A 104,662-nucleotide genomic window follows, 5' to 3' on the forward strand; every position below is an offset into this window, starting at 1 on the left:
ATGATGAATACGAAGACAATGATGAATCGGGAAATGTGTTGAAACACAGTCAAGGGTTAACCAACTTGATATAATTGCCAATCTACCACCGTTCTTCAGTAGTTCTTAAACCCAGACTTAATCTTCCTGAGCAAATGTAGTGCCCAATTCTACGCTTAACACGTATGCAGCCTTATTCTACATACAAAAAGGGTCAAATATAGTTCCCATATAAAGACGGTTCAACTTTAAGAAAGCTGACAGAGGAAAGACCCTCTAACTTCGTTGATATCGAAGAACGTGTCGTGAAAACCAATACCAATGGGCTGCAAAATAGAATTTCTAGAAATAAGATTTCATTATCACTACAGGGCATCGACTGTCTACTAGTCAGTTGTCAAAAGTATTCAGTAATTTGATAAAAAATCATCAGGCTAACAGTATAACTTATTTAATATTTCACCAACTACTGACTACAAAATACTTTAAAATGCGTATCAATTGTTAATAATCAGAAATATTTTACTTCTAAATATTCTTATAATAAGTTTGGAAAATATTTACAGCTTCACATTAAAATTATTAGGGGGTTGAATTAATTCTCGCCGTTTTTCGTAGTATTTTGAATTGAAAATATATATTTTTTTTAAAGTAAGAATTTATTAATAGTATTGCCCTTCTTTCTCGACTACTTTGGCCCATCTTTCAGGAAGAAGTCGTATTCCCCTATAAAAGAAAACCTTGTCTTTTGAGGCAATCAAATTTTCAACCCATATCTCGACTTCTCGATAACTTTTGAAAAATTTTCCCGATAATCCATGCTGCATGGACCGAAACAGATGATAATCGGATGGTGCGACGTCAGGGGAGTAGGGCGGGTGTGACAGAACCTCCCAGCCAAAGGAGTTTATCTGTTCTTTTACCACTTTGGCAACATGCGGGCGCGCGTTGTCGAGCAGAATGAGAATCGACTCGTGCCTGGCTGCGTATTCTGGACGTTTTTCTTCAATTGCTGTTTTCAGTTTGATCATTTGCTGCTTGTAAACCTCTGCTGTGACTGTTGGCCTGCTTTGAGAAGCTCGAAAAAAATTACTCCCTGCTGATCCCACCAAATGCAAAGCATCCTTTTTGAGCCGTGAATGTTGCGTTTTGCAATGCTGGCTTCAGCAGGGAGTGGCTGACCTGACTTTGCGGCGTTTGGGGTTGTCGAAGAAGTTCACTTCTCATCGCTGGTGATGACGAGATGCAAAAAACCTTTTCTGTGATGCCGTTGCAAGAGTAAATCACACATGCAAAGTCGCCTTTCCATATCTCTCTCCTTCAGAGCATACGGGACCCAGTTTCCCTGCCGATGAACAAGGCCCATAGCCTTAATTTTGAGGCGGTTTGAGGCGGTTGAAAGTGCCACGTGGGTGTTCGAGGCAGCAGGGGACAGGAAAACAAAAAAAAAACGAAAGGAAAAGAAATATTAAATTTTTATAAACGGTGAGAACTAATTCAACCCCCTATTATCTTCATCTTTAAACATTTTAAAATTTGTTGCTAATGGTATAAGACTTCCCTATATTTTTAAACAAAGAAAATTGTTCTTGAACTTTAATATTTTTTTAATGTATTTTGTTGTAGGTGGGTGAGCGAAGAAAGAAACCATGATGCAAATACAAATATTTTTATTAGTTAGCGGGTTGCTGATGGCGATGAGTCAACCAAATAAAACTTTAATATCCAATTTTTTATCTTATTCAAATTGTAAGTTTTACTTTTTTCTTAATGCGTCATCTAGTTATTATTCAAGATGAAAAAAATCTTTGACATTAATACGATGCGTAAATTATTGGTCGTTTAAATTATATAAGGTTAAAGTCTAACCAGGATTACTTTCCCGTACTTATAGAAACTGGTGAAAATGTGTGAATGACTTGTAACATATGCATACCTTAAGGAATCCCAAGTGGCCTAGTCATCGCTGGTATTCTCTTTTCCCTTATTACTTTTCTTCTTCTTTTCCCATATTACACTTATGTGATACCCCCCGAACATTTTCAATTTCGTCATCTGTATCACAAGAAATATAAACTATACCAAGATCAAAGGAATTGGAACAAAGACTGATCACCTTGTCTTAAAATATGTAAAAATCAAATTAACGTCGTGTCAATCCTTTGCAATGTCATATCCCCCATTGGATCCAGATAAGGTTTGGAAGAAAAGTCGTGATATTTTCACGTCACGTCAATAGTAAAAAAAACTTTTAAAACAGATAAACTATCTTAAATCCTTATTTATATTCAAAGCATTTACTTTGTGGTCAAACATTTTAATTGATATTAGTAATGTTAGTAAATAACCACTCACCGACTACTTCCGTCTACCGGTTTCGAGACGTACCCGTCTCTTCGTCAGGACATCCACTACAATTTAACAATCATGCGAACAACACTACACCACACCCACTTAGTACTATTCACATACACTATCACTACACATGCAAAACATGCAGAGCGAGTTGTTAGTCCCACCATGCTTTTGGGAAACTAGTTTCCCAAAATTAATTAATAAAATAGATAATTGATATTAGTAATGTTATTTACTAACATTACTAATATCAATTATCTTAAATCCACTTAAGTTTAATTATGGGTTTCGCATTTAGCTGTCGTTGTAATTAAATTTATACTTTTGAATTTTTTTTTCGTTCCAGGCGAAAAAGTAAAGAAAGCTTTAAAGTATCAATATAATCAGATGGTAGACATGAAAATGGAACCCGACCTGTCTCTTGTAACGTTAGACCTCCTTTCTCCAGGAAATGTGGTAAATTTACTTTTTTATCCTTTCTCATCATTTTTATATTTAAGTAATATCTACCCTCTGATTACTTACAGCGATATAAGGTATCAAACGTTTTGACCAATATTACTAGTCTATTTTTGGTAGGTTGGAAGATATTACTCTTTGGCAATAAGCCCGACAATGAACTTATTTATTTCTATACATGAAGTTTAAATTAATAAATATTTGATACATACATATGTTCGACACCGCTAATCTTAGAAACCACATGTACAAATTGACTCCAGATTTTTTAATATATTTTTTTCCTGGCGTAAGCGAGATTCTGTAAATTTAAAACCCAGTAGGTAGCGACGAAGTCGCGATATGAAAAAAACATTATTTTTTCGGAACCAATGAACCAAATGTCACCAATTTTCGGTAAAATGTTAGTCTAACCTTTCATTCCATGTTTTTCTCGTGGATTACGTATCGCATGCTCTTGTATTGGAACACCTCAAAAAATATGCACAAAAGCTGGCGAAACAAAAAACACTGTGCACACATTAACGGTATTAAATTAATCGATTATGCAACCATATGTTATATTCTGCCATATTTTTCAACGTGTTTCATTTATTCTATCAAAAATAACAATTATTAAGATTTACACAAACCCTTTTTACCAAAAAGCCAGTTTGCCTAACTTTAATTTAATGAAAAGTGCATCCCTACTTCATGAAAAATACATATTTTTGTATTTGACATGAGGAATACAGGATGTTTGGATCCTAATAATACGGGTTTTAACAAAAATAAACGTATTTTATTTTAATGTTATATTACTTATTTTCTTATGATAAACATCATTCTGATGGAAAAATATTAAATGTTATCAAGTAAATATTTTAATATGGATTATGATTTTTTTTTCAGACAAAATACCCGCTCAAAAAAGCGACATCTATTTTAACAGATCCTAAATTTAACATAACCCTCCCTTTAGCTGTCATTGCTCACGGGGTCTCCGCCAAATTTGCGAATGCTTTATATTCATTGGCGAAATCCATTCCTGAGAAATTTGGGACCAACGCTTTATACTTGGACGCTAATGCATTAATTTTAAATAATGTCCTGAGATCTACAAGTTATATCCGATTTATCGCAGAAGAAGTCGCAAAACAGCTGCTTTACTTTGTAGACGGTAAAACTATCAAAAATATTGCTTTAGAAAACAATTTCGTAAAAACGTGTGCAAAGTGATCACTTAAACAAGCCTATGACGGTCATTAGCCCCGTAAATGGGGCTAACGACCGTCATAGGCTTGTTTAATTATTTAAAAATAACTCCTGTAATTTGACATAATCCAGATTTTGTGAGCAAGTATTTGGACACACTGAAAATGTTGTAAACGGTTTATTTATATTTATTTTTTATTTCTTAAGTTAGCTTATATTACTAATGAAAAATAAACTTAAATGGCAAGACGACATTTAAATTATTCAAATTATATTTAAATTGATTTTATTTACAGCCGGCCTTAACTCAAAAGATATTCACCTTATTGGTGCAAGTCTTGGAGCTCAATTGGCCTCAATTATTGGAAAAAGTTTCTATTCACTGTCAGGAACCAAATTGGGCAGGATTAGTGGACTTGACCCAACTGGTCCTTGTTATTACAACAGTTCTTCAGAAGATAGTCTCACTTACGCAGATGCTGATTTTGTGGATATCATCCACACCAATATGGGCACTTTGGGCACCACCCAAGTGACAGGTTTGTTTTAATAAATAATTTATGTATATATATATATATATATATCCATCTCCGTAGTGTAATGGTCAACAAGCTCGGCTACCATTCTGGAGGTCCCGGGTTCGATTCCCAGAGGGGGGTATAATAATATAAGTGACTTTTTTACTACAATATTTATTCAATATTATCCTGGATTGGTACCCTAAGTGGAGGGCTAATCACCTTTTCTTCGTGTGTTAACAACGATCAAGATAACACTGCGTTTATATGATGCAGTGCCCTATGCACCATTGGGGTGCGGATAAGGGTTGGAATGAATATATATATAAATATATATGTATATATATATATATACATATATATATATATATATATATATATATATATATATATATATATATATATATATATATATATATATATATATATATATATATATATATATATATGTGTGTGTATATATATCTGTATAGATTTTTTTCGGTTCGTACTGTCTTTGAAAATGAACTATAAGACAAGAACGCTAATAAGACTTTTACGACGAACCTAAATTCATCGGTGGACTTGCGATGAATACCAAAGTAGCAAAGAATTTCAACTTGTTAATGTTTACCTTTTTTAAACTAAATAGGGATAACTTAAATCACATATGAATTAAGGCAGTATTTTGTTTTCATTCAAATAATATTTTTTAGGACATGTGGACTTCTTTCCCAATGGAGGAGACGATCAACCAGGCACATTCGATCCAATATCTTGTCATATCAGGGGTTACAAATATTTCGCAGAATCCATATTATACCCAGAACACTTCATGGCCGTTAAGTGCCCCGACTGGAAGACCTTCCAGAAAGGAACTTGTACCAACAATGAGAGGGCATATATGGGCTATGGAACATCTTCCAAAACTCGAGGATTATTCTTTCTCAGAACAAAAGCATGGCAGAATTTCGGTCTAGGCGAAGAAGGCACTCGACCCAAACGTGGGTGAGCACGCTTATTGACGATGATTTATTATTTTTAAAATAGGATTATATAATAGTTAAATGGTTGGATAGTAACTAGGGAAAGAAAAACCTTGATTAAAACCAGAGCTCACTGACAATATCTAAATTTTACTACGATGCAACCTTGATTATCCGGATGGAAACAATCATGAAAATTTAAGGAAAAAAGCAGCTTACTTGTTTTTAAGACATGTAGGTGCCTACTTACATACACAATACACCTTAGTACCTACTACAAATATTTTTCATATTTGAATAAGTAAAATAAAATAAAGCTATTCTGAAACACTAAAACTTGAAAGCTTTTCAAATTGAATTATGATGTTAGTAAAATAAACATTTTAAGTATGTAATAAAATAACAACTATATAGTTAACTATATATATTTTAATCAACTATTTATTTAATTATTATAACTAAGTCAACTATATATTTCGTCGTAAACGAAATCATCCGATTAGTCGAAACCAGAAGTGTCGGTTACGACAACACCCGGTCATTTGTCAAATATAATATATGTGAAAAAAACTGTTTAGTTTTATTTTGTTATATAAAATGAAGTTCCAACAACAATCTTCTGTACAAAACTTACAATGTCCTATATAAAGATTCGTTATAACAGGTATTTGTGAAAATCATCATAATTATTATAATATAAAAAAGTTTGTGTGTTTCCCTAAATATGAAACCTAATACATTTTTATAAACCAAAGTACTTAATTTTTAGAAGGGAACAATTCAAATATTGGAACAGTAAGAAGAGAACGTTGATTTTGAACCTACGATTTGAACAAATGACTGCTTTGTCAACTGGGACACATAACTCGAAGTTTCGTAAGAACGCGGTAACAGTTCGTTTCTTGCATATACTTCCTGCTTACTGAATAATGCACTCCACCCACTTTTATTCGTTATTTGATAATAACGCTGCAAGCTTTTCTTGCCAATAAAGTACATTACTTCTACAGAAAATTCTTAATTTCCTTTAGTATTTGACCCACATACTAATAATCCCTCAGCCCGTGTCCATGTACATGTACTCGTACACACACTGACATGCAAATAAGATGCTAAATAATTCTGTCGCAACTGTTACACTTTACAATCAAATATTGGCAACGGGTTCCACATTGATTACTAACCGCAATATAAATGCAACGACATTAAGGACGGAACACACTAACGAAGTGATTTTTTCAGATCAGGGTGCAGATTTCGGGGTAACGTGTAAATTTATAGCTTACTCTTTATTGTAAATATATAAATCGTATGAAACTCTTGAAATTGCGTTATATTTAGACTAGTAGTTAGTTTTCAACAAAATGATCATCGCGGTCCTCCTGATTCGTTGCCATATACTTTCTGAGTACTACATAAATTTACTGTGTAAACTAGGAATATTAGATGAAAATGCCAACTTTATTTTCAAAATTTCAAACAATTAAAAAGTTAAGGCAAAAAATAAAAATAAAATGAGAAAAAATCGAATTTACCCGATTGTACTTAGAATACTGCATCGAATAATATATAAATTAATATATCATATATATTTTTTTTAAATAACTTCAAATAACAATTTGAACTTGTCAGCGTGAAGTTATAAATAAATTGATAACATTATAAATCCTTTTTTTATATTAATGTTCATTCACATACCTAGAAAAATACATACGCACACGCTGCAACAATATATAGTTACAAAATAAGATAATATTTAAAATGAACACGCAAGAATTAGAATTTTAATAAGATTTTAACACTCGTAAATGCCTTAAAATAGATGGAAAAAACATGAGAAGGTGTAGAGTAAATATAAATTCGGGAATGAGCATAGTTACAATATGTAATTAATATGTGTTAGCTGGTTTAAGTGATCACTTTTCACGTACCCTGGTTTTAATATAAACTTCTTCATACAAGTTTTTTTACCGGGATTTCTTGATAAAACTGCGTTTATAAACAACAAATATTTCAATCTAACAACTAGTCTGTGAATGTCAGCAACGACAAAACCCGGCCACTGGTCTAATAAATTAAAAGAAGTAAATATAAACAGTCATGTTCTTTTAATATAAATATGAGTTTATGTATATTTGTGTGTTTATTCTCAATATTACTCTCCTTTAATGTTCATCCTATTAAGATTAAACTTACAAGAGTTATTGTGTGCATGCCCGCAGAAGATTCTCTTAAAAACCGGAACAAAATCGGGAATGGGACAGAAATATTAAGAAAAACTATTTTCACATCATGATTATTTTCTAACATCATTTTGACAAGTAGAAATACAGATAATTTTTTGACATCTCATCAAAGATGAAGAAGAATATAAAAGTCTGGGCATTTACGGGGCTGACGACCGTCATGGGCTGGTTTAAGTGATCACTTTACACACGTGTAACATTCACCAATTCTACCCATTATTGACAACCACACTACTCAAATTCTTGGAAGTTCTATATATATGAACCAATTTAGAAACCTTGTTCTTGAATCACTAGAACTTCACTAGAGACATCTATTGGTGAGATGTAAAGAAGCTCATGTGTGTGATTATAATCCAGGATTCGGATCTCACATACTAATATAAGAGTTTCTGCTTAGTAAAAAGCTTCTTTACATCTCACCAATAGATGTCTCTAGTAAAGTTCTAGTGATTCAAGAACAAGGTTTCTAAATTGGTTGATATATATAGAACTTCCAAGAATTTGAGTAGTGTGGTTGTCAATAATGGGTAGAATTGTTGAATGTTACACGTGTGTAAAGTGATCACTTAAACCAGCCTATAACGGTCGTCAGCACCGTAAATGCCCAGACTTCCATATTCTTCTTCATCTTTGATGAGATGTCAAAAAATAATATGAAAATAACTCCTGTAATTGGAGATAATCCAGATTTTGTGAACAAGTATTCGGACACACTTAAAATGTTGTAAAGAAATACAGAGTTTTTCTTCAGAGAGAAGTTGTTAATGCGTTCATCAATCAGAACGCTTTTTTAATTGAATTCTGAACAAAACTGACGTTTAAGTAAACTATAAAGATGGTGAAATAATAGGGCAATATTTTCAAGAGTAATTAAATAATTTGTGGAAATACAAGAAAAAGTAAGTAATCCTTAGGCAAGCAAGAAATGTGTGCTTTACATATTGATTTCAATTAGTATTTTATTAAATCCAGTTCCTCCACAGTGCATAACTAATATTCTTTATTTAAGTAAAGATATCAATAAATATCTTGAAAAAATGCCTCTGTGAAATTGAATTGAGTATTTGTTTCCAATAATTTAAACAAATCAAAATATTGTATAAAATAAAGCTACGTATTTCAATAATTGCACATAATAATTATAGTAAAATTGCTCTTTTAAGCCTTGATATGACGGTGTGTATTATATGGATAATTGTATAATCTATATTATTTATATGCACTTACAACTCCTTTGTGATGTGAAGATTTTTATTGTAACCGCCGTCGATATTATTCTCATCTAGGTCAATATAAGTACCGAGATTATGGTTTAATACGAATAAAAAAATGCATTCAATTATTCGGGTAACAGAGATTTAAAATATATGTATGTATACCCGTATATAGTTAGAGTGCTAAACTCTTACGTAGGGAGTAATAGTTTGTCATAAAACAGGCGATTTCCTGGTTTCTAATGATGAAGGTTGAACGTAGTTCTATTATATTTGTTGTTAATGATACCTTAATTTTAAAAAATATTCTTTCATTTTTCTCTACTTAAAAATGATCAACGTATATTAAAATACAACCTTAACAAATTAAATAAAATAAAAATTAAATTAATTTTTACTAAGATTTTCACTAACTCGTATCAAAATATGGCAATCCAGTGATCCAAATTAATTAAATGATCGTAGATCAATCAGCTTTTGGATGTATATGGATATAATTTTCAAAAATATATGAGGCAAATGTGGTTGGTAATAGAAGCAGAAGAAGACCGAGGAAAACTTGGCTTGATCAAGTTTTCCTCGGTCTTCTTCTGCTTCAACTATTTAAATGTGGTCAGGTCAGGAGTGATCGGCGGGTGTGTATGAGGAGTTGCGTGAATATGGAAGACTGTTTGCAAGAACAGATTGGTATTGTGTACGTATATATTTATTCATATATATACAAAACTTATAACTTACTAACCATCACGCCGCTTTCCGCAGGGGTTGGCAGAAAAAATAAAACGCAAAACATGTCTCAGTACCCACATACCTTTAATTTTACAACTGTAAATAAAATAGAGTTTGAAGTCTTTGACATCCTATTTTTGCAAAACTTATGAGAGACAATTATGTGCCGGTCTTTGTTCTACTGGAAAACAGAACGCGTTTCGTTATGCGTAGGTAATAAAATGAGTAATACCTAACATTATAATCATTATCTGCGATTGTTTCAAGGACCTTTGTATAAGAACATAATTAATATACAATAGGTACCTGCACATGTACTACATGGAAAATTCATATTTAGTACCAACGACATTTCGCTTACTCCATTCAAGAACGTCATAAATCAAAAATCGTCAATTTTCAGTTGTGCATGTTTTCGGAATGCCCAAAAAATGTACTATATCCCAGCAAAAGAGGCATATTTTTTACTTAATAATTACCCACTACAGGGCAGAAAGTGTTGTTTTTGCATTTTAAAGAAAAGGTGTTGTATAATTTTTTTTTTTAAATACACTAAATATTTTTCAAATGGAGAAAAAACCTTCAGGTTTTACCTAAAAAGATCTGTTGCACGGTAAAAAGTTCAATAAGTGGCTTGATATTTATTTTTAATACATTGTATTATATTTTTAAACATTAAAAAAGTTCTCCTGAAAAATCAAGTTTTTTGATTTATGACGTTCTTGAAAGGAGTAGGCGATTTGTTACATTTTACAAACTATACTATTTTAGGGCATACATACATATTTACATATACATAAATTTTATACATTACTTGATCTAAGTATTTGTGTCGAGAATACTCCCTAAGTTTAAGAGTAAAGGAAGAAATTACACATGACAGATATCGTTTACAGCTTCCCTTTATAGTAAAATGAAATGTAATCAATTTTCAAAAAAAAACATTTCATACACAATTTAACATACTAACAGTATAATACTATCCTAATCATTCATTGTTCACTTTGAATATCATATTTTCATACTAGGATTATTTTTTATAGATTTTGAATGGTTTATAATGATGAGAAGTATCCAATTAAATATTGAATTAAGCTGTACGGGGTATTTATTTAAGATTTTTTTAATGTATCCAATACTCCTTTTTTATATATATTTTTTAAGCCTAAGTTTTATTAAAAACAGAAATCAAGTTATGGGTTCGAACTCAGAAACTGACCAAAATTACAGGATCACATCCCGATTTTAGTAAGAATTCCATGGTATCTCACTTAATTATGGAATAACCCATTTGGTTATCAAAGAGTGTCTTAGAAAACAAAAGATGGGGAACGTAAGTTTAGAAAATATTCCTTCCGCACCCAATGATGCATAGGGCACTGCATCGTAGCGATGGAGTGTTATCTAGATCGTTAATTGAATGTTAATTGCTGTTTATTGTTTTTATATTTTGCTATGTATTAGTTTTGGTTATTTAAAAAAATATTTTTTGTAACTTTATTATCTGTGTTCCAGTCTTGTTAACCTTAATCCCATGTCCAAAAATGAGAAACAGATATTAAAATGAATGCAAGGTGATCAGACCTGAGCTCTTTATACTAGTCCAGGGTGATATTAAATAAATATGAGAGTGAAAATCACCCATATTTATTTTATCCCCCTGAGAATTGAACGCGGGGCATCCAGCACCGGTAGCCTAACGCGCTGAACACAACACTACGAATGTGAAAAATATATTGATCACAATATCCACTCTTCTTAAAAATAAATACATTTTGGATTTATTTTGCAACAAGTGGTGGCGTCCCCCTACACCAGATTCACAACGAGTGTTACAACCCAACTACGCCACGGCGCGGCGTCATAAGAGTCATCAGTCAAATTGTAAATATTATGTCTGAAGTACAAGCTCAGTAATTAGAAATTTCAAGTTTACGTATGGAATATTTCGAAACTGAATTAATCCCGGATTATGAGCACAAGGTTACAAAATTTAGATTTCAATGTTACGGTAACTAAGACATTTTTAATTGCATTGACAGAGTGCATTCCAATGGTACCCTAAAGCCTTATAGCTTTGTTGAGCGATAACACAAGTGTCGTATTATTTTACAAATCTTATATCTATACAAAAACTTGATGTTACATAATGAGACGTCATGTTGGTTATTCAAAATACATTGTGTGACAAAATGAAAATAAATACTGTGAAACCTCGAGGTACAAACTTCTCTGATTACGAAAGAATTTAAGCTTACGAATATGAAATAATCCTTTCTTGGACTAAGATCATTATCGTGGACTGGAAAAGCTTTATTGTGATACATAAATTAACATGTAAGAGAAAGATGAACCAAAAAGGATATATTAAAATTATTTGTTTAACGAAATGAATTAAGTTACAAAGTTTCGTTGCAAAATATCACTTCCTTAAACTTTTCTTGCACACTATAAATTTAATCAATGATGTGCACTTTGCATCATTATTATTATTTAATTTAAAAAAAATACACTTGAAACGAACCTTATAATACATTTTTAATGAAAGACCAATTTGGTCAGTTTTATGCACCAGGGACGAGTTTCCAAACGACTGTTATCATTTCCTAACATTTATTTTATTTTCTAAGTAATATAATAACTTAAAATTTGGTTCTAGACTTTTTTTTACAACTTATCAGTATTATCTAGAATCTATATATTTATATTAAAATTATTTAAGAAAACACTTGTAGTTTCGGAAGCTAAGCTTCCATTCACATGTCTAAATGTAAACTAAAACATAATTATATTGATTTAAAAAATATTAGGTTTTTCGCCAAATAGAAATAATATTGATTAAGGAATTAACATCTAAATTGTCTTATTCCAATTAATCATTACGATTTTAATTTTTTTATAATGTGTTAGATAAATTGACTTGTTAATTCTAAAAAAAAATGTCTATTATGCATTGTTTCTTCTTGGAACGAAATCATATTGCTGCAATTCGGCTTACGAGCAGTTTTACGGAACGAATAAGTTCGTATCTCAAGATTTAACTGTAAAATGTTTATCTCATAATTTCATAACGAAATCGAAACTATAATCATAAAAGCATAATAAATGATTATTAAAATATCATTCGGTACATTGAAAACACATATCTCTATTTCAACGCAATATGAAAATAAGACTTTTAGAAAATATTATTGAACAAAGAAATAATATATTGTACTTACGACTATCATTAAGCGTAGTGACTTTTAATATAGGGCATAAAACCATTCATACAAATACTGATTTAGTGGTAGAGGTCACAAGGAGATTGTTAGTAAAAAATGTTTTAGCGAAAAATCGATAAGTCATGATTGTGTTGTATTAAAACCATTTTTTACTGCCTAATGCGAGTATTGTTTAATTTAATCTAGAATAGATATTGACCAGGTCATAAGATCAAAAACTAAGTAAGTACTCAATTTACTTCCTAAGTTCATAAGCTATTCCATAACCATATACATACATGTATGACGTTTGTAAATGAAAATTAAAATAAAACAGTTCGGATAATTACGTATTGTATTCGTTAATATTAAAGGCTTCAACAAAATGTTATTCACGTTTTTTTAAATTATATTTTAATTATAATTTTCAACAGGATTAAGCTATGAAATGCCTCTTAAAGTAAGTAAGCTTGAACAAACGTAAGATTAATGAGTATGTGCCCATAAATTTTAAATAGATAGTAGATTGTACCTGTTTAGTCAGTTATTATAAATTAAATAAATGGCGATACAATAAGTTGTTTATATTACTAAATTAGAAAACCTGCTGATTTGATTTTTTCCCCTGATATCTACTTGGTTTTGTACAATTATATCCATGTAAGCAGTGTTTTTAATATGCCCGTCTATTTTATAATAGTTATTTATCACTCTATGAAAAAACATGTTTTTTACTAAGTGACTGTTTTTTATGAGCATGAAATAGTAACATAAATTTAAAAAAAACACACAAACATTTTGCAATAAACATATTTTACTGCAGTTTCAGGAAAATGAACTTTGATAAAATATTGATATATTTTTTTGAAATTTACATTTTATATTATTCGTTCATTAATTATGTACATTTTGGCGTTCTCGTTCAGGTTATTAATATTACAGCAGATGTTTTTACTAATGCATTGCATTAAATATTAAATATTATATTTTTTTCTTCAAAATCGAACTCTAAAGGTGTCCAAAAAAAAGTTTATAAAATACCGTCGAACAACACGGTTACGTTTATCTAAATTATAAAGATGATAAATTAAAGAATTGAAAAAGAAAAATCATAAATCATAATGGACACAAAAAATAATTTACACAAAAATGACAAAAGATGAATAAGAAAACATTTACATATTTAAAATTACATGCACTTTGAGAAGAGTCATTATGATGTATACCTATTACCAATTATAATTGGAAAATCATAAGAATTAAAAAATATATATCTGCAGATCCAGATGAGTAAAACAATCACTGTAAAGCTTCCTCGAAAAAAAGTAAAACATAGATACAACAGGTGAAATAGTATTTTTATACTCAGCAGTCTTCATCGGAATATTCAGTTTATTCGTTAAAATGATATTTTATCCTTACACACCTTAATTGTCCTGACACAATTAATATTACCAATTTGATTACCCTTAACAAGAATGGTACTTTATATGCGTCTGAAAGTAGTTATAAATACTCCATTTTGTTACCAGTTATTTTGATAAAATTTTTAATATCTTAATTAAAATTTTATTTTGTGTATAAAAAGGTAATCATTTTCATACGTATGCATAAAGGTTTATTCCTATACACCAAAACTAACAAAGTCATTGAATCTGACAAAACATTTTCCATATGATATTACATAGGTACCTCTTATCCTGAATTTGATTGTTTACACGATTTCGGTCACGATAGTAAAATTATAGTCCCCTGACACGTATCCGGAAGGCCCGATCCACTTCCAATGCTAGGTCGGTAATTAGAAATATCCTTTTAGGTGGAATGCGTTACTACCGTCACTGCCGAGGCGTAAGGTATATCCTATAGAGTATAGAGCCACGATGGCGATCGCCGGGGGGAGGGGGTAGGGTGTCGCCTCTAAGGAGGTATATATAAAGCTACAAGAAACTTAAGGACGTATCAGTAAAGCACCAGTGGTGACCAAAGTACTAGTTCGATCTATTGTGAAGGGAACGTTATCAAAATGATCAGCAAGGTACGTAACGGTCAACGGCTCGCATTGTCCGCAAACATTTCAACAACTATATTACTACATATATCATTGATAGTACCTATCTATTTTTTATTACTTAACTTTTTAAATCACATGCCCAAATTTAAAAGTTTTACCTTCCATCGTTTTGAAATTAAAATACAACCCCCTTAATGAAACAGGAAATAAAAAGTAGAACAATATAATACGTGTATAACAACATATAGTTTGGAATAAGTAATTTTTAAATAACTGATATATGGAAAAATTTACTCTTGATATCGAAATGGGGATACCTAAAATTATGTACAGTACATATGTATAAAAATGTGTTTTATACATATGTACTCATCCATATGCTAAGATATTTTATTTGGTTAATGATTCGCCAAATTAGGTAAACCAATAACAAAATTAAATATCATGTAATTTATCAATTATTAAAGGGTTTATTTTGTATAGGACTCAAACACCAACAAATATTACCCTTTCGATGATCAAATTGATCATCGATTCGATGTGGTGCACTATGCACCATCTAGGTGTAAACAGGGGTAAACAAAAATATGTATCAAGTCAGTGAGATTTTACAAAATTATCCATTTAATTATTTTTGAAGAAACACATTAATAATTAATGTTATCGAAAAAAGGTTGAAATATAATTTTATATGATTGTATGTTTAATATTTGCAGGTTGTGTGTCTGTTAGCCATGTTGGGTGCCTCCCAGGCCGGGATTATTGCCGCCCCCGCCCTCGCGCACGGGTATGCCGCCCCAGCGTACTCCCACGCCTATGCCGCCCCTGCTCTCTCTCACGGATATGCCGCCCCTCTTAGCCTTGGTATTTAAAAAAAAATGTTTTTTTATTCTTCTAACCCTTATCCGCATCCAATGGTGCATACTGTACTGCATCGTATTGACGCAGTGTTATCTTGATCGTCACTTACATGAAGGCAAGGTTATCACTCCTGCGCTTCAGGGACCAGTCCAGGGTTATATTAAATAAATATTAAAGCATAAAATCACTAAAAAAATCACCCTCTCCTGAGAATCGAACCCGGGACCTCCACCAAGGTAGCTAAATACGTTAAAATACGGAGATTCTTATCGACCGGTTACATATTTAAAATAAATATTTTAGTTTTAATAAACTTTTTAAGCTGTAATTATTTGTATTTATTACTAATGATTATGCAACAAGAAGTCTAAATTCGATGCACGACTAGGTCAACGGAGATAAAGTTTTATAGCATTATGTTACTTTTAATTTAGACAATACTGCTTGAAGTCTTTCTCACATGTCTTAATAATTCTATCAGTTATATAAAGTGAGAGAAGGAGCTCAGATAAAGGACATTACCGCTATGCTGCATTAACAGAAATGAAGTATTGGTAATAAATAATAATAGCAAGTATAGCTAGCGTACATGGGGTCACAACTGCTTATATCAACGAGTCCCTTTTGAAAATAACCTTAGCTAATAAAAAAAAATGGAATCATATCTTTCATGATGACACGATTATTCTTACAAAGTCAAGTCAGTAGCTGAAAACGAAAGTGCTCCACATTTCTCTCACGTAACATTGAATTCGTGTTACTGGTCCACTGGCTACGCTCGCTTTCGTTCAGAATAATTCACGGCCAAGAGCGACCTCATCTCGCCTCCGCTATGCTGCAAGCTATAATGCTACAGCCAGCGTTAGATAGCCGGACGGCAGTAGGTACTATAACTTGTCTCGGGCGGTTACTAGCTACATTTGACGGAAGAAATTACTGTGAAAGAGTGATTAAGGCATGGAATTGGCGTTACGCATCACGCCCATTGAAGAAAAATAATGACTATTTTATATGATAATAATATTAAAATATATTTTTCTTATCTTGTTTTTTAAACACAAAACTTCAATATAAATATAAAGTTTAACTTGCTTTAAATTATGTAAGTCCCGACTTGCTTTATGACACAAAATAAAATAATTACCTGAAAAAATATAGTATAAAAAATATTAAATCCTTTCAACTTATTTATCCTACGCTGTTTTTATGTAAAACATTTTTTCATCCATTATTTTTTTTAATTGAAAATATGTGTAAACATTGTATTAGACGTTTAAAATAGATAAACTTATATTATTTTACTTACACAGGTGAAATTTTTAAAATTCAGTGTTTATAAAATAACAACATTTTGAGTGTGTCCAAATACTTGTTCACAAAATCTGGATTATCTCCAATTACAGGAGTTATTTTCATATTATTTTTTGATATCTCATCAAAGATGAATATGGATGAATATGGAAGAATATGGAAGTCTGGGCATTTACGGGGCTTACGACCGTCATAGGCTGGTTTAAGTGAATATATATATAGAACTTCCAAGAATTTGAGTAGTGTGGTTGTCAATAATGGGTAGAATTGGTGAATGTTACACGTGTGTAAAGTGATCACTTAAACCAGCCTATGACGGTCGTAAGCCCCGTAAATGCCCAGACTTCCATATTCTTCCATATTCATCCATATTCATCTTTAATGAGATGTCAAAAAATAATATGAAAATAACTCCTGTAATTGGAGATAATCCAGATTTTGTGAACAAGTATTTGGACACACTCAAAATGTTGTAAATAAATTATCTGGTCAAATTATAAGCTTAATAATAAAAATGAAAATGGTATTTTCTGGCGTTTCTCATGTGTGTGATTATAATCCGGGATTCGGATCTCACATACTAATATAAGAGTTTCTGCTTAATAAAAAGCTTCTTTACATCTCACCAATAGATGTCTCTAGTGAAGTTTTAGTGATTCATAAACAAGGTTTCTAAATTGGTTCATATATATAGAACTTCCAAGAATTTGAGTAGTGTGGTTGTCAATAATGGGTAGAATTGGTGAATGTTACACGTGTGTAAAGTGATCACTTAAACCAGCCTATGACGGTCGTAAGCCCCGTAAATGCCCAGACTTCCATATTCTTCCATATTCATCCATATTCATCTGTGATGAGATGTCAAAAAATAATATTTATAAAATAATTTAATTATACTATTTAAGATAAAATATGGCTTGGATATTTAAACCACGAGACTTTCACAAATTGAGATGATAATAATAATACACAAAAATGATCGCTTTAATGATTGCATTGCTTACATTTAACACATTCGTAATATAAAAATTGTTTCCTTATTTTTTTACGAATAATAAACATAATTTTATGTACGTATCGTAAAATGTTTAAGATACATAGAAACAATTAAAGCTTGCTGTTTTGTAACTAACAAAATAGTATATCAGAACGCATTATCTTTAAAATGGCGCTAATAAAATTTCTCGATAAAAATGTTTAGACTAAATTGAATTTCTTGAGACCGTATAGCTGGCTACATATATGTTCAATACGTTGCATTTTATATCAAAATAATCGCGGAAAATAATTTGATTTCATACGAAATAAATACGGTGTGGTCGTTCTGTGGATATTCGAATTAAGTGGTAGTTATATATGGGTAGTTGCGCGCACCAACTGTCACAATATCCGTAACATATTAACCTTAAGTTATCGTGTTCACGCTGGAATGCTCATGAAGTTCTGCATGGCAGCGGACGGCCGCGAAAGACAAAGGATGTCATCATAATCTAGCGGAAAACAGCCGCAACATCGATTAATGAAGAACGCGTTCCAAAATTCAATACCGATAAAAAAAAAATGGGAAACGCGGAAATGCCGCGAGCATTGTGCAATACAAGAATTGTCACGCATCTTCCAATTTTTAATTTAATAATTTTTAGGTCACTCCGTCCTGTCTCACGGATATGCCGCTCCCGCCTACGCCGCCCATGGTTATGCCGCACCAGCCTACGCCACTCATGGTTACGCCGCTCCCGCCTACGCCGCCCATGGTTATGCCGCCCCAGCCTACGCCGCTCACGGTTACGCCGCACCCGCTCTCATCAAACATGCTCCCGTCGAGGTCTACGTAAGTTGAAATTAAATCAATCATACACATGTGTTACCTGCCTAGTTTATACGAAGTGAATAATGTAGAATAATATGTAGTTAATTTGCCACCAATTTTAAAATTAATTATATGAAAGTAAGTATGGTACATACTATTTTGCCAATAAAATTGAACGCGAATTGATATTAATTTTGCATTATGCTTAAAGATTATTTAATGAAACATGATCCGAATGTAAAAAAGTTCATTTTTATTACGAATAAGTAAATTACTATATTACCCAAAATCTGAGTATCTTAAAACAATTATTGTATTCGTTTTGCAATTTAATTTGTTGTTGTTATGAAATCATATTGAAAATGGTTTATTTCTAATAATTAGCTCAATCGATTTTTATAATGGGAATTTAAATGCCTTGTTTGTAAGGGAAAGCACTAATTTAGATCGTGAAATTTTCAGTGTTTTGAACGCCATTTGACGATTTTAGTTCACATTTCCTAATATGAAAATGTGGTGTGTCTTTGCAGTCTCATCCCAAATACGAATTCAACTACGGAGTAGCTGATCATCACACCGGAGACCAGAAGAGCCAGTGGGAAGCCAGAGATGGTGATGTCGTGAAGGGACAGTACTCCCTCGTGGAACCCGATGGCACCGTGAGGACCGTAGACTACACCGCTGATGACCACAATGGGTAAGGATACCTGACTTTTTTTGTCAACGATATGATATTTGAGCAGGTCCGATACCTTGCGGGAAACACTCGCTTGCACAGCGCGGGTGTAAACTGTGCGCCTTTGAGTTGAGCTTAGACTATAATATTTTCTGATTTGATTCGATGATTTCATTTTGTTTGACGAAAAGCACTACAAAATTAAGAATTTATAGTTGCCTTCAAATGTAGGCGCCTTACAATGTGAGTTGTGTGCTTCATGTAACATATGAAAGGGTACATTGTAAAACGTGGCATACATACTCCCTGTTCAACGGTAAACGACATCGTATACTACCTTGCCCGCGGTGCTGGTTATCGAAAATATAATCAAAATTATACGATTTAGTGCTTATGTATAAAATCAGAAAATTAGATTCAAATTCAAACGTAGTATTTTGAAGTTAAATTTCATGAACTCCAAAACGGATTAATTTATTTAATATTGATCCTTATAGGAATTATTGTTTCTGGTTACGAATGGATCGCAAGAATTCAAATTCGTAACCCGAGGCTCCATTGTATTTTTAATCAATTGATAAAATATTTAACAAAAGATTTAAATTGGAAACAAAATGTGAAAAAGAAGGTTTGCAGTAGACAAAAATTGATGCGGCAATAGGACACAAAGATCTATCAGATATACTGGTGTCTTATTTAGAAAATATGACAAGACGAATAGGACAAACAAATGAGCTCTAAGATTTTAAATCCATTGTGTCTATTGTTTTTGGGGATAAAACTTATCAATATATTATTAACAAATATCATCTTTATTACATATAAACTATATATGCTTTAAATCCTTGTTTATAATAGGTAAGAATAATTTTCTAAGGCAACTAATAAATGTTTAAAAATTAAAAATTAAGGAATCAAATCAAATAATATGGGTTAAAGTAAATATGATTTATTGTCTAACATCAATGTTGAAATATTTCAGCTTCAACGCGGTGGTGAGCAAGTCCGGTCACGCTGTGCACCCCGCCGCCCCCGTGGTCAAGGCCGTCGTGGCCGCCCCGTTGGCCCACGCCGCCCCCTACTACCACGGATACCATTAAGCCCGACTCCCTATTAGCCCATCATCTCCAACATCGATATTTATTATAACACATACCAACATCCCAACGTGCACTTCTTCGTGTATCAAAGAGCATCTCATACAATCATTTTTATTTTTCCGACGTTTGTGTGTAGCAAACGTGGGTTTAATTTTCATATTTTTTGTGTTTGATATCTCATGATATGATGAAGGAGTTTATTCATATTATTTATAATCACGGTATGCTTTGTGATCGCTTAAAAGTGAGAGCGATAGTAATTTTTCACAGACTTAATACAACTTTTTTTTTCAATATCATTTATAAGACCTTCTCAAATGCATTGGAAATTATTATTACTATGAAGTATCTATTCTATTTTAAATACTATGGTTTATTTATTTCCATCATTCGACTGATTGTAACTTTCTTAGTAAGCTTAGACCTCTCATACCATGTATGTATTATTTTATTTTTTGTATACCTCTACCTCACACTGAGTACATTCTTCTTTATATTATTTATTATTAATAGTATTGAGCTGTAGAAAAATTACTTGTTTTAAATCATCCATTGTAAATATATGTTTTAAACAACAAAGCATTTTAATAATATATTATATATATATATTTATATAAATACTCATGAAAAATGTTTAAAAAAAATAAATACTTTTATAAAATCTGTTGTTTCAATTAAGCTGCTGATTCCAATGCATAATAATTATATAAGAGTGTTGGTAATAAAAATTTAACTCTCCAATAGAACTGAAAATTATATTTTTTATAACCATGGCACTAATAACTACTTAACATGGACTTTTTTTCTACTCCACCAAAAATATAGTTTTTTTAACTGAGACTAGGCAGTGATTATAAACATAAGCTGAAAAGGGTCACTAAAAGTAAACGTTCTTAAACGTACCCCGTGAAATCATTATACTCATACTTAGATATTCAACAATAGTTAAATGTCACATACATGCAATAATAACTTGCATCTTATTTAAACATCAAGTTTTGTTCTATCTTTTTTAGATATATATTGTTTATATTATTAGTTCAACGTATCGAGAAATAAGGGTTAATCCAATAATTTATCAACATTTACAAAAAATATTTATTTAGATTTTCATCTCTGTTGGGATATCAACAAAAAAATATTGCAAACGTTAAATCGAGGAATACTAAGAAAATGTCAATGATTGAAAATAAAATGTAAAACTACAATGTATTTAATCTAGTTTAATGAAATTGTTTATAACAATGAATAATTTTTTTTAAAGAGAGGAACCTATTTGTGTTTTTTTTTATTATTTACAAAAAATCTTCAATTTCATACTATTTCTGTGAGCCTAAGCAGCTCATTATAAAAAATAGGTATCAAACTGTGGTAGAGTTGGTTCGAACCGAGAAACTCTGACTCAAGAGTGCACGACACTAACCATGGGACCACAAACCGACACTTTTATATTCCATCTGTATGCGTTATTGGATTTAGAAGTTACATGAGTATTAGATTTTTGGGGAATAAACTAGGATCCAGAAAAACCAAAAGATGTGACACGACCTCCCTTTCCGTAGTTAGGACCACGAGTGTGTAAAAATATATGTATAATAAAATATTAATATAAATATTTTATTATTTATATACATACGAGTATAAGGCCTATTAAAAATGTATATTTATACAAACGTAGAGACAGTCCACAGTTAAGTGTGATTATGTGAAACATATCGTAGTCGTACAGGAGAATGTGACCAACTAATAAAACGTAAAATGTTCAGGAAAGCCATGTAAGTCACTTTTGCTTGGCAATAAAATAAACATCAATGCAGTTAGTCATTTTTAACAAGTCAATATATATTATATTTCCTACTTTAAAATCCTTTGGGATTTTTTAAGGCAACATTAAGCTAGTAAGATATCAAATAGTCAATGATCACGTTTTTGTAAAAAATGCACTTGGTCACATTCTCCTGTATGACTACGATATATATGACAAGGAATCTTATGTGTAGGTGTTACAGAGGATAAATGCGCGAATAAGTATAGGATTGAGCCAAGAAAGAAACCATTCTCGAATTAATAGACGTAGAGTAAAGATTTCCTAAGAGTCGGTTATTAGTCGTGTAAACTGTCACAGCCGAGTTATTCATATAATCCCATTCCCAGCACACTACCGTTATCACTACATTATCGATCCCTTACTGAGCTTGAAGATATCGTATTTTTTGTACAAAGCTTCTGAGGGATACTAATAATATTTATTATGGATTAAAATAATTTTAATAGACAAAGATGAGATAAAATATAGAGGATGAGAATCTATTGCTATCTAATGAACTTTTCGTTAAAATAGTAAACTTTTAAAATGTATTCATTGATTGATTTGGTAGTTGCTTTGTAGTAAAATATAAATCCATTTTTAATTAAAATTTTGCTTGGTATATACAAATATTTTTAAAAATCTATTGTAATACGTTTTCCGATGCATTCTGCATCAACACCTTACCCAAAGAATACATTAGAAAATGTTTATTGGATAAATGCTAGGCTCTCAGATAATACTATTATATTGGAATTACGCCGTGCGACATCTATTCACACAAGTGCGTACTAAAATATAATAATTTTTCGTCCTGTAATTACTTTATAGCAATCAACTAATTTGTTTCATTTAAACATTTGATAGATTGGGTTAGTACAAGATACATACTTACATACATGTATGTATAAATGTAAAAATCTAAATTGGTTTTTAATTCGCTTAGATAAATTATTATCTTTCATTTCGAGACAAAAATGAACACTTATAAAATAAGATACATTCATTTTTTTAAATGAATTTTTATTTTTATTTACAAGACGTGATATTATAATACTGTATATTTCGGTTTTTCAAGCAAACCCTGTGTTGGGTTGAAATTCTTTTACTTTTAAATTACAATTAATAATCAAAGAAAAATCAAAATATCATAATAAGTGGAAAAAATTCAATAATCCACGTGACTATGATACATTTGTTTTGCTTCGGGCCAGACAAAAAAAAGTACAAAAAGAGTGTTTTCGTAAATTCATAATTGATTGTGAAAAAGCCATTATTGGCGACCCAAAACCATTCTGGACTTATATCAAGGGTAAACGTAACTCTAATAACATTCCATTGAATATGCAGTATCAAAACCATATATCTAACAATGCCCAGGAAGTAGTTGACAACTTCTCAAGATATTTTAATTCAGTCTATACCCAAAGTAACTCGGTCGATAAGGCCTCTACTGATTCTACATTCTCTGAGCGTTTATGTAATGTTAAATCATCAATCTATGCCTCTTCTGATGACGTACTCAAAATTATTACTGAATTGGATGCTAGCAAAGGTGCTGGAAGTGATGATACTCTGCCTTTATTTGTTGTTAAATGTGCAAGTCAACTCGCTTTACCTCTTTCGATCTTGTTCAATCGCTCAATAAAAGATGGAGTCTTTCCTGATACCTGGAAGAGAGCACTCATCATCCCTATACATAAAAGTGGTGCCAAAAATAAAGTCGAAAATTATAGACCTGTCTCAATCTTACCAGTATTTGGTAAAATTTTTGAATTGCTTGTTTACAATCACTTATTATTTGAAGTTGCTTTACACATTCCAAATGAGCAACACGGTTTTATGCGCAAAAGATCCGTAGTCTCTAACTTAGCCCTGTTCACGACAGATATTACTGAATATATGGCCGGAGGATTGCAAGCTGACGTGATATACACGGATTATTCTAAGGCATTTGACCGTGTTGATCATTTGTTAATTATAAAAAAATTGAAAGGAATTGGTATATGTAATGATCTTTTAGGTTGGTTAAGGTCTTATATAAGCAATAGAAGTCAAGCAGTCGTAGTTGGGGGTCATACTTCTGAGTTTTCGTTGCTTCCTTCAGGCGTCCCCCAAGGTAGCCACCTAGGGCCACTTCTATTTAATATTTATGTACATGACATAGGTAATTGTTTGATTAACTGTAAATTCATAATGTATGCTGACGATATGAAGGTGTACTTAAACATTCGAGATACTAATGACTGTCATAGAATGCAAGAAGATCTAAATAGATTATCCGTGTACTGTAAAAATAATATGTTATCTCTTAATCCGGATAAATGTTTAAAGATTTCATTCAACAGAAAAAAAACGCTATCAGTTACAATTACAACTTAAATAATATTAATATTAAATCTGTTTCAACAATTCGCGATCTAGGTGTAATACTCGATGAAAAATTAACTTTTAATCATCACATTGAGAGCATAACCGACAAAGCACTCAGAACACTTGGATTTTTATTACGCACAATTAAACCTTTTAATAAAACGATCACTCTTAAAACGGTATATTTTTCTTACGTGCGTAGTTTACTTGAATTTTCGTCGCCAATTTGGTCTCCTTCTCATAAAAATCACTCGGATAAAATTGAAAAAATACAAAAAAAAATCGTAAAAATCTTAAATCGTAAAGAACATATTTTTTTCGCCGACTACCGCGAAGCGTGCTCATTCCATAAAATCCAAACTCTTGCTGATAGACGTACGATAGCTGATATGGTTTTACTAGCTAATATCCTTTCTGATAATATAGATTCACCAGAACTGGTTACCCGCATCCATTTTAGGGTACCGCAAAGGCAAACGCGTTATAATCAACTTTTTCAAGTACCTAAATGTAACACTGATTTTGCCAGAAATACTACAATTAACCGCATTATGGATACTTATAATAAAATGTTTAATGACGTAGATATATTTGGGAAAAGCACTAATTCCATAAAAAATGACATAAGCAGGAAATTAGGTGAATGATTGATCGTTGCCGTTTGTTCAACAAGCCAACTGTTTAAATAGGTACTACACACACACACACACACACACACACACACACACACACAGGATTTTTTGTAATTGGCCATAGTTTGGTTAATTAATGTTGTATAATATATTGTTTGGGCTGTAAAAATCCCAAATAAAATAAAATAAAATAAAATAAAAACAATACTATGCAGTATGTACGATACACACAAAGTAAATAACTATTATTTTAAGCACAAAAGCAAATACTGTAGCTAAAAAACATTTTATTAAATGAAAAACATGATATTTTATAAATATATTCAGCATTCATATGAAATGTGAATATTTTACAATCACTGTCAATCCTGATCTCTGAGCAAACTATGACTTCACCGTGTCTCTACCAATTAAAATATTTTTATTTTTTATTTAATAATCACTTTATTATCACTTTAAAATTATTACTTTATTATGGTTTTAAATTAATTAGAGACCACCCGAGAGGTCACATGTTTGTTTACGTCCTTCTTTTTTAATTAATGTATTTTGGATATTTTTTTTTGTTTTTTAGAATGTCTAAAAAAATCAAACCCTTATCTACATGGGGAACTACATCATATAAACGCAGTATTATCTTGATCGTAAACACATGAAGAAAAGGTGATCAGCCCTCCGTTTCAGGTACCAGTCCAGGGTAGTATTGAATGAATATTAGAGTGAACAAATCACTTAATATTTATTTGACCCCCCTGAGAATCGAACCCGGGACCTCCAGAACGGTAGCCGAATGTGCTGGCCATTACACTACGGAGGCGGACAATTTTTTTGTTTTAGAATAAACATAAATCAAAATATATTTTTATTTACCCTCCTTAACATTCAATAATTCTTTTCTGTTTAAAACCATATAATTATTTCGAAGAAAATCTTAATTTTTCAATGCAAAAACAGTGTTTAAAAAAAATTAATTACGTAAGATGTTACCTGAATTTAGAGAAAAATAATTTGCGATTTAACGAATACTGGGCCTTAAGCCAAAGGATTTATTAAGCTTATCTTAAGTTTATTTTTTCACGTTTCACTTTTACAAATAAGTATTAATGTATACTTAAAAACATATATTTTAATTAAATTGCAAACTACTAAGAAATTGAAAAATTGCATTGCTTGATCAATTCGTAACATACCTTAACAAATTATTATCATATCACAATATCGACATGCCTAATAAAATATTGGGACATATCAAATTTAGCATTATTTTGTTCGTGATACTTTCATTGTTGACTTAATAGATATAAAATATATTTCAGCCTCATTTTTATATTGAATATCAGAAAATTATATTTGATTATTACTAAAAATCAATATAAACAGGTACATATTACCAATACCCATTGAAAATTATGGTCATAGGTAATATGTTTTTTATTGAAATAAATTGATATTCATAGCATTCGTGAGTAAAGATAACATAATTATTTCCTTTTTTTATTTAAAAAAATTATAGTTTTATTTATTATATTTTCCGTCATGATAAATTGACGATGTACATATGTACACGCATGTTAAATCTGGTATTTTGTCCAGTTCACTTGTTTTTTTTTCCTAATTATAACGTAATCATCTGTTTGGTGTTTTAATGACTTCTGCATATTTTCGTTTATAAATAAATGATCGTGAAAATTAATAAAGCTTAATTTGTTCAAATTCACAATTCAGATAATCAGTTGTGTTAAGAAAAGTTACCGATTAAAATAAAATCATAAATGCTATTTGAGTGGTCGCATTGTTGAATATCGAAACCTAGTTTTCGTATATTTTTATTCAGAAATATTCCGTCGGAATAAAAATAAATGTTCAACAAGTGAGAGTTCATCTCAGAGCAGACATACTGCGTGCCTATCAAGGTAGACATATTATAGTGGCCACTGCTTGAACACTAGTATAACTAAACGATTAACAAAACTATGATTAACGACCGCTACTCGAAGTATTTTATTAAAGTTCTGACTAATACGTAAAACAAAAATATATCGTACCTTGAAACTCTTTAGATTACACGCGCACATACATACCACATGTATATATGTATGTCATATAAAATACATATGAGTATACATATAAATAATAATTTTAATATTAGTCTATTTACCTTATAATTCCGTGCGTATAAAAGGGTGTATTATATTTACTTATGTACAAACTGTATTGTATCGTATATCTTATAAATAAATTAAATAATAACTGTGGTATCGATCTCTTTTAAATATACATAAAATCATTTTTGAATCACATAAATAATCCAAGTAAACATATCCAAACAAATATCTGCAATGAAGTAGTGCAACAGTTAGAAATATATGGATATGCATCTACTTATTTTTAGCTACATTTCCCTTTTCCTTATATAACATACAGCAACGCAATAAATATATTTTTATTAGATTTAAGTTTTGTGCTGACATTTCTTGGTGGAACTGCATTTTATAGAATAAAACAATAACTATGTAGTTTTTTCCACATGAACTTTATTTGACCAGCAACCGGGTTTCATCGTAACCAACATCATGTGATCACCAGTCTGATGATGTCAGTTATGACAAAACCCGGTTGCTGGTCAAATAAAATTAGTGTAGAAAAAACTGCAAAGTTGTTATTTTATTCAGCAATACATATGATTAATTGATTTGTAATAAAGTTTGTGAAAGAACATTATGATTTAAATATAAAAATAAAACAACTGTCTAAAACCACTCTTGAGTTTATTAATGTAAACACGACAAGTTTAAAAAACCACACAAGTTTCATCGACAGGTTATATTTAAGTTTGTATCACATGAAGTTATCGAAACTACCTTTTGTTATATTCATAAACTCAAAAATGGTAATTTGCAAGTGTTTTATTTTTATATTTAAGTCATCCCACTACATAATAAGACACAGCTAAAATTTGGTTTGCATGTATGTAAATATAACTACATAATTCAGTAATTATGGAGATATTTACAAGTTAATAATTTTTAAAATATGTAATATGATAACTTTGTGAGATTTAGGTTATTATCGCTAAGACCGCTTGTCCAATAAACAGACGAATGATATTTGATTGAATTTTCGGCAATTAATTTATATTTACCAAGTCCAAGCCAACATCTTTTAAAAATGTATCTTGATTTTGACGTTGAACCCATAAATTTAAAACTCTTCGTTATTGCTTAATCGTCTTATTATGCAACTGTCCCGAATTTAAAACAAATCCAATCGCATTTTTAATACATGGACCAAAAACAACTGGATTTTTTTAGTATGAAATGGTGACATTTTTTTAGTTAGCCAGTTTTTTCATTTAGTTTCATGTTTAATCAGATGTGTGAAATTTATGCAAAATATTAAATACGCAATAGTTTGCATAAAATAAATTGCACATATGTTTATGACGGATTGACGAATAATGTCGCTTAATATTATTTTCATTAATCAATACTTCGTTCCTTGAATCCTTATCCTGTCTCTCTTCCCTCATATATTTATCTAATATACACCCTATCCCTTCTTTTTTTCAGTATTTACAGCATTATCAATATGAATATTGTAATTACTCCCACCAAATGCCCACATATTTCAAACAGCTTTGTGTCTAAGGTACAAATCTTGGCGACCATTACTATCTCGTTATTTGGTTGAAAGATGTTGCTTCATAGCAGTGATACGTAATTGTACATGTATGTTTATTAAAACATACCTACATATGTTATATATTAATTTAATGTTGTGCGGCACCTTCCACCCCTCTCTATTGAAAGTGAAGTATTTCAATCTTCCTGACTCCTGTCATCTCCTTTTCCTACTTAGTCTTCCTCTTCATTCCTATTCTTATATTTTTTCTTGTGTGTATTAAAATAGTGTAAGGGTATTACAGCAGGATATACGAGTACGAGTACATTAAGACCTCACTTTGCGTCGTAGATACATTCCAAAATATCGTGACGCAAATTGAAACAACGCAAAGTGAATTGCTTTCTTTCCATTGGAAATCATATAAACATCAAAGATAGAGACAATGAGTATTAATTCAGTAACGACGTAACTTCGAAAAAACGCTAAGTGAAACAAACGACGCAAAGCGAGGTCTGAGTATATTATGTGATCTTCTCCCTTCTTTTCTATTTTCTCCTTAAAACATATTTATTTTCATCCAGAAAATTCTTTCTATCCTTCTCCAATACCACAAATCAAACGCTACTTATCTTTCTTAATTTTATCACTTTTAGTCATTGCCCAAGTTTCTTTACCAAAGAGTTTGATCTAAACCAGGCCTGGCCAACCCAAATAGCATCAAACCGTGGTTTAAAATCACTGGTTTAAAAATATATTCTTCAATCATGGCCGCGGGTCGCGGGTTGGCGCCCGTGATCTAAACATATCTTGTTTTCATAAATTTCCAATTTTGACATTTTATTTTATTATTCGGCCAGTGAAAAGTGTTATTTTCTCTGATCTTTATTACACTAATTTATATTGAGTCCTCTGCGATTGTGCGTTTATTATGTTACATGAAATTTTAAATTAAAAAATACATGAAATATTTTCGTCTGATTTCATATTGATATGTAAAATTCCCATCGCCTGATGCAGACGCGTGACGTTTCAACTTCCATTACAGGGGTCAATTACAATAGATGTTGCAAGAAGCTGAATGCAACGTTAGCTTACTAGATCAGTGTTTATTTGAAATTCCAATAATTAAATACAAAAATTTTTCTTTTGTAACTTTTGGGGTGTTCACTTGTATTCTTAATCCAGATTTTTGAGACAAATGCCTCAAACGCTTTTTTGGACAGACACCAACTGCTAGAAATAGTCATATTAAAACATACGAGAGATTCAAACTTCTGCAACTTTTGTTTTTATATTTTTTTCTACAAGATCAATAATTTTCAACGTCGACCTAAAAAGGAAAGGTAAAACATAATTATTATATTAAATCGGCATATAACGGCATATAAGCTTGGCATAATTACTATTTACATAATACATATTTACTATTATACTATTTGTTGAACTATTTTCTTTAAACGGTTGTACCTACTCTTTTATTATTATTTGTTTAGAATTATACATGTATACATATCTTCATAAGCAGTATTGATACAAAATTTCACATCGACAGCCTGCCTTCACAGTTTGATAATGACAGAAGATTGGCATAAAAATTATTTAAATTTAAAATATTAACTAGTTCAGTTTTTCCTATATTATAATCTTGTTTATAACGTTAAAAAGTAAAGAACACATGACTTATTCCATTCACCGAAACACGCGTGCCTAATGCGCGTATCGGTATTATTGATTAATATGGAAGGTGAATGGTTATTTGATTACCGGTCGCAGGGCTCGCGTTGATAGCAGGTGCCAAAGGTTTCCACTTTGTGTGCCCGACATGTCGCAACCCCTCGATTTGGGTCACTTTTGGTTTTGAGCGCGGCTCTTATCACTGCCGCAACAAAAGACATGATCCGTTGTGTAACATTTCGGTTTTGACAGACCCCAACTTGTTTTGGGTCCCCTGTCCGCAACTGTGGAGACCAGCCCACTGGTTCGCCCAACTATAAAACCATGACTAGTTGTCGGATTGTCACAGTTGTGTCCTAGCAGCAATACACTTCACTACTTTGCATAATGATTTCTAAGGTAAAATTAGAAATTGATCACTTCTGGAAACGCCTACTATTACCATTAATAATACAATTGCACATTTCTTGCCTGTTTTAACTACAAAGTATACTACTCGGGATTTACTTGTACCTACTCGATACATATCAACATTCTAAGCTGACTAAGTTTGTAATCTTACAGTCAGTAAATATTTTTTTTAAATGAACGAATCAATGTATTTTTCCTTTTCTTATCTACACCCAATGATGTGTAAAGTAGTATATTAAATTGATACAGTGCAATCTATTTTTTTTTAATTTATTTTAGCTAAGTTTAATAAAAAAATTGATAGCAAATTCTTAATAATATTAATTAAATAAATATTTTTTGTAGATCCTCACTTTGACCGCCATTGTGGCACTAGCCCAGGCTGATCTTCTCCAAGCTCCCTCCCATGGCCACGCCGTTTCATCTCAAAACTTCGTCAGTCATTCCGCCCCAGTTCACTCTTACAAAGCGTATGCTGCTCCGTTGGCTTACGCCGCTCCCGCGATGAAGGCTTACGCCGCTCCAGTGCTGAAAGCTTACGCAGCCCCCGCCTACTCCTCCGCCCACGCCGTTTCTTCCCAAAGCTTCGTTAGTCACTCCGCCCCTGCCCCCGCCTACAAAGCGTATGCCGCTCCCGTGGTGAAGGCTTACGCCGCCCCCGCACTGAAAGCTTACGCCGCTCCCGCTCACTCTTCTTCTCACGCTGTTTCTTCTCAGAGCTTTGTGAGTCACGCCGCCTCCGCTCCCGCTCACAACGCGTATTCTGCCCCTCTGGCTTATGCCGCTCCCGCTTACAAATCATATTCAGCCCCTATCGCTTATGCCGCCCCAGCATACAAATCGTATGCCGCTCCCCTTGCGTACCACGCTCCAGCTATCAAGGCCTACGCTCCTGAGCCATATGACGTAAGTTTCCAATTTCATAAATATAAATTAAAATAAAATACAATTTTTCTTTACTTTTACACTACTACACTTTCAAAATTTAATTTAATGTCAGCAACCATGATTTCATAAACCACAAACCATATATAATACAATAGGTATATTTAATGTAATTTTTTCGATTTTTGAAAAAAATGTGTTGATTTTTTTTCTTAGTTTTTGACATATTTGATTCACTCTCTATTTAAAGACAATATGGCTTAATTCGTAATTTTAGAAAAAAAATATTGACATAACGCTGAAAAAAGTAAGCCACTAAAAACATTTTTGATTTTATAGCAGCTTTTGAAATATTACTATGTTGATAATCCTGAAAAGGGATAAATAATAATCTTCCGATAATTTGTCCCGTTTGACCTCATAATGTTATGTTTTCGTCTAGTCTCACCCCGCTTACAAGTTCGAATACAGCGTGTCTGACCACCACACCGGTGACCAGAAGAGCCAGTCGGAAGAGAGGGATGGAGACGTCGTGAAGGGACACTACTCGCTGGTGGAAGCCGACGGATCGGTCAGAACTGTTCACTACTCCGCTGATGACCATAGCGGGTAAGCATTCAAATTTATCTAACCGTATTTTATGAAAGTATAAATATGTATAATTTTCATAATAATAAAGGTACTGAAATAACATTCATAGGTACTCACTTTATCAATTTAAATATATATTTATGTTTATACATTACTAACCATTTCATAATATACGGAAAGCTCACTAGGCAAAGCTCACATCGAGGCATTCATTCACATTTTTTAAACTTATAATATTTTTAAAACTAATCTGCTGCTTTGGTGTGGCGACCGTGCAGTTCTCGGGATTCAACACTTTTACCATCTTTTTTTTACCAAATGGTAGGTTATCAATTATTTGTTCTTGAAATGTTTTGAAGCGACATTTAAAGGGTAGTTTTAATCCTGCTATTTTCGTTCTCCTTACATTGATTCCAGTAACAAATAAAAGTATTTATAATCCATTTCCTGATTCATACAGCTGTAATATTGTTTAATTTGAAAACGTATTAGTTAAACTAGTGGAATTTTAATTGAATATTTATTGTTTAATCTTTCGATTATTATAGTAAACTTTAATCAAATTTGAAACTAGAAAATGTTACCTTAGTAAGCATTTTTAATATTGAGTCATAGGTAATTCCCATACATTTTTCATATTACAAGAAAAACCTACATTCTAAATGTATAACAACTTAATGTATACACATAATAACATAAGATATTATTTATTTCAGATTCAACGCTGTCGTGACCAACTCGCATGCACCTCAACATGGATACCACCACTGAATTCAAGGACTTAATTGTTGAATAAACTATATCATTATTTAAATGTTGAATCCTTGTATTTTCACTCATCACATTCGTCTAATTTGGCGATATTTTCAAACGGAAAAAGTGCCAACTGTCTTCCTCTTTTTGTATACCCTTTGATGTATTCATGCTCTTTTTACAACTTTCTTCATTATTTATTCGTTCCTTGTTTAGAGTAAGATTTTTAAAACGTTTTTTTTTTAATAAATATTTTTCAAACGACGCTTGTTTCTTATTTAAAAAATATTATTTGGTACACTGTGCACTGCATTGGATCGTTATAAAAGAGTAAAATAACCTGCCACGTATTTCTGCCAATTCAAGATAGCACATCTATAAAAAAATTGTCAGATAAAATACGCATTCAAGAGTAGATTTTATTAATTTAATTTTTTTCCTAATTGATTTTCAGTTCATAATCACAATATCTGTCTCTCACATTGTTCAATTTGCAGGAAAACTATTGCATTATTTTGTTTGTTAAGATATTTTATTCATTATTTTATTAATGTGAGAAAAACAAAAATTTTCAATGCGGTTGTGCAATATTCACTTTGTATACAATACAAAAATAAATATTTAACAACAAAGTAAACAGTAGTGCAAAAGTGAATTTGCCATTTAGGCATGCAAATTAAAAAAAATAGCCTTGATCTTTGTAATTATTGATACAATAAGTTGGATGGATAAAATGAGATAATAAATTAATAAGTAAACGATAAGTTTTTTTGTGACGAATTGATTTGTAGTATTTTATGCATGTACTTACTAATTATTATAACCCTTATCCGCACCCAATGGTGCATAGGGCACTGCATCGAATTGACGCAGTGTTATCTTGATCATTTTTTACATGAAGGCAAGGTGATCACTCTTGCGCTTCAGGAACCGGTCCAGGGTAATATTAAATAAATATTACAGGGTAAAATCACTAATATTTATTTTCACCCCTCCTGGGAATCGAACCCTGGACCTCCAGCACGATAGCTAAACACGCTTACCATTACACCACGGAGGCTGACAAATACTTACTAAATTCGTCTTTATTGTAGTTCTATATGTAAATACACATATTAATATATTTGTATATATATATATATATATATATATATATATATATATATATATATATATATATATATATATATATATATATATATATATATATTTATTTATATATTTATATATATATATATATATATATATATATATATATATATATATATATATATATATATATATATATATATATATATATATATATATATATATATATATGTATATATATATATATATATATATATATATATATATATATATATATATATATCCATAAGAATAAAAAAAGAAAACACTACATCTGCATGTACATACCTACATAGAAAAGGAAATAGGAACGATGAGATGGGTAACAAGATACGATGGAATGAGCGACGACTTTACGATAAACATTATTGAAGGTAGAGAAGCAGTAAAAAACGATTTTTTTATAATAATGTAAAGATCATAATAATTTAAGAAATTTTAAAGTTACACAAAGTAATGAGTGGTAATTCCTACATCGACAGGAGTATCGCCGTGAAATTTATAACTAATGCTTATTCTGTAAAATACAGAAATCTGAAATATGAATTGTCAAATAATTGATGGACAAGCAGCAAAATATTGACGTCCCTTTCTGTTTTTATGAAATTGAGAATCCTTAAAAACATCTTTAATGTAAGATGTCAAAGATCTTTAAAATGTTATTTAAAATTTATTTCCTTAAGCCACAAAGTGACCTCATACAATTTAATTGATAGATTTAAATATCCCATTATATATCTTACTCATTAAAAATCTAGTAATCGTTGAATTAATTCATAATTAAGGATACGATATTTTTCTTTAAGTAAGCAATATGTTGCGAGTATTTTAGTTGTTGGTCTATAAAGATATAGTTCTATGGACGTGATGCGGATCACATAGCCTTGGCAATTACGAAATGCCACCATACCTACTAGAGGAGTTACGTTTCCTCTCACAGTAGTACTGAAATGGCGGTGTTTCACGCCATTTATGGATAATTTCCTGCGAGTTTGTAAACATTCGAGTGACCAACCATGAAAATAGACGTTGTTTAAAGAAAATACAAACAATTTATTAAAATATAAAGCATATATTAAATCATTGCTACATGCGGAAAACATGTAGTTTTATAATTGAATAAGGAACAATGTAAAATTTAGACCATTGGTTAATTGATACACATACTTTTTACAAATCCTAATAAACGGAAACAAACCAGAGAACTGATTGTATTGACGTTCCTTACTTGGGACAGTAATTTTGATGATACAACTGAAACACATAATTCAGTTCATTGATTTAAAATATCAACAATAATCAATTTACAAAGATTATGATAATTTAGAACTTCCATATCTGCTTTGCAGCAAATAATCAGCACACAAAAAACCAACCCGGATCGCAGAATTATTAGGTGCATTCATCTAAAAAAAAGTTGTAAAAGAGCAAAGAAAAAAAAAAACATAAAAAAATCATATTTTTGATGCAAAAATACTCTTACGATTCTTTTTATTATTCATTCCATTTATTTTAAACTGCTGTACATACTCCATCGAGTACATTATTTAAAATAGGTTAGATAATTTACTTATCTGTTAACGTTTGGCCAAAACTCGATCATTGTTCTTCCCCACCCACCCTTCTTATCTGATCTCGTTCTTTCTGACTTCTTCGTGTTACCCAAACTCAAAAAACCTTTGCAAGGAAGAAGGTTTGATCCCAGTCCTGAGATTGAAGCAAATGCAACGAAAGAGCTGAAAGACATTCAGGACTGACAGGACTGTTTCCAAAAGTGGAAACACCGTTAGGATAAGTGTGTACCTCGGGGAGATGAATACTTTGGAGGGGACCCAGACATGTAAAGAATAAATTAAATTATTTTTTGACATCTCATCAAAGATAAAGAAGAATATGGAAGTCTGGGCATTTACGGGGCTGACGGCCGTCATAGGCTGGTTTAAGTGATCACTTTGCACACGTGTAACATTCACCAATTCTACCCATTATTGACAACGACACTACTCAAATTCTTAGAAGTTCTCTATTTATACATACATATACATATGAACCGATTTTGAAACGTTGTTCTTGAATCACTAGAACTCCACTAGAGACATCTATTGGTGAGATGAAAAGAAGCTTTTTATTGAGCAGAAACTCTTTTTTGTTAGTATGTGAGGTCTGACTTGTGTGTTAAGTGATCACTTAAACAAGCCTATGACGGTCGTCAGCCGCGTAAATGCCCAGACTTCCATATTCTCAAAAAGTGATATGAAAAATAACTTCTATGATTGGAGGTAAACCATATTTGTGAACAAGTATTTGGACACACTCAAAATGTGGTAAATAAATTACATTTGATTTTAAGACGTCAGTCAGTCTACGTACTAATTGAATAGGCCACGTATTAGGTTTCTAAAGCATTAACATAAAACCTAAATATTTATGTTAAATAATAACACTGATTTATTGTATAAAATTTAAATCATATTATTTTAATAAACAATATGAAAATAATATTATTTTACTGCTACTGCTCTACACTAATCAATAGCTAAAATTTATATTAAATAAAGAATTTTTATTTTAGATTCAACCTATTTGTTTGACCTATTTTTAATTCTGCTTTCCTCGTTTCGAAATTATAATCTTGATTATATTTTTAATCAAGTATTTTTAATCATCAATATTAAAAAAATATGTATCTTTCGAGTACATTCTACAGAAAGAAACAATGATTTATTGGTAAAAAATAGTTACATATAAAACGTGACATTAAAAAGGTCAAAGAGTATAAACTAATTAATAAAATAAAATAAAACATTGTAGCTTTTGACTTAACATTTTAATTTTATTTATTAGGACTATTCTGCAGTTGAACTAATAACATTATGTCTTGTCTCATTAATAATCCTGTCGGAAACATTTTACTTATGAAAATTTACTTCCCCTTTATGAATGCGAGATAAATACCTTCTTTAATCTAAAGTTAATGCTTCTTAAAAAATAACCATTATATATTAAGTAAACTTAATTGTGTACATTTTAGCTATTTTCATTATAATAAAATGAAATAGGTACCTAACTGTGTATGTATGCACATAATTTGGTTTTACGTTATTCGCGCAAGAGTTTCGTAATTCACCGTGAGAATCTTCAAATTATTAACTCCTGTTAATGTGAATGTTACTAATTAATTATCACTAGATCAACCAGTCTACAAATGTACTTATAAAGCAATATAAACTCCAATTCACAATCATAGTCAAGAGTCTTTCACAACTTTAATGAGTGCATTCGATTACTGTCTCATAAAACATAATTCGTTCGGAGATCATCGACGTTAGTATTTTTATATAAAGAACATAGTGTAGGTTGACTATTCTTTTGTAAATAGTGGTACAACTTATAATTTAATATTACCATAACTAAAAATAATTTTTACATTTTTTCATTTTTTACATTTAAATTATTTTATTTTTATTTACACTTCATGTACAGAAAATAAATAAGTTCATTGGCGGGCTTATTGCTAAAAAGCAATATCTTCCAACCAGCCAAAAACAGACTAGTGATATTGATCAAAACGTATTGATACCATATAAAGCTGTTTCCAATCAGAGGGTAGATAGTACTTGAACATTAAAAAAAACATAAATTACAAATTAACATTTAAAAAACATAAATTACAAAAGATGATAATAAGGAGGGCAAAGGTAAAAGGGAGTTTAAGGAAGGAGGTAGAGGAAAAAACGAAGGGAGGAGGTTTGATGGACAGTTGGGTAAGGTTAGGTTAGGTTACGTATAAATTCAAATTCATTTAGTGAAATAAATGAAACCATACAATTAACAAGAGAATTTTCAGAATACATTGAACGAAATAACTTATTAGTCTAGATTTTTTTGGCGTAATGCCTTATTTTTTTTTAAATTCTACACAGGGTAAGAGTTGATCACTTAATCCAGCCGATAACAGATCATTACCGAGACTTATATTATTCAGTGTTTGAGAATAAGGGTTTGGATGCGCTTATAATATTTTCCATTTTATTAATATAACTCTAAAATAGTTTAATAAAAATATATAAATAAATTTAAATGGTTCTAATATTTGTTTCCGAATTTGTTTTTTTTAATTGAATTTATATAAAAATACAAATTTTCATTTATAAAATTTTCTAACTTCATCAAAATAACAACTTACATGCGAAAATAATCCAACAATTACTTTTATCAAAAATTAATGCAATATGGATAATATTGAATGGGCATAATGGTAAACATTACACATTTTACACAAGTATGTATAATAAAATTATCACTTAAGCCAGCTAAATTCCAGGTCGGAAACTCTGGAATGCTCAGCCTTCCATCTTATTTTATAAAAAAAACCATAGATGGTTCATGTGATGTTGAGATACCTACAAAATAAGATAAAAAATACGAAATATTGTAATTGTAAGCCAGGTTATTGCATTTTTCTAATTATTGTTAGTGTTGCGTGCACAATGAAATAATTGAAAGGGAATCGACGTGATCTGTTATGTATTCATTAACTCCCATGATTTCTATTGTCATGATGTAATCTCATGACAATATAATGTACATATGTACGAGTGTGTAGACGTTGCCTCGTTCGCGTATTAAAGTGTAAGTGGAAACATATTTCTCTCATTTTCCATTGAAACTCTTACTAGTTAACGGTGAACAGTTCGATGACACACGTGGTAATAACGATATAGATTTATTTTTCCAAAAACTGAAACTTTGTGATTTACAAGACATCTTACTCGTGAAATTCAAATATCAAGATGAAAGTTTTACAAATGGATTTTATGGTAATTTACATTGATTAACTTATTTGGTAATTTACATGAATTATTTTAGTATCCTCCATGAAGTTGAATGCTAGATAAAGTGCGACACATCACCATATTGCGAATGTGGACAACATATAGGGGATGCAAACCATACGTTCTTTCAGTGTCCGCTCACAACAGACAAGGAGAACATTCTAAATAGCTTAACACGGGCAGGAATCCAACTCCCCACCCAAGTATCCACCCTTCTTTCTGAACTTAATTCTAGAATTGCGGGCATAATTTCTAAAATGATAAAGCTATACGCATTTAAACTATAAAACTTTCTATCCATTATTATTATTATTTTCTTTTATTTTTTTGTTTGTAAATAAAAATAATACTTGACACTGGCAGAAACATCCTTTCACTGGGTGACTACCAAATAAAAAAATTTAAAATTTTTAAAAAGTTCAATGTTTTATATCTGAAATTTTCAAAAAAGATGTACTTATATATACAAACGTGAAACTTCTTTTAAAAAAAGAGAAAGAGAGATTTAAATTGAGAGACAGAGAAAAAGAGAGCTCTTAAAATTTACATTAAAAACATTATGTTTCCATGTTTACACTATCATTGATTGGTGTTTCAATTGGTTATAACAGATATTAATGGTTTGTGTTTTAATATATAAATGATTCGGTATTTTCGAGATGCATTTATTGTAGTTCCAGATTTTGTTTTTGATTCGTTAGATTTGTTGAAACACAATTATAAACATTCCTTACACAACGCTTGGTAACACTATATCTGGAAATTGAACCGGAGACCTACATCGCGCTTGTTAAGCGCGATTACCCCTTAACTACTTAGGCAGATTAAAAAATATAGTCAAATAATTTGATCTCAGCATTCGGGACCTCATACATAATAATAAAAAATTGGGTACCTATTAAAAACTCAAAAGGAGAAATTAAAATCAAAGCTCAATTTTTACGTTTGTTTCATATCATCTCTTCGCTTATTGAAATATTTTACTTGTTTTCATCAAAATGTTGGTTAATAAAACTGCAGTTCTAATACTATTGCTTATACCGTTCCCAGTACGCGTCCCGATTTGACTAGTCACTTTTCACCTCATGTAACGAAATGTGCCTAAAAAACGTGAGTCATCATTGAAATTTCACCATCCATTCTTGTCCACTTATCGATTACCGAATCACCACCTAAAAAGATTCACTTCAAAAATATTTAAAACAAATTACAAATCATTTGATAGTTTGCTCCCGGAATCTTTATAAAACGAGGATTAAAAGTATGTAAACATATTTTGAGATAATTCAATGAAGCATGGTCACCCTGAATCACTACAGATCCAATATCAAGGTTCGACTATTGGTCTTGAAGCGTAAACGGATCGTGAAAAATCATAACCGCCAAAAATTTAGTAACAATTGAATTATGTAGAATGACGTGAAATTCTCGTGCCTTACTATTACCAAGATTGTGGTGAATGTGTAGTAGTTACTTGGTACATACTGTTGTCCGAGAAGCTTCCATTGTTTTGGTTTGGCAACACGCCACAGCAGCCATTGTCTGCCCGTTCTTCTGTTTTACTATAAAAGTAGATGGATTTTTTGAATGGAGTCACAGTTCATAAAGTAGTGCACTCCTGCGAGCATCCTTAGAATGTTTAGTAAAGTACGTCACAATAATTGTGATACGTGAAATTATAAACACATTATTTTCACCTATTCATATATTTTAATTGACATAGTTTATCGGAGTTTAAGCTTTTCTTTTAAATAGTGAATTCATATCCTATTACGCGACATTTTACTCAGTTACCAATAAATTAATAAATGGGTTAGGGTAATAAAGTTAACCTTTTTTAAGCAAATTTAAAATATTTTGTTTCCATAAACCTATGTTGTAAGAGTATTTTTTTTTAAATAAATAATGTTATTTCGTGAGAAACGTTAAACGTTTTTTTTAATTAAAAAAATAATAAAAAGTAACAAAAATATATTGATAGTTATAAATCGAAAATTTAACGTCATAATAGATTTTAAGAAGTACTCGTAGTGCCATTTGTTAAGTAAAACTTAAATAAAAAAGAAAATGTTAAAGTTTTAATGTTTTCATTAACCATCCTGCTCTCAGGTTATTTTCCGAGAATCAGGCAAAAAAATCATTGTTTCTACAGAATTATGAAAACAAGGTTTTTTGTATTCATACCAAAATTTTACCATAATAGGTTTGTCACAGATATTATTTCTCATGCGCGTACGTGATACGGATTAGCGAGGAATGGTGCAGAAAAAACGCGCATATCACTCACGCTCGTATGTGTAGGGCGGTTAATCTTCCCGATTCACGATAATTTTTACAATGTTATATTTTTTCTGTTAGATCGCAGTTCTTTTCGGGTTAGTGGCTGTGTGCAGTGCCGGTATCATCGGGCACGGCGCAGTCTCCTCGCAGTCCATAGTCCACCACGGGGCCCCCGGCCACCACGGCTACTCCAGCCACGGCCTGGACTACTCCAGCCAAGGCCTGGACTACGCGACCCAAGGACTGGACGCCTCCACCCAGGGGCTAGTCAAGTCTGGCCATGGACTCGGTTACGGAGGGCACGGCCTCGGTTACGGCGGGCAGGGGCTCGGTTACGGCGGGCAGGGGCTCGGTTACAGCGGCCACGGGCTGGGATACTCCGACTACTCCGACTACGACTCTTCTAGCAACGGACTCGGATATGCCGGCTATTCTTCTGGATACGCGGCGCCTTCGTACAGCCACGGCCTGGGAAAGGCAGTGTCTTCCCAGTCTATCGTGAGCCACGCATCCCCCTCTGTCTCCCTGGGGCACGGCTATGGACTGTCCCGCGGCTATGAGGGAGCGCACCATCATACTGACGAATACGTAAGAAATAATACTACATTCATTCCATCATTATTTACTCAGACATAATTTAAGACGTCACGTTTTATAATTATATGTGACTTTTTGATTTATAATGTACCTAAAGAGATAAATAACAATTTGGCACCTATACTGATTATATATTTTGTACATTGACAACAATGCCAGCGTACTTTTAGTAACACTTCTCAAAATATCGTATCATGACTAATCTTAAACATAACAATATGAAAGATGAATGCGTAAAATATAGACATTGATTTTTCGAGCACACTCAGTTTCGTTCGAAAAATGATGTCACGTTAATCGACATTTTTAAAAAAGAAACAGATTTCTTACTTGAACCTAATCAATGGTCAATAATAAAAAAAAAGTTTATCGTACGTAGGATACGTAGATTTATTTTGATATTTATAGATTTTAATAATTTTATCAAAGATGAAATAAACTGTCATATTTTAATAAATTAAACCAATGGGTTTTTGGTACGAAACCGAAAATTTATTTTGTTGAAAATAATAATTTTATAAAAAAAATCCGTGGTATTTTAAACACTTAATATTTGTTTGACAACACGTAATATACAATATGTGACGTTATGCTCATCACATTAAGGTCCAGATCTCAAGCGTTCAAATCAGAATGCGCAGAGCCGCGCTCAGGGCTCGACGTGTCCTTACGCTCGTTTTTCATTTAAGAATTTATAATGCATACCTTTTTTGTTTTTTAGAATATATTATATGCAGAAAAATATTTCTTTAATTCCATACTTTTTAATGACTCTTTTCTTTTCAAAACCATATAATTATTTCGAAGAAAAACTTAAGAAAAAAAACATTCACGTAAAATGTTACCCGGATTGAGAAAAAATAAATTTGGGATTTAACGAATACTTGGCTTTTCATAATTTGGACAAAATATAATTTCATACAAAAAAAATGGAATTTGAAATTTCACAATGATTTATTCAATTCTTGAAATAAGAACAAAATCAAAAATCTTGTTTATTGTTTAAAAAAATCATAAATAAGCACCTGATATAAAAATTATTTACATAGAATTACGGAATGAGGAAATATAAGATTATTCGGAGTAACCTAAAGAAAATGTTTTTTGAACGATTTTACCCTTTTCAGGCTTATCCATCATACAAGTTTGGATATGGCGTGACCGACCATCACACTGGGGACCAGAAGAGTCAGTCTGAAGTGAGGGATGGCGATGTCGTCAAGGGACAGTACTCTCTCGTGGAACCTGATGGTTCCATAAGGACGGTTCACTATACAGCTGATGACCATAGCGGGTATGCATCCAGAACGATCTAATACTCTTCCGGCTATAACGCACCAATTACTTAAATGCACCAATTGCTTGAAAACACAAAAATTCCACAAATAAGCTGGGGTTATAAGGATTGTTTTGACTTTAACATCATTAAGGTAGAATGCAAAAATCTAAAAAATAATGTCAATATCATCGCTACAAACATGTCTAAACAATTTTGACTTTGACGTCTTTGGTGTAAATATTGTACATTTTACCATCTGAATGGAGAATATCGCCTGTAAGTTGCACTAAATTACACTAATACTTTCATAAATCACTGATGCAATGGGTCCGTGTCTTAAAACTGTCCCTTGTTACTAATATCCCGGTCTTTCCTGCAAAACAAAATCTATCAAAATAATCGTTATAAGACATTTTGATGGTCAGAATTTAGGTAAAATAACAATTAAATCAAAATCCTGTTTTTACAGCTTCTTCATAAGTATGGAGAAGTAGGAACCTATATTAGTATTCTAGAATTTTGTCCAGAAATATAATTTATTATAATGCTGTATTATGACATGTTTTGATAAACTTAACATTATTTATCAAATATCGTATGAAGACGATAGGTTAAAATAGAAGTTTAGAAGTATTTACGCAGTTAACACATCACAAAAAATATTTGATTTGTGTTTTTCAAAGGTTCAATTTTCCATATATATACAAAATTTTCAAATGCAAACAAACGAAAAACTATTACAATTCATAAACACGTTAATTTAAATATGTACATATATGATAATGTATGTTTGTTAATATATTTGTATCCATTGTTTTTTAAGTTTCTTAAAAAATTTTAATACATCATTTTTTGTTAAATTATTAAACGTATCTACGTTTTTCGCCAGAGGTACTCACTCGCCCATACACATAATCTAAAATGAAGGTACCCGTAAATATGTTTTGTATAAAACCTTTGGTTTTCGATTTTGTTGGTAGATTAAGCTGAAAACGTTTTATCGCTTAGTAATAATATAAATCTCGAGATAAATTGCAATTATATTGTATGATTAGCAGCCGACATTGTTATTTTTGCAAATACTCTTTTGTCTCTCATGAGAGTTTCTAGCACCTATCGATCCCACTAGAATGTGTTATTTCACATGTGACAGTAAAAGATTTGAATCTTTGCAAATAAATGACTCCATGGGAAAGAATAAAACATTACCTACCGCCTTAGCCCAGTTCTCACGCCAACATGAACACTTGCAACGAGTCGGAATTTTATTATAAAACATAAATAGGAACGATTATTACGTGTTTTGTATTATTTGGTCGGTCGCAGTGTTATTTTCTCGATTAAAGTCGCATAGAGCAATAAAAACAGTTTTCCGAATGAGTTTCAAGGATATGCAACAATGAAATTTCACACCGGACAATAACGCGAGATATTTGATTCCGATTCAGATAAACATAAAATGCAGTTTCAGAACTTATTATTTTCCTCTTTTTTAAAAATTATCTTTGGGTGAGAATCAAAGCGTATCAACTGATTTTATTACTAAATCAAACAATATCAAATTTATCAACTATATTCTACGCCAGAAAATTATATGTTATATTTTTATAAACCTCACTACGTTAAAATACTTGATAATGTAAATATTGCGTTATTCTAAGGCATCATTCCACAGATTGACATTTCAAACGAGATTTTCAATATAGTTCATTATTTTACGCTTTTTCTCATTAACTCACTTTAGATTACTTATTTATTTATTCTTATTATTAATGAAATTAATATATTTAAAAAAATGGTAATTAAACATATTATAAAAGGGTGTTACAGTCTTAGAATATTAACCAAACTGAGTTTTTGATGTCAAAATGAAATTTATTTAAAAATCTTAAACCATCTCTAAATGTCTTAAAAGCGGAGCTTAAACTTTAACACCATTCAAAACAATGCAAAAAATATAATTTGGCATCTTATATCCTCATATTACCTTCTATCATATTATAGCATAAATAATAATGTATGAAAATACAATAGTATATGAGTCATCTAACTTAGTTCATTCATGTTGTTGAAGTTTTGGTTCCGTTGTTAATGTTGAGGTCCCTGGGTCTCTAGGTTTGAACATACTCTATAACAACTTTATATTTATTTTCAATAACATCAAATAGGCATAAAGTTGTGGTATAAAATAAAAAAAGGGGTTTTAATTTAAAATAAAATAAATACTAAGGTTTAAAAAAGGGTCTGTTGAAAATATTTTTTTTTTATTTCAGTTTCCAAGCCGTAGTTCACAAAACACCAGGACACCATAGCAAATGGTAGACCTAATTCTGTCCTCCAACCAGTTACCTGATGCTTCATATTGACGCCGTTTTTTCCCAATTTACCCAGCATTATCATATCTGTACTTTATTTTATTTATGTACATAAGTAACTTATAAACAGCGTGTATTGTATGTTTAACAACGAATTATATGTAAATAAATTTATAAACCAAAAACTATTACTATTTATTTCAAGTATTATTATTATATATTCCTGAATTAAAAATGTTTAAACTGTGGTTTTTAAGTAATTAATGGAATGTTTATTGTAAATTCGGTTAAAATTATATTAAATAATGTATTTTTAACCTTTCTACATCTGAACTCCGAATGCTCCCGTCGTATGTAGAAAATTTGACTTCCAATCGGACCCACATGTCCAATAACTGTTTTTTTTATTATCATATATCAGTATTTAATGAATTATGTAAAGTATTTCACAAACACACATATCTTCTTTAAATATTTATGCTTTTAAAGTCCCTATTATTGTCAGCGAAGCATGTAAGGAAATAAATAAATAAAGTGTACAATCTACCATGTTCTAATGTCCAGGGTGACAGCGGCAGAAAAATCAATAATCCGACTGTGGGATCCTAGGTCCGATAGGCAACTGTCAGCACCAACAGGTTCCGATGACGCATTTCGGACCTACCCCCAAACCCAAAGTCCTGAGAAGAAATACCAGGCAGATTTATGCTACTTCTATGACCCTATCAAGCATTTCAAAACTTTATGTTCATAAGATGAGGACGGGCAATACTCGGGAAGTTCAAACCATTGAGAAAGCATTGTCTTAATAGTGCACATTAAAATCGTTAGAAGTATTATGAGACCTTATTATTAAAACCAACGTGACCTTTTTTATAGCATTCGTAATTCATCTCCTGCGGTTTTAAGGAAAGTCGAGATAAATGGTATAGTTCATGGTTATAAAAGCGCATGTTATTCGTATATACAATTTGAAACTACATATTATAGATATACAGTCACATTAAGTTAAGTTACATGCAACGCTTCTTAGGTAAGTAGGAAGGTGATCACGAAAATAAGATAACGATTCAAGAAGAGTTACATATAATTTAACCGCAAATTAAATATTTTTTAAATCTATTATAATCTCAATAAGTCCAATCATAATTTCCCCGTCAAATATAAATTTAAAAGTTTGAAAAATGGCACGTAGAGCTCAAGGATTTCAGTGAATTCTTTTCAATTAAAATTAACATAAGCACAATATTTTCAGTGTGTCCAAATATTTGTTCACAAATCTGGATTATCTTCAATTATAGGATATATTTTTCAATTTATTTTTTGACATTACACGTGAGTAAAGTGATCACTTTAACCAGCCTATGATGGTTGTAAACCACCCCGTAAATGCCCAGACTTCCATATTCTTCTTCATCTTTCAGCACATCCAGATAATCGTATTTTGAATTTAAAAACACAAATTTCCAAAATTGTCAACAATGGGTAAAGTATATATATTTATATATATATATATATATATATATATATATATATATATATATATATATATATATATATATATATATATATATATATATATATATATATATATATATATATATATATATATATATATATATATATATATATATATATATATATATATATATATATATATATATATATATATATATATATATATATATATATATATATATATATATATATATATATATATATATATATATATATATATATATATATATATATATATATATATATATATATATATATATATGTTTATATATATATATATGTATATATATATATACAATATATATTTATATTTATATATATAAATATATATATATATATATATATATATATATATATATATATATATATATATATATATATATATATATATATATATATATATATATATATATATATATATATATATATATATATATATATATATATATATATATATATATATATATATATATATATATATATATATAAATAAACATATATATACATAAAAGTAAATGTATACATATATTTATACTGTGTAATCAACTACATATGTACATACAAAATACGAGGTTATTTTATTTATAACTGTAAACAAAGAAGTCGATATATTCATTAAATATTTTAAAAATCAACAGAAATCAGTCATTCGCAGAGTAAATAAGAGTCAAAAGGGCTTTAGTAACTCGCTAGCCTTTCAAACGAACCCTTTTTTTATTTTAAGAAAATGTATTGAATACTACTTAAAAAAATAATAATCTTGGCTGTACGTAAAAATATCCAGATTCTGATATTTCTGGAAATAAAAAATACAAACTTCAGGTTTTCCTGATTGTAATTCTTATTGTGATCAAAGTGAGAAGACTTCATAAAACTTCTGAGATAAAGCGTTATGACGACATAAATGTTTTTTACCTTAGCAAATAATTTTGAAACGGTATTCCAAAAACTTGAATAATAAAGTACAAGCTTGTCTAATTGATATTAAATAGTTTCAATCGAGAAATTGTGAACCGTTTACGGAATAAATGTTGAACTGATGAAATTATCGTTAATTAAAATTTCATCATACAATCAGTTATCGTTCCGTGATTATATACAACGAAAATAAATTGGCAGGGGGAAGAGTAAAAACGACTTCTAAATGAAATTGCAATACTAGCCGCATTATATGCTAATCGATTACAGAGAACGCAGTGCACGAAAAGCTTGATTTATTTATCAATTTGTTAGATTGCAGATAATTAAATGCTAATACTAGGGATATGCAAAACTAAAAATGGTTTAGAATTCTTTAAGTATGAGTATATAAACTACATAATTAGAAAACTCATCTCCGCCTCCGTGGTGTAATGGTTAATGTAATTAGCTACCATGCCTCGATTCGCAGGGGAGAGGGTGAAAATAAATATTAGTTATTTGACACTCTAATATTTATTCAATATTACCCTGGATTGGTCCCTGAAGCGCAGGAGTGATCACCTGTCCTTCATGTAAGTAACGTTCAAAATAACACTGCATCAATACGGTGCAGTGCGTTATACACCATTGTGTGTGTATGTGTGTATAAGGGTTAGAAGAAGAAGAAGAAAACCAATCTATATTTCAAAACTTCAAATACATTTTCCTTCCATTTATAAATATGACTTATTTTTAAATAGTTGTACCCGACCACGGGTTGCTATGGCTCAGTCTGCTTGAATGGAAAAGAAAGAAAAGAACGCTTGTAAAATCAGACGCGAATTCGAATGCATCTTTGGGTTAAAATTGAAAAGTAATCGGTGAATAAATAAAGGTAGAAGTAGAAAATATTTTTATAAATATTCTGAATTTATTTTATTTTTTACGTAAGTAAATGAGCCTAGTAGAAAATAAAATAATGAAGTAATAATGAAATACTTTAATGAAGAAAAACAAAAAAAATAAAACAAATTCATCAATTTATGTTTAAAGTAAGTTGACTTATTTCATAATTTAAGTTTTTTGTCAATGATTTTCTATAAAAAAGAGGTAAAAAGTATTAGCATTGTGCAATAAAATGCTGGTTTTAGAAAAACAGAGTTTTTTGTATCCACTCGTGTTTGTAGGAAAAACAGTATATTTATCTTAATTACCAAGTTTACAGACATTGCAATTAAACTTACTACCATATTGAGTATAATAGCTTAATATTCTAGTTAAATCCAATAGAAAACTAAGGTGACTATAATGATTGATATGTAATTTCTGAAGTTCATAACGTTTGGAATAATTTAGATAAATAAAAATCTCAGAAAACGTAGTTTCATAATATATTTATTGGTTTTTCAATGATAGAAAAAAATAAAACTAAATACTTGAACAATCTCATGTGGCATATAACCCTACAATACTAAGTTTGTTTTCATAACCATCTAAGGTTTTTCTTTCTCAGGCGGACCTTAGTATTCCGGGGTCGAAGAAATAGGCATTTTTAATGGTGGTAGTCATGACCATGATGCACTTGAGGGTGGGCATTGGCGGTGCGGTGGACGACAGCATTGAAACTGAAACAAGGATTTTGTTTATTTCAATACGTAATATCATAATACTACGTTAATAAAATTTCATAAAATTGGGATTTCATATTTATAATACAATGTATACTCTGTGATATAACTTAAGTTCTGATTTTTAAAATAAATCAATGATTGTTATATTTTGAAGGTTTCATACATTATATTATTGTTATATAGGTATGTATGTGTGTAACTCTGAATTTATTTTTTATAATACTTGTGAAGCAATGAATATGCTCAAAATCAATGAAACAATGCAATAAAAAACATTGAAACTGCCAGCAGAAGAAGATTCCCATGTCCACCATGAGCAATCATTAGTATTAGGTGCGTTGCTGTTTAGTTTAATAGATAGCGCAGCCATTTTGGTAGAAAAATAAAAACCTAAAAAATTACTTGTTTTAGGTAAAAATACCTGTCTCGAACAGATTTTTTTTATTTATATAGATAAACTGAAACATACATGTTTTAGAATGCAACGTTGTGACAAAAATTCAAAACAATCAGTAAACATCTTCATGAGATTTAAGATTTTGATCAAACGAACTTATACATTTTTATTTATACAGATTTTCAACCTACATTGAACAAATGGAAATCGAATAACAAACTTTTTTTCATTACTTAACGAATAAAATATTGGTTTTAAATTAGTTTTATTTAATCTCAACTAAATTCAAATGCCACTAAATATACGTTTACGTTGCATTTTCAATACATGTTGTGTATAAGTATAATGTTTTTCATGTATGTAGATATTCGCTTATCGAAATCATAATGTTTTGCGCGTTCAAATATGTGCGAGGACTGATAAATTGTTCACAAAGACTGTGGAACTGTTTCATTCTTTATTTATTTATTTTATTCATAATTATAAAATATTTATATCAAAAAATATATTCTTTTGAAAAAATTCTTAGGATCATTAGACTACATCTCAAATTTGAAAACTGGTTGAATTCTGTTCAATTATTATACGAATGTTCATGTCTTATATTCTTCGTTCACTTACCCATTATGATCATCAGCAGTGTAGTGAACAGTCCTGATGGAACCGTCGGGCTCCACGAGGGAGTAGTGTCCCTTCACTACATCTCCGTCCCTAACTTCAGACTGGCTCTTCTGGTCTCCGGTGTGATGATCAGTCACGCCATAGTCAAACTTGTAGGCAGGATGGGCCTGTTGAAAAATAACAAAAATCATAAATATTAGTAACAAAAATAATTTTTCTTCAAATATTAAATTTTTAAACGTGTTTCCTTAATGTGTTAAAAACTGAGATGGAATGTAATCTTTAGACTTAATTTTATGTTTAGTAATGTTTTTAAGTAGCTATTTGATTTGACCCCTATTTCATATAATATTTATGAAATAGGAGTAAATTCTTGACCTCTGATCTGAGTTTGACAAGTTTTAATCAGACATCTCATACATCTGATATTACATTTGAACTATAAAAAATGTATTTATTGTTACTTTTATGTCGTATTATTATTTTGTTTGTAAGTAAAAAATAACTTAGGCAGAAACATCCTCTCACTGGGTGACTGCCAAATAAAATAAAAAAAATAAATTGTCTCCTTACATGTTCATCGTAGTAGTGGTCGTGGCCGTGGCCGTGTCCATGTCCATACTCGTGCTCGGGGGCGGTGTAGCCGTGGGAAGGCCCGTCGTGGCGGACCACGTTCTGCGAGGACACGGCGTGCCCGTGGCCCCCGTACCCGCCGATGGCTCCTCCGTACCCGCCGTGCCCGCCTCCGTACCCGGCGAGCCCTCCCGCGTACCCGCCATGCCCGCCGTACCCGTCGTACTCACCGTGACCGGCCGGCCAGCAGTTGCAAACGGCCACCACGCCGAAGATAACGGCTACCTGAACAAGAAAATATCACCGATGCTATAAATCCACTGTGAATCAAACTTAACATTTAATTCGTGTAAATATATTTCTTATTTACAGAATGTTTGGAATAGGAGTATGTCGTCAAAATAGAGCCGCTTAAAGGATTCACGATTTGAAGTACTCGACACTGATTGAAATCTAAAAACTGCATGGAATATCCGCCACACACGTACAAGTGAGCATGAGCCATTGCCAAGAAGATTCCGTATAATTTTACAGTATTTTCAAATACATTTGACTCCCGTGACGCTCGAGGGTAGAATGCTAAAAAATATTACCTTATCTTACCGACACTGCGTACAATTTCATCAAAATTATTTCAAACTTTATATGGATTCGTTCTGAGAAAAATTAATGTAGGTTGGCAGGGTGGTAAAAACCACCCTACTCGCGTTAATTATAAAATTGAAAAAGTTGTATTAAGAGTTAAACCTTATCAGGTTTCGAAAGCTTTGTGACGCAAATGATGACGTTTGAACGTCGGAAAACATTTAACAGAAATTGACATATTAATTAAATGTATTTTTAAAAAGTTCATTTGAATTCTTTTAATTAAAGCTAAGAACCAACTTTGTAAACCAAACTCGATTTTTTTTCCAAAAAAAATTATGTTTAATTGATAAATTATTTTTATCCCTCCTATAAATAATAGCATACACATAAACAAAAACAAAAAAAAATCGCAAACCCAAAATAATATCAAATTCTACCCTTCCCAAGAAAACATTAGACTCTTGAGGCTGATAAAGCTTCCAACTCATTTTCAGCTTCTCCGATAAAATATGTCACTTTGCTGGATTATATCATGCTGTTGAATCGAGACGTACAAGTCGCATATCATGGAACAGACTTACAATGCTACCCCAAAAAGTTTAATGTTGTACCTGTAATTTCGCACACATTTCGTAAACCAAAGAATTACAATCATCCACCCTTCCTTCATTTGTCTCTAAAGCGTCAGATTTCTCCGCTAATGTTTGTTGTTACATATTATAAATCATTTCTTCCACGGCGATCTCCAGATAAGCTCACTAAGTGACTTCCCGCTCTTAACTCTTCTCTAATAGAGACGCGTTATCACCGGGGCAATTGTTCTTAACCCGAATGTTAGTGATTCTAATTTCACCGTACTGTTTTTTTTCAAATTTGTAAAACCAATATTCAATTTTATTATTCCACGGCTTTTCAATTATATGAGTATGTACAAATGTATTTATAAATAAAGGTATATTTTTAACCGAGTTTATTTTTTGGCAATATCTACAATATACAATATTTCGAGGCATGCTTCAAAACATAGAAAATGGAACATTGTCGTGAATATTTGTACTTTTGTGACCGAAATATTTCGTGTGTAATAATAGGCATAATAATGTCGCTAACTAAGAAGGCAATACCTGACAGTACAATGGTAACCAAGAATTTTTTCGTAACTTCCATGTATGCAAGTGTTAGTAAGTTTATTATTATATTATGTTACGCGATAATTTCTGTGAGAACCAACATTACCCATACAAAATTACATTTAAATATTCTCCTTGCTATCAATCTAAATTCGTATTGCGTTTAATTATATTTTCAAAGTTATTTTACGTGTAAGTGTATCTTACGGAAATTATCAGTTAAATTTAAACAAATGTGAGTTATTATCACTTGCAACGAATATCGGATTTAATACACTTTGGATATAATTTTTTTTTTTTTCAAATGATTGTCTTTAAATTTTTACCCGGAAACCAGTAATTAAGTACATTATTTCCTATTTTAAACTTCTACTAAAAAAATGGATCACTACGCGTATGTGCGTTTTTGGTAAGTTTATACCAATTCCCTCTTCCGTCAGATTCTGCTCATTATGTAAACAGGGTACCCAAAGCACGCAATAATACTAAATTAATGACCATACTTGTGTACTAATGTTTGTGTGTGTGTATATATATATATATATATATATATATATATATATATATATATATATATATATATATATATATATATATATCAATATATATATATATTCATATAAAAAACATGATTTATTTGAGAAGCCATCATCAAACCATTTCATGAAAGTATAGTTTTGAGTCGAAATTAATCATTTTTATTTAATCAGGAAGTAATCACGATCAGATCTAAAGTAAAACAAAATATTAAATGGAATTTGGTTAGGATTACCTTTTGAGGTGAGGATTATTATGGTGAAACGGTTTACTATTATTATTACCTTGAAATTTGACCTTTGCTTTTTACAGAATAATTAAAAATAGATTGATATCTGGTAAGGTACAAATAAAACAATAGAATAAAATACATTCATTTTATCAAGGACTCGAAAAGTATCTACTTTTTTTCCATCTAATTTTAACATTTTCACACTTATTTTACATTTCACGACTCTAAGCTTTTAAACCTAGCAGATATTATTTTAAACCCAATTCAGAAAAAATATAAAGAAACTGTTGTTTTTTAAAGAATGTTGTTTAAAATTTTTGAAAAAAATAGATGTTTTTTTTATTATTTAACTCCTTTTGTCATTTGACTTTTATCCGCATCCAATTGTGTTTACGGCACTGCATCGCACTGATCCAGTGTTATTTTGAAAGTCAATTATATAAAGGCAAAGATATCAATCAGTCCTACGCCTCAGGTACACTCCAGTCCAGGGTGATATTGAATTTATAGTATTAATTCCCCTGGGAATCGAACCAAGACTTCCAGTTTGGTTTAGCAAACGCCAAAGAACTACGATACTACACTTCGAGGGCGGACAAAAAGATTATAACTTATAACTATATTTATCATACTCCTAAGCTGCTCACTTTTTCAATTCTTGATAACTATTTTATTTTTATATTAATACTCTGATCTTAGACAAAACACTGCTTATTATTTTTAAACGCCAAATAGTATCAATGTATTATATAAGTGATAAATAGTTTTGTTTACTATTCACATTACTTAAACATATAAAAAAAAACAAATGACCACCTTGCCAGTGTTTTAAACAATGAAATAAAATCATAAAAGTACTGAAAAACATACGATAAAAGAAGGATAATACACGAAAGGTAGAATGAACATTTATTAACTATTTATTTTTCTAGGGTTGATTGTTTTTATTTTAAAACAAAATTTCAAATTCTTTGAATAATTAATGACATACCATGATAGTGATAGTGGTGATTTATTTTTAAAAATAATGTTATTACTCCCTTAACAACAGTTAATATTAAACTACACCTTTAAAACTTCACCGTGCAAAATAATTTCAGTAATCTATAAAAATAAATTCTCATAATTATATTTTTATGAAATAAAGTTAGAAGCAAATGATTATGTGTGTGTCAATATATACTTTATGTTCGAAATTATCTTTTTTTAAATCAGCATATCGATATTTTTGTCAGCATTATCTTGCATTGTTCTGGTATCCCGTGAGATTTTACACTAACAGTATCCACAAAACATAATTTGAATGGCGAATGCCGACCAAAAGTTCTCACATAAATAATGAAGGAATAATTACTCACTTTAGCGAACATTGTACGAATTCGACTATTATTGGTTCACGTTGTGAATATACGATTGTCAGCATTATCTTGCATTGTTCTGGTATCCCGTGAGATTTTACACTAACAGTATCCACAAAACATAATTTGAATGGCGAATGCCGACCAAAAGTTCTCACATAAATAATGAAGGAATAATTACTCACTTTAGCGAACATTGTACGAATTCGACTATTATTGGTTCACGTTGTGAATATACGATTGTCAGCATTATCTTGCATTGTTCTGGTATCCCGTGAGATTTTACACTAACAGTATCCACAAAACATAATTTGAATGGCGAATGCCGACCAAAAGTTCTCACATAAATAATGAAGGAATAATTACTCACTTTAGCGAACATTGTACGAATTCGACTATTATTGGTTCACGTTGTGAATATACGATTGTCAGCATTATCTTGCATTGTTCTGGTATCCCGTGAGATTTTACACTAACAGTATCCACAAAACATAATTTGAATGGCGAATGCCGACCAAAAGTTCTCACATAAATAATGAAGGAATAATTACTCACTTTAGCGAACATTGTACGAATTCGACTATTATTGGTTCACGTTGTGAATATACGATTGTCAGCATTATCTTGCATTGTTCTGGTATCCCGTGAGATTTTACACTAACAGTATCCACAAAACATAATTTGAATGGCGAATGCCGACCAAAAGTTCTCACATAAATAATGAAGGAATAATTACTCACTTTAGCGAACATTGTACGAATTCGACTATTATTGGTTCACGTTGTGAATATACGATTGTCAGCATTATCTTGCATTGTTCTGGTATCCCGTGAGATTTTACACTAACAGTATCCACAAAACATAATTTGAATGGCGAATGCCGACCAAAAGTTCTCACATAAATAATGAAGGAATAATTACTCACTTTAGCGAACATTGTACGAATTCGACTATTATTGGTTCACGTTGTGAATATACGATTGTCAGCATTATCTTGCATTGTTCTGGTATCCCGTGAGATTTTACACTAACAGTATCCACAAAACATAATTTGAATGGCGAATGCCGACCAAAAGTTCTCACATAAATAATGAAGGAATAATTACTCACTTTAGCGAACATTGTACGAATTCGACTATTATTGGTTCACGTTGTGAATATACGATTGACTATGTCAATGGAGTCGATTGTTACCGCTTATATACCGAAATATCATAATAAACTAATGCAGTGGTGGTGTACCGAGTTGCATAAGCCTTAACGAAAGACCCGCGCGGAATGTAACATTGAACATAGCGTAGCTGCGGTAAATGCTTTCAAATTATAAACACCATTGAACATATTGAATGAGATTGCAAAAGCTCCGATGTTAGTAGAGCTGAACGACCAGTACTGGACGAGACGTGAGTTACTAGTATATGGACAACCCGGAAGTTTACTCGAGATGAGATGACAACGACTTCACCCGCTATATTGTATTGTGGATTGTATTCAATACGTATTCTAAATGGGCTAAATATCACTTTAATTAGACGCTTAAACTCCTCAATATATATTTATTCGTGAAATGTTACCAATAAATATATAAAATATTTAATACCAATGTTGACTGTGCAATACCAAAATTTTGGTACGTACACAACTCAAATCAAAATACATAATTCCTTATTCTGACAAAATAATGATATTTACTTTTTTATCGGTACATTTTTATTGAACTACTGTCACTCTGTTTTGAGCATTTTAACCAAAAAATCACGAAAAAATCTACCTTAAGTGAAAAAGCATAATTAAATAGTTGGAGCTCGAATTGAATTTTACGTTGTGTTCCAAAAATTATATTATGTAAACTTATTTTGAACTGATTTAGGTTTCTAAAAAGATGATTCATTATAATATATTCATGAGTATTCTAGGTCTTACAGGTAGTGTGCTTACATATAGCAGTTATAGACTGAGCGTCTCGAATAAACTTTAAGTTGGACTATTATGTTCTTCTAATAAAATTTGTACTAAAAAACATATTTTTTTTTAAATTCTTATTTAATTTATTTCAAATACAGACTCATACTTTTTTCTCAATATTATTTCAGTAAAGAGGAAATTCGTATAATTTATTTTATTAAATTACTATTTCTGTAGATATTCAGAAATAATTTGTTTTTAGTTATAAGTTAATTCAGTATTATAAAGAAATAACAAAATTTAAAATGATTAATCTTTGATATATGACTAGACAGTCTTACTTAAAAGTATTAATTGACCTTACTCTTATTAACCTTACCTTAACTTAAGGTAATCCCTTACCTTACCCTTTACCTTTTCTGTTTTCATTCATTTACAGTTTAATAAATTTAGTTAATTTAATTTTTCAGTCTTTATAATTAATAATTAATTATAAACACTGAAATTAATAAATTAATAAATCTTAGAAATAAGTCCAAGTGTGTAAATTTACAATGTACAAGAAGTCAAATAAATAAATAGTATTGCATTTGTTTTTTATTTATAAATCATTTAGATATATATTCTCCTTGAATGGAAAAATACTGTATATTTCATATTATGGGGGTGGGTATGCGGAGAAAGTAGGTAGACACTTTGGTATGTAATTTTTAATTTTTATGTATCTAAAGTGGGTAATTTCCTGTATTAGAAGAAAATTCATTACGTCACTCGGTATAAGAAACAAACTAGAAACTAGAAACAAGAAATTTAATAATGTTCAATAATTATTTTATGCCAAATCGATTAACAAAACAAGTTTATTTTACGAAACAGGAAAACGTTAATTAAACATGGAATATATTTTTAGGAATATATTGCAAATACTCGTAAAACGATAATTCATTTTGTCAAAATAAAAGCTAAGTAAAAGAAACAATAAAACATCTTTTTGTTTCTAAAATACAATATATATTAAATTTTCAAATGTTTTGACTGTAAATTTATTTTTATTTAAAAATAAATTAAAACAAAATAACCAGATTCATATTTTTTTTCTTTGATAGGTCCCCCTGAAGGTCTCTCCGAGATAAACTTAACTGGTTGGGTGGTTAGTTCATTTTTCCTTGCATTGTAATATTGATTTATTATTGATATGCCCTTATTTCTTTACTTTATTTTTGTAACGCATTTTTCTGTAATCTGTATATTTTCTATGGCCTTTCATGATCAAGCTTTAGGTGTAATTTGTTGGTCTGTGTGGATTAGGGGATCGATTTAAAAATAATATCCCGACTCGGTGGGATGTTCGTCCATGTTTACTTCTCAGTAGGTTCTAATCAGCCAACCCTTTTCGCATCTACCCTTTTTTGAATTAATCCCGTTTAACGAATGTACGAATGTATTTTCTCATCTCATGCAACTTAATAGTGTATAGAAAGCTTCGAAATAAATCCACAAACAGATAGTTGTTTATAAGTCAGCATGACACTAATAAGTGATGACAGTTGAAAGATGAAAAATAAATTATAACTGTCTAAATTGTTTATTTGATGCAAGCTTTTATCAACAAAAATAAAAACATTTTTACTCTAAAAAAACAATAAAAGCAAGATAATTGGTATTTATTCAAAAAAATAAATAGTAGCTATTATATTTTTTTTAAAAACACACTAAACACGTGATATTTGGTATTTACTCTAATAATTTCATCTAGTGTAAGCTTATGTCAGATGTATAATATAGCACAGACAATATAAATGCTCTACTACTTTAATATATTACTCATAATCCAATTCACCCCTTCACATATTACGTGCAAGTCTTTGTAGAGAGATCACGACCTACAATTATTAGGAATCATAATATTATTATCTTTCTTCTGTTCTTACAACACTCGATCATGGTAGAATAAAGTAACCGGATACTCGCTTGTATTTGTGAACAATAATAAATCATATACAAACGTACGTGTGTACATACTTAAACGTTTTTATTTTGCAAGAAATGATTCATGTAGTTAAAAAATCCCTCAATGAACATCCATTCATATATATTTTTTAAATGTTTTAGAAACATATTCCTGAATTAAGTAAGTACCTACATTATGTATGATCGGGAGACAAATTTAATACTTATATTTAATACTAAAAATCTCACTATGTTCTCCGCATGCAATGATAATAAAACGATAATAATTCTTTGAAGTAAAAAATAATATTTATTTTATATTATAATAATAAAACGACCAATTGGTTACTATGTATATCATAATAAAGATTTAGATGGCTCATATTAATTTTTAATGATTTTGTTTTTCAAATTTATGCATTTTTTGTAATTTTTGTTTTAATTGTTTACATATTGAAAGAAAAACATATACTCAATATACTGCGCACTGTAGTTAACAATGGTTGTAAAACGGTAAGCACCTTATTTAACAATTGTTCAAGTTTACATCGCATCTATCCAATATGGTGCTTTAAGCACTATTTGGTGCGCATAGAGGTCAGAAGTAAGAATAACGAAAGCGTACATTCTTAAGTTAACACGAGGAAGTGTACCAACAATGCATTTATTTTATTTATTAGTACGATAGTTTAAACAACTAAATAACACGAAACAAAGAAAAAATATTTCAAGGTTGTTTCGGCTTAAAACCTTTGCCCTATAGCGAGAATATAATCACGACATATTGCAAATGGCGCCTCAAATATTTTAAGCAAGGCCTTTGTTTTATTATGTCTATAAAAATATATAATTTATCCGGCTGCTTTGTTATCTAGAACAAAATAAACAAGTAGCGAAGTGAAGATTGTTCAATGCTAATCTAAGAATTTTTCCCAAACAGAGCTACCATCCGCTCAGCTCCAACTACGTCTAAGGAACAAAGTCTTAAGCACACACTAAAAAGTGTAATAAGTATTTGGAAGCGAAACGCGAGGAGCTCTACAAACAACTATTTAGCGATTATTATTATTATAATTTCCCAAACAGAGCTACCATCCGCTCAGCTCCAACTACGTCTAAGGAACAAAGTCTTAAGCACACACTAAAAAGTGTAATAAGTATTTGGAAGCGAAACGCGAGGAGCTCTACAAACAACTATTTAGCGATTATTATTATTATAATTTCCCAAACAGAGCTACCATCCGCTCAGCTCCAACTACGTCTAAGGAACAAAGTCTTAAGCACACACTAAAAAGTGTAATAAGTATTTGGAAGCGAAACGCGAGGAGCTCTACAAACAACTATTTAGCGATTATTATTATTATAATTTTAAGCTCGGTTCCAATCCGTACAACGCATTTTGTCTGTCTTCAAAAAAACATTAAAACGTTATATAAACTGAGTGATCGTACTTGAGTCGACAGCTAATATTGATAAGTTAACTCCATTCTAAAACTCTACCATTAAGAAGTTAAAAAGTTAAAGCGATAATGATATTGACAAAAAACATTTCTCCATTCTCGTATAACAGTAATGTCCTTTACATAAGCTCCTTTAAATTCATCTCATCAAATATATTCTCTTCTTATATCCATGTTTCCGAAGCACAGAAATTATCCTGATCGAGTTTACACCCTATTAATTCAATCCGGTGTCCTATATACCATTTGGGTTTGGATACATACCAGAAGAAGAATGACGACTGAATACGAAAGAAAATGTATGTTTGAGAATTTCAGGACTTACGACCTGCCATTTTGACTAGGCTGAGTAACACTCGTGTAATGTTCACCATTCTTCCCATTTTATTCAACATTTATATAGGATTGATTTTTGAAAACTGTATAAGTATATGCACTTATCGTTGGATTTCTTTTGTATGTTAGTTGTAACTATTGAGAGTTGTGCTATGGTGCTACCTTCAAATAAGAATTAGTGACTTCCAAATTTGGGCTTTAGTCTCTGTACGAAACAATTAACCATTATGTCTATTCACGTTTTATGAAAAAGAGATAAAAATGGTTCTACTTAGATTTGTCAGAACCTATTGATTTATGGTAATACTCAACATCTTCACATTTGAGAATTCACATTTGAGAAGTACTATTTTTTTCCACGAATCAACTTTGCACTGTACGGAATTATTTAACATTGTTGCTTAATTTACATAAATGTTACTCTTAGTATTATGTCCATAAAAGTACACGAATCAGAGTAAAAAATAATGAATACTATAAAATATTATAACAGAATTTCAAATAAAAATTAAATAAGTAAGAATGTAAACTTAAATACTATCTTTTCTTCTTTTTCCATGTTCGCTCCCTAGGTGGAGCATATGGCCAACACGAGTCGTCTCCAAGTCACTCTGTCACGCGCCATCTCCTTGGCTTCCTCCCAGGTCAGTCCGGCGTCTCGAAGTTCCGCTGAGTATAGTCGGTGAATGGTCGTCAGCGGCCTTCCGGGGCGCCGGAATCCTCGGGGTTGGAAGAAGAGACATGAGGGGTTGATGCCCTCAGGTGGCATTCTAAGGACATATCCCAACCATGTCCACCTTCTTCTCTTCAGGACTTCCAGTATGAGGGGCTGTTGAGTTCTTCTCCTCACATCGTCATTCCTGACGAAGTCATACCACTTTATACCCAGTATTCGCCTCAGGCATCTATTTTCAAAACTTGCTAGTTTCTTGCTTTGAGCTTTGGTGAGGTGCCACGACTCACATCCGTACAGCAACACTGTTAGGATGCAGGCGTTAAAGAGACGACACTTGGTTTTTGTCGAGTAAAGCAGTGAGTCCCAGACATTGCGCATTTTATTGAATATAGCTCCTGCCATTCCGAGCCGTACATTCAGTTCCTTCTGGACACTACCATCCTCCACCATGAGTGTTCCAAGGTATCTGAAGGTGTCGACTCGAACGAGCGCTCGTCCCTTATAAGTAAGATGTTGATCTCGGTCCGGACAGGCTGAGTTGCACATGACATTGGTCTTTTTGGCGTTCACTCTTAGGCCTAACCGAGCGGAGTTTATTTGGAGGGAGTCAATTATATCTTGCAGGGCTCCGATCGATGTATCTATTAGAACTGCATCGTCCGCATATTCTAAATCGCATAATTTCTGAGCAGGACTCACTGCAATTCCTCGATCCGGTGGAATTGACATTCGTAGGATGAAGTCAAACATGATGATGAAGAGAAATGGGGCTAGTACACAGCCTTGCTTCACCCCAGTAGAGACCTCAAATGGTTCACTGCACATATCATCTATTCTAACGCAGCATTCGCTGTTAGTGTGAAGCGCCCTGATAATGGCCACAATTTTGACAGGAACTCCATATGCTTCTATGATATTCCAAAGAGAAGACCTATGCGGGCTGTCGAAAGCTTTTTCGTAGTCTACAAAACAGCAGGCAAGGGCGCAGTTCCATTCGTTACTTTGCTGTAACAGGCATCGTAAGTTATGTATATGGTCAGCGCACGCCCTACCTGGTAGAAAGCCCGCTTGGTTCTCTCTGAGGACTCGCATTATTGGTTTTTGGATTCTTGCCAAAATTATTTGTGCCAGAATTTTTCCAGGAACGCTTAAAAGAGAAATGCCACGGTAGTTATCACACAACAGCGGATCACCCTTTTTGTGGAGGGCTATAACTTCCCCGTTTACCCAATCCTTCGGGCACCTTTCCTCTTCCCATACCTTTGAAAGTAGGTAATACAGGGGGTCGAGGAGAGCGTCCATGCCACTCTTGACGTATTCCGGATGTATTTCGTCGACACCAGGCGCCTTTCCGTTTTTCAGCTTTTTAATAGCTGATATAATTTCAGTATGCGTTGGAGTGCTTTGCGAAATATCGTGTGCTCGCGGAATGTTCAGTTGGGCAGAGACTGAGGGCACATGGAGGGGGTCTAAGGGGGGTGGACGATTTAGCACGCGGCAGAAGTGATCTCTCCATATGCTTTTCACGCATTCGGGCTCAGACTCGATTTGGCCGCTCGGGCCACGAACTGGGCCTGCGGTCGGGGGCCGCTTACCACAGATTTGGTGCGTAATCTTAAAAAGCTTAGAAGTATCACCTCTACGGGCTGCTTGTTCGGCTGCTGCTATTTGTGTGTCCAGGGAACGGCGTTTATCCCGCCTTGCGGATCTTTTGACAGCCAGGTGCTTCCATTTATATTGCGCTCGGAGACTTTCGAGCTTACCCTGGTCAGTTTCCGCATCTTTTAAGAGTTTTATGTTGGCCCTTTCTTCTATTAATTCCCACGTTTCATCCGACATCCATTTGGGTCGATTTGACGACTTCATTCCGAGAACCCTTTGAGCTGACGTAACTATGGCTGTTTTGATGTTATGCCATGTGCTTTCGATAGGGTCATTATCATCGGAATGTTGCTGCTCGAGTCCCTCCCTGACGGCGATATCATAGTTAAGCCAGGACATTGTCTCCTTCAGCTTATCAATGTTGACCTGACTCCTCTTCTTTGGCTTGGCAGTGCGGTTTAATTTCAGCCTTATTTTGCCTGTGAGTAGCTCATGATCACTATAGATATCGGCGCCTCTGTATGTGCGGACGTCTAGGAGTTCTCTACGATGGGCTGTAGTGTAAAGAAAATGGTCAATCTGCGTTTTTGTATTGCCATCGGGAGAAGTCTAAGTATACTTGTGGATATTTTTGTGAGGAAAAATTGTACCACCTATTAAGAGCTCATTTAAGGTTGCGAGTTCGATGAGCCGCTCACCGTTATCGTTAATGCAACCGAGGCCGTGGCTACCCATCACTGTTGGACCGAGTGCTACGTTGGTGCCGACTCTTGCGTTAAGGTCTCCCATTACAATGACGCGGTCCCTTTTCGGGACCGAGGATATTGCGGAGTGCAGAGAGTCGTAAAAAGCATCTTTAACGTGATCGTCGGCATCTTCTGTGGGGGCATAGCATTGGAGTATGGTTACAGATAAATAACCATACTCCATGTAAATACTATAGGTAAATACTCCACTAAATACTATAGGTATGCCAAAATTAAGTGAATAATCATACTGTTATTCCATTTTCATATTTTTGACATGCTCAGTCCAGATTAATTATTTTTTCCCGTATAATTTGTTTTGGAGCGTTTACGTCAAAAAATCTAGCAAAAAATGTTTAAATTTCTTACGGCCATTTTACGTCAACTGTGTCGTGGACGTGTCATGATGAAATCTGGCGATATCATATGGCTGCTTGGTCACCCAGATCGCTCGATTTAATAACAGCAGACTTTTAAAAGTATTCTTCTGGAAAACAAGGTATACATCAATCGTCCACAGTCTCTTGTCAGTCTAAATGACAACATTCCATTATTTCAATAACCTACACTAAGTCATAGAAAATGCTCAAAAAAGACCCAAAGCTTGTAACAATAAAAGCCGCTCCTTTTTAGAAAATACGGTTTTTTCAAATAGAAGCAAATTAAATACACGAAAATACTTTTTTATATTGAGTTATTGGCTTATTTTACATATTAACTCGAGTCTTCTTCAGTCGAGTTTTTTTCACCACATATTTCCACTCCTAGATTAAAAAATCAGAAACACGATTGGCCACCTTAGGGGCTACACGCCTAGTATTTATTTTTTTATGATGTTTATTGAAAATATATAAAAATATATTTTTTTAAATCCTTACTTTTCAATAACTCTTTTCCTTTCAAAAACCATATATTCATTTCAAAGAAAAAAAATCAATACAAAAAAGGCGTTTTAAGTAAAAATTACAATTACATCAAATATTACCTTAGCTTAAAGAAATTTATTTTGCTATTTATCAAAGTATTACCGCGTCCGGATGCGTGCATATCATGCAGTTCCATATATACCACTGGATGTGGAACGAAAAATCAAAATGAGTTCCACTAACTGGCATTTAAAAAATAAACATGGATTTACTACTATTTCAGTAAAACTCATAAGCTCCCGAATCCGCGAAGTGATTAAATGTGTATATTTCATTTGAAGGCTAAAATGGAAGGTTTTCACTTCAACACTATGTTTTTTTTTTTAAATAAAAAATAAAGCTAAATTTAACTCGTGAAATTATTAGCTTTAAGTGAGATAATTACCGTGAAGTTAAACCTTCACTATCTAGTGCCCTTGAATATTGCACCATATCCATTACTCCGTAGCTATTTACTGCATTAAATAACAAATAAAGTATATCCTGCAGTAATCCGTTAACGTGAAACATAAAAACGGTTTTGTGTACCTACGCTCTCGGTTTAAATTCAATGTTTTCTATAATCTTAATAACTCACGGAGAAGGTCATCCCAGCTATTATTTTCAAATTGTACAATAGTTTAATTTACTTCAAATAAATTCATTACCTATTTCCTTAATGTAATTATATTTTTGCAAGTAGACAAAAAGGCCTATATCCTTCTCAAACTTCAAAACGAATTTTCGCATATAAGAATAAGACGTTCTCCGTGAGACAAGAAAACAAAAATACAAATATTCTTCCCGCTTGTTAAAAACAAAAAATGAGGTTAAAAATATCTCTCAATGAGGATTCAGAATTATAATATTGAAATTAACCCATCTATTTTTGAATTGATTTAGGAAAAACCAGTGACGCACGAGAGATCTGAAATAAAGTTTTAATTATAAATACTGTAAACTTTTAAAAATATTAATAGTTAACAGTTTATTTACTGCCTTGGTCAGTTGGGTATCGGACATTATTATCCAAAACAAATGTTGATTTTAAATTGGCTCCCCTGGTTGCATATTTCTAGTAATTTACACACTTATGTATTTAGAATAATTAAGAAATTAAAGATAACACCTGTTAAAGTCGTAGTAAAGAAATTGATTTTAAAATTCCATACATGGAAAAATCAAACTTCAAGCTTGTCTACGAAAACATACTTTCATCGAATGACATCATTTATTCAGTTTCAACTTAACCTCCTAATATTATAAACATATTTCATCCAATCAGATACACACTATCACATCGATGTTATCGATTTGATGATATGTCTTTTAAAATTACGTATTTGTAATGTCGATTATATTTTATAGGAAACAAATGACGTAAGTCAAGGAGCTCAGGGTAAATTGAATATATTTTTTTTAAATTTCCGATTCTCTTATGTCCAGAACTCCTCACCGGTCTGTACCTGTACTTGCCTTGTTCCGTTGGTTGCTTTTGTCTATATTTTGTACTAAGTAATTTTGTTTTCATAATAATTAATTCTAAAATTGTAAATACCTTTAGTATAACAGAGGTATTTGCTTATTTTTTCTTCGCCTTGTGGTTAAGGTAACTACGTATGTAATTTTTAAATTAATCTACGTGTTATAATATGAAACATTTTACATGATTGATTATATCAGAAATAACTTTTTTTTTAAACTACTACAGTATATTAATATAGAGTTGTGAACAAACGTATTTTTAAACAATGTAATTAAAATAAAACCACACACTAAATTGTTAGTACTTATGTATGTATATATTTTATATCCAAGCACTTTTTCACGTGCACGTTAAAAGTAACATATAGTTCTTACTTCACAAAAATAAAAGAAAATGTCGCGTATATTCCGCATGTGAATTAGAAAATGGATGTTGAAAATCAAATGGTATGTTTGAAACATGATTTAGCGATGCCTCAAGATAACCGATGGCAGGTCATAAACCCCATACATGGTCAAGACTTAAGAATTGGTAATTACAATCCCTCGTATAGTACTTTTGAGAATTCAACAGTTTCATAACGTAGATTTTTTTTTATTATTATTAATGTCATTTAATTCTTGGAGGAACTGATTTTTTGTAAAGTTACAGAACTGAAAAATTACCGATTTGACGCAAATTGCACCAATTCGTTGATAATTTGCAAAACGAACAAAAAAAATAATTTAACGCGATCATAAGAAACACTTTACCGAATCGATTAAATTTAATATAAACTGTGTTTATTCATTAAACATGATCTTTAACAAGTCAAGATTTATAAAAATATTTTATGGACTTACAAATTTTTCAGGATTTTTACGAACCAAATATTATGCGTTTACTTTATAGATATAGGTAGAAACTAATTTAGAGGCTTATTTAGAAAAAATACCCTTGTATTCATCGTTATTTTTATTCAATGAATTCTTAAGTAACTTAAATTATTTAAAAATTATTTTATGGAGATAACAATATAAGAAGAAACATTTTTTTACGACCAAATATATTAAAAAAATGGATTTTATCTTTTTTTTTAAATTCGACGAAAGCAATAATTCTTTTATATCCCATTTTGTTTCATTTATAAACTAGTGAATAAAACTTGTTAGGGTTTTTTTTGTTTTTCGCAGCTGTATTATAAATTGGATTTTTTTATATATTCATAAGCTTTATTAAACATGAATGTCACGTCGCTCAATTAATGTAACATTATTTAATGATATTTGACAATTAATTGCATATTTAAATATAGATACAAACGTATATTGATTATCATCGTCTCCCAAAAGAAACGACTTTACGTGTTGAAATCGGGCGCATTTAAGAGAAGTTACTTTTACAAATATTTGCATACATTATTTTTTATGTATTTATTTACAGCATGGAAAGAAGTCAAAAAGGTAAAAAGGTTACTTTTCGGACCCCTTTGGAATCCGAACACACAATTATACGTGTCGTAATTTTTTCGATCGCCATAAATAGCACGATCTCAAAATAAACATTTTAAAATAATTGTTTTCACCTTTTAAAAAAGAATCTAAAAATACATTGGTATTTTGATATTCTTTTTTAAAGATATTAAGGCCTAAATAGAACTTGTATTAAAGTCTCGGCCACAACTGATAGTGCAATGGACACTGCATCAGATCATCATAGTATTAGCTTAATCGATAATTACACAATCGATAATGACAAGGTGATCAGACCAACGCTACAAGTACCAATCCAGGATAATAATTCTTTTAAATCTTATCTACACCCAATGGTGCATAGGACACTTCATCCTATAGACGCAGTGTTATCTTGAACGTCAAATACACCAAGGAAAAGGGATCAGCATTCCGTTTAAGATACCAGTCCAGTGTAATATTAAAGTCAAAAATCACTTATATTTATTTATGACTTTTTTAAAAATATTGTAGGTACTGACATTTCTTGGTGGAATTGCATTTTAGATAGTAAAATAACAACTTTAATTTTTTTCCTCAGACTGGAGTCTGATGATGTCAGTTACGACGAAACCCGGTTGCTGGTCAAGTAAAATTCATATGGAAAAAAATAATAGTTGTTATTTTATTATATTTATTTATGACCCCTAGTAAACGAATCCATGAGGTCAAAAGTACGTGCTGTAGAGGAAGTGATCCTACTACATCACAACGGTGATGCATAATAACAAGGAATTTTAAAACAGTTTAGGTACATGGCCTTACTAAATTAATGAGTAGTAAATTATAATGAATAGTGTTACATGACATCATTAGTGCTTTACGACATTTCATTCAAACAATATTGCTAAATCTTCATTAAACATAAGGTTCTATTCATTAACCAAAAAATACTGAACTCAAATTATTCAGAACTCAATATCCATCAACCGTGAAAAAAATGGAAAGTTTTTTGCACTTCATTTAAAATACTCGCAAAAAGATTCAATTAGATAAGCGACAAGTTCAGTCTTTTCTTTGTTAAACTGTTGTCCTTGAGCGAGAAATCGATAATCAAATAAACTGGCGATATACTTGTGTATTTATAACCGCAACGACATCGGACATTATTTATAAATTATAAGTTTGAATTTAAGTTGAGCGCTACAACGCAATCCGAAACATCGTCATGAGGAATATGACTCCATACGTGCACATAAATCCGGTGAATGCAGTATTATACAGTTGTTAAAATGAGAATTCTCATGTTTTATTTTTAATAGATTTTATTAAAAGTTTAACATAAAAACACTTAACAATTATGAACACATCTTATTTGGTAGATAACAAATTATTTGATGTCAGGTACATCATTCAGGGATAAAAGGTGATTTTTAACGATGATAAAGACTGCTATGTTGGCTGAAGTCATCGAGATATTGGAGTTCATGTTGATGGTTATTTCCTCCTGTGGTACTCACTCTAGCTTGGAATCTGAAAAATATCAAATTTAATATACTTACATCCTGGAAACACCTTATACACCATACAATATTTCTCTGATTATATTATTTAAATATGAATACCTATATGGCTCCTGAAAAAGGAATGAAATTTACTCTATCATGAAAAATTTCGATTTTAAGTTAAGAAGAATGTTAGGTCGGGAGCCTTCATGACGACTTATAAGCCCCTTGACTAACCCCCTTCCGCCTAACTTTACCCGTTCCTTATTTATAGAACAATTTTATATTTTATATATAAATTATTATACAGACCTGAATGATGAAAGTTTAACTTCCGAAACATGTAGTCTTTAATAAAACTCTTGTGGTATAAAACAAGTGTTTTCTTTAATCATTACGATTTATAAGGGTTAATATTTTGTTATAAAATAAATAATTTCGTCAAGTTAGGAATTTTAAGGAACATTTTTTGCAATTTATTATTATTATATCTGTTAATTAAGCTATTCTAATGCATATATTGTTATTTAATTTATATGTAAAATTCATATAAGCATATGAGTCATGTTTGCACATGTAATATTATTACTTATTCATACCTACCTATTTACATAATTATAAAAAAATATACACATACATAACTACATAGTATACCTCGAAATAATTAGCAAACTGTTCCGAAATACGATAAGTGGTGTGATTTCTTTTGAAAATTATATTAATTAACTTCAATTAAAAAAAAATGTAATACTTCAATTTAAAATACATACTAAATATTGTGATTCATTTCTTGTAAAAAAGAGCGATATAGATAGATATATTTACGAGAAATAAAAACAATTCTACTGGGTGTAGTGTTCCATGTATTTTTTAATTGAAACATTTAACTAACTAACCATCACTCCGCTTCGTTGCAGGGGTAGGCAGAGAGAATCGAACGCCACACCACTCTGTCTTTGCAAACATTCTTTGCCTCTTCTATATTCATGCATCTCCTCATACATACCCGACGACTATTACGACTCCTGACCCGGCCGCTTTCAAATATTTGACATACCTGATTGTGCCATGTTTTCCTCGGTCTTCCTCTGCTTATTTATATTTATAAACATTCATTTAAAAAATTCACAAACATAATTTTAAAAAATTGCCATGTAAATGCAAAGTTTACTTTATTGAACTACATACTTGTCTTATACCAATATAAGTAAGGTAAGATTAAATATTTTTTGTACTACAATTACAAATGAATAGAATGTGATTACCCTTTATGTTTGTCAGCAGTGTAGGATACTGTCCTCGTGGAACCATCAGGCTGTAGGAGGGAGTACTGTCCTTCCACTGCATCACCATCCCTATTTTCCCATTGGCTCTTCTGATCCCGGGTATGAGGATCGTTCACGGAGTACTCGAACTGATATTTAGGATAAGCCTAGAAAAATACATCGGTACTTACTAAATAACCATTAACTTCAACATTTGCTTCTTATTTTGCAAACACACGACATGGTTTTCAAATGACCGTTTTTTTAAGAATATGTAATTTTTTTTAATGTTCACTAAATCATTTTGTAAATACCACATTTTTATTTGTTTTTTTTTAACTACCCCATATTTGTCAAAATCACACACTTCCAAATCGACATGAAAAATATGATAATTGATTGTTATAATCCAATAATTCTTTAAAATAGATGTGTTGGAAATAAATGTTGATTTTGAAAATATATAAATAATTTTATAATTGAAATTAAATTTCAACATTTGCAATCAAACACGGTTGAATTTTTATGAAAACCTCAAAAACCCCAATGCTAGTCAAAATGTTCAACTTAAACCCTAATATGTCTTCTTCTTCTTCAACCCTTATCCACACCCCACTGGTGCATAGGGCACTGCATATAAACGCAGTGTTATCTTGATCGTTAACACACGAAGGAAAGGTGATCAGCCCTCCGCTTCAGGGACCAGTCCAGGGTGATATTGAATAAATATAACAGTGAAAAAATCACTTTTATTTATTTGACCCCCCCTAGGAATCGAACCCGGGACCTCCAGAATGGTAGCCGAGCGTGCTGACCATTAATTACACTATGGAGGCGGACATAATATGTACAATAGGTCTTAAAAACAATGTTCTTACACCATTTATGACGTTTTGCAAGAAAATACAATAATTATGAATGAGTATGGTGTCTTGTCTTATTCACAATGTATAATGTCCTTCGTAAAATCTCATGTTTAGTAAGCATTTTAATCAGATCCTTACATGTTCGTTTTCGTGAAGATGGTGATCTTCAAGGCCGAAGCTATGATGATAGTCAGGAATGTGTTCCTTCACCACCCTCTGTGACGAAATAGCCTGACCTTGACCATGTTGTCCAAAATGGAATAAACTCGCATTTGCTGCAGCCACGATACAACAAATAGTAATTACCTGTATAAGTAATAAAATAAATAAATAAATATGAAATAAATGTTTACGATGCAATTTTCAATTAATCAGTTCCTTGGTGAATATTTGTAGCATACTAGGTTGATTTTATCCACATGTTTTTGTACCTGTCCAAAATACTTTTTCACAAATCTGGACTATGTCCAGATTTGTGAACTAGTATTTTGTCCAATTAGGAGTTATATTTTGCATTATTTTTTGACATCTCAACATAAATGAAGATAACAGTGTAAAAAATAATTTCTTGTTGGAGATAATCCAAGTTTGTGAAAAAGTGTTTGGAAAAAAGTGTGAAAGGAAAGAGTCTCTGCGTAATAAACCTTTCCTTATCTCACCATAGATGGCTTTAGTGAACTCGCGCATACTGTGTTAAGAGTTTAATAAATACATCTAGAAGTTTCATCATGGGTAGAATTGGTGTGTAAAGTGATCACTTAAACCACCCTATGACAGTCGTAAGCCTTGTAAATACCCAGACTTCTATATTCTTTCTTCTTCATCTATGTTGAGATGTCAAATAATAATGAAAATGTTTTTTTTTTTAATTATTCAATTTACTAAAAATGGCTGATAATGTTAACATATGTTGGAAGTATGTGTACCAACAGTAAAAAAAAAACCTTAAATCGAATAAACGTAGCCCACGATTTTAAATATCATCTTATTTTTTGTACAAACCTTGTATGCGTGGAAAATTACTAATCCGATTTAAAACAAAGAAACTTGAATTAATAAATGATTTGTATTGAAATGTGTATTGTAATGATATTATCGTGTAATTAATTCATTTTGAATAATAAAATTTAGGTTCGAGTTGAAAAAGTAACAATAGCAACTTTGATTTTAGATTAACCACTTTCACTATAGGTTAATACGTTGATTTTGGATACGTATGTGAAAAATGTTATAAAATAAATGTTTAAAGCATTACCTTGGAAATCATTATGTGCGTATGAACTCCAATTTTCAACTGTACTTTGTGGAAAATAAACAAATTCTTATATACCTTATAATCGAGCATCATTTCATAAGGATTATGTCGTTATTTCAAAATGAAGATTACAAAGTTTAATTTAATTTAATTACAAAGTTATTAATTTAAAACATTCTCTAATTAAAGACTTTCGTAGAATTTTAATAACACTTCATAATGATTATGTGATTAATTAACTTCTTTAATATAAACATTATGGAAATAAAAAATATCGGAAGATGATCTAATGTACACAATTAGGAGTATTTTGTGATCTAAATATGAAAAATGTAAATGGCCAATGAGTTTTATTTTATTTTACTGTTTTTTATCTCAAAAATGAGATATTTTTTTGATGTAATATAAATGTAATGATTTAAAATACATTGTTTTAAAAATTCCACAATAAAAACAGTAAGAATGAAATGTTACCTTGAAATTTGTTTTCTTTGATATAAAGTTTGATTGAAACATCAGAAAAACAGTAAGTTTCAATAAAATTTAGAATCATTTAAAAAAAATTGTATTTTCTAAACCACAGGGAATAACGAAATATTGACATGCAATATTAACTTGTTTATTTATAACATTGAGTCAAGTTTATCAACCTGCCCTTCAGTAAAGGGTAATATTTAATAATTATTATGTTGAAAAAACATGAAAAGTTTTGATCAACGGTTAAGGTTTTAAGCAATATCTTAGATTTTATATAAGAAATAACCATATTATTGGTGTGTCAAAAATGTTTTACGTATTAATGCATTAAGTAACAACTCTGCGCCTTATTTTACGAGTAATTATAAGCTGACAATTAATTGTTTGTTACATGTTTGAGCGTATTAATTAATTAATATCAAATGAAACACTTTAATAAAATTGCATTAAAAAATAGTTGCATGAATTCATTGACGAATTAAACTACTATAAGAATTGACGAAAAATTTTCAATATCACAGTATTCTCACACCATTTGAGGAATAAGGATCGATAACATGTTCTCAAAAGTAATGACACTAATGTATTTCTTCAATTTTTTTAATGAATGACGTACATTAATAATATGATGTTAATTATATTTATTATTGTTTATTTTAGATTGTAGTTTTGTGCGCCATTGCAGCTGTTTGTAATGCTGGGGTCCATCACTATAGCCATGGACAAAGCCAAGCAGTTTCCTATCAAAATATTCAACAGGAACATACTCCTGATCTCCAACACCATCATGATTATAATCACCACCAACACCACGAAAACGTGAGTAACTTTACATTGTAGGCAACCTTAGTATTTTTCTAACCTCTCAAAACATCATCCATTTTTGATATTTTTGATGATTTGAGTTATTGATATTTTTTTAAATTTATTTATTAAAGTTCGACATTAAGACCTTTGTTCTTCAGTTAAATATTCTTATATTAAAAATTTCTTCGTATATAACTATGTTAATCAGTCAACAGATTTACTTTAAATTTTCTTTTTCTTTTTAATACTTTTTTCTTTTTAATATGTTGTTTATGTATAGATTTATAAAACAAACAACAACAAAATCGCATAAATAAGCAATACGGTATGAAGCTAATTGTGAGAACTGAATCAGGAAACAAATTTTAAAAAAATCAATTATTTCGTTTGATTCTAGGCATACCCCAAATACGATTTCGAGTACACCGTGAATGACCCTCATACAGAAAATAATAAAGGCCATTGGGAGAGTAGGGATGGTGATGCCGTTGAGGGACAATACTATCTCGTGCAACCTGACGGTTCCACTAGAACAGTCTCCTATACTGCTGATAAACACAATGGGTATGACAAGTTAACTTGTTCTAAAATATAATTATGACTATTATATTAATCCGCAATCCGATATGTTAATATTGGTTCTTTTTAAATACTTTAATATTTTTACATATTCAACCAACCTTTCATTTTGTATTATATTCTTCTTTTTTCCGATCTTGCTTCTTCGTGAGCTTTTAATTTTCTAGGATTCCATCATCTCCTATATTTGGTTCATCCATCTTTAGAAATATCATCCTATTGCTCATCATACCTCCTGCCCCAGTATAATCAGTTCCTAATTTATAATTAAGTCATATTTGAAATTATATCTATACATTTAGATAAACATGGTATAATATCTGCAAAAACTAAAAATAAAACTATTTTATATCAGTTTTTTAATCAGATTTAGATCCTTTTTGCTTTCCGAATACATTTTCGATGTACGAGTATAAGAATAAACTTACTTCAGTTTAATCTTAAAACGAAATTTTAATAATTCGTTCCGAATATATTGCAGATTCCAAGCTGAAGTGAGGACTACTGGCGGAAATCAATACACCTATGGACATGAATATTTGGACAGTTATCAACATGGAGGGCTTCATCAGGGCAACGCCATTCACCACTTCTAAAAAAAATATTTTCCGCCTGTTATACATCATGTGATTTTACCTATTATATAATGTATTAATAAATTTTAAATATAAAACAAATAAAAAGATATACGTTTTTTTCTTCAAAAACCTAATCATCATTTCTAAATACCAAAAAATAATTCTTTATAACCTGGTTAACTTAAATCAGCTTCTGAGTCAAGCAGAAGAAAACTCTCTGAACTCTATTAACTAATAATATAGCAGTATGTTAAAGCAGCAATATCAAGGAGCAACATTTTATTTTAAATTAAGTTATCCTCAAAAAGTCTTAAAAAATCCAGAAAAGTAAAAATTCAAAAACATCTGCGTGCTCGTCTTGTATTCATAATCTGGTTTTAAAATGATAATTATGTACATTTTGAGTGTGTCCAAATACTTATTAACAAATCTAGATTATGTCCAATTATAGGAGTTATTTTTCATATTATTTTTTAAATAATATGAAAAATGCCCAGACTTCCATATTCTTCTTCATTTCAGATTAGAAATAAAAAAATAATATGATAATTATGTGTTTATTTATTTTTCTAATCATTTTTTTTTCTCCAACAATACTTGTTCACAAATCTGGATGATCTCCAATTATAGGAGTTATTTTATCTCAATATAGATGAAGAAGAATATGGAAGTCTGGGAATTTACGGGGCTTACGTAGTCTTTCTTCCAAAGAGTTTCTGCTTAATGAAAAGCTTCTTTCATATCACAATAGATGTCTCTAGTGAAGTTCTAGTGATTTAAGCACAATGATTTAAAATTGTATCATAAACATAGACCTTCCAAGAGTTTGAGTAGTGTGGTTGTTAATCATGGGTAGAATTGGTAAATGTTACACGTGTGTAAAGTGATCACTCAAACCCGCCTATGACGGTAAGCACCCTAAATGCCAGACTTCCATATTCATATTCAAGTCATTTACAAGGCTTACGACCTATTATATGTTGAATAAGTACTCACTGTACACTGTGCAACATTCACCATTCTACCCATGATTGACAACCACATTACTCAACTCATACCTATAATTTTACATCCAACACGTGACATTCCGCGATTGAGTTCACAACAGCCATCTATGATTGTATTTAGAAAACTTTTATTTAGCAGAGACCTTATTAATTCTATGCAAGATCCGAACTCAGGTATTTTACGTACCTACATTAAAAAAATGTAATATAACTCCTAAGCAGAAAAACCCAGATTTGTGAACAAGAATTTGGATATACTGGAATGAAAAGAAAAATAATAGAATATAAGTGAATATACACAAACATAAAAAAGTGCAATGTGGACCAGCTTTGTTTATTCTAGAATATGTGAAATGTCAAAATGAATTGCACAAGACATTCTAAATCTTAATAAATACTTATTATAGTTATGGTTTGATCATTTATTTTCTTCCATCAAATGATTTATCAATTCTCCCATTATTATCCTATTTTTATTCTTAACCAATATTCGACCAAGTCGTATAAATAAATCCAACATTGACATTCACCACGCTACACATGCCAAATGGGAGTTCTACAAGCATTGCCATCGGCTGGCTTAAGACTTACATTTCGTGGGTGTGTTTAAAGAATTTCGTTATGTTGAAAATCACGCGGTAAACGTGATTAAATAATGCATATAACAGTAACTAATTGGAGTTTTGTTTTGTAATGTAAATTCAATTCTGCTTATTATGTTATAAATACACTTACATTTTCTAATATACTTAACTTTTTTGGTGTACCTTTAAGGCATTTATTATACAATTCAATTATAAATACGTATATATTTCAGTTACTAAAAAATAATATTATGTAAAATAGCAAAATATCTTCGTGAAACAAAGACATGTGCATGACAACACATGTTCATTAAACTATTATAAATACCCGTTTAGATTATTAATTATAAAATAATAAAAAATTCATTGCTAATTATCATTAATTTATTGTTTTTTTTTTTATTATATATATATTTTCATATCGCATTGAACAAAAAACTTTAAATAATTTAAAAACAAATAAAAAACATTAATTAAGAAAGTTATCAATTTTTGTTTGAACAGCATACCTTTTTAAAACCTTTTAACCCTAGCTACTAGAGATATCATTTGAAAAATAATTTTCTGAGAGTGATTGAAATCGACTTCATTATAAAAGCGTCTAGAATTTAATGAAATAATTTTTATTTAATTTTCTTCTTTCTTTTTAAAGATAAATAAGGACATTAAGTAAATTACCTTAAAAAATCATATATATTTTTTTATACATGTGTATTAAAAATAAAAATAACTTAGTTACACGTCAAGTTTGTGATACGATTATTTGAAAATTTATAAAATAATTCATTCTTTAATTGAAGGAATAGATAATTTATTTTAGAGGATTGAGAAATGGGATGTTAAGTTTGCACGTACTTACATATGTTTGTACAAAATGTATATATGCCTCACCGCGTTTGTTCTCAATTTTCACCGCGTTATTTCACAGTCTTACCCACACCCCTCTATATATTTCATCGAATGTAATTGCCTTTTTTATTTAAAATTAATGAACATTATTGCATTATCAAAGTATTTAATTAATATACCAATATAAAAAGAAGAACATTTAATATCGCGTCACAGTACTCGTTGCGGTATTCTGAGAAGAACATCAAACACATAATGATTTCTAAGGTAAGAAAATTATTGACATAAAAATATTTACATTTTAAGAAATTAATTTTATACAAAACAAAATTGAAAATCGGCATTGCATTTTTTTTTCGTTTTTCAGGTATTAGCTGTGAGCCTTCTGGTGGCCGTTTGTAGTGCAGGCCACATTGGTCACTATGGTGGACATAATAGTCAGGCAGTCTCTTCCCAGAGGATAGTTCAAGAGCATATCCCAGATCACCAACATCACTACGAACACCACCATGAAGAAAATGTAAGGAATATTATTATTTTATATTATTACTTCATAGAATCCACTTTTTTTAAGTATTAAAAGATATATTTGTAAATTTTCCATGTACGAGTATATAGGTTAATTTATAACAAATATTTGCTCATAAATTATTCTTAGAATTGTATTTTTTTACACATATTGCCTACTCATTTCAAGAACGTCATAAATCAAAAAACTTGATTTTTCAGGAGAACGTTCAATTGGAGAAAAACCTGAAGGTGATTTTTCCATTTGAAAAATATTAAGTATATTTTAAAAAAATATATATATATTTTCTTCAAAATGCAAAAACAACACTTTTTGCCCTATAGTGGGTAAATTTTAAGTTAAAAATATGCCGCTTTTGCTAGGATATTGTACATTTTATGGGACATTCCAAAAACATGCACAATTGGAAATTGTCGATTTTTTATTAATGACGTTTTTGAAAGGAGTGAGCGATATATTGTGTGTGTATTATAGGAAAATAAAGACACCTTTTGGCTAAACATTTTTGTATTTATAAAACGCATTGATATTGATTTAAAATTCAATATTTTTTTGACAATGTTACAATATATTAAACTCGGATATTTATAAAATTTTACCCAAACCAAAAAATGGTGCAACGTTTTTTAACGTGAGAAATTTATCTAAAATCACAAAACAATTTTTATCAACAGCAAAAAAGATCGTTTTTATAGACTAAAAATCTTTCTTTTACTTCAGATGTTTATAGTCATAACATTTTTTTCTAGTAGTCATCTGTGTAAACTTACAATGTAAGTTTAATCGTAAATTTATCTAAGGGGTTGATGTATTTTTTTAAATGACGAAAATGTTTTTATATTTTCAGTCCTATCCAAAATACAAGTTTGAGTACTCCGTGAACGACCCCCATACTGAAGACAACAAAGGCCAATGGGAGAGCAGGGATGGAGATTCTGTAGAGGGACAATACTCTCTCCTACAGCCTGATGGATCCACGAGGATAGTCTCTTATACTGCCGATAAACACAAGGGGTAAATCTCTTTTATTTTTAATTAAATTAGTTACCAATTTTTTCGTTATTATAGATCACAACCGCGTGTATCATAAACATCACCTTCAAATAAATTGAAGAACATTTATTACATATTAACTTTTAATTAAATAAAACACAGTTTTAACTACTCGATATTTTGCGATATATTTTTAATTTAACAACATCAAAAAAACTACTTAAACTCTCTTAACTATAAATAATTTATTCCAAAAAACATTTTTTGTTTGTTTATTAGATTAATGGATGTGTTACAAACATAAAAACATTCTTAAAAAAGTTTCATAAGTATTTGCTCAGAGCACACCGATGTTTAAAAAAATTATGATTTTTTTTAATTGTATTTACTTTATATTGTATACACATATGTTTCATGGTTACTGTTCATATGACTTAGTATTGAGCACCCTACTTCCACTTACGAATATATACTTGTACATATTCGTAAGTAAAAGTAGGGTGTGCGCAGAGTAGGTGCCTGTCCAATACCACTAACCCGAAATTGTATCCGCACGGTCAGGTTTGTACGCAAACAAAATATTAATGTGAAAACCAAATAGAAGTCGTGAAAAAAATAGAACCAAAAAAATATATTTAATGTTATCTTTTTTTACTTCAACAATTTTAATAATAGATCTTTTTTTTCACTTTATTACTTACACGATGCGGAACGGATCATATTGTCCTCATCCAATAAACCAATATAACGTAGTCTGAAAGTTTTTTTATAATAATTTCATGTTTTTAAATTTTTCTTAGATTTAACGCCGTTGTGGAGACCACTGGAGGACGACACTACGATTACCACCACTAGGTATTTTGGATTTATGCATCGAAAAGGCTACGACTCCGATAACACCGCCACCGGCATCAAACTTTTACATTTCGTGATATACTATATGTAAATATACAATATAACTTATATATGTAGGAATTTATTCAATCAACCCACATTATATATCATAAGTAACAGAATGCCACTGACCAAATATTAAACACTTTCCTCACTTTTCTTTGTGATATTTGATTTAAGATATTATTGATTTATTATTATTATTTTGAGGTGTTATTTTGTTTTTGATTTATCGTTTTATTTTTAATTTTTTTTATTTTGATTAATAAATTTATTGAAAGCTTTTCCTTTTTTCTTTTACTTTCCAATTTTATTATAGATTCGCAAATCAAGATGAGATATACCAGTTATAAATGTGATATATTTTTTAATATAATTTACTTCGAAACTAAGAGGCAACTTTGAATCTTTTGCTTTAATTTTGTTTTGTGAACTCTTTCGTTTTTTATCACAAACGCACTTTCTGAGCACTAATAATGGTTTTAAACACGCGAATATGTTTTATGACGACAGGGCCTGTGACTGGTGTCACCTTGAATGGTGAAATCGTGGGATTAATTTGAAAATCTAGTGCCAATCATATCTTTCATAGTTAAAAAGATAATATGCCAAATAGAAATGAATTAATCCACAATTTTGAAATATTATTTTGTGCAGACCCTAAACCGTCAAAAAATATGTATTTTATATTAGGGAAAGGCACATAAAAAGTTATTTAAACAAATACGCATGGTGTAATCATTTTCAGGATTTTGCACTAAAATTACATGCTCTTACTGCCCTATAGAGGTTGTAAGATAGTATATCAGCTGATACGATACACATCGTCACTGATTATGACATATTATTGTAGAATAACAAAAATGTAAAATAAAATTCGTGAATATTGTAGGGAAAGAATTTATTTTAAATAAATATAAATAATATAGCAGATAACAAAATATTTAGCTTCGTAAAACATATCACATTTTGATTGATCATCTAAAAAAATAAACATGTTTCTGTGATGCCAATATTAATAGTGTCCTTGGTGCGCGGGAGCGGAATAACTTACCTGAGCATTAAATCTGAAATCATAATTAATAATTAATTATCATTAGAATAATAAAAATTTTCAACAAAATAATAACATTTCTGGAAATTTCGTCATATTAAGAGTTAACTTATCTACCTTCACTACTTAATACATTCATTTTGAGAGAAATAGCAGAGAAGATGCCGACTGTTAATATGAAAACTTAGTATTTCTTAGGAGGTATTAACTTGAAGGATGCGATTTTTATATTGGCATTCCATACCACCCAAGGAAAGCAAATTATACATTTTTAAATCTTTGTGTATAAACACTTCCATGGGAACATGGAAGTTTTTAAAATAAAATTGAATTAAATACAATTGTAACTCAGTCTCTTAATAATCGTTAACTGTCTCAAAATAAAAAATATGTTGCAGTAAAAAATACATTGTTTTTATATTTCATTTACATAAATATTATCAAAAAAGTGTGTTAGTATCCACATCATACTATTGATGTATGACTACACATGCAAACATTTTTTTTAAATTTTAATTTCATATATTACATCAACTTTATTTATGTTGTAATTATTTCTTGGTTATATACGCCCACTAATTAAAATAAAATAAACACCGAAGGAAATTATTTCATATTTTTTGTTGAAATCCAGCTATTAAATATTATATACAAATTGTAAAAGAAAATCGTATTTTCATATACTGTACAAATTGCACAAACAATGTATTACAATATTTGACGAGTTAGCGTGCAATACGACTAACGTCACAACGGCTTACGTAATATACGATCAAATACGTTGTATATTTTTTACGTTATACCGAAACGATATTATTTATATGAAATGTAAAGTGAATGAAAAATGAGAAACGTTGAAATTATTTTACATAAATTGATTGACCAACATAAAATGAAAAAATGTTTTAAATGTTTATGAAGTAAATTTTGAATACAGTAAAAAGAACACAACAAGAAAGAGTGCTCAAATGACAAAATTTGACAGAAAAAGCGAAAATAAAATCAGAAGTGTGATAAATAGTATAGAAATAAGAAAACTTAAGTAAAACATGAACAAAATGTTGTTTAAGTATTTCCTCAGTTAATTTGTTTTCCATCAGTAGGTTAATTTCGGCATCAGTACATTAACTTTCTGTAAAATTCGTGTTTTATAACGTTTTAATTGGCTGTCATTAACTGTTTTGAAAAAATATTTGTTTGGACACGAGAATTAAATTCTTTATTAAACTTTCATAAAATGAATCTTCTGAATTCTGAATAACTAGATATATATTTTTCTTTTTCAAACCCTCTTCCGCACCTAAAAGATGCATAGGGCAATGCATCATATAAATGCAGTGTTATCTTGATCGTTAACGTATGTAGGAAAGGCGATCAACCCTACGCTTCAGTTTAATTATTGAATAAATATTAGAGTAAGAAAATCACTTTAATTTATTTGACCCCCCCCCTGGGAATCGAACCCGGGACCTCCAGTACGGCAGCAGAACGTGCTGAACATTAAACTACGGAAGCAGACATATATAAATACGTACATGTTTATTATTTTTACCCCTGAAAATTTTATTAAATAAAGTGCCTCACAATAATATGTTCCATAAAGATTGTACTTTAAAGATGTACCTACCCGCTATGTTTGTCTGCTGAATAATGCACGGTCCTCACATGACCATCGGGCTGCAGCAGGGAGTAGTGTCCCTGTACCACATCTCCGTCTCTCTGCTCTTCCTGGCTCTTCATATCTCCGGTGTGATGATCTTCTACGCTGTACTGGAACTTGTAGGCGGGATGACCCTGATGAACATATTTCAATTACAAATATCACATTTTAAAGATTTTATTGATATTTTAATATAAGTGAGAAGTATGTTGATATAGTTTATTATTAGATTAAAACCAATATTTTTAGCTTTTCCACTTTTTTATTTGACCAGCGACCGGGTTTCGTCGTTACCGACATCATCAGACCAGTCTGATGATGTCGGTAACGACGAAACCCGGTCGCTGGTCAAATAAAAAAGTGGAAAAGCTAAAAATATTGGTTTTAATCTAATAATAAATTAAAAATGCAATTCCATCACGAAGTGTCAGTGGATAATATAAATCTATTAAAAAATGTTGATATAGGATTGGTAAAAAGCTCTGGGTCTGGGTTACAAGACTTATTACATCTTAAAAGCGGGTTAAAGTAACCACTTTATGCATTGTGTAAAACTCACCAGGATTATTTTAAAGCTTACTCAGATTTAACCATTAATAGGTGACAGCATTTTTTTTATTGATAATGAATTAACTTCATACGTGACATTATTGAGTTTTATTTTATTACGCAACACTAGTTTCGAAAACCACAGTTGTTTTTATCGACAGGTGATTAGTAAAACTTACTCAAGTTTTACTAATCACTCAATAAAAGCAACTGTCACGTGTTATGAAATTAATGTCAATAAATGGTATTTTACAACCTTTTTTTTAATCACATTTTTTTTAAATATCTTTTCACAAAATTAATGCCGAATCAATAAATAATAAGTTCATAATTTATATTTGAAGCACTAACTTAGTGATTTTCCATTTTATAATTAAAATGTAACTTTGTTTTAAAATCACTATAAATATTTAATTATAACTTAATTACGCTTCGAAACCGGTAGACATTATCATTAAGTTATAATTGAATATTTATAGTGATTTTAAAACAATATTACATTTTCATTATAAAGTAATAAGTCAATTAAGATCGTCTTCCTTGGCCTTTCAGTCCTGCGAGAAAAATAGTAGCCAAAATTTGGATATAGTAAAATATTGTAAAATATTATTACGAAATAGTATTATGAAAAGTTTTCGATGTGCAAATAAAATTAACACATTTTCAATGTCGTTATTATCATTTTCCGTGTTTTCTGACTTATTCGCTTATGCGGTTTATGTCGGATAATCGAGACTCTACTGTATTTTGTTAATAAGGCACGTACATATTCTTCCTCTTGTTTGTAAGCGTAGATGGGGGCATGGTGGGACACGAGGGCGGGAGCGGAGGCGTAGTGGGCGGGCGCGTGGTGGGCGGGCGCGGCCTGATGTAGCACGATGCTCTGCGAAGACACGGCGTGCCCGTGGCCGTGCCCGTGCCCGGACGGGTGGTATACCTGGTGCTGGGCGACGCAACCAGTCGCCAGGGCAAACAACACGCAAACCTAAAAATATATTTTGTTTTACAACATTTTGAGTGTATCCAAATACTTGGTCACAAATCGGAAATATCTTCAATGAGGAGTTTTGTTTTTTTAATTGACATCTTAACAAAGATGAAGAAGAATATGGAAGTGACGGCATAAACAGGGCTTACGACAGTCCTAGGCTTGGTTAACTCGGAACCAAGCCCATGACGGTCGTAAGCCCTGAAAATATATATCTTCATCTATATTGAGATGCCAAAAAAATATATTACTTAATTTTTTTATATTAAATTTCTATATTAATTTCAACGTACCTATATAATTTTTCGTTCAATTTTTTTTTATCACAGAGCTTTAAAACGTTTTGAATTCAATTTAAAAATTAAATGTTTGGTTGAGAATAACATTCAATTTAAAGCAAAAAACTCATTAGAAAAAAATTATTCCTTTTTTTAAATCTCTATTAATAGAGATTTTGGATATTTTTGAACTTTTAACTTTCAAAATTAGATATTTTTTTTAATTATGGACGTATATATTTTTGTCTGTTTCATTTTGGAATTTTTACAAAATTATTAAATACCTTACCTTTCCAAACATTATAAATGCCGAATTGATATTTAACTAGACAAGGTTTATTGGAATATAAGTTCTTATCAACTGTGACAAATATCTCTAAATCTTTTCTTATATACTAGCGGCACATGCTGTGGCGCTGAGCTTTACGTAACATATTGGTATATTGGTAATTACAGAAGCTTTTGACACCAACTTCATAACAAGTTTGAAACTATATCACATATCAAATAATTAGACAAGTTCACTCAGTAACAATTTGGTAACACAATTATACAGAGTTGATTCAGGCGGAAAATAAATTGAGAAAAATATCCAACTTACACTTATATCGTATTTAAATTCATTCATAAAGAAAAAATTGGATTTTAAAGAATTTACTGAATAAACATTAAATCATTAAATCAATTAATATATATCAAATTATGAAATCTTTGTGCCCTTATTGTGTATTCAATTTCATGCATTTTATTGAGCCTATAACTCATTATTTAATAAAATATTTATTAGAAACAATACAGTAGTTTCGAACCCAGAAATCTCTGAATTTAATGTATTGCGGATTATGAATCAGAGTCCACGATACTAACCACGGGACTCCAGCTCGCTTTTCCATTCTACGTCCAATAAATAATCTACTGAGCAGGACTTATGACTCAAACTTCATTAATAATCAACTGTAATCAAACGATTAATATCATATATAATCATTAAGTTAGCCATACGTCCATGCAATACGGTGTCCTATGCACCACTTGGGTGAAGATAGAAAAATACTAAATTCATAAAAGGAAAAATCAGTATCGAGGGTTGCATACCCGGGCTCTTACAAGCTTATCTAATAAACAATTTCGTGAGAACCTTGATACAATGGGATAAAAACATTTTAAATCAACAAATCATGGATTTGTTTCCTATTTTATTTTTATTGACATGTGACCGGTTTTCGTCATTACTGACATTACCAGTCTGATGATGTCGGCAACTGTGAAATCCGGTTTCAAGTAAGAAAAAGCCATGCAGTTATTTCATTATATAAAATACAGTTCCACCAATAAATATTAGTAAAATAATTAAATATATTTTAAAATGTTTTCTTCTTAAAAAAAACCTGCACTTTACTGGGTCACGAGTTAAAATCGAAAACTTATTATTATCTTATTAGGGCATGTGTGCTAATCAGCGATAATGAGAGAATTAATCAATTAATATTGTGTACGGGTCAGTTATTTGATCTCGTTTTATATAGAAACCTGTTTTCTAAATGATTACAGAACCATTTCTCTTGACGACAACTTACTTCTTGAGTGAAATCCACTTGACATAAAAGTGCTAAGATCAACCATCGCGTTCGAATTTCTTTTTTATAGAAAATAAATAACATTTTATTATACTTTCAACGAAAGTGTCAAAAATAACAATAAATGGTATTTTCTAATGTTTTTATGAAATCACGATGTGTCGTCATGAATTTACAATTTATTATTTTCTATCAGTTTATGAGGGAATATGCAAAATGATTTTTATTCGATAAGTAAGAGTTAGTTCGTTAGTTACATATTTGGCCATTACTTTTTAATGTGTGATAATTTTTAAAAATTTAACCGTAATCGCAAACACGAAAACACCCGTTTTACGTTTTCATAGAGAAAAACGATATTCGTTCGTTTTATATTGTACAGAAAAGATTAGAATAACTGCTGTTTTATGAAGTAATGACACAAAAATTATAAATAATGAACTAAGCAAAACGTTTCTTAAATAAACAAGATCATGTTTTTTTTTAATTTCTACTGATTATCAGTGGATATTTAGACATAAAAAAACGAGTTCCGTTTTTAAGGGTAAAGGTAGTATACATATGGTTAAATCCTTGTTTAGATCTGTGCTTATTTATTTCAGGAATCATTCAAAGGTCAAATTATTCACAAAAATATCTACTGAATACCGCTGGCGCTGTATATCGGTATATGAGTTAGTCAAGGTATAATAACAGCAAAGACACTTGTATGTTATATAAAATACTGACTTTTGGCATGTTCCTGTAGTTGCTTTAAATTGTTCATTAAAATTACAGAAAAACGAATGATAAATAAATCATTTGAAATGACTAATGAATTTTCGATACAAATAATGTGTTACATAAACATACATATTAGGCCTACAATTTTTAAATCTGATTAGTTTATTTATTTCAAAAGCCAAATAAGACAACCACACACTTTTTATGCACATTAGTATATTAATCATACGAGACGATAAAAATGCTTACGATATACGATTACAAGAATGTGAATTGGTATTAATCGTGTGGATTGTTCGTAATAATCAATTCCATGTTTTTAAATAAATATTTAGAGTAAAAAATAGTCATTAAACTGTACATTTTTATTTAAATTACTACGGATTATTTTCCTTTGAGGAAAGTATTGCATTGAAATCGATTTATTATTCATTTAAGTGTGCAAAGCAAATACTTTTCAATTCGTCATGAATCATTGTTAAATATTATCATAAAATAATTAAGTCACATTATAACATGTTTTATATTAGTGTCACTAATATATAACTAATATTTTATCAAAAATAGTCTTATAGAGTTTACAATAGTTTTCACTATGAAAACACAATACTGTACCTAAATCTGCAAGACAAGGAACATTACTGTTGCACAATTCCACATTGTTACACAGGTAGCACAGTGCATGTATTTATATTTGATATTCACATAAATCAAGAAAGGAGACCAGGAAATGAAAGGTTTTAAATTAAACCTACGCTCATGCTAAATTACTTATGATAAACTCACCAATAATGGTCAATACCCTTTCTATCAAGTTTATTTGACTACCGAAATAAATAAATTAATTAATTTTTCACATTTCTTTATGAAAATAAACGTGATTTTACATCAACCTTTAAGGGAAATAAGTAAATATTCATTTTACCAGTCAATACTTCATATCAATAAAAATATCGCTTTATGATTTTTTTAATTTAATAATAGTGGTATTTACCATAAAAAAAATTTAATCAAAATTCAAATAAAAAATGACTGCCGAAAAAAATATTTTTTTAAAGAATAATGGCGAATTTAAAGTATTGTGTTAAGGAAATTAAATCCACTCTTTAAACTACCTACCCAATCTATTTTTTTTACGTGGGGGTATAATTTTGTAAATTTATCATTTATTATCGATGAGTTTAAACTAAAACTTTAAAAGTAAAAAAAAATGGTTTGAGGTTTTGGTGCTGCGTGCCTTTTCAAATAAATGTGATAAAAAATACTATTTTTATTAGATATTTTTAAATGTACGTAACTTATTTTTTGTATTTTTCTTTTATGAATTACGGCTTTGTGATGTCCCTTGATATGATTTTCATGCTTCATAATTGACATTGCAAATGTAGTTATAATCAATTAAATCATTATGATTAAAATTTCTCAACGTAACGCCACTTAATTAAAGAGAGAAATTAGTTATTACTTCATAGATATAACGGCGTTCCTTGTGATATCATGATTCCCTTACGAAAGCAGTTAGCTTTAGCCGAAATATATTCATCTGAACGAATATGTGCCACAATGAAATAAAAATACTGTTCCGGTAGTACAGTATCGATTTAAGATGTTTTTAATATTCTATTAACCCGAAAATCTTATTATATCATTAATCGTAAAACCCTATTTTAGCAAGAAAGCTACATATTTTTTATACCAACAACTAAAACTTAAGACCTAACTCACTAAAAACTGATCTGAACATATCGCTCACTCCTTTCAAGAACGTCATAAATCAAAAATCGACCATTTTTAGTTATGCATGTTTTCGGAATGCCCAGAAAATGTACTATATCCCAGCAAAAGAGTCATATTTTTAACTTAATATTTACCCGCTAGAGGGCAGAAAATGTTTTTTTAGCACTTTGAAGAAAAGGTATTTTTCAATTTTTTTTTTTAAATATACTAAATATTTTTCAAATGGAGAAAAAACCTTCAGGTTTTACCTAAAAGGTTCTGTTGCACAGTAAAAAGTTCAATAAATGGCTTGATATTTATTTAATACATTGTGTTTTATTTTTAAGCTTTAAAAACGGTCTCCTAAAAAATCAAGTTTTTTTATTTATGACGTTCTTGAAAGGAGTGAGCGATATGTTAGTACTAAAACACACGAATCGCTTGTATAATATATAGACTGAACACAGGAAGAAACCGTAGGACGCTATACCATTTAAACCTTTATGGATATAAAATACAAACACCCCAGTACGTGTTTTTTAAATTAACTCATTAATATTTTACATTTTTGAAAATTGGTCAAAACACCTTAAAATCTTTTCCTTCTCCACCGAGGCGCGTCGCGTCCGGTTGTTGCAAATAGTAAATAATGTCCATACATACAGTGGCGTGTACTGAGAATTAATAAAGGTAGGCAGTAGAGGTAGGTAGTAAGGTAAGCTGCTACTACTTACTAGGGTAGGCAGTAGAGGTAGGTAGTAAGGTAAGCTGCTACTACTTACTAGGGTAGACAGTAGACAGGGAGTAAGGTAAGCTGGTACTGTTTCGTAAGGTAGGATAGGTAGGTACTGGGTTCCTTTTTATAAGTCACGCGGGTAAGTTAAGATAAGCACTGCTTTTCTGCCTATATAGAATGCACGCCCCTGGATGCATATGTATGTGGGCCTGTCGAATATACCATAAAACTCTGTGTAAGGAATTTGGGAATCTATTATTTTCAATGCCTCAATGACGTAACAACGTGACGTTATTCCGACATGTCCTTTTCGTGGGATTTGTGATATGAGTAGTTCAATCCTCAGTGTCTTCCTAATTTCTTTAATGATTTTATCAAAGTATGTCACAGTATGGTGTCAATATATTTTCCATATCTAACCGATAATAATATAATAACGATAATAATATGGACTAACGTTGCATAATATTTGGCCAGGATCTAGTTACGATTAAACTACTTACGCATTCATCCGTGAAATATGTAATAAATACACAATCGCGTATTCAATTATTATCTCGATCTATCTGACTTGCATTTCTACGTGTTATGTTATAAGTCGTGCACTAAATGACACCAAGTAAAGTCTGCCATTATTATGAAAGCTCTCGTTATCTTAAATCTATGATCATAATCATTTATTCTAATTAAGAACAATATTATATGATTAGAAATTCAAATACAAAAACGATATTGTTTGAATTGATTAACAAAAAACTGCACTTAAGTTTTACTTAAGTGATAGCTCGGGCAAGGTAGTAGAAAACGTGTTTGCAATTCAGACACAACAGACCCACATTATACGCATCCAATTATGGAAAAGCAAGCTAATCGATCTTAAGTTTCAGGTCCCAATCCAGGTTCAAATAATAAAATTATAAGAAAAAATCACTTTAACTAAACTACGGAGGTAAACTAAATTTTAGACCCATAAATTTTGTTTCAATTTAGAAAAAAAAATGAAAACCATGTTTTCAGACATTTCCTATGATTTAAAAATTATCCAGGGTTCGTATCTTGCATAGAAACAAAAGAGTCTCTGCTAAATAAAACCCTTCTCAATCCAACACATATGTCTGTTGTGAACTCATATGTATTATGCCATATGATTGATTAATCATATATCCAGGAGTTCCAAAAATTCGAGTAGTGAAATTGTCAATCAGGGGTAGAATAGTGAATGCCGCAGTGTGTAAAGTGATTGCTTAGCCAGCCTTTGATAGGTCATAAGCCATGCAAATGCCCAGATTTTCATATTCTTCTTCATCTTATTTGATGTCAAAAAAATATTAGAAAAAAAAATTCAAATTCAAAAGTATTATTCTACCATTAAAAATGTAAAAATTCACATACATTATTTGTTTTATAAGGCTTACGATAGTATTCATGGGTATTAAAATCTGTTTTTTTTATATTCTTCTTTTTCTTCTTGGTGTAGGCCTTGTGGCCTGTTTTTAAGAGAGATTAGTCTCCTGCGATGTCGGTTCCCAGCTATCGATCCATCTATTTGCTGGTCTGCCCAGGAGTCGTCTACCATGGGGTTGACCGTACAGTGCGATGTGGGGGGAGTCTGGATGGTTCCATTCTCCTCACATGCGCATACCATTGTCTCCTTCGTTGCCTCCCCACCCTAACGACATCTTTGATATCACATATTTCCATGATCCTGGTGTTTCTAATTCTATCTCAAAGACTCTTGCCTGATGTGCTTTTTAGAGTCTTCAATTCTGGAAAAAAATACTAACGATAATTTAGTAACTATTTTTATTATATATTTGTCGAGCGCATTAAAATACAAAAATAAAATACATTAAATACAAGCAACATCTATCGGCAAGTTACTGAAATGAAATGTTGTTTTAATGACATTCTCGAACAACTTTCACGATGTTTAAACATTACCAACAACGTATTAGAAATATGTATAACAAAATAAGAATAGAACTATAAGAAAAAAATTAGACAGATTCGGACGAAGTCCGCTAGAGGGGCATTCAGGACCAATGTCAAAATTTGATCTTAACTAATTCGACTTAAACTCTTGACTTATTTTAATTGGTTGGCATACTAACCATAAAAATTAAATATTTGGATCGTTTGGAGTCTTTAGATTGTATTTTTGATTATTTTTTGACATCTCATCAAAGATGAAGAAGAATATGGAAGTCTGGGCATTTGCGGGGCTAACGACCGTCATAGGCTGGTTTAAGTGATCACTTTACACACGTGTAACATTCACCAATTCTACCCATTATAGACAACCTCAAATTCTTGGAAGTTCTACATATATGAATCAATTTTGAAACATTATTCTTGAATCACTAGAGACATCTATTGGTGAGATGAGAAGAAGCTTTTTATTGAGCAGAAACTCTGTATTTTCTGAGAAGAATTCTGGATTATAATCACACACATGAAAAACGCCAGAAAATATCATTTTCATTTTTGATATTTAAACTTATAATTTGACCAGATAGTTTATTTACAATATTTTGAATGTGTCCAAATACTGATCACAAAATCTGGATTATCTCCAATTACAGGAGTTATTTTCTTTTTTTTTCATATTCTTCTTCATCTATGATGAGATGTCAAAAAATAATAAGAAAATAACCCCTGTAATTGGAGATAATCCAGATTTTGTGAACAAGTATTTGAACACACTGAAAATGTTGTATTTTTAATCATTGAATGGAATAATTTTATTTTTTTATTGGTTTGACATTTTTAAACATATTGACATCTCATTTTCTTCAATTGACACCATCCTTCTTTATTTTTTTTATTAAAAGAATAACCCGCAAAGCATCTATTTTAGATGTTTGCCTGCAGGTAGGATAGTCAGGATAAGGAAGGTAAAATGTTAAAATTATATCACAAACACCCAGACTAATTGTAAATAAATATTTCTTGAATTCATTTTAAAATTGGTGGGAAACGAACCCGCGACACCAGTTTTGCAGTCAAGCGTTTACTTAACTACGCCACGGCACCTGACACTTTTTTCACAATTACTTCATGGCAGCATCTATGGTTGAATTTACCATTTTTGTAATTAGCATAGACTTTTATGAAATTTATGAAAGATTCTTACCGAATTTAATGACATACTTTATAATGTCATTTTATAAACTATTTGTTAATAAAGATTTGGATACTCTCAATAACGCTGTAGTTAAAAAACTTCCATTGGTATTTTTTTTAAATATGCACGTACTCGTATGTATACATGTGTAAATATAAACGTCTTCTTTCAGACAAATGTGCAACAAAACCTTGTATGATTCATAAATGTCCTAATGATGATATAATAATGCAAGTCTGAATTAAGTATTATCGATAAAATTAAGAAAAGTTAGTTAAGATGGTTTGGTCATGTGAATCGAACGACAGAAGATAGAATAGTTATTCATTGTTATAATAGAAAAGAATATTAAATTAGAATCATATTAAACTATTTGTATTTATTGCGACCTCAAAAAATTTAATTTTATATTAAATTTCAGACAAAATTACTAAACAAAAAATGAATTTAACGAAAGGAAGTGGAGCAAAATCGCTATCATTTTTGGACGATAGGTCGATACACGATGTCCAAGTAGAATTCTTTTTAAACAGTTAACTGAGAGCCGATGATAATATTAGTGATCGATCGCGACACAATCTGTATCAGATTGTAGCTTTATTTTTATTGTTTATCAGTTGATGACTTCAACTCATGTTCTTGGGGAAAATCCACCAGTCAAAATGTTGTGAAAACTTCCCATTACAACAAAACCGATTAATATATTACAATAATCCTGTTAAAATATAGTACAAACCGTAAGGTGTAGTTTTTAAATATAACAAAGCAACAAACTTGTTTAAAAAATTATTATCTTTATTTTTTTATCAACAAATTTAGAAAATATTTAATAGCGTGTTAGTCACTTTCATATCACTCTATTCAATCCACTAGCATTCGAAGGTTCAAGGCAGATACATATTTTAGAAAATAAAAACAGGGTTTTTTTAAATATTTTTTTTGGTTTTATTTTATTTTTGATTGCTTTACTTACACTTATGTATAAAATATCAATATAAATATGTTATAATTTACAAAATAGAAGAACTCAGGATTATCAACTCATAGCTATATTTTACGCCTTCACATTATTATACATTTTATACAAAATTCTACAAGGATAGCGCAGTTTCTAAAAACTGGCCTTTTACTGAAAGAAAACACTGAAATATTCCTGAAAATAAAAGCAAGTGTTTTAATATAGGTCCTAGAAACGTTAACATAAAAATATTGTTTATATATTATAATGGCAATACAAAATGTTTATGATTTCATTCATTAAAATATAATATATAATTGAAAATAAAATATCGTTATTTAATACATTATTAATTATTCAGTCTCTATAAAGAAAAAAGTTTTCTCATTAGTAACATCATAAACGTTCAATTTATCTTCTTTTAATCAAAACTAGAACAATACTACGCATTCACATATTAAACTAATGATATTACTGCAGCAAAATGATTTAATTACAAAAACCATGCCAGCATACTCGTGTATTCGCTTACATATGTAAGTGTGAACGAATATGTATAGTTTTCTTTTGTTGTCAAGTGCAATGAATCGTGAAACAATAGAGTGATATTCTGAAAGTGAAAATATGGTGATAGGTGGAGATATCCGTCGACGAATGGTGTGCGAAGTGACTTCACAACAGCCTGGGACGCTGAGCGCGGGGCGGAGGTGGGATGATCGATGCACGACCAGATCGGGTCACCACGGCATTGAACCTGGCAACAAACGAAACATTTTAATAAACGATGTATTTAAATAGTGACAATCCTGAAAATTCAGCAAGTTGGAAAACGAACCATGTACGGATCTTCGATAGAATTTTGTTTATATACTCGTATGATAATAATGACGTCGACCGGTTATATCAAATACCTTGGAATATCAAATCGATGGTCTTTTTAAGTGTATACTAATATTTGAATGACTTTAAAATAAATAAGTCAACAACAACATAAAATAATGTTTGAAATCAATATATTGAATGTCGTAATTAAAATAACACTTTGTTTTGAAATCACTGTAAATATTTTATTATAACTTAATTATAATTTATGTCTACCGGTTTCGAAGCTAACCGTTAGACACAATAATTAGTTAAAATAAAATACTTAAAGTGATTTTAAAACAAAGTTATGTTTTAATTATAAAATGGATAATCACAAAGTTATTGCTTCAAATAAAAATTATAATTAATGACATTTCTTAATTCATTAATTCATTCTACATTATCGTTTAAACGCTTTACAAAACTGGGTACGTTTATATAATATAAATAAATCCCAATTTACCCTATTTTGCGACCCCATCGCAGGAGATGTATAAGGCAATAAATTGTACATAGGACACTGCATAGTATCGACGCAATGTTATCTTGATCGTTGATTGCAAAAAGGCAAGATGTTCTACCCTGCGCTTCAGGTACCAGTCCAGGGTAATATGGAGAAAAAAAATTGATTCCCCCCCCATGATTCGAACCCTGGACTTCCAGTGCGGTAGCCGAGCGTGCTGGCCATTACACTACGGAGGAGGACTAGGATGTACAGTTAATATGAACTGATTTCTCACCCATTCCTGTCATCAGCAGTGTACTCAACCCGGCGGATGGTGCCGTCAGGCTCCACAAGGGAGTACACTCCTCGCACCTGATCTCCATCCCTCGCCTCCTGATGGCTCTTCTGGTCGCCAGTGTGATGGTCTTGCACGGCGTACTTGAAGTGGTATGAGGGGTGATGATGATGCTATTCAAAAAATAAAGAATGATGATAATTAAAAAAATAAAGTGTCTTATTTTTTACATTATTTTAAGAATATTTTTGTGCTTGCGTATTAAGCATTTAACTTACATGGTCATCGTTGTCGAAAGAAATACGATTTGCTGCCAAAGGACTAGTTCCTGTAAAAAAAAACGTATTAAAAATGGTCTCTTCAAACAAAAATCAATCACATCATAATTTAAGAATTGTTTGTTTTCATATTACGTAATATTTACAATCGCCTTTTTAGGTAATTTTTGACTAAAATGCACTATAAGGAGTTGAAATTTTAGTTATTTATTTTGTATAATCCCGTAGAAAAAAAATAAATTTTTGACAATTAGTTTTCCTTTTGTAGTATGGTATTTGGCAACACAAATAAAATAACGTTTCTAAGAAAGTCCAGTTTTTGTTATTTTGGTTATATACTCCTCATTTAAACCCTTGAAAGGGTTTTTTTTGTGAATATAAAGTTGAAAGTAAAAAAAAATATTATTTCATAAAGCAAATTGAATGCAATGAGCATTAATATTTAAGATCATGAAGCCACATATCGAGTCAAAACTACAGTCTATTAATTTAAAAATGTAAAATTAATATACAAAATTGCGTTTAATTGTGAACCAACTTTTGAAATAAATTATTATATTTACCAAAGTTAAGGGAAGCTGGGGAGCCAAATTGTCTCGTATTTTGATTTCCAAACACGATGCTTTGAGAAGCTACTGAATTTTCCCCAAGTCTTACTCGGCCTCCAACAGCAAAATCTTGTCCAAGTCCATTTCCATTTAATCCTCCGAAGCCTTCGTTTAGACCTCCCAAGCCACCGCCAAGATTTCCACCTAAATCGTCACCGAAGCTATCTCCTATAGCACCACCGAAGTTATTGATTTCATTACCAAAATCATTTCCGAGTCCTCCCCCTACACCGTTTCCAAGTCCACCCCCGAAACCGTTTGCAAATCCACCCCCAAATCGTCCACCGACATTTCCAAAACCACCGGCATTGCCCCCAAATAATTGTCCAGTAGCTCTTGACGCCATGAGCAGCGAACAAACAGCGAATACCTGTTGAAATAAATTAGTTAATTCTACTTTATTTATTGATTCGGCATTAACTCTGTGGAATGACATGTTGATTATTAAAACAAAACACTTGTATTAGACTACTAATTGAGTTTTATTTAATTTTACACGTCTAGTTTCAAAAACTGCAAATGTTTTCTAAACTAGTCGTGTGAAATAAAATAAAATTCAAGTAGTGGTCTAATAGAAGTGCTTAATTTTTACATATATGTAACTTTTAGATTGAAAGGATACGATAGGTGAAAAATCCAATAGCATCATGTAATACGAGTACATATAGTGTAAATATGCCTCACAACCAGATTATCAACTATCCTAAAAATCACGTAACATACATATTTATAAACGAGTTTTTTTTTTATGAAATGATTAAAAAGAAACGTAAAAGAAGGCAGGAAATGGATAGTAAGAGTAATGGACAGGATACTGGGGTTGCATAGACGTACTGGTACAAATTTGAATTGCTTATTTTTATCTTTAAGGAATGCACTTCATTTATATATTAAGATTTGATTGTGTTTTTTAAGTCTTAAATTGTTTTTTGCTTAAGCAATTTATTCTTTTAAGGATGGTTCATCAAACTTATATGACAGTGCTTCAATAACGTATTCAAATGTGTTATTTTATGTCGTTATTTAATTCAATAAATACAAATTTATTAAATTAAATAATGACACGAGTATAAAATCAAGGAATTTTAAGGAAAAAAAATTAAGTTAACCAGCTTACTATTACAATATCTATACAACTAAAAAAGTTTACAACTAAAAACTCGATGGAATAATAATAACTAACACACGAGGAAAATTGGAAAATTTCACAGTCCGGTAAAAAAAAACAATCAATTTAAATTTTTTAAACCTAAAATGCTCATTTAGATTTTTAATGCATACGTCAAACATTTTGAGAAACTAAGAAATGAACAGTATTTTTAAAGATTTTTTTGCAAAGTAATAAAGCTAGTCACTGTATTATTAAAAAAAATAGCTCTTAAATTTTGTGCTTAAGTAAAATTACTATGGAACCAATTGTAGGTGTTTAAAACTAACATCTTTAACATTTTTTTGTTGATTTTAATATTATTTTTAAATCTTATTAATAGTTAACAGAATATATTTTTAAATGCAGTTTTTTTTCTGATCTTTAAATTTAAAATTTCGGAACGTAATAAAATATTTTGTCGTGTATATTTATTTTATGTAAACATATTTTGACACATATTTTATACAAATACATTTGAATTATAATAAAACCTGAATAGACATTTTACATTAAAATATATTTACATATTTAAAAAAGCAAAAAAATCTTACCCTAAAAGACATGGTTCAGCAGATAATGTAACAAAACCAGATTTTTATAAGGTGGATAATAAATTAAACTAATTCACTGAGATGACAAGATGGTGTATGATTGATATATCATGTGCAACTGTTACTTGCTCCAGGCAAGATGAGCTTATATACTGCGAAGTACTAATCTGTCAAGTTACTGGGACAATCTACCTACTAAATGAGTAGTACCTACTGCAAAACAATGTTTACAAACACACACGTGCAAATTCTTACTGCTTGTTGATAAAAGGTATTCCATTATTAGACTGTACTCTGCTCATTTGGAAATAAAAATATATCAATAAGGTATTTTATTTTTATTTTATTGTTTTGAAATGGCTCCATATATCTTTTCGTAAAATTCTTTGTAGGTACTGAATCTTTTCTAATGTTATGTAAGATTTGCAGGAAAAAAACATTTTTAGGGAAAATTAAAAATAAATGCTTGTAGATAAGACAATTACTCAAAAAACGTTTTTTTTACTATCCGTCTTATCTACTATATTTAAGTTTTGTACTGATATTTCTTGGTGGAACTGCATTTTATATAATAAAATAACAACTTTGTAATTTTTTACACATGAATTTTATTTGACCGGCAACCGGGTTTCGTCGTAACATGTCTGTCACCAGTCTGATGATGTCGGCTACGACGAAATCCGGTTGCTGGTCAAATAAAATTCATGTAGAAAAAATTACAAAGTTGTTATTTTATTGTACGTCTTATCTACGTTTGAAAAAATTTAGCAGGAGAGAGTTTGTGAGTTTGTCGTTATTACTGTTAATTTAATTTTTATTAATTTGGTGTTAACTTTATGGAAAACATGTTTTTTGATCACCTGTCGATAAAAACATGTGTTGTTTTTTAAACTAGTCGTGTGAAATAAAACTCAATTAGTGGTCTAATACGTATACAAGTGTTTGATTTTAAGTTACCAACTGTTTATTTTAACTAACAAAAATATTACGAACTCATAGCAGTCTTGGGTTATATGGTTCTTTTTATTGCAATAATGTAAAGTAAATACATTTTGACTTCTTAAAAAAAAAAAAATTAAATTAATGTATTTTTAAATCGACTATTTTCCTAATGCAACAGACTATACACCGTTAGTAGTATTTAGCGCCTTACCATCAACTGTATCAAGTTGTACGCACAAACCTACCCAGGTACGTATTAATGCATATATGTGCATTCAATGGGAAATATTTTTTATATTAAATAACGATTTACCGAGAAGAATACCGAGGCCAATCCATTTGTTACTAAAAAAGATAAAATCGTGCATATATTGAAAGACTATAATGACTGCATTAATAAACATGCGTACAACTGTACTGATAATGTTTTAAATTTATAGATTTTGTGTGTTCTTATATACTTATAAAGAAAAAAAATTAAAAACGCAAAATATAAGTTTATCATGATATTTACTAAATAAATATAAAACACATTAATTTGGAGCTTATGTACATTCTCGAAGTTTTTATTCAGACAGTATTGATATATTATTTATTCACACAATATTAAAACCTTATTCGTTTATTGTAAAAATGAACGGTTCCTGTGGAATTAACTATGCTTACCTTGAAGGCAATATAAATCGAAAATGATTTTTTATTTCATTAAGTAAGCACGTAATATAATATGGATGCTTACAAAACTAACCCTTTATAAATTAATATAATTTATAATTTCAAAACAACAAAATTATTAACATAAAAAACCTTATTTATTTACGTTTATACACATATAAAATATCCACTTTTATTAATTTATAATGATTAAAAAATATGATTACCAAGCACAAAAAACTTTTTGAAAATATACCTTGCTACTTATGTATGTGACAATGTTTTAAATAAATATACTTTTTTTTAATTTTAAAGAATTGAGGTAATGTAATAAAAATACTAAATTCCATTGCCTTTCATCTGAAACAAGATTACATCATGTTTCGTCTGAATCTTATTGCAATAAAATAAAAAGGAAATAATAAGTTTATAGAATCTCAATCATTTCGTCGAGTTTATTTACTTACCTAAGCCCGGAAATATTGTGCTCCAATATGTCAAATATTTTTTCTTGTTCGATAATGTTACGTACACCAGATCGCGTAGACAAATGATCTACTAATTACTTTAATTACAACGTGATATAAATGGGAGGACATAGTAGCGATAGTTAATACCACAGTTCGTCGTCAATTATGTCTGGAATTTACAATACAACCCTTTTACTACAGTGGTCGATTTTAGAAGGCACTGTCCTTCCCTACAACGGACAGCAATCAACGCTTGGTGAAGAAAGGAACCTTTATTGGCAATTTTATGTTTCTCGTTAAAACACTTTCCGATTTTATGCGATATACTTCTTATTGATTAGATTAGATTATAAAAGTATTATTGATCTTATAATTTCTCTAAATATAGTTCTAACATATGATTTGATGTAAATATCAAGTTTGAAAATACGCACATGAGCGAAATCAAAATATATCAGTGTAAAAACAGCCAACCACCCTTCTATGATAGAAATCACTATTCATTAAGTATTTCGGTAGCTTACTGCGCCAATAACATTTCCATGGAACAAAATTTTTCAAAAAACCTCATTTTTTTTTTAATGTGGTAATTTTTTTTTTGACATCTCATCAAAGATGAAGGAGAATATGGAAGTCTGGGCATTTACGAAGCTGAAGACCGTCATAGGCTGGTTTAAGTGATCTCTTTTATGTGTGTGATTATAATCCAGGATTCGGACCTCACATACTAATAAAAGAGTTTCTGATCAATAAAAAGCTTCTTTTCATCTCACCAATAGATGTCTCTAGTGAAGTACTAGTGATTCAAGAACAATGTTTCAAAATTGGTTCATATATAAAGAACTTTTAAGAATTTGAGTAGTGTGGTTGTCAATAATGGGTAGATTTAGTGAATGTTACACGTGTGTAAATTGATCACTTAAACCAGCCTATGACGGCCGTCAGCCCCGTAAATGCCCAGACTTCCATATTCTTCTTCATCTTTGATGAGATGTCAAAAAATTAAATGGAAATAACTCCTGTAATTGGAGATAATCCAGATTTTGTGAACAAGTATTTGGAAACACTCAAAATGTTGTGAATGGTAAAATTCAATTACCTGTCACACATACCTACATTGTTGAAAAGGTTTATTTTCTTTTAACACATAAACAGTCATTTTATAACACATTTGTAGAAGTTCTTTGAAAAAATTCACAAATTATTTGAGACAGTTAGCCCAATAACCCGAAGATTGGGATTTCCACAAGATCACTTGTAAAAAGAAAGATGGTCATCAGACCGTCTCTTTAGATTCCGAATTAGTTTTATTTGTCAATTAGATTTTCGTATCAAATCCGTTTTCATATAAAAAGTTTTATTCGTAAGTAAGCTTTCAATGATAACTAAATATAGATTTAATTAAAGCGCCATCATATGGAAATTATTTAAACCAACAGTAATATAGTTATAACAGATTATTACAATAATGACGATGTTTAAGAATGTTGGTTTTAATATCTTGTCTAGTTCTTATTACATTATTTCGTTGAGCTTATCAAAGATGTCGCTTTTACAAGTATACGAAAAAACAGGTCAATCTTTATACTCGTATTAGGTATCGATATATTTATTATGAATGTAAAACCTACATATTTAGACTTTTTTATGATTTTTACCTTTCTTCCTCCTCCGTTACTTTTGCATGAAATGCTTATACTATTTTTCGATAATTATTGAAATTTCAAATAAATTTAGTATCATTTTGAATTACTAAAAATACCAACAGATTAAATGGTTAAGGGTTGTTATGTTTTATTTTTCAAATGCCGTAGAGACATTTTAGTCAAAAGATTTAATTTTTTAAACCTTTTATGAAAGGTCCCAGCTCCCAAGATTTGTTTTTTTAGATTTTAGGACCTTGATTTAAATGAAGGTTTGGCCAAATTATTCTATGGTTTTAGGATTTTTTCCAATGCATTTCCAAATTTCGAAATTTTAGTTGGAATACTTTTTTTTCAGGATTTGAATGACTTTTATTTATGCCTTCTGTTTTCAGATTTTCTGAAACTTTCAGATACTCAAACTTCGTCATATATTGAAACATTTTGCTGATCATTAGGATGTTATGACACTACTGTTAATAAGAGTAACGCATTCTGACGTATCTAGTGGAATAGTAGCCCTTACGTAGTTTTACACATTCACTTATTAAAATAATTAGATTTTGCACGTATTTTTTCCAAAACATAACAAAAAAAATATTTTAAATGATTTGATTTATTTAAAATCTAGCAAGTGAATGAATAGAGGTTGAATAGGCTCGCTATCTATAAAACAATATATAGAAAACTTATTAATACATATGTGTCGTAAATATTGCGATAAAAAACCTAGTTAATAAATTAACGCTTAGCGAGTGTAATACGGTAATTAAACACGTGACAGCATGTTATGAAGTGGCGAACAATTTACTGCCTAATCTTGTGAAACACGTTGTTAATTGATCCACATTTTTTGTTTCATTTTCAAATTAACCATTTATCTTTTTTAAATTATGTTAAGTAAGATATAAATTTAATGTTTTCATATTATAGAAATTTGATACGGTAATATTCAGTTAATTGAAATAACTAGTCCGCCTCCGTAAAATAGTATTCAGAACATGGGCTATAATACCATACAAGAGGTTTCGGAGTCGATTCCTATTTAGGATAACATATATATTTTATATTCCCACACTATCGTGATATTTGCTGACCAATCAGTTAAGCCTCATCATTCTTTCAATAGGGATAATTATTATCCAATCGTTTCCAATTTATATGCCAAAACAATTATCCTTTTTCACTTCTTAATTCATAATACCTGCTGTTCCTCCTCCATTACCTTTCCAATATAGCAGTTATGTCATCTACCCTAAGCTTAAGCACGTACCTCATCTGTTTCAATATTCCGTTCTGTAGCGCAGACTTCTTTATTAATAAAAAAATACCAAATCTTTGTTCATGTATGTATACGAAAGTAAGGGTATATAAAAGATGAACAATTTGACACCACTTCGTCAAATCACCATTTTTAATGTAACTAGGGTTAATATAGGACTAGAACCAATAATCAAGAGAGCAGGATTAATCACCTTTTGTATACATAACATGGCGTCGATTTGACGCAATCCCTATGAAATGATTTTCTGTGGGTTGAGGTCAGAAGTGACAAAATAAAAGCAATTCTTTTCAACCATAGGCTCTAAATCTATTTTACTCCACCTCAATTTTACAATATAAATATTTTTTATCGCTCACCTTTGGAAAGTATATTTCCCCTATTTACGATTAAAGTAAATATAATATTAAACTTATCGATTCACTATTTTTATTTGTTCATTTTAACATGAACAAGGAAAAATATACAACTTTTTCGTTTTAGGTTTATTCTCTGTAAAATCGGTTTATGTCTAAGAACTCGATGTTTTTAACCACTTATTTACAAGATTATAAGACTCTTTTTTTATTTATTTTAACCACATTTTTCTATTAAATAAAATACTAAATGAACGTCATAAAATCTTTTTTTCTCAATCCACCATTTTTTTTATAAAGCAGAAGTTTGGGCTCGTCATGTATCTTCCATGATTAAATTAAAAAAGCTCAATTATTTGTATGAAATCAGGAATCGATCCCCAGGCCTAACATGTGTTAGTGTACCACATATACATCTGCATATACATCAAGAAACTTTATTAAAGGTAGGTACTTAAAATTAGACAACTCTAAAAATATAAAAAATAAACATTTTGAAATATCCATCAGTTGAAACATGCCAATCTCCAAGGTGCCGATATGATCGATATGTATTTTTAAACCGCTTCGATTTGGTTCTAATACACGCACACGAGTTCGTGCCATCGGAGTCCGAAGCGGCATGCGGAGTCCAAGGTATGGACGACTATTGCACATCGACAGAAAAGACCGCGCCCTTTAGCCGAAGAGAAATAATGCGGTCAAGACTTTTAATGCCTTTCAACGTTACGTGTTACTCTATAAGGCAAAGGGACATATTTGTATCGATCAATTAAATTTAAAACACCCTTTTACTTTTTAAACTAATTAATTAATTTAAAAATTCCAACCTAAAGCGCTCTATGGCTGGTTCAGCGATGCGTGAAATAGGTACTAAATTACTATGTCATGCAGATATTTCAGCGATTTCATAATGGTTACACACGTCTGGTGTGGCGCCAGAAACTAAATCGTGACATCTAGAAGAAATGCCCACCTACTTTTAGTGACTCACATTTACAATTTGAAAATAAAATGCTTTGTTTTTAAATAATTATAATATTTACCAAAATACTCGTAGAAAAATACCAAAAAATAAATTTTCATACATAAAAATACACGTTGGTCCTAAGGCTTTTTTTAACCTCCTTACATGATATGTGTACCATTAGTACTAGTAAAATCTCTCATGTTGCATTTAATAACGACCTTAATATAATAATTTCCCCGTAGTCCAGCACTCCCAGTGCACTTTTTTGAACTAATTCAAGCATAATAAGTTCTTGACAATGTGAAATTTTTGTCTTTCAATCATTCACTTTTTTAATGGATAGAAAACACAGAGTCAAACTAAACTTTACATTTCTTTCATTTATTAATTCGGTAGTCACTTTGTGGTAAATGTATCCAATTTTGATTTAAGTTTTACTTGATTAAATCACTTTTTCCATAGTTTATAAAATAATGGTATTTACCGAGTAAAATTTTCATTTATTTTATTTTATTTCATTGTCAAATTTAAAAACTTAAATTTTCCCTTTATAATTAAACTTATTTCCTAAATCCATTTTTATTTCAAAAGCATTACCAGAGAACGATTAGAAATATGAGTAATATTTTACTTCGAATTTTAGGTATTTATACTACGAATTGACACAACAATATTTTGTCAGGTATATTGTCGTTAAATATACTGAAAGAAAGATGTATTTTTAAATGGTAAAGTAATTCTTTATTATGAATATTTAATCAGCGAATTTTATTCAAGCTTTTATGTAATAAAAATGACATA

General features: G+C 30.7%; 8 protein-coding genes across 9 annotated transcripts; 4 read left to right on the top strand and 4 right to left on the bottom strand.

Annotated features, from left to right (window-relative positions):
* Positions 1–1,605: 1,605 nt before the first annotated feature.
* LOC148299328 (pancreatic lipase-related protein 2-like) lies at positions 1,606–6,484 on the top strand. The gene is made up of 6 exons (XM_088276182.1): positions 1,606–1,728; positions 2,681–2,790; positions 3,685–3,952; positions 4,284–4,526; positions 5,201–5,492; positions 6,240–6,484. The coding sequence occupies exons 1-6, from the start codon at positions 1,629–1,631 to the stop codon at positions 6,394–6,396; spliced, it is 1,170 nt and encodes a 389-aa protein (XP_088132308.1). The 5' UTR covers positions 1,606–1,628; the 3' UTR covers positions 6,397–6,484.
* Positions 6,485–14,852: 8,368 nt separating this feature from the next.
* Positions 14,853–21,203, top strand: LOC148299329 (uncharacterized). Its single transcript, XM_088276180.1, has 5 exons — positions 14,853–14,903; positions 15,596–15,743; positions 18,695–18,882; positions 19,392–19,558; positions 20,520–21,203. Exons 1-5 carry the CDS (start codon positions 14,892–14,894, stop codon positions 20,635–20,637), a joined length of 633 nt encoding a protein of 210 aa, XP_088132306.1. The 5' UTR covers positions 14,853–14,891; the 3' UTR covers positions 20,638–21,203.
* A 9,910-nt stretch (positions 21,204–31,113) lies between these two features.
* On the top strand, positions 31,114–46,006 carry LOC148299330 (uncharacterized). Its single transcript, XM_088276184.1, has 7 exons — positions 31,114–31,146; positions 31,504–32,064; positions 32,486–32,652; positions 33,351–33,378; positions 41,709–42,218; positions 43,355–43,521; positions 45,780–46,006. The coding sequence occupies exons 1-7, from the start codon at positions 31,135–31,137 to the stop codon at positions 45,826–45,828; spliced, it is 1,494 nt and encodes a 497-aa protein (XP_088132310.1). The 5' UTR covers positions 31,114–31,134; the 3' UTR covers positions 45,829–46,006.
* Positions 46,007–49,648: 3,642 nt separating this feature from the next.
* LOC148299331 (uncharacterized) lies at positions 49,649–56,514 on the bottom strand. Of its 2 annotated transcripts, none has more exons than XM_088276179.1 (4): positions 56,417–56,514; positions 51,462–51,746; positions 50,889–51,055; positions 49,649–49,864 (listed from the first exon to the last, which is right to left on the bottom strand). In XM_088276179.1, exons 1-4 carry the CDS (start codon positions 56,426–56,428, stop codon positions 49,792–49,794), a joined length of 537 nt encoding a protein of 178 aa, XP_088132305.1. In that variant the 5' UTR covers positions 56,429–56,514; the 3' UTR covers positions 49,649–49,791. The 2 variants fall into 2 exon arrangements, with proteins under 2 accessions (XP_088132305.1, XP_088132304.1); XM_088276178.1 differs by lacking the exon at positions 56,417–56,514 and adding an exon at positions 55,307–56,362.
* A 4,618-nt stretch (positions 56,515–61,132) lies between these two features.
* On the bottom strand, positions 61,133–64,165 carry LOC148299332 (uncharacterized). The gene is made up of 3 exons (XM_088276176.1): positions 63,886–64,165; positions 62,861–63,789; positions 61,133–61,162 (listed from the first exon to the last, which is right to left on the bottom strand). Exons 1-3 carry the CDS (start codon positions 64,163–64,165, stop codon positions 61,133–61,135), a joined length of 1,239 nt encoding a protein of 412 aa, XP_088132302.1.
* Positions 64,166–77,818: 13,653 nt separating this feature from the next.
* On the top strand, positions 77,819–80,119 carry LOC148299333 (cuticle protein 19-like). Its single transcript, XM_088276181.1, has 4 exons — positions 77,819–77,841; positions 77,942–78,094; positions 78,951–79,117; positions 79,897–80,119. Exons 1-4 carry the CDS (start codon positions 77,830–77,832, stop codon positions 79,949–79,951), a joined length of 387 nt encoding a protein of 128 aa, XP_088132307.1. The 5' UTR covers positions 77,819–77,829; the 3' UTR covers positions 79,952–80,119.
* An 832-nt stretch (positions 80,120–80,951) lies between these two features.
* LOC148299334 (uncharacterized) lies at positions 80,952–85,815 on the bottom strand. Its single transcript, XM_088276177.1, has 4 exons — positions 85,762–85,815; positions 84,020–84,238; positions 82,672–82,838; positions 80,952–81,057 (listed from the first exon to the last, which is right to left on the bottom strand). The coding sequence occupies exons 1-4, from the start codon at positions 85,813–85,815 to the stop codon at positions 81,006–81,008; spliced, it is 492 nt and encodes a 163-aa protein (XP_088132303.1). The 3' UTR covers positions 80,952–81,005.
* A 7,810-nt stretch (positions 85,816–93,625) lies between these two features.
* On the bottom strand, positions 93,626–97,636 carry LOC148299335 (uncharacterized). Its single transcript, XM_088276183.1, has 5 exons — positions 97,545–97,636; positions 95,799–96,213; positions 95,236–95,285; positions 94,958–95,130; positions 93,626–94,107 (listed from the first exon to the last, which is right to left on the bottom strand). Exons 1-5 carry the CDS (start codon positions 97,554–97,556, stop codon positions 94,026–94,028), a joined length of 732 nt encoding a protein of 243 aa, XP_088132309.1. The 5' UTR covers positions 97,557–97,636; the 3' UTR covers positions 93,626–94,025.
* Positions 97,637–104,662: the final 7,026 nt, after the last annotated feature.

The sequence above is a fragment of the Brachycentrus maculatus genome, unplaced genomic scaffold (assembly GCF_059751285.1).
Source record: "Brachycentrus maculatus isolate JH-2025_06_01 unplaced genomic scaffold, ASM5975128v1 h1tg001182l, whole genome shotgun sequence".
In the NCBI taxonomy this organism is placed as follows: Eukaryota; Metazoa; Arthropoda; class Insecta; order Trichoptera; family Brachycentridae; genus Brachycentrus; species Brachycentrus maculatus.

Excerpts from the sequence above, each read along its gene's own strand:
- LOC148299328 (XM_088276182.1), top strand. The coding sequence starts at position 1,629 with ATGATGCAAATACAAATATTTTTATTAGTTAGCGGGTTGCTGATGGCG. Across the intron at positions 2,791-3,684 it reads TCCTTTCTCCAGGAAATGTG|ACAAAATACCCGCTCAAAAA; the intron begins GTAAATTTACTT and ends TTTTTTTTTCAG. Across the intron at positions 3,953-4,283 it reads GCTGCTTTACTTTGTAGACG|CCGGCCTTAACTCAAAAGAT; the intron begins GTAAAACTATCA and ends TTTTATTTACAG.
- LOC148299329 (XM_088276180.1), top strand. Across the intron at positions 18,883-19,391 it reads ATGCTCCCGTCGAGGTCTAC|TCTCATCCCAAATACGAATT; the intron begins GTAAGTTGAAAT and ends GTGTCTTTGCAG. Across the intron at positions 19,559-20,519 it reads ACCGCTGATGACCACAATGG|CTTCAACGCGGTGGTGAGCA; the intron begins GTAAGGATACCT and ends GAAATATTTCAG.
- LOC148299330 (XM_088276184.1), top strand. Across the intron at positions 32,065-32,485 it reads ACGCTCCTGAGCCATATGAC|TCTCACCCCGCTTACAAGTT; the intron begins GTAAGTTTCCAA and ends GTTTTCGTCTAG. Across the intron at positions 42,219-43,354 it reads ACCATCATACTGACGAATAC|GCTTATCCATCATACAAGTT; the intron begins GTAAGAAATAAT and ends TACCCTTTTCAG.
- LOC148299331 (XM_088276179.1), bottom strand. Across the intron at positions 51,056-51,461 it reads ACCACTACTACGATGAACAT|GCCCATCCTGCCTACAAGTT; the intron begins GTAAGGAGACAA and ends ATTTTTCAACAG. Across the intron at positions 49,865-50,888 it reads ACTGCTGATGATCATAATGG|TTTCAATGCTGTCGTCCACC; the intron begins GTAAGTGAACGA and ends TCCTTGTTTCAG.
- LOC148299332 (XM_088276176.1), bottom strand. The coding sequence starts at position 64,165 with ATGGAGTATGGTTATTTATCTGTAACCATACTCCAATGCTATGCCCCC. Across the intron at positions 63,790-63,885 it reads AAATGAGCTCTTAATAGGTG|CCCATCGTAGAGAACTCCTA; the intron begins GTACAATTTTTC and ends TTTACACTACAG. Across the intron at positions 61,163-62,860 it reads AAAGGTGCCCGAAGGATTGG|AGACTAAAGCCCAAATTTGG; the intron begins GTAAACGGGGAA and ends TGTTTCGTACAG.
- LOC148299333 (XM_088276181.1), top strand. Across the intron at positions 78,095-78,950 it reads AACACCACCATGAAGAAAAT|TCCTATCCAAAATACAAGTT; the intron begins GTAAGGAATATT and ends TTATATTTTCAG. Across the intron at positions 79,118-79,896 it reads ACTGCCGATAAACACAAGGG|ATTTAACGCCGTTGTGGAGA; the intron begins GTAAATCTCTTT and ends AATTTTTCTTAG.
- LOC148299334 (XM_088276177.1), bottom strand. The coding sequence starts at position 85,815 with ATGGCTTTTTCTTACTTGAAACCGGATTTCACAGTTGCCGACATCATC. Across the intron at positions 84,239-85,761 it reads TTGCCGACATCATCAGACTG|GTTTGCGTGTTGTTTGCCCT; the intron begins GTAATGTCAGTA and ends ATATATTTTTAG. Across the intron at positions 82,839-84,019 it reads ACAAACAAGAGGAAGAATAT|GGTCATCCCGCCTACAAGTT; the intron begins GTACGTGCCTTA and ends TATGTTCATCAG.
- LOC148299335 (XM_088276183.1), bottom strand. Across the intron at positions 95,286-95,798 it reads CCCAGCTTCCCTTAACTTTG|GAACTAGTCCTTTGGCAGCA; the intron begins GTAAATATAATA and ends TTTTTTTTACAG. Across the intron at positions 94,108-94,957 it reads ACTGCTGATGACAGGAATGG|GTTCAATGCCGTGGTGACCC; the intron begins GTGAGAAATCAG and ends GTTTGTTGCCAG.